The 116,975-nt window shown below is 41.7% G+C and overlaps 2 protein-coding genes and 1 long non-coding RNA gene across 10 annotated transcripts; 2 read left to right on the plus strand and 1 right to left on the minus strand.

The window, feature by feature from the left end:
- The first annotated feature begins 5,798 nt into the window (after positions 1-5,798).
- On the plus strand, positions 5,799-14,606 carry LOC307032569 (short coiled-coil protein B-like). Of its 3 annotated transcripts, none has more exons than XM_079670649.1 (4): positions 5,799-5,949; positions 6,733-6,799; positions 7,069-7,149; positions 12,834-14,606. In XM_079670649.1, exons 2-4 carry the CDS (start codon positions 6,784-6,786, stop codon positions 12,974-12,976), a joined length of 240 nt encoding a protein of 79 aa, XP_079526775.1. In that variant the 5' UTR covers positions 5,799-5,949; positions 6,733-6,783; the 3' UTR covers positions 12,977-14,606. The 3 variants fall into 3 exon arrangements, with proteins under 3 accessions (XP_079526775.1, XP_079526774.1, XP_079526776.1); XM_079670648.1 differs by having other exon boundaries at positions 5,804-5,867; XM_079670650.1 differs by lacking the exon at positions 5,799-5,949 and adding an exon at positions 5,967-6,215.
- Positions 14,607-15,245: 639 nt separating this feature from the next.
- Positions 15,246-101,228, minus strand: LOC307032568 (alpha-1,3-mannosyl-glycoprotein 4-beta-N-acetylglucosaminyltransferase B-like; the record flags this gene model as incomplete). Of its 6 annotated transcripts, XM_079670644.1 has the most annotated exons (17): positions 100,905-101,228; positions 90,040-90,219; positions 82,692-82,829; positions 82,454-82,587; positions 48,298-48,393; positions 41,368-41,414; positions 38,948-39,061; positions 33,343-33,418; positions 31,070-31,184; positions 30,748-30,878; positions 28,634-28,741; positions 26,279-26,472; positions 23,023-23,067; positions 22,514-22,592; positions 19,496-19,571; positions 18,500-18,612; positions 15,246-17,756 (listed from the first exon to the last, which is right to left on the minus strand). In XM_079670644.1, the coding sequence occupies exons 1-17, from the start codon at positions 101,134-101,136 to the stop codon at positions 17,739-17,741; spliced, it is 1,896 nt and encodes a 631-aa protein (XP_079526770.1). In that variant the 5' UTR covers positions 101,137-101,228. The 6 variants fall into 6 exon arrangements, 4 of the variants coding, with proteins under 4 accessions (XP_079526770.1, XP_079526771.1, XP_079526772.1 ...); XM_079670645.1 differs by lacking the exon at positions 23,023-23,067; XM_079670646.1 differs by lacking the exons at positions 23,023-23,067; positions 48,298-48,393.
- Positions 101,229-114,383: 13,155 nt separating this feature from the next.
- Positions 114,384-116,905, plus strand: LOC307033561. The gene is made up of 3 exons (XR_013806552.1): positions 114,384-114,481; positions 114,722-114,798; positions 116,829-116,905. It is a non-coding gene; the product is annotated as an uncharacterized lncRNA (long non-coding RNA).
- The last annotated feature ends 70 nt before the right edge of the window (positions 116,906-116,975 follow it).

Consider the following 116,975-nt stretch of genomic DNA (forward strand, 5'->3'; position numbering starts at 1 on the left):
ATTTCATTTAAAGATTTAACAAACAAAAAAAATTCAAATAAGAGCCAATTTTACAATAAATAAACAAACAAACAAACACCTGTTTCACTTGTACTCCAATTAGTGCTCTGCTCACAGAAGCATATTATATGGACTATAACTATTGAAAAGCACTTTCATTTTATGAAATGAATACCAATTGAGATGACCAGTATGACGGTATTATTGATGCCTCAGATGGGCAGATATAATAGCTACACTGTTATTCTAAATCACTTTGAAACTGTTTCTAACGGTGGTAGACATAACGTTTATCATAATGTGTATTATAATATGTTTTAATTATCACATTTGAGTTGTGCATAACTGTTTAATTTATATTATGATCATTTTCATGCCTTCATACCTTTAGACACCATAAAATGGGTTGGCATTAAAATGCAATAACAATGGTTTATGACGCACAATGTCTAATTGCACTGAACTCAAAGATTTGGCAAATACCAGATGTGTGAGAATGTCTACTTGGTTTTTCACATCTTTACATTAAGCTCCCTTACAAGCTGGGACGTAGAATAAATCAATATTGCAGTGTGCCTGGAGTGTGTTCACAGTGCAGGTTATCAATCAGACTTGAAGCCAACTTTTTTTAGGAGATTTCATATAATATTTCCAAATATTAATTCCGTTATTTACAAAGCAGTCATCTCAACATGTGGAGAAAGTTACAAGCCGTTTGACAGCAACAAATCTGCATATTTCACAGAAGGCTCGTTTAGTGGTTTTGCAAATAATTAACCACTCTGTTTTTGTACCATTCTGCTTTGAAGTACCTTTCTCTTTGCCCAGACGATCGAGCGGTCTCCTTTTTATTTCCAATTAGCTGCGCAGCTTTGAGGCCTAGATACACAGGCCCGAAATCGGCAGTAAATGAGAGTCGGGCCGAACATGAGCGTGGGCACGCCCTATTCGGAGTGGTGTGCGCCGCACCGTCGGTTCTTTTCTGCCGACCTGACGCCTTTTCTTGCCGATTTAACATGTTCAATCGGCGTCGGGAACACCACCGAAAGTCGACAAAGGGATAACACTGATTGGCTGTTCAGCTAGCGAATCAGTGCATGAGAAGCGTTAATGAAAGTGAGGGAGGTAAACAAATAATTTAAAATGGAAGATGGAACACACACGGACGGCTATTTCACCTCATCGGTTTATAGAGCTCCTGTTCGTTCATGTTTTCAATGGACGAGAGTGAAAATGGAAAGAAAAACGCTATTTGTTGTTTGTTTATATCACGGAGTCTGTTCTTCTTATCTGTCTTCCGGTTGTTCCCTCTTTTGAATGATGAATACACACTATCGCCGCCTGCTGGTAAGGAGAGTTATTGCCACTCACGCATGCGCAGTTCATACGTCAACAGTCGGTGTCGGCGTCGGCGACTTCTCAGGTGACTGGCCGGTGTATCTGGGCCTTTACCCTTCTCAATGTCCCGACAACAAACCTCCACGCAGTCGGAACCAGCCTGTTTCGGTTCAACGATGCCGGCGGGTTTGACAGTGTCTGCTTTCGGGTTCATCTGGCTGCGCTGGTTCTATGGTTGAAGGGCCAGGCTCCGGAGTTGTGGATGTTAGGGATGTGACATTGAAGTTGCTGAAGTTCGGTTTTGTTTGACTGTATTTTATTTTCTCATGCGCTGGTTCTTCAGTATGATGGAGTATTAGGGTACATGGATACATTTGAATGGTGTGACAATGTTGCGTTGCGCCTGGGTGTAATTTACACGCAGGCGCAACGCATACAGGCAGGGCCGGCCCTGACCAATTTGCTGCCCTAGGCAAGATTTTAGCTGGCGCCCCCCCCCCCCCCCAAATGCAGACACTCACTATGACTCCTGCATGCATGCACGGTTGTGGCATGACCACCAAAACAGAAAGATATGGACACAAGATGTGTGCAAATGTATTTAGTATATCCATTTGAACATGATTTAAGTGGGGGTGGACCTAACCTCCTGTTGGGGGGTCCGGGGGCATGTTCCCCCGGGAAGATTTTTGTTTTAATATTGAAGTTAGAAGCATCAATCTGGTGCACTTTGAGAGCAACATTAAGAGATCCATGGATACATCTCTCAACACCCATATGAAACAGAACTGTAAGCAGATTTTCTTTTTATTTATGGGTATTTTACAAATCACTCCCCTTTTAAACTGTATTCTTTACTGTCATATAGTATTTTATACTATAAGAGAATAGATGAATGATGATTTTTATAACTATAATGATCATATAAAGGTGTGCCTTTACCTCACTGAGCTGAGGTTATCAGAGCCTCTCAGTCTTTCAGGAAAGAGCTCTCTAATGGCGCATTCACACTACAGCGCGGAGCTCGCTTTAAGCGTGCCGAGCCGTGCAGGGCCTGTTTTTGGTTGCGCTTACACTTGGCCTAGTTCCGGCCCGGGGCTATTTTTTCACCTTTTTTCTGGCCCGACTAAATCGTGGTTCTATCGAGGCCAACAAACAGGGCTGAGTCGGGCTGAGTTTGCTAAACTAGAGAGAGAATCGCTGTCAAGGGGGCTACAACTACAACAAGATGAACATATTTTACCGTGATTTAATTGTAATACACGTTTCAAAATGATGCCGAAGTAACAACATACTGATACCGGTTAGTAAAAACCATGAATTAATGCTTTGACAAGTCTGCAGACAGATGGCAGGCGAAAAACCTTTTAAAATGCGTGTTTTCTAAATGGAGCTTGGCTAAGTTAACGTTATATATGCTCCGACTGTCCATACTCACAACAACGGCCTATACAGACATAAATAAACCAGCGACTGTATTCGCCATGACACAGGAGGTCTGTGGTTGGTACTTGTTTAACTTTTGTCTAGTTTCTGAACAGATATGAAGAGCTGTGAACTCTGAGTGCTAAGAGCTAACGGCTGTGTTGTTTTTCTGGGGCGCTCATTGAAGATAACGTCACGGCTCCGCCTACACTGCGTTACTATAGATACTACCCCAGTTCCTAAACTGTAATGTGAGCGCAGCATTAAATTGAGCCGGGCCTAATAAGGCCTAACCAAACCGAGCGAGACCGAGCGAGGCCTGCAGTGTAAATGCGCCATTAAGCTCTCCCCCCCGTGGCCGCTCAGTAAATTCCAATGTTAATAAAAGCTGTATACGTTTTTTGGGAGTTTGATTTATTTTAAATTAACACAAATACAAAATTAAAACCCATAAATGCACACTAAAACCATTATTTAAAAAAAAGAACTATTTCACATAAACCTCTGGTTTTTACTGGGGCTGGGGCGGTTCAACTTGATTTGGGGGGGGGTGCGCCATAGTTTATGGGCGCCTGCACGCGATATAGGCGTAGTTGTGTTAGTATAAGATAATAATATGTACTTTGTTGATCCAAAATCGTGAAATTGTGGGACTTTTTTTTATTTGTATTTCTAACTTTTTATTTATTTATTTTATCTTTTATTTTTGGCGCCCCCGATTGATTGATGCACCCTTAGCATTCGCCTATACTGCCTATGCCAAGGCCCGGCCCTGCATACAGGGCTCAAGTCTAAGTGGTGCACTAGCCATAACTTTAGTTTGGTCTTAACCTTCGGTTCTACGTCGGACGTAGAGTTACGACCATGTCTTACGCCCAGCTGGTGCACTGTTATATTATATTACATATTACATCTCACTTGTTAGACGCTTTTATCCAAAGCGACTTACAAACCCAATACTGTGGACAATCCCCACAGGAGCCATTTGGGGTGAAGTGTCTTGCCCATGGACACAACGACATGCTGACTGCACTGGGGTTTGAACCTGATCCGAACACCTACGCACAACACATACTTACAACCCACTGCGCCACACTCCACTCGAGCAACGGACCGGGACTAAAAATCAACCGTCGAATCTGACCCAGTCCGGCCCCCATGAAATATCAACGGGGGGTGGGCGCGCTAGTGAACTGTCAAACTTTTTTTTAATAATAGTATACTACTTGAATTAATACTTAATAAATGCTGACAAGTAATACACTTTTGTTTGATCTATCATTTTTTTTAAGATGAGATATTACACCTACTCTCATGTAACAATTGTTTTATTTATTTTATTGGTTGCATGAACAACACACTCAGGGTGTTTCTCAATGTCGAGGAAGGCTGCTCCAGAGCCACTATTTCAAGTACTATGTCATCGAGTCCCGCCGAAGGACTGTTCCAATGTCCAGCATACTTGGAATTCTACCGAACCCGGCGTACTTCGTAGCGAGAAATTTCGAGGCTGCACATGTGTAGACTCCGCGGTCTTAAAATCCCCACAATGCTTTGCGCACGGACCAATTTCCCCAAATCTGTGGCGGAAAATGTAAGACGGGGCCTCTCATATGATGCACACCTGCACACTTGCTCGCCTGTTCCACTCTTCGTTTTCCGAATGCGAGGAAGTATTCTTGCCTCGCTTCTGAAGTAAGTGACTCGGAAGACATGTGCTACCAAGCAAGCGTACTCGACATTGAGAAACACCCACTAACTGGAAAAACTAGGTTGAATATACTTGTCTTCTCTATACATGAGAGTAACAAATGCGTCACTTCTGGGCAAAAAGTACGGCTCCGCCCACTTTTGGGGGAAAACAACGCTGTCATTTGAATGGCGGTCAATACAAATTCTGAAGTTTTTGCCAATCTGATCAGAAATTTAAGAAAACCGTGGATTTTTGGATCTTTAAAAAGCCTGATTACAATGGCTAGTCAGGCAAACAATTACATTAAGCATTGGAAATTGACGATCGGGCTCGATATATGGTTAAATATAGCAGTAGGCTATCAATTTTCCTAGATGAGAGTAACATCCACGTCACTTTACGGCCCCGCCCACTTTTGGGGGAAACAACGCTGTAATTTGAATGGTGATCGAGCCTGATGCCACAGAGCTCTTCTTATACTGTCCTTTGATCTTAAGGCACGGACACACCAGGCGTGTGGGCGTCAGGCCGACGATGAGCATCGACACGCACTCAGATTGGTGTGTCCCGCACCGTCGGGTCTTTTCAGCCGGGCCGACGCCTTTTCCGCCGAAAACCGGCTAAAATGATTGGTCGTGCTTTTTAAACAGTACTACGGCTTCCACAGATGACATTTTTGTATGGATTTTTTGTCAAAGCACTTAAGATATTCATTGCTATCGGGATGTTAAGAGCATTCCATGGAATATAACAAAAAGTGTATCTCGAGCCGTTTTCTCAAACTTACCTACCCCACCTTTAAACTCCTTTAAGATTTGCTTGATTCTGAGAAAGTGTTGCTTTAACCTTACGTCACAAAACTAATCCCATATATTCACAGCAATCATATTCTGTGAAAGAAAATGTGAAATTTTTGACAAATAGTCATAAGCATTGAAATAAGTGTCCTTTACTTTTATAAAAGTCTTGACACATTGTTGTCAAAAGATATCATTACAAGTAATCCCACACAAAATCTTACTGATAAATTATAATTTGTTTGTAATATATTGGATATGTTCACCTTGTATCTCACAGTTTATCCAATGGTTTAAGCTTCAGAGATGCATTATGTTAAACGTTTTTTAATGCAACACATAGGCCTACATGCTAAAATGTAAACAGTTGAACAATAGAGTGGAGTAACACATTATGCATTTGTATAGTGGAGTATAACTATTTGTTTAAATACTGATACTACAAGTAACTCAATATTGTATTTAAGTACAGTTTCTGAGTTTATTTACTGAGTTTCACTCCCCTACTGACTAAAACAGACATCCATGTCTTCAGGCAGGTAGGCCGTCCCCTGGTGGCTGTATGGTGTAACGTCACAAAGCCATACTGAACAAAGATGGTGTCAATCACAGCTGTGAGAACATAAACACTTTCATTGTTTTATTTTTTTGAACTAGTCTCGTCAGAGCAGCAGTTTTCGATCTTTGCGTCGTCAGGTTTGTATTCCGAGTTGATATTATCGTTTATTCATCTTATCCCTGGAAGCAAATCCTATATGTCTAGTGGGGTAAGCATGCTAACCGGTAGTTAGCAGCATGCCTCGCTCAGGGTTTGTTTTCTCCGCCAGCAGGCCTCTCTCAGCCGGCTACTATAGCTAGCTAACAAGCCAACAGTCTCTCCTGTCGACCGGTTGATAAAGCAAGCTAACAGTTATCACAATACTTCCAGTTCCAGCCCTGCTGTATGTGTGCTGTCTGCTCAGGTCTGCTTCTCTTCAGGCTGTTTGAATTGAGTAGTGACTATTGTCATGTAACTAACGATACTCCGCTAAAATAACGATATATATTTTTTAAACCATCATGTTCTTAAGTCATGATGCATAGCATGAACTACATCTTTGTGGACGTGTGTGCACTTTATGTAGAAATTAATGCAAATGACAGCAGCCTTCTCGCTTCCTCCCATTTAGGCGAAAATATGTATGAATTCAAAATAAAAAGGAAATGTTTAGTTTAACTCTTAACAAACATAAACATAAACTCATAGAAGACTACAATACAAAAAATACAAACAATATAATAAATAAGTAGGTGTGAAAAAGCATATTTAGAAGATTACATTATTTTGTCATTGCAGGTTTTTTCATTTGTTTATTTTCAGTAGAGTATGGGTCAAAAGACACGGCCCTATGGGACCCCAGTATTTAAGACTTTGTTTCTGTTTGAATAAGAGCATTTTCAACATATTGTTAGATTGTACAATTTTGCCAAATCTTGCAGTGTTCCATAGTCGCAGCCCTGCATTCCAAAAAAGAAGACGAATACTTCACCATGAGCTCAGATGATGGTGAGACCACACACACACACACACACACACACACACACACACACACACACACACACACACACACACACACACACACACACACACTCTCTCTCTCTCTCTCTCTCTCTCTCTCTCTCTCTCTCTCTCTCTCTCTCTCTCTCTCTCTCTCTCTCTCTCTCTCTCTCTCTCTCTCTCTCTCTCTCTCTCTCTCTCTCTCTCTCTCTCTCTCTCTCTCTCACACACACACACAGTCAGTGCATGGTGTTTAACTGTCCCTTTACCTGGTGCAGGTGAGATGGAGAACCAGGCTGAGCTGGAGGAGAAGACAAGGCTCATCAATCAGGTGTTGGAGCTTCAACACACTTTAGAGGGTACGACACACACGCACACGCACACACTTTTTTCCACTTGTTGTGTGGAACCCTCTGAGTTTAAAAATGAGCTTTCGGGCTATAATGAATTCAGCTTCAACAAGCGTGGTTCCAGTCAGTTTAGCAGGGGTTTCACTTTTTCTGGGTCCAGGAAGAAGCTGCTCTCCCCCGCAATCAGTGTTGGGCAAGTTACTTCCAAAATGTAATATATTACATATTACTCTCTTTTGAAAGTAATAAGTTACATTACAATATTACTGTCTCTGAAATGTAATGAGTTACACTACTTTTTAGTTACTTTTGAGTTTCTTTCAACAAAATAACCGCAAAAGAATGGCTAGGTATTTGACATGCTAAAATGTAGTTTAGTGCAGCTCATTATACATCCAGTGAAGTATAGCATAACAACTGTGTAGGCCCTTAAGGCTACTAACAACTTGTATTACATGGCTTAGTTGAATACTCGATTCTGATTGTAAATTCTTAACATGTGACACGTTGTTAATACAGCAGTACAGACCGCTGTCAAGGACTATAAGGAAGGTTGCTAAGGAGGATCAAGAAAGAGAAAGGAAAAGAGGTTAAAAGATGGAGCGCTGGACGTCAGATAAATCACCAGAAGAAGGCAGACAGGAAATAAACAATAACAGGGCACAGAATGGGCTCTGAATTTTGTTTAGTATATGGCCATGTACAGGCCCGGTTCCAGAACAAAATGCCTCAGGGTGCATCTGAGATTACAGGGGGCGCAGCAGTAGTAGGTTTACATGAGCAATAGTGGCCGGCAACAGCAATGAAAAATAGCATTGATGGTCCCCAATGAACAGATTATGGCATTTGTTATGTTTTGAAACCAAGCAAGTGAGAACATTTCAAGTAAGTTAAAAGTGCAACCCTGAAATATTTCATATAGTCCAAAGTGGACTATGGCAAAGAAAAGCACAAAAGCTTAAAAACTGTACTGATAAAAAAAATGAGAACATATTGTAAATCAAGGCAAATATTATTTAAACCAGCTCATGGTTTGAAATGGCAAACATTGAAAAGCAAAAGTATTAAAACCATGTAGCCTACTACATCATCACCTTGGTCCCATCATATACTCTAGAAAGAGAACATTTAATGTGCTTGAAAACTGGATCACATCATCATGTGAGGTTGACTTTATGACCTGGAGAACATTTCAGCTGCAACATCAGCTCGTTGATAATAAGCTTGGGATATGAGATATTTTCTTAGCCATTCGTGGTGAAGGCATCTGTGCTATTGTATGCATTATTTTCGACCCAAAATTTCGACAGGCATGGCAGAATATGGCACTATTTTTACATTAATATTCTAGCCCTTGTCTATTTGTATACCACGAGCTGCAAAATGACCGCCTAACCCCACTTTACAGGCGGGTACTTGTTTAGATATACCTGGGCAGGCTCTGTTTTGCCGTGGTATCCTGGCAGCTGCGAGCCGCAGAGGGGCGGCGTAGTTTCAGGCGACGAAGACTGCTGCTCCGGTGGCGAGGGCGGCGAGTCAGGCGGGAGTAAGCTAGTGTCCACAACGGAGGGAAACGTGATGTCCCCATCTGACCTGTTGCTACTGTCTGCAGTAGATGCAGTGTTGCTGGCATTTAGTGATGGTTGCTTTAACCATTTTCATATAAATGATTACCCACAGATATGTATCACTGCTGTGGAAGCACTTTGGAAATGATGCACGCGCAGCGGAGCAGGTCACGCGCACCTGGCACAATTTGTTGTTAGTATTTTTCGCTCCGTTCTCTTTTTTGAATAGAGGGTGCATAACATTCAACTGCCCCGAAGATCCCGACGCGAAGCCTGAAGAGTAAACACACCAGGTTTACTAATCTACCCGCACAATTTGTCTGGTGTCGGAATGTCTCGCTATGTTAGTACATTCTTAAAAAACAAAACACCATTTAATTTCGGGTTAAAATGTGTTGTAACTGCGTTACTGAGCATTGTAACGGGTAATATATTACCCACAGTTTTTCAGTCAGGCCCCCCTTGCGTAATTGGACATATTTTCGAGCCCCCCCCCAACCCGGTTCCCACCGAGATTGGTAGGATTAATTGTATATAGTTGTATAAACATTACATTTTCTCTGCTAATAATAACAAGACACAAAGATCCAACTATAATTTAACATTTTATTATGGATTGAACATGAACGAAAGTGCTGCTAATGGCAAATGATCCTGAGCCACTGTGAAATAATGTCCTTTTTTTAATGAAAATATATTCATCAAATTTTACTAAGTACTATTTGTACTCCAGGTTGCAGATAATCACATCACTGTTCCATTTCTATTCCACACATATCCTACCTATCAATGACTTGTGTGTAAGGATGGGTATCGGTAAGATTTTAACGGTACTACTATTCTTACCGATACGGTACTTTAAATTAACAGTATTTTTATCGGTTCTTTTTGTTATTTTTTAAGGTAAAACGTAACAAATTGGAAACATAATTAACATTGCTTTATTTAATCTATAGTGTGGATTATGGGCTGCTAGCACACATAACATACCTGCAGTGGTCGTAGTTACTACGTAGATTTACTCAAGTACTGTACTTATTTTGAGGTACTTTTTGCTTCTTTGTAATTCAACTCCTCTATAATTCAGAGGTAAATGGTGTACTTTTACTCCACTATATTTATTTAATATCTTTAGGTACTTTGCCGATTTGGATTATTGATGTGATAATCAATACTTAAATCAGACTTTAGTTACACCTGAAATGGACCAATCTGCACAATGACTACGTCACGTCTGAATATGATGCCTTTTGGCCAGATTTCTTGTGTTTCCGCACTTACACGAAAACACTAATGGCAAACAAGCATTGTCCTCATCGAGCCTTGTAGATTGTAACTTTGGAACGCTCCGTTCTCTCCGTCCCAAGCAGACCTCTGTGTGCACGGTGCTGCAGCTCGTCTGTGAGCGAGTTGCCCCGCAAACAGACGAGAGAGAAAAAGAGAGAGATTTCCCCACCGACCACGTTAGATGTCAAGCGGAGATCTATGCCTCATCAATCATACTTTCTTGATTTGGGCATTGTAGCTGGAAGGCTTGTCGTGAGTTCATCCACTTTTCTTTTCAGTTCCGGCTGTCTTAAAAACTTCTCCATTTTGTTGATTTTTAGAGCAACCAATGTTTGTTTACAACTTCTTCCCAAGCTTCACACCCCCCCCCCCCCCCCTGCAAAAAGCTCTGCGCACCCCCCTATAGGGCGCACCCCCAGGTTGGGAGCCACTGCCTTAACCTTTTGTAAGTCATGTTTGCAGTCTCTGAAGCCTTTAGCTGTAAACATTACATGTATAATGCATGAGCCTTAAACCGTCTGCATGGGAAACAATACACAGCAGCACCTTTCAAAGAGTACTCAAGCCAGGGTCTATTTTGGTACCATGCACTGGCAAAACGATGTTTTAGTACGATTTGGGAAAATCGTTTTTGTTTTATCCGCGCAGAGGATATCTGAAAATACACAGCTTAAATCTCCAAGATCAGGGTTGTGAGAAAGGTTTATGGCCCGTCCACACAGCGGTGTGCGTTGACGCTTCACCATTCACTTTGAATGGGGTGACGTCACCTTTTGCCGAACTGCATTTTGGGAAGCGACGCGTTGCTGGCGTTGCTCGCTTCAAAAGTTCAGCAATGTTCAACTTTTGGCACCTCGGCAGACGCGTCAGCCTATGAAATCCCGTTTATTCAAATCTGCCAGTACAAGCGCTAGCCAATCAAACCGCGTGTATGCTGGGAGAGACTACGCAGTTCATTACCTCATATTCCAAAAAATGGAGGAAAAATTCATTATAGCGGTAGTGAATCACCCGGTGCTGTATGATCAGTCTCTGTTCATCTACCGGGATACAAAACGGAGGAGCCAGGCATGGAGGGAGGTGGCATAGACAGTGGGTGAAACTGGTAGGTTTTTGCCTGTTTGGAGAGTTTATATCCAGTTTACTTAGTTTTAACATTGCTATTGCTTTATATGTCGGGGCGGGAGATTCATGTGATTGGTTGTTGGTCGCGTTGCTCGCAAAAAATCCCCAAGCTTCAGATACGCCCACCGCCAAGCGTCAACGCACGCCGCTGTGTGGACGGGCCGTTAGAGATGAATAACTGATGCCAGGCTCTGTAAAGGCGACTCGGGGGGCCCGGTGCTGATGGAGATGGAGGGCCTGAGGAGCCTTACTTGTCCCTGCTTCGTTTGCTAGCACGGGTTTAGCCTCAAAGCTAGTCCCTGTTTCATTCTACAAAACGGCTTGTAGTAGCTAGTTCTTGTCGTGTGGCTGCATATCTGCATTTGTTTTTTTTTGCTGGTAGATCACTATCTTCCAAGAGAAATATGAATGCTTAAATCTACGAAGCTAGCCAGACGTTTGCTGCTTGACTTCATGAAAACCTCAAAATAAACTGCTCAAAGCCAGTCTCCTCGATCACCACCAGAGGGGGCACTTAGACCAATGTAATCCAACACCGAGCATATTCTTTCTGACTTTCATCCCACAATAAAACATTATATCCCATGCACTAATGTTGCAATACAGTTTAATACAAAAAACTTAAATCCGATCAAATCATAACAGACAAATCATAACATACAAATAATAACGCTGACTTCTCCTGAGAGGGCAAAACTCCTGACCCATGATGCTGGGTCTGGAAAATATCTGAAGGAGATTGTATAAGAACTTATAAATTGAATTGCGGCGCTGAGAGACTGCTCTTACACTGAGCGATGTAATTATGATGCGCCATGGGTCATTACTGCCGTGAGGAAACATCATTTTTATATGACATACCAAAAGAGCATCTACAGTTTGACCTTGTGCGTTATTATCATGTTGATTCATGGGGGCTTTATACACATGGACATCAGGGAACAATATTCTATTCTATATTTGACTTAGCTTAGCTACATAGCTTATGGGCCACCGCCCAACTCGTTAAAACAACACAGCTGGTGATTTGATCTAATCATTTTGCATTAATGGGCATAACTTTCATTGTCTCATTATTGAAAGGCTGTCAAAGAAAAGAAAGCACCCTTCTCTCTTTGGTTTCTCCCACTTAAGACGCAAACAAATAAAGGCGTTTAGTTTGATTTTCTACTACTAGCTGCTCAACAGGTGCGGTCTGTGGGCCTATGTAAACGATGTGGTATTTAATTGAGATAGTTAAATATTGAAGTGATTAAGGAGCTCAAAAGACTTGCCTGCCTAATGTTAATGTCTGGCCTAAGCAATCAAAGAAGACAAAGCAACACGTTTGTTATTCAGGTTCATATGAAGGTTAACGGAATCATGCATGTGTTGCCGTAATGACGATCAATATTGAGCTCTTCCAAACATAACGTTTTGTTACACCTTTCCATTCATTAAAGCCAGCTTGAGCTCCTAGTGAAGTGCATTATACAATGTCTTGCAACCCTTTCCACTGCTAAGATAGTAGAAGAAAGTAATAATGAAAGACGCCACATATATAGCAGGTGATGGTCAAAATAACATTGTTTGAAAGAAGAAGTAATGAGTGCAAAGTCTGCTGTTTGAGATGATTGTTTATGTGGATCCCTCTTGTTTTATTAAGGGCACATGATCAACAATAAAAGCAATGTTGCTTCCATTCAGCTGTGTAACATTTCTGTGTGTGTTCAGACCTGTCTTCCAGAGTGGATGGTGTCAAAGAGGAGAACCTGAAGCTGAAGTCGGAGAACCAGGTTCTGGGTCAGTACATTGAGAACCTCATGTCTGCCTCCAGTGTGTTCCAGACCACTGACACCAAGAGCAAGCGGAAGTAAGGAGAACCTCTGAGAGGCCAGGAGGAGAACACCCCAGCCTGATGGATTATTCAAAGACATTTGAAGGGCTTTGAAATAAAGTCACTCATGGAGACCATCACAATGACTGTTTACAGGCCACACTGATATCCATCTGTACACATGGGCCAGGCCAGACTACACAAAGTGAAGCCTCAGTGAAGGAACGTCCTACAGGCTACATAGAACCCCACTTACACAAGTAACATTAGCATGAAGAAGCTCTGTTGCTAACATGGATATGGCTATCATAGCAGTAATGCCAGCTTTGCTTCATCATTAGTAGAATGGCTAAGTGCTATCAGCTAACTATGCACCCTTAGCCTACAGTGAGCTTTCCTTACTGGGATATTAACCATTCTCCATTAGGGCTGGACCATATGGAGAAATCAAATGTCACTATATTTCCGATTTGAATAGCTCAATATTGAAGATACTATATTGTAGGGTTGACCTTTAGTGCTTTCACAAAATATTTCAACATGGGAATTTTGATAAATAATCAGTAATTCAGATATAATGGGTAATAGGTTAAAGCTAATAATAGAACAAAAATACAACAAAAAGACAATTGTTAAGTATAACTATATCAGAAATGTAAGTTATAATCTAGTAAATAATAAAAAGATATTGAGACTATATTAAAATATTGCCCAGCCCTATTCTCCATTTGATGATACCCCCGTTCATTCTGTTCAAATGCAAAGTCAGCTCAAACTAATGCTGCCCGATTTGGAAAGAATAGTCAAGTCAGCAACTATTTTGACTAATATTGAAATGTTGATAGCAATGACAATTTTCAACATTATTAGCAGGGCTGCACATAACTGGTGCGCAGGTGCGCATGTGCACCCCCTGCCAAAAAAGAGCACCCGATCATTTGAAGGCGCATTAGCGCACCAACATTGAGAGAGAGAAAAGAGGGATGAGAGAGAGAGAAAAGAGATGCGAGTTGCATAAGAACTGGTAAGACACACACACAGACTTTACTTGGGCGGGCCGCCCAGGTATATCAACGGCCGCCAAAGTATAATTCGCGAGCCATTTAGGTTTAATTGTTTTAATCCTTCCACGAGCACCACGGCATCTGTGATCCCTCGCTCTACCCTTTGCTATCGCCTGAAGGGTCTGCTTTATTCGCTCCGCACAGTAACCCTGCTGCGTGCTCACTGGCGCACCTCCCCCCCCCGTTCATAAAGTCAAGTACCCCTCAAAAGGTCCGGTTTATTTCATTTTAAGGATGCACACCATGCAACATCTCCAGGTGCTCCTTTGAGAACCAGGGCAAAAAAGTTATGTGCACCCCTGATTATTAACACTGACAGTTAAAAAATATATTAGTATGATCATCTCAATCTTTATAAGAAGATCTGTACCAAACCAGGATTTGTTATTAAGTCTGTCACAGCCTTTAGCCAACACCAGTTGTCCATTTGTATTCAAACTGAAATAATGTATTGTGTGTGTGTTTACCATTAAACTGGCAGATTAATAAATACATCAGATAAATGATCTGCATCCAAACACAAACAAACACATGTCATGTTACATTTGTGCAATGTTTACATCAGATTTGACTAATTTAATAAAGTGAGGAACATTTTTGATGAAATGTGTGTGAGGTTTCCTGAGCTGATCAGAAGATATGCCTTCACAAGTATATGCAATTCTTGTTTGAAGAAACCTACGTGATGACACAGTTTGTACAGTTCTATCAAAACAAACACTTTTAATCCCTATCTGATGGGATCATATTTGGATTTTGGGGAGTTCAAAACCAAAAAACAGGATTAGGATCACTTTGATATCCGATCAAATCAGGAAATCCAATCCAAGCTTTAATCTGGATCAAATCTTCAAAACGGGTAGTTCAAACCGACAACACAGGATTGGGATCAGTTTGATCCCAAAAAATTTGATTATCCTGATCCCACCAGAGGGGTGGGTTTCCAGGGCCCAGGAGTTCAAAACTTTTAATCTCAATCAGATCCGATCCGATTTTGAAATCCCATTTTTTGTGATCCAGGATCAGACAAGGCGGCCAGATTTTGTCCCTGGAGTTCAAAGCAATTCAGGATAGGATCAGCCTGATCCAGATTACGATTTTTCAAGAGGACTAGATCCTGAATATCAGTGCTTTAATCCTACCGATCGCCATCTAGTGGACATGAAAAAGAATACAAGGAAGACAAGAGACCACATTGCAGAGACATCTATAATGTTTAATTATATTTTTTTATTTGAAAGGTGATGACAGGTGATGGACTTTTTTTTTGTTGAAGATATTTTTACTTTAATCTAAATTACATTTGTGATTGACAATCGTTGCTGTGATACTTGTATGAGCATAAACATTTATGTCATCAACATTTGGTTGAAAACAAAATAGGCCACCACAAACGTGAGCAAAAATGGAAAAAATAAAATGTATTTCCCATCAAGGCTAAAAATTGTGTATTATTTCAGTTAACAAACTTTGCCATCTTATTTAAATTGAAACATATTTTAAAATAAATTGTACAGTACATTTTGTCGGTTTGAACTACCCATTTTGAAGATTGGATCCAGATTAAAGCTTGGATTGGATTTCCTGATCTGATCGAATATGAAAGTGATCCTAATCCTGTTTTTTGGTTTTGAACTCCCCAAAATCCAAATCTGATCAGATCAGATAGGGATTAAAAGTTTTGAACTCCTGGGCCCAGTGGATTACCAGATCAAAATGTACTGTACAATTTATTTAAAAAAATGTTTCAATATAAATAAGATGGCAAAGTTTGTTAACTGAAATAATACACAGCCTTCATGGGAAATCAACATTTTCATTTTTGCTCACGTTTGTGGTGGCCTATTTTGTTTTCAACCAAATGATGATGACATAAATGTTTATGCTCATAAAAGTATGTAATTTAGATTAAAGAAAAAATATCTTCAACAAAAAAAAAAGTCCATCATCTGTCATCACCTTTCAAAAGTAACAATAGCATCTCGCCTTGCACCACCACTCAGTCTCTCAGGGAAAGCCATAGGTGGGCCTAGATCATCAGCAGGTGCGAGGCTATGGGGGATCATCAATGTCAGAGAGGGGGACTCTGCGATGGACAGCAATATTGTGTAGCATAATACAAGCCAGTGTTATGCAGCATGCTCGTTGGGGTTCCACTCTCAGATAGTTGAGGCATGCAAAACGCCTCTTCAGTACTCCATTCAAGCGCTCAATGGCACACCTTGTTCTTCCATGGCCGTCGTTGTAGCGCATCTGTGAGGGAGTGTTGGCCGTGGGAAAAGGTGTCATCACCCATGGAAGGAGTGGGTAGGCACTGTCGGCTAATATGACTCCATCCGGCCTGTTGGTTTGGAATTCAGCGAACAACCGGCTCTCTGAAGATACGTGCATCGTGGACTGACCCAGGCCATCTCACAACACAGTTGGTGATGGCAAGGTCAGCATCTCCCACAAGTTGCACATTGATGCTGTGCCTCCCTTTCCTGTTGACATATTCCCACTCTCATCAGAGTTTTCTGATCCTGGATCACAACAAATGGGACTTCAAAATCTCAGCGGATCTGATTGAGATTAAAAGTTTTGAACTACTGGGCCCTGGAGATAGGAGATGGATTTGACTGAATGAAAGCAGCAGTGGTTGAAAGTAATCAATTTTATAATAATTTTTCGGGATGGTGAATTTTTGTTGAATTTATCCATTTTGTGTTACTTCATACTTCTGCTTTGCCCCATTTTGGAAGGAAAGATAATACCATTTAGTCGATAAACACCTTATCATTGAAACAGAAATGTCAAACATTCTCTGTACATACGAGGAATTTCTTCAGAAAACCATACCTTTTGAGCTGACGAAATATTAATATTAGTTCAGTGTCACAGTATCACCTCAACTCCAAGATACAATTCTTACAAAAATGTGCCCATTATCAACAAAAAGGAAAATTAGCATGTTATTTTTTGTTAAAGCTACAGGGAACCACTGCGGGGGGGGGGGGGGGGGGGGGTCAAGAGTCACTACTGTTTTCAATTTGTGCTGAATCAGGTCAGTACCACAGATATACTACATGATCACAGACAATATTTCCAGAGACTCCATAGACTTCCTTTTTGTCTTTTTGTTAGTGAGAGCTGAAGATGGACCATGTACATTCCCACTGCTGTGACATCATGAATAGTACTTGCTCCCCATTGCCAGCTCAGTATAGAAGTGTATCGCTGCCATTGTCACAGCCACAGCAGGTATCACAATGTGTATTTCAGGCTTATAATACACATACCATACTTGCTAGTAGAATTCCATGTTCCTTTTTCTCTTTTTACATAGGATATTTGCTAACAAGTCCTTTAATAATAGATCCTGTATCAGGAACCCGTGTAAAAGTTTGTGTTGTTGTCATTGAGAAGTTCTTAGCAAACATGTTTTGCTGTTTGGTAAAAAAGTGAGATGAAGTAAAATTATCTAAGACAAGTTGGTACTGGAAATATTTATTTCCATTTTTATTTATATAATATAATAAATTACTTGAGCTTGTCTGTTTTAATTACAAGCCCTAAGGCAAGTGGAATGTCTTTAAACAGCGCTTCTGAGACAGAAATGTGGCCAATCCAGTCAATCCACCAGGGCAGCTTTAGGCCCTTCATGTAATCCTTGTGAACGAAAGTCTTTGTCCAGCAGGGGCAGCAGTCTGCTCAGGTGAAGCAGCGTGTGTGTGTGTGGTTTCCTCTTTGCTGCCAACATCAAACTTGAATCAGGATCTGAAGCACAGGAACAAGAGGGGGTGTCAACAATCTGAACCTCTGTGAGACAAAGAGCAGCTGAACGTGATGCTTCCCCCCTAGCCTCCCTCAAACCACTTCTCTGAACATGAAATAAGAGGCTTGATAATGGTGTTTAATTGTTTTTTAACTGATGAATATCTAACTGGAAATTAAAGCTCACACATTCAATGATGAGAATGAAAGTGGAACTTGTTTCATTCAGTTCTGAGGAACTCTTCTTTTATTCGTGGCTATAGAGGCATACTAATAGCAGCGTCACTGGAGAAGACACACAAGTTGGACAAGTTGTTCTTCGATTAAATCCAGTTTTGTAAGAATAACAGCATCATGAGCCCAGCTCCACACTGTCCACCATTGTTGTTGTTGTTATTTATTCTGGCGTTGCTGAGAAATGCAGTAATCCTGACGTGGCTTCTACAAGACTCAGGTTGGTGAAAAGCAACCTGCATACTAGCACTAGCACAGAACTAGAACAGAAGTCATTTAAATGGAAAAGGGGTATCTGTTCCCATATGGAGGGAATTTGGAAAGATCCTGGCTATATGTTCTAATGAATAAGTGTCCATGTATGTATCAGGCTGTCAATGTGTTTCTATGTGTTTAATCATTTCATATAACGCTTATGTTTAGTTTTTATAATATGCACATATCCTTCACAGCGCTGTTGTTTAGATGGGTGGTGTATATAAGAACACACACATGAACACATGCTCTCAGACCTCGCTCAGCAGAGCCCAGACGTCAGCGTCAGAGTGAACCAGCAGGCGGAGCGCTGAGATCGGCTGCAGTGATTCTTCAATGTCCCCCGCAGCTAGCCCGTCCACAAACGCACCTGCAACACAGACACGCACAGCTTTGAACTTCTTTCGCTGAAGCATCATTTCCTAATCTCCTAATATTTCTATTTTAAAATGTACAGGTGCCAACATGAAATGAATCTATGCTTGTAGTTTCAGAGGTGACATGCGTTGGAGGCGTTGGTTAGCTTATTACATCATTCAATAATTCAAATGTCATGATATCTGCTGAACACATGATTCTACTGAATATAGTGGTGCAGGAATGAGTCCTAATCCTTAGTTGGCATTCTGGACTTCTAGGCTTCGTCGCCTCAAAGCCAAAACATTTAAAAACTGGTTATTGGTTTGATTTCAGACATAAGGTTGTGGTTAACAAAAGGTATAGAGATGTTCACCTTTTGTTCGACAATGTAAACTACGTCAGTAAACACCCCACAGGTGAAAGCCTGAAGCTTTTACCTGTCTTTATAACTGTTTTTGCTAACAAGTGGCTAAATGAGACTTCTAAAAGTCATCTTGCCCAACATTAGCCGCCTTTAGCTTAGCAGTGTTGACATGAAGTCATGTGACCGTGCTGTAGTTCCTTTATAACCTAATGCTTTGACTTTTGCGATTGCATTTAAGCTTCGGCTATGATAAAAGTGGTGTTAATATGAAAAAAGTGTCCTTCTGAACAAAACGAAGAAGTATGATGAATATGTGTTTGCCACACATCTTATTTGTTTGCAGTATCCCAAAATCCAATGGAAAAACCCCATTACTTTTAATGGAGCGATCCCTTGCGATGCTAACTTCCAGGTCGTCTCCAAAAAGACTCCAACGCTGCAGAACTCTATATGTGTGTTGGTGACATACATGCATGTGTGATGACTTGATTATTTGTATTATAATGTGTATTTAATTAGAAATATTTACAGATTATGATGAAACCCTTATAAGATTCTCTGTAATAAGAAGGCGAAGCAGCCACCCGTGTGTCTCGTGCTGACGCCTGAAGGAAGAAAACACAACAAATCATTATTTATAATTTATTGATTATTTTGATTGTGTAAAATATGTATTTTTCAATTATTATTATTATTATTATTATGAGGGTTTCCTTTTGGGAAAGACTGCCACACGTCCCCTCTTCTGTACCTGCTCAGTTTCTGTAGCTGCCGTCTGCCTCTTATTTATAATAAGAATATAATATGTGAAACCTCGTGGTTAATAAAAAGCTAAAAACTGGACAAGGGAAGGGAATACAGTTACCTTTTTTGTATCCTATAAAGTAATCCCCTTATATGTAATCAGTTACTCCCCAAGCCTGCCTTTGAGCATGCATTGTCTGCCAGAAGCTGTCTTTGTACCACTTCTTTTTACATGTATTTTGTATATATTTTCACCTGACATCTTTCTACATCTGGGGTAAACAAACGTAGCCGTTAGCTTTTAGCTGCCATTTTCTTTGCCAACCGTGGAAACACCAGGAATATCATGGCTGTCAACACAGAGCACAGAACTATAGTTGTTTTAAGTGGGATTCTAAAATCTAACTTTAATTTTTTCTTCATCTGTATCTACTTGTCTTATCGCCTGTATCTATTTGTCTTTCATCCTTTCTGTATAACTAATGCAGTTGATGTATTGTGATTTTAAGGATGTCCATTAATATCTGGCCGGGGAAAACAGCTGCAAGTTAGCAATGTTTGCTTAAGCTGCCCCATTTACTGTTGTTTGTGACAGTTGATCAATGGGGACTGTCCACGACATTATAAACAAATAAACTCAACTAAACTTCTTAGGTTTTTATCAACCAAACTGACGTGATACTGTGAGCATGCTTTGTCTCAGTCTGACCTTGTGGCTATCAGACTTGCTAATCCTGCTTCAGATAAGAATGTCACTTCTCACTGAAATCAACACAGCTCACACACACGGTGCCGTGTTCCTATGCAATTATCATCTATTAATAATTAGCCCACATTCCAAGGTCACTATTCGGCTCTTCAGAAGATGTAGATATGCACAATATAAAGAAACCCAATGCATTCTAGGAACATGAGAAGATCCTGGGCTATCTCTCTTGTTTAAGTGGATTCTGTAGTCCACATTCCTGGAGTATAGGTGTGCCTATCCTGATCTGGGTGTGTTGGAAACATTCAAAGCAGGAAGACCGAGTTCCAGTTCCCATGGTATTATACTGATAATATACATGTGACTGTCAGTAGTGTGGATAATGTGATAAGATATGAATACAAAACTGATTGTAGAGCAGAGAAAATGAAAGCCATAGGAATACTATAACATGTGGTAGTGATGTGAGGAAAAACATGTTAGTTCTTGGGTGACAGATTATAAGAACGCAATGTTTAAAGTCTAGAAAGGCAAAAACAGATATGTTACTTGCAATTCACATTTCGCCATTCTATTTCTTTCTACCCTCTTCATGCTGACCATTCCGACATGATCATTCTGCAGATAATTTTTTGTACTTTAATTAATACTTTTTTAGACATTTGTGCTTAATCCATTTTCCTCTTGTCGCTTTGTCCTGTCAGAAGTGGTTCTGTTGGTGTCTCCCTGCAATGTGAACCCTTGGAACTGAACCATAGACTGTATATATACAGATGGAGCACTGAATTTCGGACTCCAGCTTACAGCTTCCTGCCTACGACCTGCCTAAGACCAGTATAGAGGAATGTTAAGCCCTCCCACTATTTTCCAAGAGGGCGTTGCCAGATTTTCAATTTCAGGTTTTAACCAGGAGATGACGCTTCATTCACAAATACAGAAAGACAAGTTTCATGGACTTTCAGTTGTGTTTTGAAGAGCATTTGAACACATCAATATTTTAGATCAACTAAAGTATATCTAATCTTGTAATTCAATAATATATAGTCTTTATATATTAAATAATCATAATTATAATGTAAATGTTTACATTACACTTCTTTATTTGTTATGCTCATACTTTAACCTTTACAATCGTTTGCTTTAATATGCAGTATATTTTAGTGTTTGCTTCCTCCTGCTCCCTTTCGGACACATACTGTATGATTTATTATTATTATTAATATGAAGATATTATTAAGATAAGATAAGATGTTACTTTATTGATTGAACATTTTAGTTTAGAATGTGCTGTCCCACGGTAATTCAGAAGGCTCACAGGTCACATTCCGACCATTATTTAAAACAATAGGTGCTTTCACACCTTCTACAGTTTGATTTGTATAGAGGGAGCTCTGTCAGTTTTCGAATTACCCATTTACTTTCGGGGAGCCCTATTTTTCAGAGCACATCCTGTAAAGAACTGAACTCATCTGGCGTGACAGTGTTTCCTCTTATCTTCAACCGCGATTCCATGTCTTTGTAACTCAAAGGTCAGCCGGGCCATGACCACTTTTCCCCTTTAGTGCGGCAGGAGTGTCCATTAACAGGCAGGCAGGCAGGCAGGCAGGCAGGCAGGCACACACACACACACACACACACACACACACACACACACACACACACACACACACACACACACACACACACACACACACACACACACACACACACACACACACACACACACACACACACACACACACACACACACACACACACACACACACACACACACACACACACACACACAGTGGAGTGACAGCAGATAGCTTGTTGTTGTGGGTGTTTTCTGATGCCTTGCCAATTTTCCGCAAGGCATCAACACCTGACATGAAAACCAAGACCTCATCCACTGCAGCAATGGAACAGACACACACACACACACACACACACACACACACACACACACACACACACACACACACACACACACACACACACACACACACACACACACACACACACACACACACACACACACACACACACACACACACACACACACACACACACACACACACACACACACACACACACACACACACACAATCAACTCACATAGCTAGGCAGCACTTCCACTGTAGTGTTGTAGAATTTATCTGCACTTGTCTCAATATTTCCGCTGCGAAACAGATACCTGCAGCAAAGAGAACAGAGTGCTGTAATGAGCAGGAGTAAATGTGTGCAAACATCATCATCAAATGTTTCACATTCAATCATTTCATTCTGAAATGCCCTCGTGAATAATAGCAATATGTACTGCGACACATCATCAGTAGCATTAGGACAAGTGTTCACTTTCACTTCTCCTATACTATAAGGCAGGGGTACTCAAACTTTTTTGTTCAAGGTCCACTTGTGAATTTTATAAAGGTCAATGGTCCGGATCAATGCCAGTAAAGTCCGTCCGTCCGTTCTCCCACACCCGGAGCGGAGAAATGAAACTGAAATTAAGAAGCAGTTTCGGCGCGCTATGCAAGGGGTGCATGAGTGGGTTTCCCGACATGTCGTTGCAGTAAATTAAAGGGTGTTTCATGTTGTCGTTGCTGTGGACCTTCTTAATCTACCTTCTTTGGGGGCCCCCTTCTGGTCCAAGCACTTGCCTGCCTTGCCTGTCGGCAAACCGCAGCCCTGTATACACGCACACGCGCGTGCACACGCACACACACACACACACACACACACACACACACACACACACACACACACACACACACACACACACACACACACACACACACACACACACACACACACACACACACACACACACACACACACACACACACACACACACACACACACACACACACACTCAATACATACAGTATGATGGCTTGAACTAGTGGGAGAAATGACAATGTTTGTCTGTAGCCAATGCCTTGAACCTCGGTAAAAAAGGCATTAGAAGCATTAGAAATTCAAGGTAAACTTGCGGTCTGCAATGTGTGTCACGCTCGCGCACACAAGTAAATATATATGCACGTTCATTCTCACAACGCGTCAGACACAAGAAAATATACATTGATTTACATCAGAATCTTTTTTCTTAAATGGGACACAGGGTTCGGTCCGGATTGATTTGCAGTTCGGTCCGGATCCGGACCTTGGTCCGGAGTTTGAGAAGGCCTGCTAAAGGGAATGGGAACCGCGGTGCATTCTGGGGCGTAGCGGCCATCTTTGGAGGATAGTGTCTATCCCTGCATAACTAGTCGATTAACTTTCATCCCCGCTTCCCTCGCTTACAAAGGGAGAGGATGCAAGGAAATGTGTTTTAAGAGTCCTTTCCTCGGAGCGCAACGTTAAGCGACTTCTGTTTGTGAAGACGGCTGAAGCATCTGGATCAGCTGACAGTCACTGCAAAGACCTCTGATGGAAGTTATGTTCGCTGATCTACTACTAATAAAATGCACACCGTTATCTCTGCCAGAGCAGCAGCAATGTCTTACTGTTTGTTTCAGACACACCTGCACATTAATAACCCCTGCTTTCTGTAATTATTCTCTGTACTGTGTCCTGCTGAGTGGACCTGTTCTACCGGCAGAATGCATCGTGGATTCATCTTCTTATTATAGACACATGCATTTCCAAACATTTGGTCTTTCCAAACATTTGGTCTACCTACGCTGTAAAATGTATTATCTCTTCGATTAGCACACGGCATCTATTGCACGTCTGTCCGTCCTGGGAGAGGGATCCCTCCTCTGTTGCTCTCCCTGAGGTTTCTCCCATTTTTCACTTTAAACTGTGGGTTTTCTCCGGAAGTTTTTCCTTGTACGATGTGAGGGTCTCAGGACAGAGGGTGTCGTATTGTCATACTGATATTCTGTACAAACTGTGAAGTTCACTGAGACATTACATTACATTGCATTTAGCTGACGCTTTTATCCAAAGCGACTTACAATAAGTACATTCGACCAGGAAGATACAAACTTGAAGAAAACAGAATCATATAAGTACATCAGGTTTCATAGAGCCAAACATTTCAAGTGCTACTCAACTGGCTTTAGATAAGCCAGCCCTTTATTAGTATATAAGTGCTTTGTTAGTAATTCAATCGCTCGAAGTGGAGTCTAAAGAGATGAGTTTTCAGTCTGCGCCGGAAGATGTGTAAGCTTTCTGCTGTCCTGATTTCAGTGGGGAGCTCATTCCACCATTTTGGAGCCAGGATAGCATGTAACATTTGTGATATTGGGCTATATAAATAAACATGGATTGATTGATTGATTGATTGATTGATTGATTGATTGATTGATTGATTGATTGATTGACTTTATATTATTCATTTAGTCTACATTTATGTATCTTGCATTTTGAACACTGACTTATAGGGTGTTAAACCCAACACTCACAAATTGTGAGCCTGAATGAAAATGACGATAAATACAAATAAAATAATAAATATATATGGATGAAGACAGTTGTATGTGGTCCGTTTGGTTGTTCGGATACATTATCACTTGTTTTCAACTTGATGATAAATGATTTGAAAAACAAACAGTACAAACTGAGGAGTGATTCCCCTGAGTTTAATGTGTTATAACATGTACGTTCACACATTCTGTTTTCACACGGCACTAAACCACACAACACTGAGAACACTGGCTGTATGTGTGTTAAGTGGGTGGGTTTTGAAGCAACAGTAGGTAATTCAAAGGTTGAATAGAGTTCAAATTCATTGAAATAACAACATGTGGGTCCAGTCATGTTTGCCTTGTCCATCAATGTGCTCAGGCCCGGAAACCTCAATGACTCTTTCCCCAAGACCATGAGGAGGATTTTTGGTTTTTGGTGAAGTGTCAAATATAATTGGGTTTATTGGAGTCCCAGCTTTACAGTCGTACCCAAATTGTCCAATTCCAAGGCAGTGGAGGGACCAGAGTATGCAGAAACATTTAAAACACAACTTTTAAAAATGAAGAGAAAATAGCACACTGCATGCAAAAACCTGCATTAGTTTTGCCTCAAACTGATTTGAATATAAAATGAGCAGGTTTGTAAAGAGGAGAATCGTGGATATCCATAGAACACATTTTCATTCAGATATCTTGAGTGCATACAGTATGGCTATTCCAGTTTTTTCTTCTTCGGAGTGTTATTTAACCCACAAGCTTGCATGACATTGTTGTTGCCAATAGATTTCTTAGTTGTTGTATTTTAATTTCATAAATCATAAAGCCTTGTAAAGACAGGGTAAACAGGAAGTTATCCAAGTCATAAGTCACCAACTGGATTTAACTAAGCCAATCTGTAAGAGCCTTCCATTGGATAATTACTGCTGTGATGAATATGTTTCAGCTGGCAACAAGTTATTTAGCCCTAGCTGATGATGTGAGTAGCTTCTCATTTCTTAAACAACCATGTAAGAAGACATATCCTGTGGTCCTGGAAAGGATGTCAATCAGTCTCAGAAGGGTCAAATGATTGGCCTGCATCAAGCAAAGAAAAACAACTAGAGATTGCTGAAGCTACTAATCGGGTTAAGAACTGTCAAACGCATTACTAAAACCAAATCAATGAATCCAGATGTATCCTGTTCCAGAATGATGGGCGCTTCAGTACAAGATCTTGGCGGAAAATTATTGCAATTCTGAACAGAAATAGATTTTTAGACATTGCAGCAGCTTATTGATACGACGAATGAATTTCGTTGGACCGATAAAGCTGAAGGCGGTCCAACAAAATATTAGTGGGGTAGAGATTTTTGTTTAGACTGGCTGTGTAGAAGGATATCATCTGTGAACAATGGAATGCTGTTGGAGTTTTTTCCCGGGTGTAACTGTATGTTGAAACAGGTTAACACAGGTGTGCTTTTAAACTGACCTGGTAATGTTGATGGGTTGGGTGAAGTTGAAGAGGATGTAGTCGTTCTTGATGGGTGTTAATGCCCAGAAGAAGTCCTTTCCTGTGTAGGCTCGCTCCAGACTGTGCTGCTGGTAATGTTTCAGGCTGCTGCTGACCTCTGCAGCCGGGTTACTGTGAACCTGATACAGAGCCTGCTTTCCAAAGTCTTTGTCCTGAAAAACCCACAAATGATCAATAACGATTCATTACAGAAACAACTGGATGTGGCTAACACTTAAAGAGGGCGACACCCTCTTAGTTCAAACATGTCCACACCTCTCTCATCCACACAGCAGACAAGGGCCTGCACTGCATGCTGCTCTCACACATCAGGGTTCTTATCTATATATACATAAGGCATATATGCAGTGAGGTGGTCGTTATTGCGAAAGGGACCCAGACAGTGTGAACAGTACATGAATCACTCTAATCCTTTTGCAATGATGGCCTGCTCACTGCACATTATCCCACTCATTACGTGAATTAATATTCCAAAATTTTCTGAAGGAGTAACACACGCAAAACACATTTGTTTCTCTGGTCTCATATGACAAAGTCAATTTAGCAGGGGGGTAATATGACTGGGCGTAGACCTGTGTTCAATCAAGTATTCAATAATACATGTAATGATATACAGTGGGGCAAAAAAGTATTTAGTCAGCCACCAATTGTGCAAGTTCTCCCACTTAAAAAGATAAGAGAGGCCTGTAATTTTCATCCTAGGTATGCCTCAACTATGAGAGACCAAATGAGACCAAGATCAAAGAGCCGTCAAACGACACCAGAAAAAATTGTAGACCTGCACCAGGCTGGGAAGACTGAATCTGCAATAGGTAAGCAGCTTGGTGTGAAGAAATCAACTGTGGGAGCAATTATTAGAAAATGGAAGACATACAAGACCACTGATAATCTCCCTCGATCTGGGGCTCCACGCAAGATCTCACCCCGTGGAGTCAAAACGATCACAAGAACGGTGAGCAAAAATCCCAGAACCACACGGGGGGACCTAGTCAATGACCTGCAGAGAGCTGGGACCAAAGTAACAAAGGCTACCATCAGTAACACACTACGCCGCCAGGAACTCAAATCCTGCAGTGCCAGACGTGTCCCCCTGCTTAAGCCAGTACATGTCCAGGCCCGTCTGAAGTTTGCTAGAGAGCATTTAGACGATCCAGAAGAGGATTGGGAGAATGTCATATGGTCAGATGAAACCAAAATAGAACTTTTTGGTAAAAACTCAACTAGACGTGTTTGGAGGAGAAAGAATGCTGAGTTGCATCCAAAGAACACCATAGCTCCTGTGAAACATGGGGGTGGAAACATCATGCTTTGGGGCTGTTTTTCTGCAAAGGGACCAGGGCGACTGATCCGTGTAAAGGAAAGAATGAATGGGGCCATGTATCATGAGATTTTGAGTGACAACCTCCTTCCATCAGCAAGGGCATTGAAGATGAAACGTAGCTGGGTCTTTCAGCATGACAATGATCCCAAACACACCGCCCGGGCAACGAAGGAGTGGCTTCGTAAGAAGCATTTCAAGGTCCTGGAGTGGCCTAGCCAGTCTCCAGATCTCAACCCCATAGAAAATCTTTGGAGGGAGTTGAAAGTCCGTGTTGCCCAGCGACAGCCCCAAAACATCACTGCTCTAGAGGAGATCTGCATGGAGGAATGGGCCAAAATACCAGCAACAGTGTGTGAAAACCTTGTGAAGAAAACAGAAAACGTTTGACCTCTGTCATTTCCAACAAAGGGTATATAACAAAGTATTGAGATGAACTTTTGTTATTGACCAAATACTTATTTTCCACCATAATTGGCAAATAAATTATTTAAAAATGAGACAATATGATTTTCTGGATTTTTCTTTTCTCATTTTGTCTCTCATAGTTGAGGTATACCTAGGATGAAAATTACAGGCCTCTCATCTTTTTAAGTGGGAGAACTTGCACAATTGGTGGCTGACTAAATACTTTTTTGCCCCACTAAATATGTTGAACTCTATACTATATACATGTGAGAAGTGATGAGTTTGGGACCGGAATTCTATAAGGTTCTCAAAAATTGGAGCAAGTGAGCCCAACTTCACTCAAAAATATCGGTGTTTGAACTGCAATAAAAGATGTTTCAATCAAAAGGTGAGCAGGAGGCCTGCATGTGAAAGATGGCTCTAACAAGTGACATGTAATGTGATGTAATGTGTACTTATTGTGTGAGATGCTTTAAAAACAAATCTGCAGCATTTATTTTACAGTAACGGGCAACACTACAAACTCCTCATTATTATGACAGGAAAGATGCTATCACAGTTTCAGCTTCAGTCAGGAAGGCACTCACCTTCAGATACTGGACCTTCCCGGGCAGAGAGGAGTGGAGGCCCATATGCTGGAAGAGGGAGGGCTTGTATCTCTTCTTATGCAAAGCCTTCTGTTGTGTACAGTGTTTCTGAATGAGACGACACACCATCGTCAGAAACTCAACTTCATTATCAGTATCCTTAACTTCTCAGGTATGTACTATTTATCAAACATTTAAAATGTTTTGCAAGCCGGTATCTTATGATGTACATTACTGTGTTTCATAAACACTATTGAATATTCTTGTTTTGCTGTTGCCAACATTATTTTCCCTCTCAGAGGTTGCTAAGGTTATAATGAATCTTTAAAGAGGCCCTTTTATGCAAATGTTCAGGATCATACTTGTATGTAGTGTCTCTACTTTAAAGAGTCCTCTGCTGCTGATGTTCAGGTGTATATCAGTATGTAGTGTCTCTACTTTAAAGAGTCCTCTCCTGCTGGTGTTCAGGTGTATATCAGTATGTAGTGTCTCTACTTTAAAGAGTCCTCTCCTGCTGATGTTCAGGTGTATATCAGTATGTAGTGTCTCTACTTTAAAGAGTTCTCTCCTGCTGATGTTCAGGTGTATATCAGTATGTAGTGTCTCTACTTTAAAGAGTCCTCTCCTGCTGATGTTCAGGTGTATATCAGTATGTAGTGTCTCTACTTTAAAGAGTCCTCTCCTGCTGGTGTTCAGGTGTATATCAGTATGTAGTGTCTCTACTTTAAAGAGTCCTCTCCTGCTGATGTTCAGGTGTATATCAGTATGTAGTGTCTCTACTTTAAAGAGTTCTCTCCTGCTGATGTTCAGGTGTATATCAGTATGTAGTGTGTCTACTATAAAGAGTCCTCTCCTGCTGATGTTCAGGTGTATATCAGTATGTAGTGTCTCTACTGGGACATGTCTCCATGCTTTAATGTTCAAAAAGCTCTTTATTTTTCTCATACTGCCTATGCTGCAGCACCTCTTTTCTCCCTCTGTCTGAAACCAGAGCTGATTGGTTAGCTGGCCGGCTTTGTTGTGATTGGTCAACTGCTTACAGATGTCCCGCCCCTTAGCCAATCACGTAAAATGTGTTGGAGCGCTGGGCAATAGAAGCACAAGTGTTATATAGTGATGTCACTATGTCACACATTTTGGGGGACTTTAGTCTTTGTAGACCATTTACATGCACAAAAACCTATATAACAAGGTTAAACATTTCCTGTTTCCTTACTACAGGAAATAGAAAACTGAATAGGGCCTCTTTAAGGAATAAACTAAGCACCTGTATAATCTGCATTCAACTGTCCCCATCTAATACTCTACACCAGGGGTGTCAAACTAAATTTCAACTCGGGCCAGATTAGCATCAAGGTTGCACTCAAAGCGCCAGTTTTATATATAAGACTAATATATATAAAATAATGTATTATATAACATTATTGCCTCTGCATTGGATTATTATGGGATAAGGTAATAACTTCATAATTAACTACGTCTGAAATCAGAAGTCTAGGGCAAACAATTGCAAGTCTCTTCAGTGCTCATGTCACAAAATGATTTTAAAAGAAAAGACAAATTCTGGATTTTTTTTTTGACATTTTGAAAGAAAAGTAACATTTAAAAAAAAAAGTCAAATTCCGAGAAAAAAATCTAATTTGAGATGCATTGTGGGACATGTAGTAAATGGGCAATGTGCTTCTGCAAAGCGGCATTTAACTGTATAATAAACATATTATGTTCTTTGCAAGCTCTTGTGGGGCCACATGAAATGAAGTCGCGGCCCCGGTTTGGCCCCCGGGCCTTGAGTTTGACACCCCTGCTCTACACCTATTTCACAATGAGGTGGGTTGATTTCAGCTCAGCTCTCAACACAATCTCCCCTTTGAAACTGAAGAAGTTAAACCAAAAGCTAGGCCCTGTTCACGCTGTACACCCATGACTGCAGCCCTAGAAAAGAAAATCTAAAGCAAAGTATGGAAGAGGCACTACAATCGTTGGCCGGAATACAAACAAGGATGAAACCTAATGTATACATCAAGACGAGCAGAGTGGAGATAAGAGAACAACTTCATAACAAACAAAAATATCCTGTATTCTTCATCATGAGCTGGTTCGCACAACTGACTTACTGCGTCTTTCTCTGGGTTGCAAGCTTTCACCCACAGGATGTGATCCAACAGCCAGTCGACTGGTTTGTCTTTGTGGAACATCAGGAAGAACTCCGTAATCATCGGGAGGTCACCGGTTCGAAACATCTTGCCTGAAGGATGAGTGAGTGAGACAGACAGACAGACAGACAGACAGACAGACAGACAGACAGACAGACAGACAGACAGACAGACAGACAGACAGACAGACAGACAGACAGACAGACAGACACAAAACAAGGCTCATTAGTGGAACGCCTTCCCACTTTAATGCTAAGACACACAGACAAACACACAGACACACCTATAAATCCGAGCTGGGAAAACTCCAGGAAGAGCCATTGCTTGGAATCATTCAGGGTGGCGAAGGTCTTCATGTTGTTGAAGTAGCCGGCCTTCGCAACAACATCATCCTCTAACTGCAACACACAGGACACGAGAACGTTTGAAAGAGTGACTACGCCACATCATAAAACCTTTACATTCATTTCAAGCCTGCAGTCAAACCACTCTCTGTGGCAGAGAATTATGAAGTCAAATCAGACTTAATATTATTATTAGTGGATGTACTTGCAAAGATTCATAAATGTCTTTTGCGATTTAAACATAAATGCTTCTATTGCCGCTTCAATTAACACAATAATTGGTAATTGTTGTATAGGTGTGCACAATTATTAGGCAAGTGAGTATTTTTTTTTAATCTCAGAAATGTTTATTTGTACATTTTGAGCTGTTTGTTTATTATTCTCACTTTAACAGATGAGAACAAACTAGTGAGATGGGAACATTTTCGTTGTTCCTCTAATTGCATAATAATTCTGAACACTAATAGTTGCCCAATAATTGTGCACACATAGATTTTCTCCTTAGAAAGCCAAAACCTCACTTTTACTTAAATTACATTTTGCATTGACCAAGAGCACTCTAGTTGTTCAATCATAAAATGATCCTCAAAGCACAACTTGCCTAATTATTGTGCATGCAGTGTATATACAGGGTTTGAAAATACGGTTCACAAATATATTTCCGATAGACACAAATCTTCACTATTTTCAATAAATGTAATATAAATGGTGAAGTATATGTATTTAACAGTATTTGCATGTTGTTGTAAACTTTGACACTCCCCAGAAGTTGTGCTATTCGCAAATTACTTTTTTATCACATGAGCGCTTCAAGGGTATTAGTTAAAATGGCAAAGCTAGTTGGAGGCCTTACATTCAAATCCATATAAAGGTGCAGGGCGCTGTGCTGTGACACCAATGTGCTTTCCTACGCTGTGACAAAAGTGGTTGGATAAAGAATGTCGTTTTACTAATTTAGCGTCTAGCTTATTAGATAGCTAGTTGGATAATTCCAGCATGCGGATACTCTGGTTCGGAACCTGGAAACTAGATGGAAAGGAATCCCTCACAAACTGCTCAGTGAGATAGCTTTGGCATATTGGTCCAAAAGGTTTTGTGACCACCAGTGCTGAAATAATCAAACGTGGGCAGATAAGTCTGCAAAGATCCCCAAAATAATTCAAACAAAGGGATACATCAACTTGATTGAAGGTTACATCCACAACGTGGAAGAAGAGACGCCGGCACCCAGGCTTGTTACCATTTGACTTCAGCTGAGGTAAGTTAGAATGTAGCTAACTTACGAGCTAAAGTTAAAGAACACACGCCTTGGCTTACAGTCTTGACATTACAATTAAATGTTTTGTCTGCAGGTTTAGCGTTAGTCTTATTTTCCTGCGAACGGACATCAGCCAGGGGCATGCTGGGTAGTGGATCCTAGCTAGCTTAGGCCCCATCCCGGCGCTGCAGCTTCTAGGAGGTCAGATGAGGTCTTTGGCGTGGATTGTCTTGTGTCACCTGCATTTCATCCAATCTCCATGCTTCATTTTCCAAGTTGGTGAACGCATGTGATCTTCAATCCAGTTGCTGTTGCATTCGTCTGCATTCTTTTGGGTAGCTTTACGGACTTCTATGCCTTCGTTTGATAGTTTCAGCACTGCACAAGACAGAAATATGTGAAACACATTTTTACCAAAACAGCTGTCTGACTTGTTTCTTGGGATTCCCTTGGTTCCCTTCCATTCCTGGGCATAGCGTAATAAATCATGCCGCGTAGTGGCACACTCATCTGATTGGCTAAAATAGAATGGAAGTACACACACGACTAACAGTTTCTAAATGCAGGCTCAACAGTTTGTGAATAGTTGTAACAACATTCAAATGTGTTTTTGATGAACATTTTTCAAATACATGTACATTTGGATTTCTTTTACATTTGCTTGAAGCAGGAAAAGTGTGTGTGTGCGCATCAGAATTATATTTGTGATGGATTTATGACCCCATTGAAAAAGTATTTTATGATATTTTATATTGAGCAATGGTGGATATTTGTTTGTTTCAAACGAACACTACCAGGAGCTGTGTTTGGTTAAGTTGAATACAGCATATGGTCATCTGACATCAGTGTTTATCATTTAACAATCTGAATATTGGGTTGTATTTCGACATTATGTAAATTGTATTTACATATAATTTGAGGCACATCAATAACTATCTGACCTTCGAACTCTACCTGAACATAGAATCTTCCTTTGTCGTGAGCGTAGAGCATGAGGAAGCTGAAGTCCAGATTCTGCTTTGTTCGCCATCTGATACAAATACAGGAAAGCTGCACACATGAACACACAAACATGGATCTGTCTTTCACTTTAGACCAGGGGTGTCCAAACTGTTTTTACTGAGGGCCACGTACAGAAAACATACGAAGGGCAGGGTTACTTATAGAGGTGAGGTATACTGCCTCATAAATTAAGTTATGAAATGTAGGTAAATGATGCTTGATACTTGAATATGCTTTAAGTAAGCCTCCATCACAGCTCTCCAGACGGATTCATTTGTTGTGTTACTCATGCCCTTTTTCCACCATACCCTTTTTCCACCCAACCGGATCCGGTTCAAGATTCGTTTTTGTGCTTTTCTGGTGCTGAACTGGTTCTTCTCTGTAGCACCACTTGTGTTTAAACCGAGCCCGACTGGCCACCGCTGCTGCGTCAGGAAGTCACCGTTTACGTCGGTTTACGTTTCTCCCAAACGCCGCTCACAACAACAACAACGACGAAGGACTGCGTCGGGTCGATGATCGTGTCATACGAAGCCAGATTAAATGAAATAACTACTTCTCAACCCTTATACTTTTCTCCAGAGTGCCGTGGTTCATTGTTTATTAATGTGTTTCAGCGGCATTTACCGACCGCTGCAGTGCTGCTCGTCCACCGGAGTTTAATCTACTGTTAACTCACGGCAGAGTTTAGTTTACCGTTAACTCTTGGCAGCGACAGCTGGAAAGCATTCACTGTCTGACTGTCACAAAAGCAGCTGATAAATATCCCCCAACCCCATAAGTGAATGTGTTTCAGTATGTATTGATTCCATCCGATAGCTGCAATAATACAAAACAACAGGAAAATGTCTGCCTGCTCTCCACAATGATCAATAACAGCGAACAGTTGGTCATTAAAGTAAGGTAAAATCAAACAGAATCACACTAAGCCTGGTTAGTGTTGCCTGACTTTATAAAGTGTGTTTTTTTCACAACTGTGTGTGGTCACGTTCTAGTCGATTTGCTCAGCGCCACTGCTTGTAACAACTTGTATTTGCCGTACTCTCCATTAACTGTTATTGCTCAGGTTAATCTCGTCTAGTGTTGTCACGATACCAACATTTTGGTTTCGATACCGATATCAAGTCAAGAATTGCGATTCCGATTATTTTTCGATACTTTTCTTAAGAAAAGGGAAACAGGGTCTTAAATGTAATTATTGTGCTTTATTTCAGACCAGAACCATAACCATAACACAAACTTTTAAACAATGAGAACAATAAATAAAATAAATGACTAGAATTTGTATTAAATAAAATTAAGCATCATCTATAAACAACTTTTTTGTTTTTCGCTTCTGGCGTCTTTTTTGTTGGCAAGCCGAGGCGCAGCGGCAGTTGCACTCCCACTTGCAGCCATGCTTCTCGCTTTCTCACATGCTCTGGCAGCTAGCGCGTGCACGAGAGAGGGGAGGGACTTAGAGCGTGCTTGAGAGGAGCGGGACTGCAGGCACGGCTGCAGTGCAGGGATTGGAAGCAAAGCGCTGAACAGTGTACCGTGCACCAGGTCCTTATTCAGAATTCTTATCAGAATTCTCTGAGTTTTTATCAACTTTGGTACTTAAAACAGATAAAGTAATTATCGTAGGTGACTTTAATATTCATGTTGACGATGATAAAAATAGCCTTACTGTTGCATTTAACTCTATATTAGATTCTGTTGGTTTCTGTCAGAGTGTAAATAAACCAACCCACTGCTATAATCACACTCTCGACCTTGTTCTGACTTATGGTATTGAAATTGAGCAACTATTAGTCGAACCGCATAATTCTGCTTTATCCAACCATTTCTTAGTAACTTTTGAAGTACTGTTACTAGACTACAAAGCATTAGTCAAAAGCTCCTGCAGCAGAAACCTATCTGTTAGTGCTATAGCCATATTTAAGGAAGAGATTCCACCAATACTTAACTCGATAGCATGTCTGCATGTAAGGGAGGAAACTTATACAAAATGTACACCACCCCAAATTGATCATGTTGTTGATAGTGCTACAGATGCGCTGCGAATAAAATTAGACTCTATTGCTCCTTTGAAAAAGAAGAAAATAAAACAACATAGATTAGCTCCATGGCATAACGCCAAAACCCGCAAAATAAAGCAAAAGTCGAGACAACTTGAAAGGATAAGGATATGGCGTTCCACCAAACTTGAAGAATCTCGTTTAATTTGGCATATCACTCTCAATGAATATAAGAAAGCACTGCGTAAAGCGAGAGCAGCCTACTACTCTTCATTAATAGATGAGAATAAGAATAATGCAAGATTTCTTTTCAGCAATGTAGCCAGGCTGACAGAGAGCCACAGCTCGACTGAGCCTTCTATTCCCATAGCACTCAGTAGTAATGATTTTATGTGCTTTTTTAACGATAAAATTGTTACTCTTAGAAACAAAATTAATGACCGCCTTTGACCAGTATAGTATTATCAACAGCTCCCGGAAACGTAAGTTCTAATATTACACTAGATAGTAAACTAGAATGCTTTTCAGCCATAAACCTTGAACAATTAAATTAAATGATTCTATCTTCTAAACCATCAACGTGTATCTTAGACCCGATTCCAACTAAGCTGTTAAAATAAGTTTTTCCATTAATTAGCACTTCTTTATTAAATATTATGAATATGTCTTTATTATCAGGCTATGTTCCACAATCATTCAAAGTAGCAGTGATAAAACCGCTTCTTAAAAAGCACAACCTCGATCCAGAGGTTTTAGCCAACTATAGACCTATTTCTAATCTTCCGTTCCTCTCAAAACTTTTTGAGAAAGCAGTCGCAAAACAGCTGTGCGATTACTTAAAAAACTATGTTTTATTTGAAGATTTTCAGTCTGGCTTTAGTACACAAAATAGCACAGAGACAGCTCTGGTTAAAGTCACAAATGACATTCTAATAGCCTCAGACAAGGGACTTGTCTCTATTCTTGTCTTGCTCGATCTTAGTGCTGCATTTGATACTATCGACCATGATATCCTATTGCAAAGACTAGAGCACTTAGTTGGCATACAGGGAACTGCTTTAGGCTGGTTTAGGTCCTATCTATCTGAACGCTCTCAGTTTGTACGTGTCAACGATGAATCTTCCATGCAAACCAAAGTTAGCCATGGAGTGCCACAGGGCTCAGTGCTTGGACCTATTTTGTTCACACTATATATGCTTCCGTTAGGCAATATTATAAGGAATCATTCTGTAAACATTCATTGTTATGCGGATGATACTCAACTATATTTATCAATCAAGCCTGAGGAAATTAATAATCTAAATAAAATTCAAGACTGCCTCAAGGACTTAAAAACGTGGATGACCTTACATTTTTTTATGTTAAACACGACCAAAAATGAAGTTATTGTACTTGGCCCGAAGAATCTACGAATAGAATTATCTAAAGATATACTAACTATGGATGGCATTCATTTGGCCTCCAGTGAGACTGTAAGGAATCTTGGTGTTATATTTGATCAGGATTTATCCTTTAACACCCACATAAAATCAATTTCAAGGACCGCCTACTTCCATCTACGTAACATTGCAAAAATCAGGCATATCTTGCCTGAAAATGATGCAGAGAAACTAGTCCATGCATTTGTTACTTCAAGGCTGGATTATTGTAACTCCTTATTATCAGGGTGTACCAAGAAGTCAGTCAAGTCGCTTCAGCTGATTCAAAATGCTGCAGCTCGTGTATTAACCAGAGTTAGGAAAAGGGACCACATTACTCCTGTTCTGGCTGCCTTACACTGGCTCCCTATAGAACACAGGATAGAATTTAAAATTCTTCTTCTCGCCTACAAAGCCCTTAATGGGCAGGCGCCATCTTACCTTAAAGAACTCATTATACCCTACTGTCCTACTAGGGCATTGCGTTCCAAGAATGCAGGGTTGTTGGTTGTTCCTAGAGTCTCTAAAAGTACAATGGGAGCCAGAGCCTTTTCTTATCAAGCTCCACTTTTGTGGAATCAGCTTCCAGTTTGTGTTCGGGCGGCAGACACCCTATCCGTTTTTAAGAGAGCGCTTAAGACCTTCCTTTTTGATAAAGCTTATAGTTAGGGCTGATTAGATTCAGCCCCTAGTTTTGCTGATATAGGCTTAGTTTGTCGGGGGACATCTTACTTCTTCCTTCTCTCTGTCTGTACCTGTGTACTCTCATGTTCCGATTAACCCAGCTTCCCCAAATTTCTTTCTTTTTGGTGTCTATATATGCCGGGATCCGGAGTCATGGATGATCCTGCAGTCTTGTGTCATGGATCGCGAGTCCTGGATCTTGAGTCGTGGCTGTGGTCCTGGATCATAAGTCCTGGATGGATATCCTTGTGGATTCATCTTCCTATTATACACACATGCATTTCCAAACATTTGGACTAGCTATGTTGCAAATGTATTATCTTTTCAATTTACACACGGCATCTATTGCACGTCTGTCCGTCCTGGGAGAGGGATCCCTCCTCTGTTGCTCTCCCTGAGGTTTCTCCCATTTTTCCCTTTAAACTGTGGGTTTTCTCTGGAAGTCTTTCCTTGTACGATGTGAGGGTCTAAGGACAGAGGGTGTCGTATTGTCATACTGATATTCTGTACAAACTGTGAAGTCCACTGAGACAAATGTAACATTTGTGATATTGGTCTATATAAATAAACATTGATTGATTGATTGATTGATTGAACACACGGCTCTTATTAAAACGGCGCTTTCTCACCGGAGTACTTTTCCCCGTCATTCTTAAAGTACCTATACTAATGAAACGGAGGAATCGTAATGTTTTTAACGGCAGGGTGTCGCGGTACCTTTCAAGTATCGGTACACCGTGCAACACTACTCGTCCCCCTCAGAAGTAAGCGTGAAGTATTGGTTCTTGGTTCTTGCCGGGCAGCCGAGTGAGGTCAGCTAAGAACCGGTTTTCGGTGCTTAGAGCCGTCTCCGCTGCGGTGGAAACAGGAAGAACCAGAGCTAAATCAGGCTGTAGCCCAGAACCGGCTCTGGAACCGGTTTGGTGGAAAAGGGCATAAAATAGTTGTAGCTCATTCTTACAACAGGAGCCTCAGATTGGTTACAATAAGGGGAAATATGGAGGGTCTATTTCAAAATTATGGAATATGTTATTGTTAGAAAATGTTTTTAATTTCATCTGACTGAATTGATTTGAAAAGTGGTCTTATTAACACATGAATACTACTGTGTAATAAAGTTGTACATATTTAAGAAGTAAAATATAAGACAAGCACAAGTTTCAGGTGTGGGCCATGTTCCATTGTACTTATAACATTTGCCGAATGCCAATTCAAAATGGACCACTGGCCCCGGGCCGTAGTTTTGACATCCCTGCTTTAGACAGACGGATGAGAAATAATACAATTCTAATGCACCCTATAGTGCTTATTCACTGACATATTTGTATCCTGTTGCAACACAGACACAACAAAGACAAGTATGCCATGAAGGGGAATAAAGTTAGAAAAATCAAAGTTAACAATAGTTACGATTTTAGCAATTGAAATAAATTACAATACAAATGGTGAACGTACTTGACTCTGTCCTTGGAGTCTCCTAAGGTCTCTCTGAGGAGGGTGAAGTCGGGGTAGTAATGCTGATGAGGAGAGACAACCTCCAGCAGCCCGGACTGCACCTGTTTGGGAAAACTACAAAAAAAAACAGCTGGTTGACTATCTGACAGCAAACTGCAAAAGGATTCACAATAAAATACCTTAATTAAAACATGATTAAACGCCATATTATGTTCCAAACCACATCAAGGATTATTTCTGAAACAGTATGGAGCTCAAACGCTTTTTCTCTTACGGGTTTACCACAAGGTGAGTTCCTTTTTATATCCCGCTTTTTTACACATACAGTACAGTGTTAGCTCTGAGTGTTAGCTATGCTTTCTAAATGTAAAGGTCTGCGTCATATTCATACTTGCCAACCTTGAGACCACAGAATTCGGGAGCATTTCAAAATGCAAAATGGGGGGGGGGGGTGCTAGTGGATCGCCGGAGCTGTTAGATTAACATTAACATGCTTATTGTAGTTCTAAGTGCAATGCCTTGCGGCCTGTAGCACCATCCTTGATGGAGCATATGTGTGGGAAGGAAAGGAGTGAGCAGAGAGTAGAGTAGTTGTCGAATCTTGTTCTGTTTTCTGTGACTACCTGCCTCCTCTCAGACTTTCAGTTGCGCGCTACTAAAGAGATGTGTTACCATGGAAACCAAACAATGGTGTAGCTTTATTAAAGTCTGAGTGGAAACAGTCCTGAGTAAATATGATTTTGTCAGAAATCGGGAGAAATGCCGGAGAAATATGACCTCGGGAGGAAACAGGGAGAGGGCAATGAAATCGGGAGGGTTGACAAGTATGGTCATATTACTTCCAAAACACATCAGGCATTGTTTCTGATAGGGGACGATAGGTAGGGACGTGGGCGGGACGTTGCCAGGAGTGCAACGTTTTTAGAGATTTAGATACGGAGGAAAATAGAAAGGGTTTTATTTTCTGACACTTTGTGAAACTCCTTACACACTGGGGACTAGGGCTTCACCCAATTAGTCGACGTTTCGCCGACGTTAGTCGGCGAAAAAAGTATTTGTCGACACATTTTTCATTAGTCAATTAGTAAAAAAAAATCTGTGCGCTGCATGTGCTATGGCGCGTCAGCAGAAACCCACTCAGACTTCATTCAGAGCGGAGCCTGGTCATTAAGTTAATTTGGTCGGGCAGGAAATCCAAAGTGTGGATCTTTCTAAGCGGGTAAAGGACGAGCAAACTACGACGGCAAAAAGTCTCCTCCTGCACACCATCAGAGCGCAGCTTCCTGAATGCCGGCTTCATAACAAAACATGGAGCTTCATTTTCCCAACGACAACATGTGTTACTTTCTCAGACTCAGAAGGAAAACAGCTGCAGTGAGTCAGGCAGTAAGTAGCCTAGCTTTGTATCAATATACTGTATATAGACCTATAATATATAATCATTCTGACCTCAGAAAACGATAAAGTTTTAATTTCATGATGAGGGCGTAATGCGCGGAGGGATTTTTGCCGACGCTCATATTTTTTCTCATATTTTTAACAACAGGACACAGGTGAACATCTGTGGGCGCATTTCAAACAGGAAATAATGTGTGAAATCATTTTTCCACATCATCCCACTTCCTTGTTTTCTTTTTTAGCCTAGCGGTCGTGCTCTATAGTGAACAATGCTATTCAGCTCCTATGATGCTTTGGCAGTCTTTATGGGTTTGAATCAACATCTGGAGGGTAATGCTCACATTGTCCCAATGGCTTCCCAATTGTGATCTTGTTGGAAAATGTACATTTGTTTTACTTACTCTACAGTTGCATTACATGACACAAGGCATAAAGATGTTTGGACATTACACTAGCTTTGTGAGCCCATTCAATCCGTTTCAAATAAAGAAATCACATGTTAGTGTAAGGTCTAAAAGCACTGCTGTGGGACAGTAAATAGATCAGACGGATCAAAACTGCAGCAGCTTGTACTGTGATCATGAAGTCTATGCAGTACGATAAGAGAAACAAATCTGATCACGTGAGCAAAAGCAAGATACATTTCGGATGGATTTCATAGCCAGTGGGTAACATGAGAAAGAAGAGACACGGAAATGCCTTCACTTGTTGTTTACCTTTGTTTTCAAGATGCCACTAAGAACTACATGTTTTTTGGGGGGGGTTAGTCATTCATAAAGTGATCACCCTTTTAGAATGGTCCAACACTGGATAAGAAATGAACCCAAGTACAGAATGAGCAGGGAAAACAAGTAGAACCCTTCCAAATGTAACCAATGGGGTTATTTATTTAACTGAAAAACCTTTTAGAAACATTTCAAGTAAAACATTCTAAAGAAGCCAAATTATGTAAGAGGCTAACAGAAGACATGAACCAACTTTAAGGTGGTGCCCCATATGTGAGGCATTCCAGAATCACTCACATGGTCTTGATGGTCTCTGCTACACTGGCCACATAGTCTGAGTCCGTCTGGGACAGGGAGAGAAACAGGAGAAAGTCAGTGATGAAGTAAATCAGGATTAAAATAAAGATGGACCTTTATTAATCCCAGAGGGGAAATTAAGTTTTTCAATCTAGTGTTAGTTTACAATTACACACATAGGCCGAAATACACACACCTGCACAAACAGGACCTACAGTATATGATACAGTACATGCACTGATTAAGAGGTGGTCGAGCAAAAGGGCAGTCCGGTGCCGGAGCAGTTGGGGGTTTGGTGCCTTGCACAAGGACACCTCGGCAGGGCCCAGGAGGTGAACTGGCACCTCTCTAGCTACCAGTCCACACTCCGTAGGCAAAAACAACCAAAAGCCATTATTATTACTAAATAAAAAGGGTTTATTCAATTGTTTCAGAAATTGTCAAAATGCCAATACTGTTGGACGTAACAATAGAACAACACGAAGTTGAAGATTTGACCATCCTGTGTCCTGATGCACCAAGCCTATTATCAGACATCGTTCAAGCTGGAGGCATCAATGAGCGTCTGTCGGCCATGTTTTTGTGTCTGACACTTTTTTGAGTGATGCATACAGACCACCAGGCCAGAACAACAGAAAACAGATTATTCTTGGTGGTGGGGACTGTGACTCCCGATTTGCATGTCTGCCTGATTTGCACTGCGCAAACGCAAGTTGTTTCTCCATATTGGACAGCTACGTACAACAAGCAAAGTAGGACATTTGACACAGCGGCGTTTCGCAAAGAAAAAAAAAACGACCACATTCATCTGAACGAGAGAGATGAGTGACAATTGTTACTGTAATTTCCCGATTATTTGAGAAGAAATCGTTTTAGTGGGTTAAGTACATTCTTAGATTAAGTCAGAAATTGATTTAACTTCTGTTTGACAACTATCATACTGGAGAAATAAGAAACTGTAAATGTATGAAATCATTTATGGTATTAATTAATATATAATTCTTAACTGTGAATGGTTTTCATTTATTTAACATTAGCAATGTATTAGTCTGGCAAACCTTTCTGTTGAGATTTCCGGAAAAGGGAAATTACTTTTCATAAAAAAAGTTGATTCAAGAACAAAACGAGGGGTTACGTATGGTAACCCTTGTTATATAAACACAGGCGGAGCCCTCTACTGGACTCTATGGGTACTCCCCTTGATCCTATCATGCAAGCATTCATCCACTGAGACTTTTTAGACGTAGCCGGCCCCGGGGCGGGCCTACCTGAATGCGCGCGCATCTCACCGCATAAAAGGAGGCCTCGCCTCTGACTGTCATCAGTGTTTCCCCTAAGATGGAGTCATAGCAGCGGTGCTAAGGCACGTGGGCCCAGCATAATGTGAGCGCGGAGTGCGTGGACTTTTTTAGTGTGAGCGCGTGCGAAGTGCGCCCCGCCAATTTGTTTCTATGTGTCAGCACAATAAAGGCTCTTGAGGCCTAGTACCAGGGCCGGTTCTAGACAATTTGCTGGTCTAGGTGAGATTTTAGGCGATATTTTATATATAAAGAATAAATAAAAAATCTCTACAAAAGACAAATACACTAAAAAAACAGAAACGTATTGACATAGGTAATAGATCAAAATGGCTTCAAATGTATTCAGTATTGTATGAACATGTTTGAATTGGGGGGTGGACGTCACATCCTCTAGGGGGGTTCGCGGGTATGCCCCTCCTTGAAGATTTTTTTTTTGAACATTTTACAGTAAAATGCTTCAATCTGGTGCACTTTGAGCACACAATTACTAAAGACCTGATCTAGGGGGCACAACTCTAAAAAGCCCATATGAAAAAGATCGGTTTACATTTTAATAATCAAATAAGTATGTGAACATAACCAATAACCTACCATAGCCAATAACAAATAAATGTAGCTTATTTTATTTTTGTTGTTCATTCATATCTTATTTTACCTAGTTAACATTTATTTATTTATGCATATTTTTGTATCTCTCCAACTTTAAACAATATTTTTGGTTAACTGTCCTATAGTATACATTGTAATGATTTCAAACCTGTTTTTATTTATCCTAATAATTATAAAGGAGTGCCTTGGAAATATGTGTTTACATAATTTGTGGTCAAAACGTTTGAGACCCACTGAGATAACTTAGACTAAAATTAACTATCTAAATACTCAGAGTCCTTAACCTCACTGAGCCTCTCAGTCTGACAGGAGAGCTCTCCTCCACCCTGGTTGTAGAAACATCTTCTTCTTATATCCGTTAGCTAGCACCAGATTCTAATAACAACAGCGCCGTTACCGGTGCGCCCTCTACCACGCTCGCACTTTGGCTGTGAGCTGCGGGCGCCTAATAAGCCAACATCCCCCACTTTCATCACTTACAGCGCCCACCGTACAGGGCAAATTAAACGTGTAACCGGGGTGAAAAGGGTGTTACATTTACTTAATTATGAATGTTGTTACATCAAGGCCGAACATTTGGATGTGCGCCAATGGTCAAAAATGTTTTTTCCCTCCCAGAGCTACCAGCGCAGTGCCCCCCAGATCTGGCGCCCAGCGACAGCCTGTGTCGCCTATGCCAGTAACTGCAATTATTTTATTTTTTTTGGGTACCTGGCTGGCGTCCCCTGGCAGCGGCGCTCATATTTCAGCTGCGGCGCTGCGCCGCCACTATTTGTATATAGGGGAAACACTGGTCATCCTACACTTCTCTTCAGCAAGCAGCATAGGACAGACAGGGCCCCTAAGTAGAGGGCTCCGCCTGTGTTTATATAATAAGGGTTACCAATACGTAACCCCTCGTTATATCTCTCACAACTGATGTATACACGCGCTGTCGTCCCACAACAACACTGTTCCATCTCACTGTCTCTGACCGGCTTTCTGGTTAGCAGCCGCTGCTCCTCACTCACCTCTCCCTCGGCCGTAACCGTGGAGAAAAATTGGGGCTGCGGCTGACAGAGCACACCCTGACGCGCTTACCCCACAGAGGTGTGCTATGACATGGAGGGCTCCACCCTCCTGCCCTAAGCAGGGGGAAAGAGTCCTCCAGCCCCTATGGGCCCAGTGCACGTCACGTCCCCCGGGAGCCCGGGGAAAAACGTAAGCGCACTACGCCCGGGGAGGAGGTCAGATGCCCACTGACCCACAGCCCCCCTCCCTCCTCACCAGTCCTGCATTGCCCCAGCAATTACAGACGATGAAAAGGAGCCAGACATGTCCAAGAGATAACACTTTATGGAGGGGCCTGGCGTTGACCAAGACGCCCCCGTGCATATGTCCTCCACACTCACGCCGTTAAATAAGGCTGTTTAAATAAGGCAATTTAGCCTTCCTTGTCCCACTATGGGGTGGAAGATTAAAGCCCCCCAACTGAATAGCCCTCGACCTGAACGCACTCCTTAGGTTCGTGGGCACAAAGGAGGGGTTCAGTCTGAGTGTCGCTCCGCTTTGGTCACCCTGGATCATCAAACATCTCGGGTGCACCGATAGAGCGGTTAACTCGGACACTATTTTGGCTGACGTTAAGGCAAGTAGCAATGCTGTCTTCCACGACAGTGCTTTCAGTGAGGAGAGCTCCAGAGGCTCAAATGGTTCTGAGACCAGAGCCTCGAGCACCAGCGGCAGGCAGTGGTGGCGCCAGAGATTTTCTCTAGGGGGTGCTGTGGGGTAGCTTGACGTTTCATAGAGGGTGCTCAAACATTAAGGGTTTCCCATTAATGCACCAGCGCTACAGTTGAATTTTCTACTGCAACACTCCCCACACGCACACACAGTGTACCCGCGACTGTTATAATGAAGGCTCGGTAATCAGCTCACGGCATATAGGCAGTGGTGTAGTGGTCCCTGGAGAAGTGGGTATACTCTTAGTTTTGCAATTTTTTTTAAGCAGCCCATAGTGCAAAGTATTATCGCCCTGTTTTATAGTGACATACTCTATTTAGTTCACCCCAAAAATATTAACCCAGTATAGTTACTCAGTATTACTTACACACAGTGGTGGACAGTAACGAAGTAAATGTAATTCGTTACTGTACTTAAGTACTTTTTTGAAGTATCTGTACTTTACTTAAGTATTTCCATTTTGTGGGACTTTTTACTTTTACTCCACTACATTTCAAACTAAAATATCTTACTTTTACTCCACTACATTACGGGACATCTGTCGTTCCTTCTCATGAGTGAATTATTTGTTATATAAATAAGCAGAGCGTTCCACAAGGTTTAGGAGTGTGTTTATGGGAATTTTTGACCATTCTTCCAGAAGCGCATTTGTGAGGTAATTTAACCAAGAGATTTTGGACACTTCCATATTCCCAACTTTGAAAACAGTTTGGGAATGGCCCCTTCATGTTCCAACATGACCGTGCACCAGTGTACAAAGCAAGGTCCATAAAGACATGGATGACAGAGTTTGGTGTGGATGAACTTGACTGGCCTGCACAGAGTCCTGACCTCAAACCAATAGAACACCCTTGGGATGAATTAGGAGCACAGCCTGAGAGCCAGTCTCTTCATCCAACTTCAGTTGCCGCTTCTGGAAGAATGGTCAAATATTTCCATAAACACACTCCTAAACCTGGTGGAAAGCCTTCCCATAAGAGTTGAAGCTGTTATAGATGCAAAGGGTGGACCGACGTCATATGAAACCCTATGGATTAAGAATGGGATTTCACTTAAGTTCATATGCACATCAAGGCAGGTGACCCAATACTTTTGGCAATATAGTGTATATATATATATATATAAACAACAATATATAGTTAACAATGAACAAAAATATATACATTTTACAACATATCCATGAAAACCAAAGTGACTCTCTCAACCCAGTGCTGGGTTTCTAAGTAAGTGCTCATATTACAGTATTTTCCAGACAGACTTGCTTTCTGCAGGAGTTTTCACACCGCATTGCCTTGAACGCATAGAAGTGGCAGCACGGTGTCTCTTCAACCAGGTCCTCATATACTTTTGAGGATCAAACATAGAAGTAGGGGGGCCGTTGATATTAATCATCATCAAGTTTGATATGTTTGAGATCAGTAGTACAGCCCTTTTGTCTGAGCTTATATTGTTCATAAGGCTAAAGTTCCTCTCACACTCTGCTGTGCTGACAGGGAATGTCTTCATACAGTTCATGAGTGGTTTTAGGTCCTTGGGCTCACTATTGGGCTCTTCCAGTAGGTCTCGCATCCCATTCAGTGCTTGGTCTGTGCACAAGTGAAATCGCTTGCACAGTCGCTTAACCTGGTCTTCACCATGGCGAATGCTGGGGTTTGATGGCCATTTACTCTGATCAAGGATGCTGAAGTCCTTGATGACCGCATCTTCGAAAGACAAGCGTTGCTCAATATTGTTCACAAGGCTTTGTAAGAACTGGCCTGGATTGATTGACTTCAGCTTTGCATTTCCTACTAGAGCTATAGAGCGATACTCCCCAGCCTCTTTTGCCTCTAAAGCCTCACAGTATTTTTCACCTGGACTCTCTTTGAAAGACTGTATCACTCTGATTGAGCGTTTCAGCAGATGCTCTGCTCTGAGGAGAGTTATAGAATGAGCTTGAAGCTCCAGTGACAGGACACTTAGTTCATGGAGAGTGTCATACATGAGCCCAAGGTCACAGATAAATTCAGGACTTTGAAGACGGTATAATAAACCTCTGTACATTTGTTTCTCTTTGGTGGAGCTCATCTCATCGGAAGACACATTCTTAAAGTGCTGCACAACACCTCCCAGGGATGTCCACACAGCACGAACAGTACGAAAGCTACTGTCCACCCAGCGTACATCTAAAACTCTGCCAATGCGAAGAAGTTGTGAGCCTACTTCAGCTGCTGCATCTTTGAGTTCACGCTCATTTTTGTTCGACATACTATAAAGTGAATATAGCTTCTGCATAAATATTTTAAAGTGGTTGACACCCATCACCTCATCAACAGCATTTGACACAGCTAGTTCCAGCCTATGGTTCATACAGTGCAACACAAAGAGCCTTGGGAATCTCGAGGTCAACCTGGTTGCTACTCCTGACTTCTTTCCTAGCATGACACTGGCTCCATCAGACACAAATGTTACCCAGTTTTCAAGAAGCCACTCTTCTGTAAAGCCAGCCTTCATTAAACAGGTGAGTAAAGCCTGTTCTATGCCATCTGCTCTCTGATTGTCTAATTCAACTAGATCAAGGAATATGAACTCAGGGCTTGCTCCTTCAATTGACGCTTTTACAGAAACTGTCATGACAGGTTTGTGACTTAAAGAAGAGGCCTCGTCAATAAGGACAGCTAACTTCGTGGATGATGCTATTATGCTACTCACAATTTTGCTCTGCATCTCACTGGCAACATGTTGTATGATTTGTGTTGCACTGTAACGTGAATGAAGTATTGAGCCCATCTTAACACCATTCAGTTCCTGCAGCTCAATGAGGCTCTCATGGTCAGAAAAGGGTCTGTTTTTTTTTGGCCAAATGGTAGGCTGTTCGGAACACAGCATCAGTTTCCTTCTTGTAGGACTCAGTCATAACCTCCACTGCATTCTCAATGGCCGATTCTTTTTGTTGTTCTGCCACCTTCACAGCCTGAGAGTGTGCCTTGGAAAAAGCATGTTTCCTGATCTTATTTCTCAAGACTGACAGACTTGTTTCTCTACTTCCCTGAGAAGACACTTGAATTTCAAAGTTCATCCATTCTCTTGAGAGTGATACACCTTGCTCCTTGTTGATCCCAATGGAGTTCACACTGCTACAAACCAGACATCCTGTGAAGCATAAACATACAATGTAACTACTGTATCCACAGCTGTATGTGTGCATGGTCTATTTTTCCCATATACATAAAAGGACACACACACACACACGCACACAATATTAATGTGTGTCCACTGTTTCAGAAGCTACCTAAACTAACAAGATACCTAAACTTACCAAGTTTTTTGTTTTTGGATCCCAACCAGGGGTTCTTGGATTTAAAATCCTCTTTTTGATTGACAGTCCACAGGTCAGGCCAGTCATTATTGATGTCTAAGGGAAGAACAACAAAAGTGATTGAATTATAGGCTATAAAAGGGGAACAATGACCATAACCTATTCAAAAGTGTAAAGTTGTCACCTTCATAATCTGCATTATTAGATTTTTTCATTTTAGCCCCCAAATAGTCAAATAGTCAATTACACAGGGCCTAGCTGTAGCTTTATCCATGGCTGTGTCAATACAAAGTGTGAAAACTCTTCTAAGAAAAGGCGTTATGACGTGACTCAATGTTGCACACAAATTAGACCTAAACACAGACAAACCTTGTGCCCTTTTCAACCAGGTCCTTGGTAAACAACAGCACGTTTCCTTTCGTGAGGAAGACGCACTTTTAAACTTTTACCGTCATATACGTCTTTTACTTCCTACCGCATCCTGCCTTCAAAATAAAAGTACCCATTTTCATAATGTATCCAAATTCGTGGATTCCACGTAGCGTCGCTATGCCCGAATCTGGCTGTGCGTCGCACAAGGTCAAAATGCCCTTGCTATTTTTAAGCTGTTGGCTGAAACAACAGTCGCCAAAGTAACACAGATATAAGACTTTATTCAATCCTAAAAGAGGTAGATCGGCAGATAAATGGCTGTCTTTAATTAGAAGAGACCACTGGCAGCCAACATCTACCCTCAGATTGTGCAGTCTCCTATAAATTAGCACTGGCTACATTTGACCTCAAATTATGTAGCTGCTAGTGCTAGCTAGCTAATTTTTTATCTCCATTTGACAGGAAAACGCTGACAATCCAAAACACTAATCTTCAGTTGCCACAGCTAATGTTACAATTAAGCAGATAGCTGTGTCACGTCACCAAACACACGATGATCTTAGCATTATGTTAGCTAACGTTAGCTAAGCGCTAACGTTCTTCAGATTGCGTGGTACCTAGCTATGCTCTTGAAAAGCCTTCAGGCTATCTCCGGTGTATGGGGATGGATTTTTTGTACAAGATAAATGTAAATGTCGGGAAAATAAAGTTGGGGCAGACACTTAGCATAAGGGACACAATAAAGTTCAGAGTAATAAATATGGATTGCAGCAAATAATGGATGTATTTTCCAAATGTCTTTCCGTCTCACTAAGGTGTGCTGTGCTCATTGCCATGAAGCTATAATAGCTAACTAGCGCCACTAGAATCAGAAATACTAAATTTAAAAGTTGAAACCAACTATTAACGAAAATAATGCTATTACTACTTTTATGTTAGTATATATGACTACCTAGCTACGATTTGTTACAAAAATCTTAAAATATAGAAGTGAAACCCACCGTTATTGTCGTCTTCATCTCCTTCCCTGTCAGCAACCTCTTCAACGGATGAGGGGGACGGAGGGAGCGCAGGTGTTGGGCTGATGTCAGGGCTGATGATAACAGGGCTATCAGCTAACAGCTCCGGTGTTCTAGCCTCACTATCTGTAGCTGAGCTGCTGGCCGATGTAGTTCCACAAGGACGTTTATTGTAAAAGGAAATTTTAGTCTGAATGGCTCGCTTCATTTTAACAGTTCATACAAATTTTGTAATGGCAAATAGTTGAAAGTAAATTAACATTTGTCTATATGCAGTTTTTTCCCCTTATTAAGACCCGCCCTACTCTGCCTCTGATTGGTTTTTCATCAGTTCTCGCGCTGAAAACCTGACCAATCTAATCAGCGAAGGCATAGAGTTAGCCAATATGAGGCAGAGTAGGTTTGTGTCATGAGTCTTCACAGTACTATGAAATTACATTGAGCCACTACTAAATAATGCGCACCAGCGGTGATTGAGAAGTGAGTATACGCCATGCTGTCTGAAAAATAAGTGGGTATACGCCGTATACCTGCGTATACCCTGGACTACACCACTGCATATAGGTGTAAGCAGGGGTAAAGTGCTATTTTTACAAGCGGGGAGTGGACCTCACCTCCTCTAGGAGGGTCCTCACCTCCTCTAGTGGGGTCCGGGAAGATTTTCTTTTCAGTTGGTTTTGATTGAGTGTCCACACATGGACGTTTAAGGACTAAATAACGATCCATTTGTCACTTTGCTGTTAGAAAATAATTTGGGGCTCCAGCTAACAGGAAGTCACTCAAGTGTCACAAAGTAACTTAGCCTATGGGTAGGTCAAAAATCTAATGGTTTCTGGCCATTGGCCTAATCATATCACCTGTGTTGGCTTTATGTTTTTGGTCAAACATTTGTTTGTTTCACATTTGCATTGATGAAATCAATAATTTTCCTGATTTAATTAAATAAAAATAATAATAATAATTTTCGTAAAAAAATACATATTTCTTGGGGGTGCTTTGGCAATCCTGGGGGTTGCTTCAGCACCCCCTAGCTCCCCCCTGGCGCCGCCCCCGGCGGCAGGTCCCACTGCGGGGCGGAGGCGTGCACTACTGGGCGCAGCCTCCTGACCCCCCGTAAAAACCGCAACATTAGTGGCTGAGAAAAGGCTGACCTGCCGTCAAATCCCTCATGGCAGGACGAGATGGCTGCTGCATACACTTTCACTGTGGAATGAGCAAGCCCTCTGTCCACCAATAACTGTAAGTACGACAAAATAGATCCCAACTCACAAGATAGGGGCTCTATTTTCCGCTCCTCACACCATCGCTGGAATCCAAGCCACTTCGGCCTGTAACAGGCTGTGGTGGCTCCAGCTCTAGCTGCCAGGATAGGCTGAATAACACTATCAGACAATCCACCCTGCCTTAGCCTGTCCCCTCTCAGGAGCCAAGCCCAGGGCTGGCCCACCTTCATCTGTGTCATTTCTGAGTACCACGGCGCCCTGACGCAATCCGGCGCTACTAGGATGATCGACAGACGTTCTCACCTCACTCTCCCCAGGAGAGGGAGAATGAGACACAACGGTGGAAAGGCGTAGAGCAACTTCCTTGGCCATGGCTCATGTGCAAACGCATCCACCCCCAAGTGCGGGTCGTCGCTCAGAGCCATGGAGAACCACAGGGCACAGTGGCTGTTGCGCCGGCTGGCAAACAGATCCACCTCTGCTGTCCCGAACCGGGCCCAGATCCGCTTCACCACCTCCGGGTGAAGCGCCCACTCGCCTGGTAGGGGTCCGTCCCTTGACATGAGGTCGGCCCCCCTGTTCTCCAGAAGAACGGTAGTCTGTTGTACTCGTAAGCTACCCCAAAGCGACTTACATACTCAATACTGTGGGCAATCCCCACAGGAGCAATTTGGGGTGAAGTGTCTTGCCCAGGGACACAACGACATGCTGACTGCAGTGGGGTTAGAACCTGTGCTCCCTTGATCCGAACCCCAAAGCTTTATCCACTGCGCCTCCTCTATGATTGTGTATCCACTGATGGGAATGTTCCCGTCAACATTTCTCGAATCTCTTCTTCTGGCCACGGTAGGGTGAGACTACATGGATGATTTATTGCCATTGTACAACAGAGCTCCCATTTAGCTAAAAAGGCCCCTCTGATACTGACAATGGCAGTTCCTTCAGGCAGGGGGATGAGATCTAAAGACACATAAAACCTGTTCTTCAGAAACAGTTGTTTTCCCTCTGGCTGTGAGACCAAAATCAAAGATCTAGTCTAAACAGAGCCTACAGTAGTGTTGCCTCAAGTTGACAGCTTATTTGTCAAAGGTTTAAGTATACACAGCAAAGACCAGAGACAACAGCCAAGCATCACTTCCAATCAGCTGAGTGAGAAAAAGCCTCCCAAACAGCAGGCGTGGGCAACACACTCTCACTCCATAATCGTCCAGGAGCGACGTTTGGTCAGGGTCCCGTGGCGTGCAGTTGTGACGCTCCTGGGCTCCTTCAGCTTCATAAAGGGACACAAATAGCTTTCAACTGATTGCAATGTATTCCCATCTGCTGCGGGATTTGACGCTCATGGAAGCACGGCATTCGTTTGTGTCGGCTGCCCTTAAAGGCAATGTGAGCGTCCATTCCCATTGGATAACGGAGAATTGTACACCCGGAAGTAAGTATTCCCCTTACTGTCGATTGATTTTTCAGTGATATCTGCACTACTCATCGAATAAAAAACCAACCCAGTCTCATGGCATTTCGTGTTCACCAACACGATTTTTAATCTATTGATTCGTGTTCACCAACACGATTTTCTCCTTTTTTTCGTGTTGCACAGCACGATTTTAAAAGCAATGTATTTCTACTGGTAATGTGTTTCGTACCTGCAGTACGTCTTTTTCTCCGGTCGGGTCGTGGAAGACCGGAAGCTGTGTGGTTCATAAAAACATGTTCTTACTCAATATCAAGCCACAATTATTGCTTTTATTTTAAATCGTATGATTTCTGACTTTTGTTTCCGTCTGTGAGGAAAATAAATGGGGCTCAGAGCCTCAGAATACTGAAATCTGTATTTTTAAATCTTTTTTTCCTTCTAATTTGTTATTCTTTTCAAAATAACACACTGTTATTTACTCACAAATAACACACAATTATCCTTGCTTTTATTTATTGGTTTAATTCCATAATCTCTGGCTTTTTTGGTGTTCGTCAGGAACTGAATTTCAAAATAAAAATAACCGGAAACAGACGTAGGCCTCTAGGAGTTTAGGATGGCCGAAGACACTACACTACCCATAATCCCCAGCTATCGTTTAGGACTACAGTCCCCGTGATTAATCTTCAAGCGCTGGGATTGGATGTTGGACTGGCAGTGCGCCAAGGTTACGCCGAGCGTCAAACAGCTGTTTGAAATGGAACAAAACCACGCCAGACTATCCAAAACTGGAATCGAACGCCCCCCCCAGAACTACACATGCTGGCTATTGTGTTTCGCAAAATGTTCCATGGGACATCTCTACTGAACGTTTTCGTTTTTCCCACAATTAGAAGTTGCCAGTATTAAACACATTGGTGTTATCAAATGTAAAACATATAATTAATAAATGGGTGAAAATCGCTTGTGTCCATAATGCGCAGCATTAATATATACCCACATGACAGCTCATTGTTACTTTGTAATTCTACTCCACAATTCAGAGGTTAACCTGATTGCCAAGTGCCAACCATCAGGAGAGATATTTGATAGTTGGTGCTTGAGAAGACTAAACATTTATCTGCAATTGAGATGAATGGAAACGAGTAATAAAGTATATTCATTACTCATTATTCTCTACTAATAGTTAATTAAAGACTGTATAATGGCTATTTTGCACATCCCTTTCAAGATTTCAAGATTTTCAAAGGTTATTGACATATCATATACAAAACTACGGTGTATGCAATTAATGAAAATCTTGGGTCACAGGTTCCTCAACAGCACATTACAAGACATCTATCAACATGTACCTCCACCATTAAACTGTCATATTCTGCACATTTCTTATACTATCTACATACATAAGAGTATAATTCATATGTATAATATCAGTTCAAATAAGTGCTTCAACATAGTTAACATTGCAGGAAAGCAATATATTAGACGTTAAGTACTTTGTCAGGCTTAATATTTATCTGTAGATACCCCCAAAGTTTTTTTCTTATTTAAAAGAGGACCTTACTCTAAAGTATTATTTAATGTTTAAATAAAGGTTAATTCGTTTTTCTGTTTTGCACATCCTCCTATTAATATCTTTGTACATCTGGCACTAAACTGTTTTATTGTAGAGATCACTTACAGTATCTTCTTGATTTTTTATATTCTATATTTCTATCACAGACCTTCTACTTTCCCCCTGTGAAAGTATGTACTCTTAATATTTTTTTAATCAAATATAACACATAAAAACAATAATTAAATAACGTGTTTTCACCACTAGGCGGTGCACACAAGGTAAACCCAGCTATCATAACTTTGTATTATTAGTGTAGGACACTTATGTATGTACAACATCTGAAGATGTGTAGTTTTATTCATGCTTTCACATAATTTTATAGCATATTGCTGTACTATTTCAGACTCAGTATTTACATTCTTATATTCAAAGAAAATCAAAGTCCTTTTATATCAGCTGTGCACCGTTATGGTGTTAATAAACCTATCTACGAATTAGATCAAATATAAAAGTCAGCCGAATTAAGGTTGATATTGCAAGGAGACGTATTGTGTGAAGAGAAATTGAAGATGTTGTTTAATTGTTGATATATTTATGATCCACGTTAAGTATTCAGTTTCGGCGGCATTTCTTCCAGTTTTTCCAAAGGTCTTCTCATCAGGGCTCTATAAATAAAGAACTACGGCAGATCTGTAATATGTAATGCAGCCGGACCGTGTATTACAATGCCGTTATGTGATGACTTTCAAAGAGAAAAGCAAGAACACTCGGAATTAAGTATTTTTTTATTCTTTTAAAATGTTTTCCGGATTTCATATCATATAAACACCAAATTCCAGCATGCATTGCGGCTAAAACATCCAAATCAGCGAGCTTAAACCATAGCTGAGGATCTTGGCTAAGCGCTCGAAATGCCTACGTCTGTTTCCGGTTATTTTTATTTTGAAATTCAGTTCCTGAAGGACGCCAACAAAGCCCGAGATTATGGAATTAAACCAATAAATAAAAGCAAGGATAATTGTGTGTTATTGGTGAGTAAATAACAGTGTGTTATTTTGAAAAGAATAACAAATTAGAAGGAATCTTTTTTTTAAAAATACAGATTTCAGTATTCTGAGGCTCTGAGCCCCATTTATTTTCCTCAGAGAAAAGGAAACAAAAGTCAGAAATTATACGATTTAAAATAAAAGCAATAATTGTGTCTTGATATTGAGTAAGAACATGTTTTTATGAACCACACAGCTTCCGGTCTTCCACGACCCGACCGGAGAAAAAGACGTGCTGCAGGCAAGAAACACATTACCAGTAGAAATACATTGCTTTTAAAATCGTGCTGTGCAACACGAAAAAAAGGGGAAAATCGTGTTGGTGAACACGAATCAATAGATTAAAAATCGTGTTGGTGAACACGAAATGCCATGAGACTGGGTTGAAAAAACACCAGATTATCCTTGTTAATTACACAACATTGATTGGTTTAAATTGTGTGCAATGCTTTTGTATTTTTCCCACAAATATTTGTTATAGTTATAGTTAATTAAAGACTGTATATAATGACGATTTTGCACATCCCTTTCAAGATTTCAAGAATATATACACAAACGGTGGGTCCTAGGTTCCTCAATAGTGCATTACAAGACATTTATCAATATTTGTGTATACCTCCAGCAATGTTAACTATGTTGAATAACTTATTTTAACTGATATTATACGTATGTATTATACTCTTATAGGATAGATATTTCATCTCCGGCCTTGTCAGGTCAAGAACACAGAATTATTAAATATAAAACACAGAATTTGTGTGATTATACTAAATGATTTACAAATAAACACTGCTGCATATTTACAACTTTTACACAGGCTGATTTAACGCAAATGTTTCCAACTTGGGATCAATAAAGTATATCTTATCTCAAGATGATCGATGGCTACTGCCATATTTGCAAAATTTGCCTCTGAACCTTGACCAGTGCATGTTTCAGGCTTATCAATTGGTGTAATATAATGTTATCAATTAACAACAGGAGGGGTCACAAACATAAGACCAGCTGTTAAATAAAGCTCTTCTGACATAGCTGGCATGTGGGTATATATATGAATGCTGCCCATTATGGGCACAAGCAATTTTCACCCATTTATTAATTATATGTTTTAAATTTGAGTGTTTCCTATCCCCTAAACCTCCAGGGATGTACACAGTATACTGGCAACTTCTTATTATGGTAAATACGAAAACGTCTTTTAAAACTACAACTCCCAGTAGAGACGTGCCATAGATAGAGAACATGTTGCGAAACACAATAGCCAGCATGTGTAGTTCTGGGGACGCGGTGGACCCGTTCAAATCCAGTTTTGGACAGTCTGCCGTGGTTCCATCTAATTTCAAGCAGGTAGCACAATCTACCTGCATTGCATTACTCTAAACGTGTAATAACGTGCTTTAACCAGTAGGTGGTTTGGGTTAAAAAGCTGTCAAGTTTACAGTGTTAACAAAATAAAATATACTGCTGTTTCTGGTTTAGTTTACGACGGATATATTTAGTTATTGTTTTGATATTTTTAACACAAAAGCGATGGAAAAAACCCACAGCAACACAGAAAAGATGGTCTTAGCATGACCCAGCGGTCTAGTAGTTAATAAAAAACAATAATATAAAAACAAAATATTACTACTAACTTTATTGTGAAATTCAAACTGAACGGTAAAAGAATAGTTTCCGGTCTATTCTGATCCCGATCTCTGTAGATAAATAAAAATAAAGAACTATGACAGATGTGTAATATTGAATGCAGCCAAACCATTTATTACAATGCATTCATGTGATGACTTTCAAAGAGTAAAGCAAGCACTGCTGAATAAAGTATGATTTTATCTTTTACGAAATGTTTTTTTTCATGTGGAATGCAGTTGGAGGTCAACCAATCACAGAGCTTGAGAACTAATCGCGGGGTTTGTCAAACAGAGCAGATGGTGTAGTCCTAAACGATAGCTGGGGATTCTGGGTAGTGTAGTGTCTTCTGCCATCCTTTACTCCGAAAAAATATTTGTTTCTCCGAATCGAAGGGAAAAAATACAAAAGCATTGCACACAATTTAAGCCAATCAATGTTGTGTAATTAACAAGGATAATCTGGTGTTTTTTAGTCGATGAGTAGTGCAGATATCACTGTAAAATCAATTGACAGTAAGGGGAATACTTACTTCTGGGTGTACAATTCTCCATTATCCAATGGGAATGGACGCTCACATTGTCTTTAAGGGCAGCCGACACAAACGAATGCCGTGCTTCCATGAGCGTCAAATCCCGCAGCAGATGGGAATACATTGCAATCAGTTGAAAGCTATTTGCGTCCCTTTATGAAGCTGAAGGAGCCTAGGAGCGTCACAACTGCACGCCACGGGACCCTGACCAAACGTCACTCCTGGACGATTATGGAGTGAGAGTGTGTTGGCATGGGAGACATCACTCAATAAAGTGTCAAGTCAACTTCTGCATCAAGAATTCCCAAAATAACTTTCCCTTTACTGTTAGAAAAACTGTAATGGAAGTACTGTGAGGTGTAAACATTTATAATTGAACTAGTGGACCCTTTATAGAGAAATCCTTCCGTTTTATAAAAAAAAATACGGACTCACGCAATGATTGACGCGACTTGGAATCGTGAATTCTCGCCCACGATGACTCGGACTCGACTTGTACATTGGCGCTCCGACTTGGACTCAAGCAAGTTTTCTCTGGAGTCTGATGTCCTCTATCCTGGCGTGTGCACCTGCGAGGCGAGTTCACGTACTGGGCCCCGCTATTCCAGTCTAGAGATATCCAGAGACACACGCATCGTGCTGTATGCTTTCATACACTCTGCTTCCGCATTGGAAAAGAGTTGCGCAAAATGCTCGTTATGTGGAAAAAAGATTGAAGAAAAGGCTCCGTAACACATTACTCAAAGGATTGAGTTCAGACATTAAGGCTGTCTTGAACACTATCATCAGATTAACGTGATCTAATCAATAAATAAAGATTCAGCCGATAACACGAAAGCACATGGCTACTTAACATGCAGAATGCATTTTGCATGCTAAGTAGCCATGTGCTTTCTGGGGCTTAATCTTTATTGATAGAATTTAAACATTCACTATAATATTTGTAGCAACCCCGGCTGAATGATGGTCAGACTCTCCAACTGATGGTATCTGTTTATTGCACACCCTTGCTTGTATACAATCATTACCAACGTAAGAGCTTGCACCCTTATCAGCCATGTGCTAAAAACGGAATGCAACTATTTAGTATATGTTAATTTATTCGTCCATTATAAATGTGTGTTTACACTGCTCCGTTGACCATTGACTTCCGGTAAAGGTTCCTTCAAAATAAGAGTCCCAATCTTATTACTATCAAAATAAAAGTGCAAAACGAAAACTTTACCATAAGAAAATATTGGCATACAAATATAATCACTTCTCCAACAGGTAACTCATTTTAAACATAGTTAGACATATTAAAGGTAATTTACAATAATACAAATAATAATAATATTAATATTATAATATATAATAATAATATAAAGCCATTTTGGGTAAACTACCAACTTATACAGGACTGTCTCAGAAAATTAGAATATTGTGATAAAGTTCTTTATTTTCTGTAATGCAATTAAAAAAACAAAAATGTCATACATTCTGGATTCATTACAAATCAACTGAAATATTGCAAGCCTTTTATTATTTTAATATTGCTGATTATGGCATACAGCTTAAGAAAACTCAAAAATCCTATCTCAAAAAATTAGAATAGTTCCTCAGACCAAGTAAAAAAAAAAGATTTATAACAGCAAAACACAATCAAACATTTGAAAATGTCCATTAATGCACTCAGTACTTGGTTGGGAATCCTTTTGCACGGATTACTGCATCAATGCGGCGTGGCATGGAGGCAATCAGCCTGTGGCATTGCTGAGGTGTTATGGATGCCCAGGATGCTTCAATAGCGGCCTTTAGCTCATTAGCATTGTTGGGTCTGGTGTCTTTCAGCTTCTTCTTCACAATACCCCACATATTCTCTATGGGGTTCAGGTCAGAGGAATTTGCAGGCCAATCGAGGACAGTAATGCCATGGTCAGTACACCAGTTACTGGTGGTTTTGGCACTGTGGGCAGGTGCCAGATCATGCTGGAAAATGAATTCCTCATCTCCATAGAGCTTTTCAGCAGACGGAAGCATGTAGTGCTCTAAAATCTCTTGGTACACAGCTGCATTTACTCTGGGCTTGATGAAACACAGTGGACCAACACCAGCAGCTGACATGGCTCCCCAAACCATCGCTGACTGTGGGAACTTCACACTGGATTTCAAGCAACTTGGATTTTGCTCCTCTCCAGCCTTTCTCCAGACTCTGGCGCCTTGACTTCCAAATGAAATACAAAACTTGCTTTCGTCTGAAAAGAGGACTTTGGACCACTGTGCAACTGTCCAGTGCTTCTTTTCCTTAGCCCAAGTCAGACGCCTCTTCCGTTGTCTTGAGTTCAGAAGTGGCTTGACCATGGGAATACGGCTATTGTAGCCCATTTCCCGGACACGTCTGTGAACAGTGACTTTTGATACCTGGACTCCAGCTTCAGTCCACTGTCTTTGAAGCTCCCCCAAATTCTGGAAGCGACTCTTCTTCACAATGCTGTTAAGGCTGCGGTCATCTCTCTTGGTTGTGCAGCGTTTCCTGCCACATTTCCCCCTTCCAACAGACTTTTTGTGGATGTGCTTTGAAACTGCACTCTGTGAACAGCTTGCTCTTTGAGAAATTTCTTTTTGTGTCTTACCCTCCTGATGGAGGGTGTCAATGACGGTCCTCTGGACAGCAGTCAGATCAGCAGTCTTCCCCATACTTGTGATTTAGTTTACTGAACCAAGCTGAGTGTTTTTCAAGGCTCAGGAAACCCTTGCAGGTGTTTCGAGTTAATTAGACGATTCAAGTGATTCGTTGAACACCCTACTAGTATACTTTTTCATGATATTCTAATATTTAGAGATAGGATATTTGAGTTTTCTTAAGCTGTATGCCATAATCAGCAATATTAAAATAATAAAAGGCTTGCAATATTTCAGTTGATTTGTAATGAATCCAGAATGTATGTCATTTTTTTTTTTTTTAATTGCATTACAGAAAATAAAGAACTTTATCACAATATTCAAATTTTCTGAGACAGTTCTGTATATGCTCTTTGATCTCACAGAGAGTGGCAAGTAGCTATTGCCTGAGATCCCAGGATGTGTTTTTATTACATGTGCCAAGTGCTAGGACTGTTTTAGGTACTAAAGCTTTTATGTGTGCTGCTCCTCTAGCTTGGAACACTATGCAAAACAAATTGAAACTGAGCATTTTGGCTCCCTTGCATCCTTCTAAAGCTTGGATAGATGAAATGTTATTAGATATCTGTCATTGTGAATAGGTTGCTAATGTATACCCCTATAATTATGTTGTATTGATGTCCTTTTAGTTTTATGTTGTTTTTATGTGTAACCAATGTGCTGCAGGTCTCCCTTGAAAAAGAGATCGTTGATCTCAATGGGACTTTCACCTGGTTAAATAAAGGCTACATACAAACAAACATTAGTAATAAGCTTTATATTTGTATAGCACCTATTACAAGAATTGTAGCCAAACTCGCTTCACAGCAGTTCAATAGAAAGATTAGTATAACATGACAGGATAAAAGCAATGTAGAGGAGCAACAGCTACATTTCAACACATATATCCACGAAGATTAATACATGAAGACTTGTGATTCTGACTTGACTTGGACTCTTCTTGGGTGACTCGGACTTGGACTCGGACTCGAACACAGGTAATGATGACTCTGACTTGACTCGGACACTCCTGGGGTGACTCGGACTTGGACTCGAACACAGGTAATGATGACTCGGACTTGACTCGTACACTCCTTGGGTGACTCGGACTTGGACTCGAACACAGGTAATGATGACTCGGACTCGACTCGGACACTCCTTGGGTGACTCGGACTTGGACTCGAACACAGGTAATGATGACTCAGACTTGGACTCGGACTCGATTACGACTCTCCCTAGGTGACTCGGACTTGGACTTGAAGAGTGGTGACTCGAGAGTGACTTGGACTCGTGAATTGGTGACTTGACTACAACACTGTCGTGGAGCAATAAAAACAGGTGCAGACTACTCCAGGCTTCGATCATTGCTCATGATTTATTTATTTATGAGAGGAAACGTAGATAATAATGTGGGAAAGTTTGCTTTTAAGAGTTTATTACTTAGATATGTGTGGAGCGCTCGTATTAATAAAACCGTTGTTAATCCAATACCAAAGTGCAGCTTATAATTTTGTATTACATCTATACTATAACTGAACCTTTGCATTGCAAAAGAAAATTCCAACCGAATTTACTCCAGGTGGAACTAAAGTATGATTTAAGACTTGATTATATTTCACATCATTAATCCAAATCTGTAAAGTAACTAAAGGTATTAAATAATTCTAATGGAGTAAAAGTACACAATTTACCTCTGAACTGTAGTGGAGTAGAAGTACAGAGTAGCATATCATGGAAATAGTAAAGTACAAGTACCTCAAAATTGCACTTAAGTGTAGTACTTTTAGCCTAGCATAAAGACTGGAAGAGTGGGGAAACAGCTAGCTGGTTTCAGTTCAATGTTGCAAAACTGGCCTAACAGCTCCTAAAGCCTACTGATTAGCATGTTAGCTCGTTCGCTTAAACCATACAGAAACTGAACTGTTAATACAAAAAGCTAAAGTAGCATCAGATTACAACAATGGTGGGAGTGGTATAGATCTCATCTCAATATCAGTGTAAATGGAACAAGTCCTTCAGAGTTAAAGGCCAGTGTGTGTGTGTGTGTGTGTGTGTGTGTGTGTGTGTGTACAGAAAAAGCTGGTAGAACCAGTGATACACGCACGCGCGTGCGTGCGTGTGCGTGTACAATGCCTTGTCTTTTGCTGGTTCTACCAGCTTTTTCTGTTTCCCATTTCACTTTGTAATCAATGCTTTAGGACAGGGGTGTCAAACTAAATTTCAACTCGGGCCACATTAGCATTAAGGTTGCACTCAAAGGGCCAGTTCTTTATATAAGACTATATGAGAATAAATATATAAATATTTAATATATATAAAATAATGTAAACATTATTGCCTCTGCATTGGATTATTATTGGATAGGGTAATAACTTCATAATTAACTACGTCTGAAAGCAGAAGTCTAGGGCAAACAATTGCAAGTCTCTTCAGTGCGCATGTCACAAAATGATTTAAAAAGAAAAGCCAAATTCTGGAAATAAATAAATAAATAAGTGACATTTTGAAAAAAAAGTAACATTTTCGGGAAAAAGTCAAATTCCGAGAAAAAAGTAACATTTGAGATGCATTGTGGGACATGTAGTTTATGGGCAATGTGCTTCTGTAAAACGGCATGTAATCGTATAATAAACATATTATATTCTTTGCAAGCTCTTGTGGGGCCACATGAAATAAAGTCGCGGCCCGGATTTGGCCCCCGGGCCTTGAGTTTGATACCCCTGCTTTAGGATAACCGTTTTAGAGGTGGAGTCACATTCCCCATCTATTATTTTTAAGATAACGTGTTAAAGTCCATGTAATGTCCAAAATAAATGTTATTCTGTGTTAATAAATCGCTTCATCACTTTCCACTGTTTCATTTGACATATCAACATCAATGATTCTTTCCATAAATACCCCCCAAATAACATGAAATGTGTGCCACTTTCCCGTGTTATTCCGCTCCGGTAGCGAAAAGCTTGCCAGCCATTAACCCAGCTGTGTGACGTCACACGTGGCAAACACCAGCCTCGTCTAGATTGTTTGTTTTGTATCCTTCCGCTATTTTCGCTCAACATATGTGTAACCGGACCTCGCTAAACTTTTTTTATCTAACAATTCATGATGGGGAAGCGATGTGTAGTTGTGAGCTGTGAATGTTTCCTGGTTGCTATAAACATTGATCATGGGTGCTGGAAGATTGTGCACAAAACTCGGGTCAGAATTAAGTTACTACAGGTGTTATGCCAGCTTGAGCTAAATGTCACCAAAGTACAGTGAACTTGACTGAAATATATAAAAGTTGAAGTGAAATAAGTAATGCCAAAAATGAATTACGTCTGAATATCTTTATTATTTTTACCACTTTTAATTATTTGTGGGCTCGCACATACCAAAATAGACTAATGTACACTACAATAAAGATCAAATGATACAAGTGAAAAATTAACAAAAGAACCCTTTTTTATTTATCAAACAGTAAATTAATACAATCTTACAAACTTGTGATTTGGAAAATGTTGTTATATTTACATGTTTCTTTGGAAAAATAATATTGTAAATGATGTACTTTGTAAATTATTTACATCATGCGAAACCATTTTAACCAGTTCAGCTGCATGACTTATGTCAAATTACAGATTTGGCCATTGAAATCCCCGATAGCGGCCTCCCGGTTCAGGGTAAATCTTCCGTATCTCGGTTACAGCACATGCAGGCAGCGGGACTCTGATTTTTGGGCCGAGTACACCCCAGCACCAACGTACAAACTGTCGATAAGCTGTATATCGATACTTCCTAATGAAAAAAAAGTATACAAATTATAAATATATTTGGAGAAAAATAAAATGTTATGTAGTACTATTATGTAGCAATGGTTACAAATTGGCTTATAACATGATATTTGTATTTTACTTGTACAAAATAAATATGAGGTTATACATGACTGCTTGACAGAATCATAGACCTCTTATATATTTCCTCACATGTGTAGTTGTTTCTTTTCCCAAGCATACATTGAACTTGCATACACAGAAAAAATAAAAGCCAAGCTGTTTTTGACTTCTTGAAAGAGTTTAATGGTATCTTTAAAAGTGTACGATATCTGTAGCGACTAAAAATATTATATGAAAGCAAAGCTGCAATAGGCAGTTGGGTCAATCAATATTTACTTACTGGTGTAGTGGGCCATCAACTGCTCTGTGTTGTTGTTTGTATTGAAGATACGCTATTTTCAGTGTCCAAACACTGAGACAGCCTTCTCTAAAGCCTGGGTGGCTAATAATGCACCTTGGTTTCTCGTCGGTGTCTTCTATCTGGCAGAGTCCTGCACGGGTCTGATTTTCAAGACCCGCTCCCGCCCCGCACCCGTGACGTGCAGTACCGAACCCGCCCCGCTACCCGCACATATTGCCAATTAGTTCCGCAACCCGACCCGACCCGCCGGCACAAGATCCGCAACCCGACCGGACCCGCATATATATAAGCAGTGACAACGTGCAATTATTAACACACGCAGTTGCATATTTGGCTCAAAAAGCCTGGGATGTTGTTTATTTTCTCCATCTAGGATGACACCAAAAGCCTCCCAGACGTTGGATTTCGCTTTTGAAGAAGAGTTATTGAAAATGGTGTATTTTCCGCTAGAGAGCTTCACCTCAGCCATTCAGAATGTGGTGCGCTCAGCAGCAGATAGATGCGCTGCAGAGGTTATGATTATGCTCGGTCCCGCGGAGGAGAGGTCTGAGGATTTAAACATTAAACTAAAATATTATTGTTTAAATATATTTATTATGCAACACCCGCAACCGGACCCGCATCATCTTTGTTTTACCCAGAAGCGAACCCGGAAAAAAGCGTTTGAAAAAATACCACCCGCAAATCACCTTTTTTGCGGGTCACCCGTCGGGTACCCGCGGATACCTGACCCGATGCAGGACTCTGCTATCTGGTCAGTAGGTTGCAAACTGTCTATTTGTTCCATCACCTGCCAGATCTCTCTGCAGCATACACATTCATCTGCAGTGGGCATGCTTTCACAGCATTGACATGTACACCTGAATATTGTACATAACATTAAAAAAAAAACAATATCTGCCGGACGTGTGAGGAACAGATGACAAATTAAGATCGACATTTAGTGCAGGTCAAATTAAATAAAACAGAATTTACCATTCAGTATTGCCGACTCGAGTCTCGCCGGCTGCGGAATCCGCTTCTCTTTCACAAGTTTCTGCCTCGTATTTCGATTGCCGGGCAGGAGGCTCGTACTGATAAGGCAAGATGCCTTGAAGTGAAAGGCTAGGTTCACTCTCTACTTCTGTAACTGAATCCAGATAACCCACCGAATCTGAGCTTGAATGATCGCTCTCGCTGTCGCTGTCTGAAGTTGTCCCGTTGCTTGCCATTTGGACTGATTTGATCAAATGGCAATGTTTGCCACGTGTGACGTCACCGCTCGTTCGGGAGTGATCGGGGGCGTACTCGGCAAACTTCGGAACCAACATCGGTTTTTAACGTATATGTCATTTAATTATGACCAAACTTTAAACATTTTTATTTCTTTTTATGCTGGTGATATCTAAACTACATGTTAAAAAACACCTGTGTTAGATGCATTACATGGCCTTTAAGCACTGTACCTATTTTTCAGGTCTGAGGCTCGAAAATGACATTTCCAGAACAGATGGCCATATCTTCCCTTCTAAAAGGGGTACATTAATAATCTTTTTTCTCAAAGTAATGATAAACCTGTGAATTGGATGTAAAAGTCAGAATCAATATAGATGTTTTTTATTTGAAAGAAAATTCAGATTAAACATAGTAAAAAACTGTAAATTATAGTGTTCGTCCAAAAATGAGTTTTTACTTATGGTGAAAACTACCCTTGGATGATGGTAAGGTAGACTAAAAGCTTTAGGAATCCAAAGTACAACATATAATAAGTACCCTGTATCATCAAGATTGATGCAAAACAAGTGACATGTGACCTTTTTAGAGAGGTTTAGCAAAAAAAACTCCACCTCTGAGGTGATTTGGGTGGAAATGGCCGTTTTTACCTTTTAGCTGTTCACACTATCTATGTATATTTTCTACTTTTTCTACTGCTATTTTATTTTATTTGTATTTAAGATGTTTACATTTTCTTTTAACTGTCTGATGTACAATGCCTTGTCTTTTGCTGCTGCAGTGTAAACATTTCCCCAATTGGTATCAATAAAATACTTCTTATTTTATCTTAATCCTCAAATATTAGCACATTTTACTTAAAAAAAACAAAACATATTGATGTAACTACATACAAATATCGATATGTTGTATACATATTACAAATCAAAACCTTTATTGACCACTAATTACTAAAAATTGCATTTCTATCCTGTTATTAATATTCAAATCCTGATTCAAATGGCCCGACACAAACTTCTGGGAACTTACTGAGTCTCTCTGAACCACGTGACGATCAAGCATTTTGAACTTCCGCTGTCGCAACTCTTCTCTCTATATGGCGCTGGACCAGCCAATCAGAATTTACCTTCTCGAGTTCTCCGATAGGTTGGTTTTGTGGCACATTTGTAACGCTGTGACAACTTGAGCGAACAGGCAGGCAAAGCTGATACATACAGTAATATGTGTTTACTGCACAGGGTTTGGTCCAGCAAAGGAGACAAGTGTCATTTCTCTCTGAATGTATCAAGCCAGGGTCTGAGTTTCCAGAGTTTGTCTTTCTTTTCCATCTCTGACACTGTCAAGTTGTTTACAAAATGTAATGATGTCAACAGATATTGGAATTTGTTGCGTGCCATCGCATCAGAAACAGGGGAGTACCGTGTGTCTGTCTCCCAATACATACGGACTCCAGCCATTTCTGGCTTAGCCTATTATCATAATAAAAGGAATACCTACACCCATACATGCAGGTATACCAGTTCAACACAACCCTGCCTATTATCATAATAAAAGGAGTACCTACACCCGCACATGCAGGTAAACCAGTTCAACAAGTCACACAATGCTGTTTGGCTAATGATAACAGGCTAATTATCATACTAAAAGGGATACATCCAAGTGTCCCAACACATTTCAGAAAGAACTGTTTCTGCCAGAACCAGAGAAGAGTTAAATTAATTGTTGTAAAATTAACTGATGAGATACAAGAAGAGTTTAAAATATTGCTAGGGGTACAATTTCACATACTTTTGTCAGAAATAATGTATTAATTTCGCTCCAGAGGCAGGGGCGGACTGGCCATCTGTGTGCTCTGGACATACTTGTCAACTCTCCCGATTTTCGCGGGAGACTGCCGATTTCATTGCCCTCTCCCGGTTTCCTCCCGGGGTCATATTTCTCCCGCATTTCTCCCGATTTCTGACAAAATCAGATTTACACACGACTGTTTCCACTCGGACTTTAATACAGCTACACCATTGTTTGGTTTCCATGGTAACACGTCTCTTTAGTAGCGCGCGCAACTCAAAGTCTGAGAGGGTGAGGCAGATATTCACAGAAAAAAGAACAAGAATCGACAACTAGTCTACTCTCTGCTCACTCCTTTCCTGTAAAATACAGGTCCAGCCCACACATATTGTTCTGACACCATAGTGTAAAATTTGGGACTGTAGCTTTAAGGCACCAGATAGCGCGACTCTCCTTCTTATGTTTTAGTTTACACAGCAAAGCCATGCAGAGCACATCGTAGCTCAGTTCTATGCCACAGATCATTTGTTTTTAATCCTTGGAGTAGATCTCTCTGTAAGTATACAAACTTACCTGTGTGCCAAGTTATGTTTCAAAAATGTGGTTTAATTGATTGTGTGGTTTCAATGCCTCTCTGAAGAACCAGCACCTTACCGTGGTAGAGAGGTTTGTGTGCCCTGATGAACCTGGGAGCTGTGTTGTCTGGAACCTTGTGTTCCTGGTAGGGTCTCCCATGGCAAATTGGTCTCAGGCAAGGGGCCAGACTAAGATTGGTTCACAAGACCTCATGAAAGACGACACACGAAGTGAGGATACCCGGCCCGGAGGAAGCCCGGGGTCCCCTTCTGGAGCCAGGCCCAGAAGGAGGACTCGTCGGCGAGCGTCTGGTGGCCGGGCTTGCCACGGAGCCCGGCCGGGCACAGCCCGAAAAGGCGACGTGGGCAACACCTCCGCTTCTCCGTCCCGCGGGCCCACCACCTACGGGAAACAGCGATGGGGTCGAGTGCGCTGCCAGAAGGGTGGCAGTGAAGGCAGAGGGTCTCGACGGACCAGACCCGGGCGACAGAAGCTGGCTTTGGGGACGTGGAACGTCACCTCTCTGGGGGGGAAGGAGTCGGAGCTTGTGTGGGAGGTGGAGCGTTACCAGTTGGATCTGGTTGGGCTCACCTCTACGCACAGCGTCGGCTCTGGAACCTTACTTCTGGATAGGGGTTGGACTCTATTCTTCTCCGGAGTTGCTCAAGGTGTGAGGCGCCGGACGGGTGTGGGGATACTCACAAGTCCCCGGTTGGGTGCTTCGTTGTTGGAGTCTACCCCAGAGGATGAGAGGGTCGCCTCCCTACGCCTGCGGGTTATGGGGGGGAAAACTCTGACTGTTGTGTGTGCTTATGCACCCAACAGCAGTTCAGAGTATACGGCCTTCTTGGAGACCCTGGAAAGAGTCCTGTATGGGGCTCCTGAAGGGGACTCTTTAATCTTGCTGGGAGACTTCAACGCACATGTGGGCAATGATGGAGACACTTGGAGGGGAGTGATTGGGAGGAACGGCCCCCCTGATCTGAACCGGAGTGGTGGTTTGTTACTGGACTTCTGTGCTAGTCATGGATTGGCCATAACAAACACCATGTTCGAACATAAGGAGGCCGTATGTTTTCGACACTCGGGTAAAGAGAGGGGCGGAGTTGTCAACTGATCACCATCTGGTGGCGAGTTGGGTCGAGTGGCGGGGGAAGCCTCTGGATAGACCTGGTAAGCCCAGACGTGTAGTTCGGGTGAACTGGGAACATCTGGAGGAGGCCCAAGTTCAGGAGGCCTTCAACTCACACCTCCGGCGGAGCTTTTCGGGCATTCCTGTGGAGGTTGGGGACATTGAACCAGAGTGGTCGGTGTTCAAAGCTCTATTGCCGAAGCCGCGGCGGGGAGCTGTGGTCTCAAGGTCCGAGGTGCCTCAAGGGGCTGTAACCCTCGAACCTCCTGGTTGACACCGGTGGTCAGGGAAGCCGTCCGACTGAAGAAGGAGGCCTTCAGGGATTTGTTATCCCGGGGGACTCCCGAGGGGGTTGCAAGGTACCGACAGGCCCGAAGGGCAGCAACCTCAGCCGTGGCCGAGGCAAAGCAGCGCGTGTGGGAGAAGTTCGGAGAAGACATGGAAAAGGACTTTCGGGCGGCACCAAGGTTGTTCTGGAAAACTGTCCGACACCTCAGGAGGGGGAAGCAGGGAACCATCCAAGCTGTGTACAGTAAGGATGGGACGTTGTTGACCTCAACTGATGAAGTGTTAGGGCGTTGGAAGGAGCACTCCTGAACCCGACAACTCCGCCCTCTATGTTAGAGGCAGAGCTGGAGTATGACGGGGGATCGACACCAATCTCCCGGGGGGGGGTCACTGAGGTCGTCAAACAACTTCACAGTGGCAAAGCCCCGGGGGTGGATGAGATCCGCCCAGAAATGCTGAAGGCTCTGGGTGTTGAGGGACTGTCATGGTTGACACGTCTCATCAACGTTACGTGGAAGTCGGAAATAGTACCGAAGGAGTGGCAGACCGGGGTGGTGGTTCCCCTTTTTAAAAAGGGGGATCAGAGGGTGTGTGCCAATTACAGAGGCATCAGGAGGAACAATGCGGATTCCGTCCTGGTCGTGGAACGACGGATCAGCTTTTTACTCTCGCAAGGATCCTGGAGGGGGCCTGGGAGTAGGCTTATCCAGTCTACATGTGTTTTGTAGATTTGGAGAAGGCGTATGACTGGGTTCCCAGGGAGTCACTGTGGGAGGTGCTGCGGGAGTATGGGGTGAGGGGGTCTCTACTCAGGGCCATCCAATCTCTGTACTCCCAAAGCGAGAGCTGTGTCCGGGTCCTCGGCAGTAAGTCAGACCCATTTCAGGTGAGGGTTGGCCCCCGCCAGGGCTGCGCTTTGTCACCAATCGTGTTTGTAATATACATGGATCGGATTTCGAGGCGTAATCGTGGGGGAGGGGGTCTGCAGTTCGGTGGACTAAGGATTGCACCACTGCTTTTTGCAGATGATGTGGTTCTGATGGCTTCATCCGTCTGCGACCTTCAGCACTCACTGGATCGGTTCGCAACCGAGTGTGAAGCGGCTGGGATGAGGATCAGCACCTCCAAATCTGAGGCCATGGTTCTCAGCAGGAAACCGATGGACTGTCCACTCCAAGTAGGGAATGAGTCCTTACCCCAAGTGAAGGAGTTCAAGTATCTCGGGGTCTTGTTCTCGAGTGAGGGAACAATGGAGCGTGAGATGGGTCGGAGAATCGGAGCAGCGGGAGCGGTACTGCAGTCGCTTTACCGCACCGTTGTGACGAAAAGGGAGCTGAGCCAGAAGGCAAAGCTCTCTGTCTACCGCGCCATTTTCGTTCCTACCCTCACCTATGGTCATGAAGGATGGGTCATGACCGAAAGAACGAGATCGCGGATACAAGCGCCCAAGATGGGGTTTCTCTGCAGGGTGGCTGATGTCTCCCTTAGGGATAAGGTGAGAAGTTCGGTCATCCGGGAGGGACTCGGAGTTGAACCGCTCCTCCTTTGATTCGAAAGGAGCCAGTTGAGGTGGTTCGGGCCCCTAGTTAGGATGCCACCTGGGCGCCTCCCTAGGGAGGTGTTCCAGGCACGTCCAGCTGGGAAGAGACCAAGGGGTAGACCTAGAACCAGGTGGAGGGATTATATCTCTTCGCTGGCCTGGGAGCGCCTTGGGATCCCCCAGTCAGAGCTGGTTGATGTGGCCAGGGAAAAGAAAGTTTGGGGCTCTCTGCTGGAACTGCTACCTCCACGACCCGACCACGGATAAGCGGGAGAAGATGGATGGATGGATGGATGGATGGTTTCAATGTTTTAGATAAGCTAACTAGCTGCTAAGCTAACGGACATAGCTCATTCTTAGCATAGGCTGTTGATTATACTGCACTCTATTTGCATTATGTTGCACATGTATTATTTCAATTGCGTAACTTGTGTTGTATTTTTCTGTTTATTCTTGCAGTTTTACAATTTCAAGCCTCAGTAAATGGTCAACTCAACAACTGTCTTCTGAGTCTGTGAAGCTATGCAGTGCGATGCATACGCAAGGGCAGAATACATATATGCTCCATCAAGGACGGTGCTACAGGCCGCAAGGCATTGCACTTACAACTACAATAAGCATGTTAATGTTAATCTAACAGCTCCGGCGATCCACTAGCACCCCCCCCCACCAATTTTGCATTTTGAAATGCTCCCGATTTCTGAGGTCTAAAGGTTGGCAAGTACAGATGTAGCGATTCATTTCAGACAGTTTGAAACGTGAGGGCCGTGATTGGTACGTGATCTGCCCTCGCTCAAGGGAAAACCTCCAGCTTGACTTGAGACCGCCCCCGTGATAGATAAATGTAATTATAATGAAGCCAGCTGCAATGGATCATTGATCCACCAGGGGGTGCAGTGGGGTTCCACACTGGAGCTCATGTGAAATAAAGTCAGATACAGTACGCTGGATGTACAGCGGAACTTTGTTAAGATCCATATGTCACGGATATCATACTCTGTGCTAAATAAGAGACATGTAATCATTTACAAAACATCACCATGTTGTTATTTAACAAAATAATGTTGTTTAGTCAAAAAAAACGAACGGGAGGAAATGCAGCCCAGCTCTCGATTTTTAAATCCTAATTTAATCATCATCTTCACCACGATCATTTATGTTTATGTTCGCCGAATTGACATAAAATCACTGACACATATGAATATACTGTATTCAACTTCATTAAAACGTTATTAACGTGCCTAAACTCAGTAATTCACTAAAAATATTTATATTTTAATGGAGCCTCGTCGGCAGATCAGGATCCCAACGCGCAGCAGAGGGATCTTGGTCTGCATGATGGGTGTTATTTTCCCCATAAGGAACAAGTCGCTGAAAATTATCCCGCTTATTACATGGCCACATTCTCAACAAAGTAACGACATGACTCCCAGTATTCATTTAAATGCTTTTATGGATTTAGAAAATGTTTTTATTGATTTAAAAAATAGTTGTATGTATTGATTTAAATCAGGGGTGGGGAACCTTTTTCCTCTCGAGGGCCATTTCAATTTTTTCAACATCCTCCGAGGGCCGTACAAATTATTGACCTCTGCTTAAAAAAACTAAAATCACAGCCCATTCATTTGGCCTTTCTTTCATGCTGTGCAAAGAAAAAGCAACCTCTTAATCCAGATATCTTACCATGACTCGCGCATGCATGCACGTGCACGGTTTGGCATGACCACCACAACAGAAAGATATGGAGACAAGATGTGTGCAAATGTATTTAGTTTCATATCCATGTGGACATGATTTAAGTGGGGGGGTACCTCACACCCTCTAGGGGGGTCCGGGGGGCATGCTCCTCGGGAAGATTTGTTTTTAAATATTGAAGTTAAAAGCATCAATCTGGTGCACTTTGAGAGCAACATGAAGAGATCTATGGATACATCTCTCAACACCCATATGAAACAGAACTGTAAGCAGATTTTCTTTTTCTTTATGGATATTTTACAAATCACTCCCCTTTCAAACTGCAGGGAAAATCCAATGCAAACTTCTTTATTAATAACGACTTTGTTTTACTGTCATACAGTATTTTATACCTGTTTACTTTATTGTCTTATTTTTTTATAACTATAATGATCATATCAATAATAATAATAATAATACATTACATTTATAAAGCGCTTTTCCTGGTGCTCAAAGCGCTTACAAGCAAGTAAAACAAGATAACAACAGATAAATAAAGATAAAATAAATAAAGATGATGATAAAGATGTGCCTTTACCTCACTGGTTGGAGAAAAAGCTTCTTATATTCGTTAGCATAGCTAGCTAACCAGATGCTAATAACAACAAAGTTATTGACTGTATGATCAGTATGACAGATGAACAGATCGCCCACTGGGCTTTCAACTAAAGACACAGCCACGCAAAAACTGCGGCATGTGTACGGCTCCTTATGGGTACTGCAATTTCTCAAGTGCCTGAGCGGCGTTCTGGCTTTCTGGTGCTCTCTGTCAAAACTGCACCCCTGTCAGACACGTTAGGCTCGTGTTGTGTTCACGGACCCTAATCTTGGCCAGGAAAAACAGGCACTCGCTTTTTTTTTTTTTTTGCGGTCTATATTTCTTCAATTTTTTTCTTTTTCTGCGTGTGTTTATAAATTACCTCGAGGGCCGTACCAAATGGTCTCGCGGGCCGTATACGGCCCGGAGGCCGGAGGTTCCTCATCCCTGATTTAAATTGACATGCATCCGCTAAGAAAAATAGTCCGTTGTTACCGTTTTTTAAACAGTGTGAATGAAACGGCAGCTCTCTCCCCCCTCTCCCCCTGATCTTTCTTCTCCAGCAGCTAAATTAACTGTAGGTTACTCTGAGTGACCATAGACTGTATGTAACAAGCTTACAGTTAGTGACGTAACAACACCATAAAAGCTGGTGGGTTGAAAGCAATACGGGAAGTAAAAATAACTAGAATAATTGTGATTTATTTATTGTGGCTTTTATGTTTTTAGGTATAAAATGTTATGTAATTCAGGCTTATAGTTCATCCTTCTCTAAAAGCCTTCAACAATGACAATATTCATAGTAATTTAATAAATCCATTGTGAAAAATAGCCTACTGTAAGTTAAGAAATCATTCCAATATGTACATCTTCGGATGTAACAACAATAACATTATAAATAGTAACATAGCTGAACATGGTATTGCACATTTAGCTTTGAGTTTTACTGACCTGAGATGTTTTTATTACATGAATTAAGGTGACTGAGGCTTTGGGATGCAAACTCATCTGTATGAAAAAGGTGACAAGGATCCGAGCCCCCGGCTCCCCCACCCCACGGAATATCGGCTTTAAAATGAGGAATAACAGAGGATTTCAGCAGTCAGAACAACTAAAGCAGCAGTGTTAATAATAACAGAAACGCCAAAGAGTCACATCTAATATAAATATATAAAAGCATTTATTTTAATTGTGTAGCAGTCAGTTTATAATTTTGGCAGCACTGTTGAGCATTTAGAAAATGTATTTTCATGCCTCTGTGCAACGGCCCGTCTACACTACAGGCATGAAAAAATCTTGGAGCTGGGCGTGTCTGAAGCTTGGCGATTTTTTGCGAGCAACCAATCACATGAACCTCCCGCCCCTGACATACAAAGCAATAGCAATGTTAAAACGAAGTAAACTGGATATGAACTCTCCAAACAGGCGAAAAAACTATCAGTTTCACCCACTGTCTCTGCCACCTCCCCCCATGCCTGGTTCCTCCGGTTTGTATCCCGGTAAATAGTTCCGGTCGTAAAGAACCGGGTGATTTGCTACTGTAATATCTCGTTTGGAATATGAGGAAATGAACTGCGGTCTGGCTCTCCCAGCTTGCACGCGGTTTGATTGGCTGCGCTTGCACTGGCGGGATTTGCATAAACGGGATTTCATTGGCTGATGCCAAGCATCGAGCCTCAAAAGTTGAACATTGTTCAACTTTTGATGCCGATAGATGCTCGTGATGCTTGCAAAGCCATGCCATGCTCCCCACAATGCAGTTCGGCGAAGATTCAAAATCTTCTACGTCACCCCATTCAAGTGAATGGGCGAAGCGTTGAAAGCATTTTTTGATGCCTGTAGTGTAGACGTAGTCTTTCTATCTTTATAGCCAATGGTGTAAAGTAACTAAGTTCATAAACTCAACAAGTACTATACTTGGGCACAATTTTGAGATACTTGTACTTTATTTAAGTATTTCAATGTTTTGCTACTTTGTTCTTCTACTCCACTACAGTTCAGAGGTACATGGTGTACTTCTACTCCCCTACATGTATTTAATACCTTTAGTTACTTTACAGATGTGGATGAATGATGTGAAATATAATCAAGTGTTAAATCAGACTTTAGTTCCACCTGGAGTAAATCCACAAGCAGTATACAAAGTACAGTACAGTATACAAAGTCATTCAAACTAGCTGCACCTTTACCAGCTTTGAGAACACTTTCATGATCAATCATTATAAAACATATCATATATATTATTCTGAAATGGACCAATCTGCACAATGACTACTTTTACTGTCGCTAAATCACTATATTTTGATGAGAATACTTTTCTACTTTCACTTGAGGAACATTTTGAATGCAGAACTTTTACTGTAACAGAGTATTCCTACACTCTGGCACTTCTACTTTTACTCAAGTACAAGATCTGAGTGCTTCTACTTTTACTCTACAAGATCTGTGTGCTTCTACTTTTACTCAAGTACAAGACCTGAGTGCTTCTACTTTTACTCAAGTACAATATATATATATATATACTCTTATTATAATTAGGGCCGGGACTCGATTAAAAAAATTTATCTAATTAATTACAGGCTTTGTAATGAATTAATCGCAATTAATCGCATTTTTAATCACATAGAAATATTTGAACTGAGAACAGTGAGAAGCAATTTTTTTCACATGGATTTTAGTATACCATTGAATAATGACTGAATACATAAGCTTAAGCAACAAAACATTGTTTATTTTTTTCAAGGTGGTACACTGGCCATAAAGTGTAGCAATAGCATATTTAGGAATATAGTACATTTCAGAGATTCAGGTAGCCTATAGGTAGGTAGACCTTCTGTAAACTATAACACTTTGTTTTTTAAGTAAAACACAATACTTTCAAGTACATTCAGAACATTGGAAACCCTGACTATTAGAAAACATCTCTCTGTTGCTTCAGAGGCCATAACAGACTTTGTTGATTTACCAACAGTTGATTTAAAAAATCTAATAAATGTCAGTCCAACTCTCTCAATAACCTTGGCCAAAACAATAAACAGTTCAACATAAAGTGCCAGTTGCACCAACAACATAATAAATAGTTCAACATAAAGTGTACTGTACCATTTAAAATAAAATTAAAAAGTGCCAGTGATTCACCTCAATCCCTCCTATTCTTCCAATATCCTGATGAAAAATAAAATCTCTCTGTTGCATAGGCCACTGTTTGATCAACGCGAATTGGGTGTGGGTCCTTGTACTCCGAGTCGGGCTAACGTCCACGCTAGCTTCCACGCTAGCTGCTATAGGTTTTGCATTGAGGTGATACTTGAGGCTTGATGTGCTGCGGTGATATGCAAATTCCTTTTTGCATAATTTGCAAACAACTTTGCTCTTATCGACGCTTCCATCCGTCCGTTTTTTAAAACAAAATGTCCCATCCACGGGGCCAACCAAAGCGGTCTCATCAGCTTCTTCGTTCGACTATTGTTCACTGTGGTTTTTTGTTGTCTGAAGTCATGAACGTTAGTTGGTGCTCCAGTATAATCGGTACCCCTGAAACTCATCCAGTGAGAAACGTTCCGCGGTACAAAAATAAGTGCGATTAAAATGAGTTAATTTTTTTAACGCGTTAATTTTTGTGTAATTAATTAATCTTAATTAACGCGTTAAAGTCCCGGCCCTAATATATATATATATACTTATACCACCTCTGTTTATAGCCTATGAAAAAAACTATTAGAAATAGAAGGCTAAAGCTAACGTTAGCAGATAGTGACAACATATGCTAGCTAGCTAGCTCAACGATTCCTTAAATAATATTGCCAAAGAAAAACGTTTCAGTTCACATCACGCTCTGCCGCTCCGACAGGGAGCTCTGCTCTGAACACCTGAATGGCCCGTTCTAACAGCTGATCCAGTCTGTGCCACAGGGAATCCGGACACACAGTTAATATTAACGAACGCACCCGTAGGTAATGTAGCTGCTGAAGCTAGACCATCATCTCGGAGCAGCAGAGCCTTATTATACATCCATGAGAGCAGAGCAGACAGGCTGGAAGACTCGAGCACACAGCTCGCACTTCATTATAATATATAAAAAAGAGGACCATGCGTGTCATGATGGCACATAACAGCTCACGGCCGCAGATTACTCCGGGTCCCAGACCCCCCATACCCCAAAAATATTTTTATTGCAGATCTACATGAAATGACATGAAATCACTGACAAATATGAATATACTGTATTCAACTTCATTAAAACGTTATTAACGTGCCTAAACTCAGTAATTCACAAAAAATATTTATATTTTAATGGAGCCTCGTCGGCAGATCAGGATCCCAAAGCGTAGCGGAGGGATCTTGATCTTGAAAAATAGTCCGTTGTTACCGTTTTTTAAACAGTCTGAATGAAACGGCAGCTCTCAGCTGTGTATTTACACAACTAATGGCCCATCAACCACAGCTCTCTCCCCCACTCCCCCTTGATCTTTCTTCTCCAGCAGCTAAATTAACTGTAGGTTACTCTGAGTGACAAGCTTACAGTAGACACAACACTGTCATTGCAAGTGACCCTCAGTTCGTTGACTTTTATGTTCAACTGCTAAATTCGTTACTGATAAAAAAGGGCTTCTACTGTACCTAATTACCTTAAAGACCCAGTGAAGTGCATGTTTTTGCACCAAAATGAAAAGGCAGTTTCATTCCTTACATATCATTGTGCCTGTTCATGGCTAAAATAATTTTTAATAATTCATAATTAATGAATTAATGAATTATTAATTTTGCCGTCTGAGCCTAACGGAAGTTGCAGACGATAGTGGCTGTGACGTCACAAGATGTACCCAGTTGCGATTGTAAACATGGCGGAGACTTTGGAAAGTGATACTAGTGTGAGAGAATTGATTGATTTGGACAGCTTTTCGGACAGGATAGATGAGGAAAGTGATCAATTTGGTGCACTTTGAGGGAAACATTAAGAGATTTATGGATACAGCTCTCAACACTCATATGAAACATATATTTCAATAATCAAAAAACATTGGAAGGATTTCTTAACCTATTTTATACAACTAATATTACATCAGGGTATATGCAGGAATCCTGAGGTCAAATTGAATACCTTTTAAGACCTTTTTTAAGACCCTTTCCATACATTTTAAGACCTCATCGCAACTTTGAGTTCTAACAGGTTACATTGGCGACACACTTTACCTCACATTTACTATATTGATTGTAAGATAGCAAAACTAAACAGAGTGCAGACAGACTACTGAAGCCTCCTTTCCACATGAACTTCAACCTCTCTGTGAAGGTCAGGTTTAATGCAGTATGCTGCTTTGTTGCTTCTGTACTCTTTCATTCCAGTAAAACTACTCAGAAACCATTAGAAACCAGTATTTGACCAATAAACAAAACAATTGACAAAACTTTGAACTATGAAATATATTAAACTTTGGTGAGCTTCAGCGGGGTAATGCCATAGGAGCTCCCTCACAAATACCCAGGGGTTAAATTGGGCTGGGGCTGTCCGGGGCTAGGCCCTGGCACATAGGACGATGCTCTGACGTCATCACCCTCACACATTTGTCATATGTTTACAAAAAACGATATATATGTTAAGACTTTTCTCGTTGTTAATATAGACTATATTTAGGGTCTATATGTGTTGACTTTACTTTAAAATAGCAGATCTCTGTGACCGGATATAGTTTGGCTTAGACCCCGGCCCCACGAGGACGCATACGGTAAAACGCATACGCAAACGCAAAAAAATATTCCGTTCACACGCATTTGATTCATTAATGTGTCCGTTCACACTAGACCGCTGGAAATGCTGGAAACGCTGTAGTACATATGCCAGGCCTGTAAGTGGCGCTGCTGCAGCCACAAAATACACCAAAAGCAGCGAAGAAGACCCCGGAGCATAGTTGCCTTTAGAGATGTCCCGATCCGATCACGTGATCGGGGATCGGAGCCGATCACGTGATTTTCAAAAGATCGGAATCGGGAGGAAAAAAATCGGGGATCGGGATTTAAAAAAAAATAAATGTTATAAATACTTTTAAAATGTTGTATTCAATGTTACAAAACAAAAATGACCATGTAAAAGTCTTAAAGTCATCCTGAGGCCTTAGTTTTGGTTTCAAATTACAGAACATCATGTATGTGTTGCTTCTTTGGGGCTTGTTTTCATAGACCTGGTTGCTTATTTCTCTCAAATCTGGCAACAGAGTGGGCAGGGCGCAGTGTCTAATTGTAGCAGTAAGCTAACGAGTACTGAAAGCTTTATTTTGTTTTGATCCAATGCTGCACAACTGAACTGATCCAATGCTGCTGTGAAAGAAAGAAGCTATATCCATGTTGGATAGAATATCCAATTTAAATAAGAAAAAATAACCTTAAGGGACAACTTGAATGCTTTTTTTTCTCTTAATGCATTGCATAAAGATCGGAAAAAATCGGTATCGGCAAATTGTCAAAATCAAATGATCGGAATCGGATCGGGAGCAAAAAAAGGTGATCGGGACATCCCTAGTTGCCATGGTTGCCCTTCTGTTTATTCTCCGCGGTGGACGACGTGTTCTCCTGCTGTATATCTCTCAGGTAGTCCACCAGCAGATGAAAAACACCCACCTCTCCGCCTCTTCCAAGGAACGAGGGAACCGTGCGGCAGAGTTTCCGTTAAAAAAAATGTTCCGCCGGTCAACATGTCCGTTAGAGTTGAAATCTTCCGTACAAAATTAGAAAAATGCCGATCAGAGGTCTTCTTTGTTATTTATTGAGCTTTAAAACAAATTGATGACGACTCTGTTCCCTGTATAATAATGTTTAATAAACGGTGCCTGCCTCTCTTTTCCTCCCCCTCTTCTGACAGCCCAGCAGCAGCAGGAGACGTTGGGAGAGGGAGGCGGGCTATTTAATCGTAATCAGAAAATGATCATATAGGGCACACACGGAGCCGTTGGACCCCCAGAGCGTTGCGTATGCCAGTCTACCCACCTTGGGACCTCCCCCCCCCCACAGAGCGGAGCAAGGCAACGAAAATTAAAATAAGAAGCAGCATTTTACGGCGCGCTATGGGGGCCGCCTTGAGGGGGTTTCCCGACATGTCGTTTCAGTAAATTAAAGGGTGTTTCATGTTGTCGTTGCTGTGGGACTTCTTAATACCTTGGAAAATGCCGTTTAATACTTTTTAATACTTTTTAAAAGCCTTAATTTTCGCTAAATTGATTTATCAACTTTTAATACTTTTTAAGACCCCGCGGACACCCTGTACATAGATGGAAATATTTGTTTACATAGATGACCAAACCCACTGAGATAACTTAGGCTACAGTTTACCTCCCTGAGCTGACGTTATCTCTCTCAGTCCCACAGGAGAGCACTCTCCGTCTCCTTATTGTTGAAACAGCTAATCTCCGTTAGCTCCGAGCTAGCACCAGATGCTAACAACAACCCTGTAACTCTGTCAGTCTCTCTTTCTCTCTCTCTCGAATCGACCAGTGGCCTTTATTTATCATGATCAATCAAAGAATCTACGAAACAATGACACCAGCCAGGCTCACCTTCATATTTTGGGAACAGAAACATCGCCACTTCGGCAGACTTGACATTACTACAGCCAGCGGCAATGCATCGTTTCCTCTGTGTTTTTCATCCCTCTTTCTTCACTGTCGCTTCCATTGTCAGGTTTTCTCGATTGGCAATCACTTCCAGTCGACTCCGACACACTTTCCAGGAAAATACTAGCTCAAAAACGTTGAGAAATTCGACTTTGAAAAAGAGAAAAAATGAACGGTGGTGAATGTAAACAGTGCGGCGGCGTCCATCTCATGAAGTCACGCAGTAGATCGCAAGCCACGCCCACGAAGGCGAAGGTCGACTGCAGATTTCCCCGGCAAATTCAAAACTCGTCAAATTCGTTGCTATTCCAACATCTTTTGATATGGGTTCCAATGGACAATTTTGGTCATTACTATACGTATTAGCATAACAGATCATGCACAGGTGCACACTTCACAGGGTCTTTAACACTAGAACCGCCAGAGGTTTTTGTATAGGCCTACCTAAAACCGTCATATCCTGCTATTAGAATGCAGTTTTTAACAACATAGGGTGCTACATAACACACTTTCAGGAAAAGTAACGGACTGGGAGACTTTAATATTTTATTGAAAAAAAGTTACATTGCACACACACAACACACATCACACAAATTGACCCGATTTGTGGTTCTAGTGTTAAATAAACTCACTAATTAATTAAACCAGTTCAATACGCATTATTCTTATCATTCTTTATGAGCGCAGAAATAGTCTTAAAATCAGATCTGTTTTTTAAATGAAATCTGACAGCAGGCAGTTAGCTCTGATCACCTATGATAAATGCGCCACACCTAATCGCTGGCCATTCAGCCACAGAGCTCCCTCTATACAAATCAAAGTGTAGAAGGTGTGAAAGCACCTATTGTTTTAAATAATGGTCGGAATGTGACCTGTGAGCCTTCTGAATTACCGTGGGACAGCACATTCTAAAACTAAAATGTCCAATCAATAAAGTAACATCTTATCTTATCTTAATAATATCTTCATATTAATAATCATAATAAATCATACAGTATGTGTCCGAAAGGGAGCAGAAGGAAGCAAACACAAAAATATACAAAAAATATACTGCATATTAATGCAAACGATTGTAAAGGTAAAAGTATGAGCATAACAAATAAAGAAGTGTAATGTAAACATTTACATTATTATTATGATTATTTAATATATAAAGACTATATATTATTGAATTACAAGATTAGATATACTTTAGTATAGTATCTAAAATATTGATGTGTTCAAATGCTCTTCAAAACACAACTGAAAGTCCATGAAACTTGTCTTTCTGTATTTGTGAATGAAGCGCCATCTCCTGGTTAAAACCTGAAATTGAAAATCTGGCAACGCCCTCTTGGAAAACAGTGGGAGGGCTTAACATTCCTCAATACTGGTTTTAGGCAGGTCGTAGGCAGGAAGCTGTAAGCTGGAGTCTGAAATGAAGTGCTACATCTGTATGGCTCTGGACAATCACAGAACGGCTGGTCGTCAGTGGGCCGTTGATGGCCGGTTCGGTTTGCTGACGGCCGGCACCGCCCTTTATTTTATTTTTTTAAGTTGCGCTGACAGGCGACAGAGGTTCACAGTTTCCCCGCAGCGAAACATATATATATATATATATATATATATTAAAAAGTACAATATAAGACAAGCTTTCAGGTGTAGGCCAAACTGTATTCCATACTTTTAGAATTAGCTGAGGGCCAATTCAAAATGAACAAAAAGCGTCAGTTGAACCCCGGGCCGTAGTTTGGACACCCCTGCATTAATGCATAGATAATTAATATTAATATTTTATCAGAAATGGGCAAATGTTCATAATGAGTACTTCGTAGTAGTATATTTTGATGCTAATACTTTTATACTTCTACTTGATAACTCGAGTATTGAGTATTCCTACACTCTGGTACTTCTAGTTTTACTCAAGTATAAGATGTGAGTACTTCCACCTCTGAATTGTTTGCTTGGACAATGATCTTATGGAGCTGTGAAATAAGTGTGTGATTGAGTGAGTGAGTGAGTGAGTGAGTGAGTGAGTGAGTGAGTGAGTGAGTGAGTGAGTGAGTGAGTGAGTGAGTGAGTGTGTGTGTGTGTGTGTGTGTGTGTGTGTGAGTGAGTGAGTGAGTGAGTGTGTGTGTGTGTGTGTGTGTGTGTTTTACCTCAGCGACAAAGACAATCATGAGGAGGTCTTGCTGCTGTGACGCGGTCAGGCTGTAGAACAGAGAGCTGAGAGTGCTGATCAGGTAGTTCTGCTTCTCACGCTTCACTGTGGGAATGCCCAGCACTATGGACACTGACATCACAAACACAATATCAGACTCAGCAACATTTTTTACGTTGTAAGATCAACATGATTTGATAGGAAAACTTAATAATGGTAATGGTTATATACGATACCTCCGCGGCGGCCCTGTCCCAGCAGCACATTAGGCAGCAGGCTGTCTGGGTGAAGTCTGAGGTGGGGCAGGTACAGGTAAATGTTAGGCTGAAGGAACATCTGGGGGACAGCATTTTTTGATTGCAGCCCAATTGTTTCTGTCCACAGGAAGGAGAGATTTGGATCACAGAGTCAGAATCTGAATTATTTTATTAGGCCCGCAACAAAGTTACAGCTAAAGTGACACATCAGATAAAAGGCAAGCAATAATAAAGTAGCTAGCAGGTTAAATATAGAGGAAAAGCACACATTTGAAATAACAATAATGCGCGAGTCCGAGTCGAGTCCACCACTCGAGTACTCCATCTCTGATTCTGTCTAAAGTGATATTAGTGCAAACGTTCCAGTCCCCCCCCCAGTATAACACACTCCCCCTGTACACTAGTGTAATAATAATAATAATAATGCATTTTATTTATATAGCGCTTTTCACGACTCAAAGACGCTTTACAATATGAGGGAGGGTAGACAAACAAGGACAGGCAAACAAGTAAGTATAGTAAAATAAATAAAAAGGCAGTCAAGAGGAAATTGATTGAGAGGAGGGGGGCTTATGGGTAGGCAGAGTTGAAAAGATGTGTTTTGAGGCGGGACTGAAAGACTGTGAGGGACTCAGAGTCACGGAGATCTTGGGGAAGGGAATTCCAGAGCCTAGGAGCTGCCACTGAGAAGGCTCTGTCCCCAAAGCTGCAGAGTGTGGATGTGGGAATGGATAGGAGTCCGGCTGCGGTGGATCTGAGGGACCGTGGGGGTTGATAAGGAGTGAGAAGGTTTGTGAGATAAGGGGGGGCCAAATGGTGGAGTGCTTTGTAGGTGAGGACCATCATTTTGTAATTGATGCGATGGGAGACAGGAAGCCAGTGGAGCTCTTTGAGGACTGGGCTGATGTGATGCCATGATTTGGTATGTGTGAGGAGACGTGCAGCTGCATTTTGAACCCGTTGGAGTCTGTTGAGGGATGTAGTGCTGATGCCGTAAAGAAGTGAGTTGCAGTAGTCAAGGCGGGAGGAAATGAAGGCATGGATTAGTCGTTCGGCTGCGGGGCGGGTGAGAGAGGGTAGGATTTTTGCAATATTGCGGAGGTGGAAAAATGAGGTTTTGACTGTTTGGCGGATGTGAGGTTCGAGGGAGAGGGTGGGGTCAAAGATTACGCCAAGGTTGCGTGCCTGATTGGAGGGGGAAACAATGGTGCCATCGATGGTGAGTGTTATGTTAGTGACCTTGCTGAGGGTGGATTTGGAGCCAATTAGGAGGAGTTCTGTTTTGTTGCTGTTCAGTTTGAGGAGGTTATGTAGCTGTAGTGTAGCTTGTCTTTTAATAACTGAAACACAGATACACATGCAGGGCCCTGATTGGATGCATAAACATTAATAAAAGTGAAAAAGAACATTAACAGTTGCCACTATCTCTGTGCTGGATACAATCTTAACATTTAGAGAGGGGGAGAAAAAAAACAGCTACTCCAGCACTAAGGTTTGAGCCATGACTGAGTACACATTTGAAATAACAATAATGCGCGAGTCCGAGTCGAGTCCACGACTCAGAGTACTCCATCTCTGATTCTGTCTAAAGTGATATTAGTGCAAACGTTCCAGTCCCCCCCCCAGTATAACACACTCCCCCTGTACACTAGTGTAGCTTGTCTTTTAATAACTGAAACACAGATACACATGCAGGGCCCTGATTGGGTGCATAAAAATTAATACAAGTGAAAAAGAACATTAACAGTTGCCACTATCTCTGTGCTGGATACAATCTTAACATTTAGAGAGGGGGAGAAAAAAAACAGCTACTCCAGCACTAAGGTTTGAGCCATGACTGAGTACATACTGAACCCCCCACCACATTCACCAGTCCGTCTCATTCAGGCTATCACTGTGCGTTTCCTGCAGAAATATCACATCTAATTTTTTCTGATTAAAGACCTCTAACACTAAAGCTATTTTCTGTGCACTTCTACCCCCATTAATTTTTAAACAAGCAACCCTTAAAGCCTGTATTAGAGGAAGGAGACAGAGAACAGGTAGAGACACTATGGACGCGCTCATGAACTGTCAACGGGGGGGTACACTGTTGACCTCTGTGGACTTCTTTCTTTCAGCGCAACTTAAATGCAGTGGCGGAGCCACGACATTTTCAGTGGGGTGGCCAGGATGGAACTAGTGATCATTTTGGTGTGGAATTGAAATCATTATTATATTAACATAAAAATACATCTCACTATAGAAAATAAGGGGTTATTTAAGGCACCTACAACACACCTCTACATTATTTGGGATTAAGTGGTGGAATAGATCAAATAATATTCAGTATATCTAACTATTTTTTTCCTATTCCCGCAGGCAAAGTATCAACGACGCTTACATTATACAAATGTAATGCAATATACGGACTGTTTAGCTTATGGTGATCAGCAGCAATATGAGCTCATTCTCTCAGTGTATCATCAGGAATACAGAGACACCCACACATCATTTAAATAAGAGTTTTTAAATTAAATGATAGGTTAAGAATAAACATCTTAAAGTAAATAACAATAAACAATAACCCTTAACCGTGTAAGGCCCCCGGTTGTAATTTTACAACATTACTTGAAGCTATCCTAAAAAAGTCAGTAAATGTTTTGTTTTTTTAAAAGACTACATTTACATAGTCAAAAGGTCCTTTTGTTCAGCCTCACAATGCTATTGGGTAGTAAATGTGTTTATAGGTCCTGCCTTCTGGCCATACGCGCTAAGGATTTTGGGCCCCATGGAAATATATCACATTGGGCCCCACCACCAGATCCAGGCCACGCCAACCAAGCACAATTGCTGTAACCACCTCCAGAACCCAACCCACTCATTTATGCTTTAAATAACTCTACCTTTAAAGGCTTGCATCTATCTTGTAGTCCAATACTAACTGCACAATATTTACTGACACTGAGCGGTGAAAATATAACACTTATGGGGGGACAGGGCTGCTAAGTCTAGAGATGGATCTGTTTGTCCTGGCACCAGGGGGAGGGGAACTGATTTAGTATGAATAGCTGCTAAAAATGTACCTGCATTTACTAAATGTCAGCTAAAAGAGGAGTGAAATTAAAAACCTGAATAGATATTAACAGTACTTAATGTCAGCTTAGTAACAAATAAACATAATTATTATTTACAATGGACTACGCGTAGCTAACAGACACATTTCCACCACTCATAGACCACACCCACCTTTCTTTGAAAAACTGGGTGACATACTGTCGACCTTTAGTCCCTCTCTCTTGTCTTTCTCTCCTTTCTTTTCTCTTTTGAAAGTCTGACTTTGTGAGTCGTTGAGACATGGCTCACACGTAAGTAGCCTACTCGCATCCCTGCTCCTAACATGCTCTCACTCTCTGCTAGAAAGTTTCTAGCAGAGAGTGAAACCGCTCAATGAACTACATCTCTGGTCCCGAACAACAGCACACGTCACCAAGATGGCCGTCACTACTGTCTTGCCAAACAAGGGATTGACTACCCTCACTATCACCACAATGAAACACATCCAGAAGAATGTCATGCAAAGCTGCCTGCCTGCCTTCCTTCAATTCTCCCTGAACTGCCTGATCTTTTTAATGTTCAATGTTAACCATTTGTGCAGATAGCATGAAGTAGAAAAGATCGCCGATGCTAATGTAGCGTTAGCGTTAGCATGTTTCCCCCGGGGGCATCCGTGCTTAAACTGTGTATTTTAGAATGATCACACCGGTGTGACAGTATCAAAGGGTTCACAAAATATGACTACTACTCTTATTATTTCACATTTTGGGTTACTTCATGTTACTTCATGTTAAGGCTAATAAAAATGACAAGGCTAAGGCTGTAATGCTAACTAACGTGCTTGCTACTAGTTAGTTAGCTAACTTGATCCAGCAACTCCTGGTCCTTTCATCAGACGGGAAGCGAAAGAACGATCAAGACCGCAGGTATGATTACAACCTGGTAAAAAGCACACAGGCATCTTGTTGAAGTTATCTTATCTTAGCTATCTTTAGTGGAGGAAAACAATTATGACATCAGTTATGACAGGGCTGCCAACATTTGAGTTCAGCTTGGAGTGAGATTTTTTTTGGTGAACCGAAAAAAGCAACGTTCATGTGTATTGAACATGTACAAAGGGTTTCCCATTAATGTACCGGGCGCTACAATGGACTCTTACAATGAAGGCTCGATAATCAGCTCACAGCATATAAAATGGCATAAAGGTGTAAGCAGAGGTAAAGTGCTATTTTATAAGTGGGGGGGGGTCCTCACCTCCGGGAGTCCGGGGGCAGGCTCCCCCGGGAAGATTTTTTTTTAAATATTTAAGTTAAATGCATCAACCTAGTGCATTTTGAGAGCAAAATGAATTTATGGATACATCTCTCAACATCCATATGAAACAGATTTTCTTTTTCTTTATGGATATTTTACAAATCACTCCCTTTTTAAACTGTATTCTTGTTTTACTGTCATAGTATTTCATAACTGTTTTTCATTTATTCTCATAAATGGTGACCAAACCGTTTGAGACCCAAACCTCACTGAGCTGTAGTTATTTCTCTCAGTCTGACAGCAGAGAGCTCTCACTCTCCTTGTTTTAGAAACAGCTTTTAATAACCGTTAGCACAGCTAGCTAACAACAACAATGCAAATAGTGAGTTTGGTAGAAATATACTGTATAATAGTAAAGTTATTGAAGATGATGCCATATTTATTGAAGATTTTACATTATAAATATTCCCCAAAATTATTCAAAAGCATATTCTTCAAAACTCTCTGCTGTATTATGACCACCAGGAGACTATTGATGTGTGTAGTGAGTTTGGTAGTAATAAGCTTTATAAAAGTGATTGAATATTATTGTATTCTCTTTTTTCGGAGTTGCACTTTGCAGACGGTCCCTGAGCACTCGTTTCTTCTCCGGGTGCGGATAGAGACCAATGTAATGCGTCCAGCTCGGAGGACGGCGCGTATTGGCTTTTTTTAATCAAAATGCGATAGCAGTTTGTTGTCAACCTTACCACGGTACTTAGGAGACGTCCTTTGTGTCTGAATAACGTTTTGTTCATGAGTTATTGATCCGTGAAATCCGAATCTCCCAATATCGTTCCAACTTTACTGAACTAAGCCAGAAGACCGTCTCATTTCGTAGACCGCTCAGTTTGCTGTTCCTTGACTTTATTTTTATATTTATATACATTTATTTTGGACGAAAACTTAGCGTGAGGAAAGGCAAGTGTGGCGTGAGTGCGTGAGATATGGGCTAATTGTGTGACTCTCACGCTCAATGCGTGATTGTTGGCAGCCCTGGTTATGACCAGTGTTGGGACTAACACGTTACTTTGTAACGCTTTGTAACGCATTACAAAGTACCGCGTTACTGTAACGCGATTACTTTGCGGTAGCTAATGGCGTTACTAGTTGCCTATTCCCATTAAGTAACGCCATTATAGTTACTGTGATTTAAATGGAATGCATTGATTGATTGAAATGGGTTATGTTACTGCGTTACATTATGTGATCCAACTGAACCAAATCTCCCTGCGGATGTAACTTACAGGCGTATACAGCGATGTCCTCTCACAGCACCATGGAAAAGTGAAAGTAACCAGAGAGGAGTGATGATTGGTTAACGCGGGGTAACATTTCAGGGTAAGCCAATCAGAGACAGAGTTGGGCGGGTCTTGCCTTATGGGGAAAATACAGACACGAACACTTGCTAATGCTAACACACACACACACACACACACGGCAACGCTCACCACCAGCACACACACACACAATGGCAGATGCAAGTATCAGCGAGAGCAGCAGTGCATTTACAACTTGGAAATATAACCATTATTTTCATTATATATTAAATTGGTGGGGATAAAGGACGCAAAAAAGATTACGGTAAAATATAAACTGTGTGCAGGACAGAAAGCATTGTCCACATCAAAAAACAGCAATACCAATCTCCTGAAGCACCTAACTAATGTACATGTGGGGAGTTGTCTTTTCTCTTACTGTGCCACAGAACACAAAAACTTGTATTTTTATTGTTATTATTTTTAAAGTAAAGTAACGTATTACTAGTTACTTTTATAATTTAGTAACTGATAAAGTAACTAGTTACTTTTGAGAGCAGTAACTACAACTATTGCGAGTTACTTTTTTAAAGTAACTCGCCCAACACTGGTTATGACATCCCTTATGCGACTCTGGGATTTGTAGTCTTTCTAGTTGCGTATTTTTCATTGTCTTATATTTCAACAGTTTTACGACAAACTGTGACTTTTTTACATGGAAATGATTTTTTAAGAATGACAAACATCATATGTGTAATTCATGGCATCTGTGGAAGCCGTGTAGTACTGTAAAAAGCACGACCAATCATTTTAGCGCCGGCTAAAATGATTGGATGGCCTACCTGCCTGTCAGCCTTCCATCTGTGCACAAACTTATCTCGTGCTCTCATTGGTCATGTGCTTCTTCGTGTGTGTTGGAGCAGGGACTCTGTAAGGAAGTAGCAGATTTCTTCCGGCTGTGTATTTTCAAATTCTAGCGCTGGTTTCTCCAAAATTACCTGCCCCACCTTTAAGCTATGAAAATCCTGATTGTATTAGTTGTTCACAGCAGGTCTCATGCAAAAAAGAAAAGTGCAGGTTTTTGGGGGACTAATATTGTATATCAATGACTTTTCTCGGTTGAACTGAACTGCCTCCTGCAAACCAGAACCCATCATATGCAGAGATGAAAGAAGTACTCAGATCTTGTACTTAAAAAGTAGCAATACCAGAGTGTAGGAACACTCGGATACAAATAAAAGTCCTGGATTCAAAATGTTACTCAAGTTAAAGTATAAAAGTATTATCATCAACATATAGTTAAAGTAGCGACAGTAAAAGTAGTCATTGTGCAGATTGGTCCATTTCAGAATAATATGATATGTTTTATAATGATTGATCATTAAAGTGTTGTCAAAGCTGGTAAAGGTGCAGCTAGTTTGAATGACTTTGTATACTGAAGGGTAGCTTGTGAATTTACTCCAGGTGGAATTGAAGTCTGATTTAAGACTTGATTATATTTCACATCATTCATCCACATCTGTAAAGTAACTAAAGGTATTCAATAAATGTAGTGGAGTAAAAGTACATGATTAGCCTCTGAATTCTAGTGAAGTAGAAGTACAAAGTTATATAGAATTTAAGTACTCATGTAAAGTACAAGTCCCCCAACATTTTAAGTAAGTACAGTACTTGATTAAATGTACTTAGTTACTTTACACCTCTGGTCACATGCTTGTTAATTTGAAGTGGAACAGCACCTGTGGAGTTGGCGGTGGATATATTACGGGGGGGTTGGGTGGAGTTGGTGGAGTTTGCGGCTCTGGACATGTTCTTCAGACGTTCCACGATGCTGCGGAGGTCCCGGCCCATCTGCCCGGCCCGCTCCTCAGCCGCCAGCAGACGCCGGTACAGGGTCTGCAGGTCCGGAGCCGCTGAGCCTGAGACATTAAATCACAACATTAACATCACAACATTAGCAAGAGCAATGACCTGATGCAAAGTTTCAACAAAACCCGATCAAGCTCAACAGCCCAATCGGAACCGTGCTAATCTTATACCCAGTGGTGGAATGTAACTAAGTACATTCACTCAAGTACTTAGCTAAAACATGTAGGTACTTTCCATGAGTTCATTCATTTTATGCTACTTTATACTTTTACTCCACTTCCTTTATTTTATAGATTTCGTTACTTTGCTGATTTAGACTATCAATACAAAATATAAATCAACTAAAACACTCAAATATAGTATTATAGGTTGAACTGCAGTAGTACTGTATATAAAGTGTTTTAAATTAACCCCGCCTTGAGCACATGCAACTTTGAAGTGATGAACATATTAATGTGTCAATAATTATAATATATTGTGGTGACAGTTACGGGACATAATTCACTGTGTCTTATAGTGTGTGTTGCACCACGGACGAGGGGAGCACTGTTGTCGTGGTTTTGCTAGCTTGAGAGCAGCAGCAAGCAGTTGTATGTATCCTGTCTGTTGTACTAAATGGAAAGTAAAGTATGGAATTCTATACTGAACACACCGCCTCTGACTCCCTTTTATCGGCTCTACACTGGTGACCCTGACGTTTTCGTGAAAGTTTCCGAAGACTCATTGAACATGGCTGATCGCAATGTTTTTGTAAAGCTGCCGGAGTTTTGGGAGCATGCCGCTGCGGCGTGGTTCACGTGGAGGCACACTTTGCCTCCACGTGTCCGTGACGGGGATGTTAAATATTTCCACCTGGTAGCAGCGATGGGAAGCTCCACGTCATCCAGGTTGGTGGGATTTATCGCAGACCCCCCGCACCATGGCAAATATGAGGCGATTAAGGCCCTTCTCCTTAAGACATTTAGCTTATCTGCTAAGGAGAGGGCCCGCCAGACTCTTGACATTCAAGGCCTAGGGGACAGCAAGCCATCTCAGCTGATGGAGAAAATGCTGAATCTGCTAGGGGGGGGAAGACCCTCTGGTTTTGTTCATGGAGACGTTCCTGCGCCACTTGCCTTCCCGGGTTCAGACGGCGCTAGCCAACACGTCCATTACGGAGCCCCGTGCATTGGCTGAAGAGGCCGACCTTTTTTTCTTGGCTACCCAGCAGCCTGGTGCAGAGGCGCTAGCTGTGACACTCAGCGCCCCCTCAACAGTTAAGAAGGCTTGGGGGAGGCTGGACGCGACAGTAACAAGCCGGCGGGCGGACACAGGAGAGTGTTTTTACCACGCGCGGTTCGGGGCCAGCGCGAAGAAGTGTGTCGCTCCCTGCAGCTACAAGCCTCCGGGAAACGGAGGAGCCAGCGCTCGGTAGTGACCCTGAGCGTTGGCGCCACGAGCAGGCTTCTCTTCGTCAGCGACAGAGTCTCAGGATGCTTGTTTCTGTGTGACACGGGAGCTCAACGGAGTGTAGTTCCTGCTTCGAGGGAAGAAGTCGCTCGTCGGGGACATGGACCGCGGTTGACGACGGCTAATGGTGGTCCCATTCGCATGTACGGCGTGAAGCCTATGTGTTTGTGTATTGGAGGACAGCGGTTCAACTGGGATTTTGTGACTGCAGACATTTATTTTCCCCTCCTCGGGGCAGACTTTTTATGTGCTCATGGACTCCTGGTGGACGTTAAATATAAACGCTTGGTTGATGCCTTGACGTTTTCCTCCCTCGTGTGTACTCTTGGCAAGGCAGCGTACGAAGGGCTGTCGGGCTCGCTGTCGGGAGCGGACATTTTTCTCAGGCTGTTGGCTGAATTTCCAGACCTGACGCAACCCACCTTCCCCGCGCTCACCACCAAGCATGGGGTGGAGCACCACATCACCACCGAGGGTCCCATAGTCCACGCCAGGGCCCGGCGGTTGAACCCTTCTAATCTTGCTGTAGCGAGGGCGGAGTTTTCAACCATGGAACGCCTGGGTATCATCCGTCGTTCTGACAGTCCTTGGGCTTCTCCTCTGCACGTCGTTTCCAAGCCGAACGGTGGTTGGCGCCCGTGTGGGGATTACAGCCACCTTGACGACACCACGACACCTGACCGCTACCTGGCGCGGCACATTCAAGACTTTTCAGCACATCTGGCCGGTACGTCGGTGTTTTGGAAAGTGGACCTGGTGCGTGGTTACAACCAGGTGCCCATGCATCCCCTGGACGTCCCTAAGACGGCAGTGATAACACTGTTTGGACTTTTCGAGTTCCTGCGGATGCCTTTTGGGCTCAAGAGCGTCGCCCAAACGTTCCAGCGCCTGATGGATACGGTGCTGCGGGACCTGCCGTTCATGCTCGTTTACCTGGACAACATACTCATCGCCAGCGATTCGGTAGAAGAGCACCTGTCACACCTCCGAGCCCTTTTTACGAGGTTTAGTCAACACGGGTTGATAATCAATCCTGCAAATTGCCAGTTCTGGGTTTTTGACATTGACTTCCACGGACACCGCATCACCAAGGGCGGTGCAGCTCCCCTGCCGGCGAATGTTGAGGCTGTGGCGGCATTTCCTCGCCCACTCACAGCCCGGTCGCTCCGTGAGTTCCTGCGGATGGTGACTTTCTACCACCGTTTCATCGCCCGGGCCGCCCACATTGTGCGGCCGCTGTATGAGGCTTTGAAGGGCATAACCCCCATCTAGGCGACCAATTGGACGGCGGAAGCTGAGTCTGGTTTTACAGAGGTCAAGACCACGTTGGCTCAGGCGGCTCTGTTGGCGCATCCATCATCCACGGCTCCCATCTCCATTGCCACAGACGGATCGGACTAGGCCGTTGGTACGGTGCACGAGCAGTGGTTGTAGGGCGCTTGGCAGCCGCTCGCCTTTTTCAGCCGTCAACTGACGCCCAGGGAACGCAGGTACAGCGCTTTTCACCGAGAGCTCCTTGGACTCTGGCTGGCCATGCGGCACTTCCGTTTTTTGCTGGAAGGTTGTGAGTTTACTGCGTTTTTCGACCAAAAACCGCTCACGTTCGCCCATGTCAAAAGTGGCTGAGCCTTGGTCTGCACGTCAGCAGCGGCAGCTGTCTTACATCTCAGAGTTCACCACAGACATTAAACACGTGGCTGGCAAATCGAACCTGGTTGCAGATTGCCTCTCCAGGGTCGTCATCGGGGTAGTCCAGTTGGGCCTGGATTATACCCGCATAGCGATGGACCAGGTCACGGACCCCGGCGTACAGGCCCTGAAGGAGGACGGCTTGGGGCTTCGCTTGGAGGACGTGGTTTTTGGTGACGCAGGTGTTACTTTCCTGTGCGACGTCTCTACAGGCCTGCCGCGGCCGGTCGTTCCCGCCAGTTGGAGACACGTCAACATCGACCATTACAGTCTTCTCAGGGCTTTTGTTACCACCTCACCATGGTAGACGAACCGTTGGCCGGAGGCGGTTCCTTTCGTGTCAACATCGGCGGCTGACATAGCCCGGGCTTTCATTGCAACGTGGGTGTGTCGGTTTGGCACCCCGTCAGACATTTCCTCGGACCGGGGTTCTCAGTTCACGTCCGAGCTCTGGAACGCTGTTGCGAGGGGTTTAGGGGTTAAGCTTCACAGGACTACAGCTTACCACCCCCAGGCTAACGGCTTATGTGAACGGTTCCATCGCTCCATGAAGGCGGCCCTCAAGGCCGGCGGCCCTCAAGGCCGGCGGCCCTCAGCGGACGGTAATTGGGTCGACAAGCTGCCTTGGGTGATGCTGGGCCTGAGGACCGCGTCTGAGGAGGATCTGCAGTGCTCCACGGCCGAAATGGTTTACGGCCAGCCGCTGTGGGTTCAGGGGGATTTCCTTCCCGAAGCATCGGCTCCCTGGTCGGCGACGGTCCAGCGGGCTTTACTGCAGGACGCCGCTGAGGCCTTTGCTCCGATCCCCACTGCTCGGCACGAAACTCAGGTGTCCCGGGTTTCCGTGGAGCTCCGCTCGGCAGGGCATGTGTTTATCCGACACGACGCGCATAGAGGCCCCCTGCAGCCCCTTTACGATGGGCCTTTCCGGGTCTTGGAACACGGGGCCAAGCACTTGGTGGTCGACTTGGGTGGCAGAACCGAGCACGTCTCGGTGGACCGGGTGAAGGCTCGACCTCCGCGACGGGGTCGCCCCCCGGCCTCGACCCCTGTCACAGAATTGTGGCCTGCGGCTCCGGTCCCATTTCTTCCAGCGGATGCCCCTTCAGAGGTCGCCTCCCCGGATCCCGTTCTTCGGAGTCGGGGTGGTCGGCTTGCCCTACATACTGTAACTTAATCAAATAATATGGTATGGATTTGGATAGACAACATGGCTAGCTTGGTTGGTTGAATTGAGTAATAAGATGTGCGGTACTGATTAAGGTTGTAACTGTAACAGTTTGTAACTACTGGTTGTAATGAACCAGACGAGAGACGGACGCATCCTTTCAGTAAATGTTGGCTGCTAATCAATATGTAAAAATAACACTTCGGATTTGTCTTCTATAATTATGTAACATTAGTTATGGTATCATCAGAAATGTGGTAAAGTAATATGATTAGAGAAGAGTCACTGGTCATCTAACACATGCTTAATAGCTCACCTAACACTATTAAAGACAGGTTAAAGAATGTAACATAATAAAAACTACCTAATATCGATAAGCAAAAACACTAGTTATATTATACAAATTATGTGACCCCTTGAGCTGCATAAACTAATAAGCAATCCAATTGAAATATAAATATCAAAGCTCATTCAAAAACTTTCCTGTCATTTATGTGATATGAATGGTTACTGTTGAAAGTGCAAATAAAAACAGTTTGAATAGTAAACAATTCCTCATTTTCTTCCAGATTCACCCAACTGTTTACAAGGGGGATACCCCCCTAACACCCCTTTGTGAAGGCCCTAATACATACAAGTGCACATTCTGCAGCAAGGTGGGGGACTATGGCCATATTGTTGCACATCTGCAGACCCATAGAAGAACGGCTGTTAAAAATGGAGGTATTTCTTAATCTAAATAAATGTTGCAGATCTTCCAAAATGTACAAATAGTTGACAAATTTTAGTTAGTCTAACCAATGAACTATTACTAACTAATATTATTCTAACGTGAATTTGAATACAGTTTACATTTTTATATTGCCTTAAGAATTAAGTCATTCGTAAACTGGATTTCTCTTTGTAGGATTCACAATGTACAGGTGCAATGGTGTGTTTTGCAAATCCTCGCATTTCCACTGCTGCTACTGTGGGGAGATCAGAACCCAGCCCACTATTCTGCTGAAACATGTTCAGAAGTGCGCAGGGGCAGCCTGCAGCGTTGGATCGCTTCGCCAGAGTAAGTGATGCACATGAACACACCAGAAGCAGTGGTCATAACCTTATTCCCCCTAAAGACAACTTAAACAAAACATGGGAAAAATGTATTATACAACTATACTGCTATAATGTAATCTATTCACTGTCTCCCCACCAGCCGCCACTGTCTCCTCCTCAGCCTCCACGGTAGCCGCCTCTGTCTCTTCCACAGCCGCCACGGTAGCTGCCGCCACGGTAGCCTCCTCCACAGCCTCCACGGTAGCCGCCACTGGCTCCTCCTCGGCCTCCACAGTAGCCGCCTCTGTCTCCTCCACAGCCGCCACGGTAGCCTCCTCCACAGCCTCCACGGTAGCCTCCTCCACAACCTCCACGGTAGCCTCCTCTGTCTCCTCTGTCTCCCCAGCCGACTACACCGTTGGCCCAGCAGCCTGCAGCATTGGATCGCTTCGCCAGAGTAAGTGATGCACATGAACATACCAGAAGCAGTGGTCATAACCATAGGCGGATTTTGCGGGGGGGAGGGGGGGCATTGCCCCCCCTGGTGGCTGAAATATGTTATAGCATTACTAAGTCTAAAACTGTTCCAATACAAATATTTCATATATATAAATATTTTAATAGATGTAATAAAATGATTGTTACAATACAAATCTGAATAATATCATGTTTTGTTTGAAATAATTTCATTTTTGAGCAGTCGCATCTTGTGACGTGTGTGTGTGTGTGTGACGTGTGAGGTTAAGGACAAAAGTTCCCTTGCTTTTTTTTGTATCCAAGTGATTCAGCTATTGTATTAGCAGTAATGGATATTCGGCGATTTTTAAAAACGTCCAATTTCGTCTTCAGCTTCAACAACAGAAGAGCCACCGACTGAGCCTAACTTTACCAACCAGCAGCCGTCACAATGTCAAGTGGCAGACACGCAAACGAGCAGCTCTGGATTAGCTAACGTTAGCCCCACAGCGGAGAGCTCTGGATTAGCAGGACCAGCTAACATTAACCCCACAGCAGGGAGACCACCGGCACCGGGGCCGTCAGTGGGTCATGATGATCTTGGGGAAAAACACAGCTGTCCCAAGCAGCCTACTTTATCCGATTTCCCCTCAAAAATGTTTGGGAAAACGAAACGATCATTTTCCACGTACTATTACAAGAACTATCCCTGGCTGGAATATTCAGTACGAATTGATGCCGTCTTCTGTTTTTCATGCTGCCACTTCCAGACTGACAGCGGTGTGGAGGATTCCTTTAGAAAGGGCCTGAGTGACTGGAAAAAACGAAGCAGCAAACTGGAGAAACATGCACAATCCCAGGCCCATCTGAACTGCATGGTTAAATGGGATAACTATAAAGTGACTGCATCTTCTGGATCTATTGCAGCAAAACTTTCCCGAAGCCACGAAGATTCTGTTGAGAAGAACAGATCTTATTTGTGCAAAATTGTTGATATTGTGAGGCTGTTGTCCAAACTCGGATTGCCTTTTCGTGGGCATCGGGAGGGAAGCGAGTCAGAGTCGCGTGGGAATTTTCTTGAGGTTTGTGGCTTTTTCTCCAAGTATGATTCTGCTTTTAAAAACATGCAGTCCAACTATTTCAATGCTACTAGCCCGGATTTCCAGGACGAAGTCATTGACTTCATTGAACTTAGTTCGTGCAGAAATTGTAGAGAAAGTGCAGGATACTGGATTTTTTTCTATAATTGCAGATGAGGCCAGGTCTTGCAAAACGGAACAATTATCAGTGTGTATCAGATATGCAGAGCAGCTTGAAATCAAGGAGCGTTTTTTGTGTTTTATTGATTGCTCAGCATCTCGCAACGCAGCTGGGATTGTGGAAGCAATAAACAAAGGACTTGAGATGTGTGGACTGAAACATATCCCAATTGTTGCCCAGAGTTACGATGGTGCCTCCGTCATGTCTGGTCACGTTTCTGGTGTGCAGCAGTGCATCAAAGAGACCCACCCATACGCAGTGTACGTGCACTGCATGGCACACAAACTAAATCTGGTGCTTGTGGAGTTTTGTACTGCTGTCAACTGCAGCGTGAAAACATTCCTGAACGTCATTGACAAACTCTACTCTGTATTTGCAGAGCCGTCAAACCATCATCGATTCATTGAAATGCAGAAATCACTGAATCTGAAAAAAACTGAAATAAGACAGCCAAGTGAGACAAGATGGGCGTACAAGTGGCGATCTGTGAATTCCGTTAAAACTCACTACTCTTCAATTACAGGGTGCCTGGGAGAAATGAGTGACGAGGGAGACAAGTGGTCTGTGGAGGCCAGTGGCCTTTATGCCCACATGACCAGAATGTCTTTCATTACATGTGTTATTGTATTTGAAGACATACTGCGTGTGATTCATGTTACGCACAAGGCCCTACAGTCCTCCAGCTGCACACTCTCCGACGCTGCAGCGCTTACCGACAACCTGAAGGCGCACTTCAAATCTCAGAGACAAGCAGCTACGTGGAGCAATATGTGGGGATCAGTGAAACAGTTCTGCCGGGACAACAACGTGCCACTACCTGGGGATGCAGATGTTGAGTGTCAGACTCCGGGTCCCCTTGCACCCAAAAGAAAACGGGTTACAAAACCCCCGACCTCCCTCGACAGTTTCCTGGTTACAACTACTTTGGGCCAAAGAGAAACTGATGAAAGTGGCGCACAAATGTCACAGAGTGATAGAGCTGGATTTCAGCAGCACCTCTATCTCCCTGTGCTGGACACCCTCATCAACGAACTAGACAGACGATTCACGGGAGAGTCCATAGAGCTGGCACGAGCATGTGGAGCAGTGTTTAAATGTGAGAAAAAAGGAATTGAACCTCTCGTACAAAAATACGCACAGCCGCTCAAAATTCACCCTCTCCTTCTTGGAGCAGAGATGGACCTTGTTAAAGCCTCTGCTGTCGCACCTGTTGCACTTGAGCATCTCCGAAAGACTGTTAAAAAGGAGAGCTATCCAAATCTATACAAGAAAAACCATCTTCCATCCCAATGCTTAGACCTCAAAAAGGGCATTTTTGCTGTTGGAAGAACATTTTCTGGGCTGAGAAACCCCATTCATGTACAGAAGTTCACCTGGGGAAACAGCCACCAAGTTGTTTGTGAGCTTGAAAATTGCAAGCAGGCATCAGAATTTTCCAGAAGAAGTAAATTATTAGGGTTTCAGTGTATTCATGTTAGGTCTCTGATATACTGTCCTACTTCATCCAAACCAGACGTCACACTGAAGGAGGAGGTTCTGTCAGATAAGGTTGGGAAGAAATGGATTTCTGACAACACAAAAAGAATGTGTCTAGTCAGAAAGGAGAAAGCTGAGTCTGAAAACAGCCCACTGAGTAAAGAGGTGACATTTTGCAGTGGCGCATCAAGAGTTTATGTGTCAGTACTTGAAACATGCACCTCATATTATTCGCGGTTAGGGAGAGTGTCTGTATGTTATGACATAAAAAGAAATACTTGGCAGTGTCCATGCTCAAAGCCAAAGAATTCCTGTGCTCATAAGTCCATAGCAAAATGGCACTTGAATCAGACCCGACCTGAACTCTTCCTAAAGGTCCGAAGTACAGACAGTGATGTGTTTGAGACCTTTGTTGAATCTGATCCTGAAGGCCACAGTACTGAGGACATTCTCTATCCACCTGAGGGAGCCGCTTTGACATCACTTGTTCTTTACTTGTTGGACCACAAGAAATTGCCAGCTGTTCTGTCAACGGATGCGTGTTCACCGCAGAACATGGAGACACTGCCAAAGCGCCTCATACCTCTTGAGAACTTTTGCACTGTTTGCCCAGGAAAAATTCCTCTGTCGGATCCTATGCCGATAACTCATAAAGCCAACATCGTGACATTCACTGGCATAGTAAAGGGTATGTTTAGTTTATGAATATATTAGTTCACGTGTGGGGACTCGCTTCCCTCATGGGGACAAATTGGGGTCCCGTTCCAGATCTCCAGCTGCAGAGAGTGCCGCAACCTGTACAAGGACTCGGAAGGCTACAGGGGATTTGGGCGCAGAGGACAACTCTTGGGGATGTACTCAGAAGATGATCTGGCAGGATTCTGCAGCATTGACTGTTTTTATGATGCTGGAGGCACCTTCCATGAAAATGGCTGATGGGGTTAGGCTTCCATTAGGCAAACATCTCTTGTTCTATTGTCTCTCAATAAAATGTTTATGTTCAATAAAATGTTTATGTTTAATGAAGACTTTCCTCTTTGTTTGTACTGTATATATTTTCCTTTGTACAATGTATTGGTATGTGCTATACATTTCATGTTTAGTATTTGATGTGTATTGTAATGTTTCAAAAATAACAAATACGTTAATTTAATTAATCTTACCACCAGACACAACATGAACAAATGAATGATACACATCAGGACAGTAACTTCAACTTCAGTATTTTAGGTGTACAGAAACCTCTACTCATGTTGTTAAATGATATACAGCAATATCTTCCATAAAATGTAGTTGATTGATTTGAATAATAATTACTACCACTGCACAAACAATAAAAAATGATATGCCTACAATTTATGAGTTTAATGTATCCTATGTTATGATAAACTATCAAATTGACTCTGTATTCATTATGATCTGTCAATAGGTCAATTAATTTGTCTTCTCTGTGGGTTGTATACTTTTCATTCTTTATGCAAATTAATTATAATTATTATTTTTCAAATTTGTTTATGATTCATTCAAAGCATTAAAATAAATGAGAAACAGAGCGTCATATACCTTTAAGAAATATGTGGGGGGCGGGACTCATAACCCTTTAGGATCCGCCCCTTATAGGATCCGCCCCCTATAGGATCCGCCCCCTATAGGATCCGACCCCTATAGGATCCGACCCCTATAGGATCCGCCCCCTTGCTGTGGTCTGCAAACAGACTCTATTGGGCCATCACGTTGTTTCCGAAAATAACCGAGTGACACGAGTAGATTTTAGCCGAGACCGGCGGAAAGTTTGTCTCAAAACTCCGTGTGTGTAAAAAGACGATCCACAAGGAGAGATTTGAGATCCACAAGCAGAGATTTTAGATCCACTAGCGCATTTTTGGTCGACAAATACAAAATGGATTCACAAATGCCTCATCAAAAGTTGTAAATGTTAAAGAGATATTCAAAGATCTTTTTTTTATTTGTAAAAATATTTTTGCGTATTAGCAGATCCGTTTTACATTTGCAAATGTATTTGTGAGTTTGCAAATATTTTAAATGCATTTGTGGAAGGTGTTTTACATTTACAAATCACATATTTACACACAAATTATTTGTATGTTCACACAAATATAAGCCCATACATTTGTCAAACTTGTTTTGTTTGTTTGTGGAGTTATGGCAGGAAATTAGCTCCATACACTGATAGCTCACCTTCATTACTGGGAATCGATATAATCCAAGATATGGACGCCAAACTGAGGATCGCCAAAACACATCCAAATCTGAAGGAGTAAAGTCTCATTTCATTTCTCAGCGGCGGTCCGTCCGTGTATGTGTTCCGACCTGCAGGTGCGGTGACAGCGGGCAGCAGGTGTGTGTGAGCGCGCGGGTAAAAAGCACCGAGTGACTCTACCCTATGCCAGCAACAAACAACACAAAGCATGCCTGTCTTCACACCTCTCTTCCTGTGGGCAGTACATGTGAACTTTCCAACGATGAATAAGGATTCTGTCACTGTGCATAACACCTGTTGCAGGACCCACTTCCAGGTGCTAACGCTGAATGAAGGAGTGCAACAGCGACTCCAGCTGGTAGAATATTGATTGATTGATTGAAAAGTTTATTAACAGCTTGTATATTGGGTACAGTACAGTACAGCTCAAAACATACAATTGTTAAGGGGATGCAGACCAGAGAAAGACTTTCGTCTTGTTTACATCAGGGTCCCCCATTTCCAATTCATCATATCATTTAAGACATATAAGACATATTTGACATACAGATGGCTTATTTACAATTTGCATACAGGTGTTTTTTTACATACAGATGGCTTATTTACAAATTTCATTTTAGATTTCGTTCTAATACATCCTAACCGGACATTTAAGACATACCAAGTCTACAGATATACAGTTAGTAACAGAGTCTAAAATCAGAAAATAAGAGAAGGCTTCAGCACGAACACAAATAATGATTGAAATCCATTGATCCAATTCTCATTTTGTTTTGTTGTATTGTGTGGTAGCCTACATAGGCCTAGCTGTTTTTAGCCTAAAAGCCTTGGTGGGTAGTAACGTTAGCCTACTTATTTTATCAAGAGTAGGCTACTTCGAGTTATTGGATAAAAGTCACATTATAGAAATAATTAGGTTACCTGTGTCCTGTGTGTGTAACGCAACAACTTCCCTCGCTCATTAATAGTATAATAACCATAATTCACTTGTTTAAACATGAGAAACAATGACGACGTGCATGTAATTATTATTGAACTCTCCTTAATTAACTATATGGGGATGTAGCTCAGTGGTAGAGCGCATGCTTTGCATGTATGAGGCCCCGGGTTCAATCCCCGGTATCTCCATGGTTTTTCATTACTTTCTGTTTTCCTAGCAGATTGCATTATTTAACTATCGGCTATCAGTCAGAAAAATAACAAAATGTACGGCAAGTACCTGCTCGGTGTAAAATACATTGCGTCGCTGCTTTTAGGGTAATCTGCCTAGTAATAGCTACAAATGTTCTACTTTGTTAGAGGCATGTGCAAGGCAATGCAATTTAATTTAAACTTATTTAGATGTTGTTACATTCACAAACCGCTGAGTCTGCATTAACAAACTGCTTTTCTTTTGTTCTTACTTCATTTTCAGCCAATAACAGGAGAGTCTCCACATATTGTTATGATTTAATGACATCACAAGATCAACATCCGGCGGTGTGCACGGATTAGATTGAGAATGATTTGTACTGTAACCTGCCTAGTCGGTTCTGTTGTGCTGTCCATAAGCTAACTCTAACAATTCTGTAACAAATCTGTAAATAAATAGTATTATTGTTATTTTTAAATCAATAATCCATTCCGCAAAATCCGAATTATAAATTATTATAAATTGGAAGAAATATTTAACCTAAGCAAAAACACATTACAAAGTTAACTTTACATACTGAAAAGCAGGCTCTATTCTGCCCTTGCGTATGCATCGCACTGCATAGCTTCACAGATAGTGAACAAAGACTCAGAAGACAGTTGTTGAGTTGACCATTTACTGAGGCTTGAAATTGTAAAACTGCAAGAATAAACAGTAAAATACAACACAAGTTACACAATTGAAATAATACATGTGCAACATAATGCAAATAGAGAGCAGTATAATCAACAGCCTATGCTAAGAATGAGCCATGTCCGTTAGCTTAGCAGCTAGTTAGCTTAGCAGCTAGTTAGCTGTTAGCTTAGCAGCTAGTTAGCTTAGCAGCTAGTTAGCTTAGCAGCTAGTTAGCTTAGCAGCTAGTTAGCTTAGCAGCTAGTTAGCTTAGCAGCTAGTTAGCTTAGCTTATCTTAAACATTGAAACCACACAATCAATTAAACCACTTTTTGGAAACACATAACTTGGCACACAGGTAAGTTTGTATACTTACAGACAGATCTACTCCAATGATTAAGACAAAATGATTTGTGGCATAGAACTGAGCTACGATGTGCTCTGCATGGCTTTGCTGTGTAAACTAAAACACAAGAAGGAGAGTCGCGCTATTTGGTGCCTTAAAGCTACAGTACCGACTTTTGCCACTAGGGGGTGCCAATACACTATGGTGTCATAACACGCCCTGCTTGGTAAACTTGTTTACCACTATTTACATCTCTTTACCCTTGGTATCAGTAACACCACATCGCTGATGGGCCTAAGGTACTCTTTAGCTGTCCCTTGATCTAAGGTCTTCACCATGACCTTTCGCACCTTGCAGTCCAAACTTGGAATGGCCTTTACTATCAGACCAAGAGGCCAGTCATTACGTTGTGCTTGAACGTCCTTTAACAAAACAACGTCACCGTCCTGGAGATTAGGCTGCTCCTCGGTCCACTTCCTCTGAGGCTGAAGAGTTGCCAGATACTCCTGCTTCCACCGTTTCCAGAAGGAGTCCGCCAAGCTCTGGACCTGGCGCCACTGTGCCTTACATAGGTGATCCAGTTCTAAGTCCCCCGGGGGTGTGGGTGTCACACTCGCCTTCTGGTTTAGAAGAGTAGCATGTGAGAGTATCTCAGGAAGGTCTGTATCATAAGAGATGGGAACCAGAGGCCTGGCGTTCATAATGGCCATAACTCCAGCCATCAAAGTGGCCAGGACTTCATGGGTCAGCTTATCCTTATTCTTCAACAGCAGTCCATCAAGGACCTGTCGAGCCACACCAATCATCCTCTCCCAAGCTCCACCCATATGTGAGGAATGAGGTGAATTAAATATCCATGTACAACCATGGTCTTGCAGATAGTTCTTGATCTCAGGATCGTCCCTATTTATCTGAAGCTCTCTGTATGCGCCAATAAAGTTTGTGCCTTGCACAGTGATGGGAGATCCAAATCCCAGGGGGTCAAAGAGACTGTTCACAGTGGACAGTGAAACTTTAAAGGTGAAACTGTCATTATTGAGTTCCCAGCTTATGCCCAGACTCCGTTGGAGAGGCAAAGGTTCGGCTCCCAAATCCAGATCTTTAAAGTCGCTTGTTCGTTCTTCAAAAGGAAAGGTCTCCATGACCCTGGCACTGTTTGAAGCTATTTTTGTGAAGCCTCAAATTGGACTCAGCCAGTAGGCTCTTGGTTCGCTGTAGCAGATCAATAGCTTCATCTTCTTTTGACAATGAAATTAGTCCATCATCGACATCAAAGTTCCTGAATACAAACTCCTTGCAGTCTGTGCCATGTTCAGTTTCCCCTTGCTCTGCGGCCTTTCTCAGCCTGTATGTTGCTACTGCTGGTGATGGACTGTTCCCAAACACGTGCACTGTCATCCAGTAGTCAACAATCTTCTTATCTGGGTCGTTTTCTCTGTGCCACACAAACCGCAGGAAGTTGCGATGGTCCTGTCTGACCTTGAAACAATAGAACATCTGTTCTACGTCAGCTGTGACGGCTATTTGCTCCCTTCTGAATCTCAGTAGGACCCCAATTAGAGTGTTGTTGAGGTTGGGTCCACTGAGGAGAACGTTGTTCAATGACACTCCTTTGTACTGAGAGCTGGAATAAAAAAACCCTCTTGTTTTCCCTGGTTTTTGCGGGTGGTAGATACCGAATGTAGGCAAATAACAGTACTCTTGTCAATGCTGCAGTTGTGGAGCTTGCTCGGCTTGGTGGTTTTCAATGACCTTCTGCATGAAGTCAAATAAATGCCCTTTCATGTCTGGTCTCCTTCTGAATGAGCGCTGGAGAGAGGAGAGACGCTGCAAGGCATGTTCTCTGTTATTTGGAAGGGGCTTGCGGGGAAAGCGAAAGGGCAGTGTTGCCACCCAGTGGTTTTCATCATCCATATACACCTAATTTTTGATGATTCTGAGAAAGACCTTGTCATCCACAGACAGGGCTGGTTTGTCGTCATCAGGTGTTTTTTTAAACACACTTTCTCCTATACAATCTAAACTTCGATTAAGGACGTTTTCCAGGCTGTGAGATGGGGCTGGAAGATGATGCTTGGCTGGACCATTTAACCTCTCCTTCACCTGAATGCTGTTCGTGCACGGCTAAAGAAAGGATGGGCGTCCATTTTGAAGGACATGGGTCTTGTAGACGTTGACATTGTTTGAATTGTGAGTCCCATCCCGGCATATTTCTCCAACTATGAAACAGCCAAGGTCAAGGCGCTGGGCGTAGGGTGAGTCGTGAGGCCCGTTACACTGTTCAAGCACCTTATGTAGAGGCAGAATGTCTCTTCCGAGCAGAAGGAGAATAGGAGCATTGGTGTCGAGGGGAGGAATCTTGGCAGTCACTTGCCTGAGGTGTGGAAAATACTGTGTGATCTCCGGAGTGGGAATCTCTGACCTGTCGTCAGGCAAGTTGTTACATTCCAACAGAGGAGGGAGTGCTGCTTTAGTTTCCCCATTAAGTGACTCCACTATAATGTTGCATGCTTTTCTTCCTGCTGTCTCTACTTTGCCTGAGCATGTTGTTAAAGTATAGGGAGATGCATTTCCATTCAAGCCAAACAGATCGAAGAATTGTGATTTTGCTAACGACCGATTACTTTGATCATCCAGCACTGCATACACTCTGTGTGACTTGTTGGGATAATCAGCCTGGTATACATTCACCAAGCAGATTTTCGAGCACAATCTGGGCTTGGGATCACCACAGCAGATTTCTGTACACATGGAAGTTACTTCAGGTGGCCTTTGTCCTCCAGACTCGCCGCTTTGCTCATTCTCAGGTCTGAACATACCAAACGACCAAGGAGCTGGACCAGGATGCATGGCTGAGCTGTGTTTGTCACTTTCACACTCCTTGCATTTAAGTGTTGCTTCGCAATCTTTGGCAATATGCTTTGTGGATTCACAACATCGAAAGCAGATGGATTTCTCCTTTAAATAGGTTATTCTCTCATCAAGGTGTCTTCCTCGAAACCAACAGCATTTTGACAGTGGATGAGGCTTGTTATGCACTGGGCATTGTTTGTCTGGTTCTTCTGTCTTGATAGCTGAGCTAGACAGTGAGAGAGAAGCAGTCACTTCAGTTTTCCTAACTGAAACAGCTGTTCTCGGAGTGTATTTAGGTGTTCTATCCACTCTAATGTCACTTTGGGAAGAGGAGAGACTGAATGCAAAACTTAGATCATTTCTGATCTTTGCCTGGGCACATACAAATTTCACAAAGAAGCTGAAAGGTGGGAAAGGCACAAGATAATCTTCCTTATACCTGGAACCTTGCGTTACCCAGCGCTCTCGTAGGCTGTAAGGAAGCTTTTCCACTATTGGATTAACACCTCTTGTAATGTCCAAAAGTTAGGTCAGGCAGGAATCCACCAGATTTAGCGGCATCTATCTCCAGTCACAAGTCACCTAGCTCTCTGAGCTGGCGGATGTCTTTGTTTGAGATGTTTGGAAATGTCTCTATTCGTTTTAGAAGGACATTTTCGATCACCTCAGGCCATCCATAACATTCCTCTAAGCGCCGCCATATCCTACTGACAACTGCTGTGGGGTTATGAACGTGCACTGACCTTATCCGCTTTGCATGTGCTGCTGACTCCGGTCCAAGCCATTTGACAAGGAGGTTGAGCTCTTCATGGTCAGACAGATACAGCTTCCTTGTAACTGCTTGGAATGATGATTCCCATGCCCAGTAATTTTCTGGACGATCATCAAAGGCAAGGAGCCCAGAACTCACCATCACTTTTCTCACGACATACTGAGCAAGATCAGGAGTATGAGGAGTTGGAGCTGAGTAGTTATTTGGAATGAATGCTGGAGAGACAGGAAGAGATGCATAGTGTATGTCCTCAGTGGGTTTGTGCTCACCTGCACACTTGTGTGGCCAATGTATGCCCTGCTGTCCGTTATTGTCAGAAGTGAGTTTCTGTGTTTCCACGTTTTGAAACTGTTGGTGAGTGTTTTTTAAAAATGAATGTTTATCAATGTATTCTGTTGTGCGTCTTGCTGGATCCTCCTGAGCTACATCCTGTAACTCACCAATATGTCCTTCTTCCAAATCTGCTGCAGCTGCTTCAAATATGACTGCCTCTTTAGAAGCGGCCACTGCTTTACTTTCCAGCTTCAAAACATAAAGGTTTGCCTCCACCTCTGCTTTCTGCCTCATCATGGCTGCCTCCCTTTCTGCGAAGGATACCTTTATTTTTGCTGCTTCGGCTTTAGCTCTTGCCCTTGTCTCTGCAGCACTGGCAGATGACTTGCTTGACCTTTGACTTGAGGCCCGGGACCTGGTCTCCACAGACCAGAGTTCTTCTTCCTGGTCATTCATCTTACTGCTGTCTGATGAATGAGTCTTTAGGTTGAAGTAGTAGCGTGCTGATCGCAGAATTATTTAGCTGCCTTTCCAGCTGAGAAGTGTCTTTTTACTATTCTGCCCTTGCGTATGCATCGCACTGCATAGCTTAACAGATAGCGAACAAAGACTCAGAAGACAGTTGTTGAGTTGACCATTTACTGAGGCTTGAAATTGTAAAACTGCAAGAATAAACTGAAAAATACAACACAAGTTACACAATTGAAATAATACATGTGCAACATAATGCAAATAGAGTGCAGTATAATCAACAGCCTATGCTAAGAATGAGCTATGTCGGTTAGCTTAGCAGCTAGTTAGTTTAGCTTATCTTAAACATTGAAACCACACAATCAATTAAACCACATTTTGGAAACACAACTTGGCACACAGGTAAGTTTGTATACTTACAGACAGATCTACTCCAAGGAAACCTGTTAAACCCCGAGCCTGTTTTTCAGGCTCGAAAATGACATTCCCAGAACAAATGACCATATCTTCCCTTCTAAAAGAGTTAAATTAATAATATTTTTTCTCAAAGTAATGATAAACCTGTCAGTTGGATGTAGAAAAGTCAGATTCAATATAGATGTTTTTTATTTTAAAGAAGTGTCCGTCCAAAAAATATTTTGTACTTATAGTGAAAACTAACCTTGGATGATGGGTTAGTAGACTAAAAGCTTTAGGAATCCAAAGTACAACAGGTATTAAGTACCCTGTATCAAGATTGATGCAAAACAAGTGATATTTGACCTTTTTAGACAGATTTAGCACAAAAAAACCCAATTCTGGGGCCATTTGGGTGGATTTTTCATATCCCTGGCTCCCCCTGCTGGATTTTGACATGTGACATCTCTTTCTAACCATCAGAGCCAATGGAATCGAGGGGAACTCCCACATAGTCCTTATTTAGTCATGTGTGTGTGTTAGACTGACGCATAGCGAAGACCGGAAGCAGCAGCCACTCTGGTGGCTACCATTAGCAGCTAACTTTTGCTCTGCGATTTTTACATAAAAATTGAATTATGGATTATAAATAATTCAAATTATTGCCCAGAAACTTTATCAACCTATGGATTAACCGATTCAGCCGCGTTTTTTCTCGTTTTAATGCCATTGAACACGTCTTTTGATCAGATTAACAGCTACGGTGAGACGATCTCCCTAGAAGCTACGTAAAGGTACGTGTTGTGATGTCTGTCTTTGCTTCCCCTGTCGCAAGTTCGGATCACTCAGTGATGATACTATATACCTAAATAATCTGTCAAACCTCAGCTTTAATCAGAGATCTTGTATGTGCAGCTACGATAAGTAATAATGGTACTTTTATCTTGAGTTCTGTGCCAATGGCCATTAGCATTTTTCGCTAAGGGGTCATTTAGATGCTTCTTATGACACTTGTGTTTTGTTTTGGTAAAAATTGTTTATATCGTCAGTTAGCTGAGATTATTTCCGTTAATCTGGTATAACACATTAATAGGTTCTTAAATATTAAGACCCCCTGAGACACAGTGTCCTGAAAAAAAAAAACAGGGTCCCCACCGGCGGGGACCTTGGGGCTTAACAGGTTAAAACAAAAATTATGGCATAGAACTGAGCTACGATGTGCTCTGCATGGCTTTGCTGTGTAAACTAAAACACAAGAAGGAGAGTCGCCCTATTTGGTGCCTTAAAGCTACAGTAACGACTTTTGCCACTAGGGGGTGCCAATACACTATGGTGTCAGAACAGGCTCTATTATTCTTCCAGGACCATTTCCTCGTGGCAAGCTGCCTCTGCTGACAGAGATGCTCCGAGGGTCAGAGCAGTTTAACAGATATCCTTACATCTCTCTTCTAGTGCCACCTATTAGTAAAAACAGGCTTGGATAAATGTAACAAAAGATGATTAATGAAAACCAAAGTGGCTACGAAGCCAATCAGCATGATGAGGTTTAATGACTTTTTGGCTTGGACAAAAAATAGTGCTGCAGGGCAATGGTTGATCAGACGATAAATGGATCATAAAATCTCAACAAGTCCTCCAACTAATACGACCAAATGGGCCGATTGTTCGGGCTCTTATTACGACCAAATATTTTGTTTGTTCAAAAGCTTAATACGTCCTATAATTACGTTTTCATAATAAAACCAATGATCAAATGATTTAACAGTGATATCTACAGTACTCATCAACTAAAAAATATCAGTTTATCCTTGTTAATTATACAACATTTATTGGTTTAAATTGTGTACAATGGTTTTGTGTTTTTGCCATAGGTTTTTCACTTTCGATTCTGAGAGACACCTTTCTTTTTTCTGAGGTTTTGATAGGCTAAAACATCGATTGTTTTAGCTGCAATGCATGTCGGGATATGGTGTTTATGCGATATGAAATCGGAAAAACTTTTTTTTTTTTTAAATAATACTTTATTCCGAGTGTTGTTGCTTTTCTCTTTGGAAGTCATCACATAACGGCATTGTAATACAGGGTTCGGCTGCATTAAATATTACATATCTGCCGTAGATATTTATTTATAGAGCCCTGATCAGAAGACCTTTTGACAAACTGTAAGAAATGCTGCCGAAACTGAATACGTGACGTGGATCATAAATATATCAGCAATTAAACAACATCTTCCATTTCTTTTCACACAATACGTCTCTTGCAGTATCAACACTAATTCGGCTGACTTTTATATTGGATCCAATTGGTAGATAGGTTATATTTACACCATAACGGTGCACAGCTGATAGAAAGGGATTTTTTTGCAATTTTTAAAGATTTTATTTACTACCTTTCCAACTCCTCATACTGACTGTTACAAGTCTATACAGGTTCATGGTACAATGCATAAGCTTCAAATCGAGAGACTGAAACTGTATTTTCCTTTACCGTTCTGTTTTAATTTCACAATAAAGTTAATAGTCTTATTATGTTTGATATTATTATGTTTTATTAACTACACCACTGGTTTTTTAACACGCACCGCCTAGTGGTTAAAGCACGTTATTGAATATTGTTGTTGAATATGTTTTATTTGATGAAAACATTTAAATATTAAGAGTAGCCTAGATACAAAATTGGGGGAAAGTAGAAGGCATGATAGAAATATAGAATATAAAATATCAAGAAGACAGTGTTGTTTCTTACACGACCACTAGAGCACCTATAGTGGTCGTGTAAGAAACAACATACACTTTAAAACGTGTCTCTGGGTCGTAATAAGGGCATGAACAATCGGCCTATATGGTCGTTTTTTGTAGGAGGACAGGCTGTAAAATCTATGACCATATTTGATTTTCTATAGTCAACAATGCTATTTTCAGAGTGAAGCTGAGCCGGTTTACTTTACCACCATAGATATATAAAGAGAACATCCATGACAAAATCTTCCTATAAATAGTGTTTGTCTTTGCTAAACTAGCTACATAAGCTCATAGAACAACTCCATATCTAATAATTTCCTTTAAATGACAGAGAGAAAACATATTTGTAAAGGGTATATTTTGTGTTTTGTGTATCTTATATTTTACATTAGTATACCTCAGAGCAAAGACACACTGTCTCTGAAAAGATGTCTTACACTCCAATTTCGACATTACGTTTGGAGCGTGCTTTTGCGTTTAGTAGCCTAATTCTGTGCTCAACGGCATTATATTAAGGGGGGCGGGTTGCTTTAAATATCCCAATTGCTTTGGTCTAGTTATTTTCGTCCGGTTACAAATTGTCACTCCTTTCCTTTTATTATTAACTAAGGAGTGCGTAATTCCATAAATGAGACCACATGTGAAGCTCATCACTATCCTTTCAACACTGCTCTCTTTGTGGCGCTGCAGGGCGGGCCATTACCAATATCATTTGTTCATGTTATTAGCCAGGCACATTTCTCCATGTATATTCCATCCTTTGATTTCCGTCCACTTGTAAAGATTGAATATATATATATATACATATATATAATATACAACTTCAATATTAAATGTCTTTTAAAATTCTATCTGTATTGCAGATGTACAGAGGTCCCATGAGTGCATGACTTCACAGACGGTCACTTAGAGACAAGAGTAAGCATGGAGTCCAAAAAGAGCATGTTGTTGCTATGGGCAACAGCAAGATGAAGCACACAGTCACAGACACACAGCCCCATTCAGACACTTTACAACACCCGCCCCCCCCCAGCCACTAACCCTTCATCTGTCATCATTACCACCAAGTGACCTTTTGACCTGTCCCAGCCGCTGAATTCATGAGGAAGTGGCCTGTTGTCATGGTGACAGAGTAAACGTTACATCTCCCTTCACCCCAGAAACTTTGATTCATGTTTTCATATGAACTTATTTTCTGAGGAGAAACATAGCGAATCAGCAATTAGTACATTAGCATTAGCATTAGTTCAGGTTGGTTCTCCTGAGATTAATAGCTTGACACACACACACACACACACACACACACACACACACACACACACACACACACACACACACACACACACACACACACACACAAACACACACACACTCACACACACACACACACACACACACACACACACACACACACACAAACACAAACACACGCACACACACACACACACACACACACACACACACACACACACACACAGGTGAAGCAGCAGCTAACTCCGAGTAACATTTCAGTTTTCATTGTTTTCTTTTAGGCTTTATTACTGGAGCATTTATGGCATGTGACAAGAGATGCAGGGTTAAACAATAGAGAAGAAGGAGGAGCGTCTGAGTCTTCAGAGGGTCTCTGAGGAGGACGTCCTGCCTCCTTCCTGTGCCTCAGACACCGGGTCCCTTTGGCTACAAGGACTTGTACTATACTTTACATTTATTATGTTTATATCCCTTTTTATTTCTTTTATGTTGCATACATGGACATAAAAGGGACTTCCATGCGTCAAAAGTTTATACAATAAAAATCCTTTTAATTAGTTAATTGCACCGGGCACGCTACAATAAGTAATGTCTTATTCTAAACTTTCATTCACATGCTCAAACTTACATTAAACATAGAATACTACAAGTATGCTTATTATTAACCCACTAAACACATATACTGACACCTTTCACCACACACACAACTCGCTGTTCAATTAAGAGGCTCAAATACAGCCATTAGTCCAATCAAGCGATAGCGGCTGACACACATTTCACATTCCGATAAACGATCATATATTATCTGCATTTCGCTAGTTTGTTACAGTTTCATACTGTATACAACATTCATTTGTGTCAATATTTCTATACAACTGTTCATCACTTTAATACACAAGTACATCACTGCACGAGGCTGCTCTCGGCACTAAGGATTCCCCTGAAGGGCCCCTGAGCTTCACTCTTGGTAACTCTCACTTACCTACTAGATATTAAACTGGCACATGAACATCAGAAACAGGTTAAAGAAATGCAAAAAAGGTTTGCAATATGATATCATGTCTATTATTAGGCCCAATATTACTGTGGGACCCACATTTATATTCTAAAATATTACAAATACAAAACCCAATGTCCCCACCAGGAGAAATCAAGTATTTTTATTCTGAAGTCTGTATGTGTGTCTTCTGTACCATTAGCCTCACACGTGTGGTTCTTTGCGGTAAAAGAGCAGATTACAGGGAATGCATGGAGAATATTATTCTGAACATGAATCTGCATATAGACAATATCAAGGTACTAATAATATGCACTCAGTCTTCCAAGTATGTGATTCCACTTCATGTTCTCTGCTTTTCATTTCAAGAGTGTTGAATGGAAGGCAGCTGTATTCAAAGAAATAGATCACAGTGAAAGCTATGTTGGCTCGCAGAGAGAGAGAGAACACGAGGGAACACAGATAGAGAGACAAATCTGTTCGTCTTCATTTGAGTTTTTAATCCGCATGTTAAGAGGATTGTGTGTAAAATGTTAATACCGTCACGAGAGAAGATACACATGCAGATGTTGCACACAGGGAAACATGCACACACAAATCTAAACCCATCTTTGCTGTGTAACACTCACTAATCCTCCCGGGTCAAATGCAGGATTCCAGAGAGTGCTTTCTTTCATTTTAGAAAAGCGGAATCGTGTCAAATCAACGCATCTATTATCATGTATGTTAACGATGGGATGCAGAACTCACAGGTGGAACAGTGAGGAAACTGAGGTTGAATCTTCTGAAGTGAAGGAAAGACACTGCTTCCACAAACGCTTACATTTGTACTCTCAGTGTGGCAGTGGGTGGGGCAGAGGGTGGGGAGTGGGGGTCTTAGGGAAGAATCGAGAGAAGAGAAAGGAGCCATCTGTTCCTATAGTGGCAGATAAAGAGGGGGTGAAGAAGAGGACGGACGCAGAGGAGGAAGAGGAGGAAGGTAAAACACTCTTCTTTAACGCTGTGTGCAGCTTATCTGCTGACCTGTAAGCTTCTCTGAGGTGTGCATGCCAGATAGTGAGAATATTGCATGAGTCATGGCCAATATCCTGACATTTAGTGGTATATATATAGTGATTGGCTTCTGTTAAGCCTTAAGGGAAAAAATAAAGTTTGGCTTCAGAGCAGGACAGTAGCCGGGATATTAGACATACCTATCAGAGAAGATATATATTTCAATTACAGAGAATTCAATGTTTTACCTTCTAACCCTAACCCTTAACCTAGAATCAGATTCTGGAAGAGATGTGCTGATTATTTTGGGTGTTTTTTAATGTTGTTACTTGGTCTAAAACGTGTCATATGGAACTATAATAAGCAAACAAAAGGGTCAGGGTCAGTGAGGGTTTGGGTTATTCAATAATGGCTTTGATCTCAATGTTCACACTGACATTGTGTTATACAAAGTTCAGTTAACTGGTTTGTATTAGATTTACTCAATTGATCCCGAATTGGGAAATTGAAATGAAACTGAGCAGGCTCTCAAAATGCTGCATGTTGAATGTACTGTTAAGAAGAAGAAGAAGAAGAAGAAGAAGAAGAAGAAGAAGAAGAAGAAGAAGAAGAAGAAGAAGAAGAAGAAGAAGAAGAAGAAGAGCTAATGTAAAAAGTGTAAGCTAATGTTTCACAAAACAAATATATGTTATGAAAATGTGTTTCACAGAATCAGTTTAATATGACCTTCCATTTGAGGGCTTCTTAACAGAACACCCCCTGTGACTCTTGCCCTCTTTGCCTCCTAATGTCATTGCGTTAACACAATCCTTGTCCTCCATTCATCCCTCCTTTTCATCCTGTCCTCTCTGCCTCCATGCTTTAACTGAAATGGTATATCCTCTAACTTGATTAAAGGAAGCCTCTGAGTGACACGGACACACACTCACATCAACCCCTGTCCTGTACCGGGACCCTCCCCTCCGTCTTGTATGGTAATTTCTGTCCATCTTCTGATTGAATCTGGTATATTGTCCCCCAGTGAGAATACAGGATGGATGTTTCCTGTCGACTTCACCCACTGACCGCTTTAACTCATTCATGCTGTTGTGACGTTGGATGTCAAAGGGTTTTTCGTTAGAGCCAAAGAAGCTTAAAGGCATTGCATTCTCTAACGTTAGTTAATACACTGGAGATAAGAGCCTTCTGTAGTTGTATATTTGATGGAAGATTTTGGTTAAATTGCATATTCCGACAGATTTCTGATGGATTTTGGGCATTTCAAAGAGTCATTAAGGTTTGGTTAATTTGACTCGCTTATCGTACACATGTCACATTTTCTACATGCTCAAATCCACTGCTGCCAATGAAGACAGGTGGAAGGCGCAATTGAAGTGAAAGTGATGTCATCGTGAAGCACAAAGCCTATTTTTCCCAACAGCTGTGCCCTAATTCAAAAGTAGTTGAACTTCTTGAAGGCAGCAGCTTGCTACTCTTATCACGTGATGATGAACAAACTATCACAGCCATCTTTATTTTCTTCAATTAATATCGGTTTTCAGTTAACGTGGAGAAGAGGTTCATTGTTTTATTGTATTACCCTTGACGTAAAATCTATCCAGTGTTCCAATGTATACATTTTTGGAGCAGAGGTGCTAAACTGTCCCACATTCAATATTATTATCCTGAAGTGTGTTTCAATCATAGGTTTCTAATTCCTGTGTTTGGCATACACAAATACACACTGAGCATAGCGGGGTAGAACAGAGACAAAACACTGCTTTTACCATTTTTAATAGAAACATATTAGAAACAATGCCTGGATCAGCTGCTGCAGTTTGCTGGTTGGTTGCTGAGCAAAGTAGCCTGAAATAAATGGCACCATGAGCACACAGCTAGATGTGACCAATGTGTGTAGATGCTGCATATGGGGCACCTAAAGCAGTTATAATCAATATATTTTAAATAACAAAGTATTGCAATAATCTGGAAGTATTGTGACAATGTGAAGGTGCTTTGTAGTGATGACTCTACCTACTCAAACTTCTCTATGTCCGGCTGCTTTGTCATTGTTTTCCTTCACTGATGTTTAGCTGCAGCGCAGCTGTGAAAAGCTGTACACTGTTTACTGCAAAGGTACATTGTCCACTACCTGCAGATGAAGAAAAGCAGCAGACAGACACAGTTAGAGACTATGGTGAACATCCTAAAGCATTTTGGACTAAAGAGACAAATATTTTTCTCAGGAGTTAATGGAAACTAGAAACAGCTAAAATAACTTACATCAGGTAGACACAAAGACCAGTCCACATGAATGATAAGGTTGCTCCATGGCCCAAACAATATTAATAACAGGTTTAATCCATAACGATGTTGTTGGCCTGCTGAACGGCTGTCTCAACAGGAATCAGCCTCATGGAAGCTGTCTGCTACATTTCGAGTAGGTTCCGTACTCCGACATGTGAAACTTAACTGACATAAGAAACATATTTGTTTTAGCACAACCATTGATCTTTTTTTAAACATAGCAACATAGTAGTTTTGTTTCACTTTCATAACCTGCCGTCATACGTGCAGTTTGGCCAGTTAGGATTAACATACTAGTAGAGAAACATCATAACAGATTAACAGCATTACATGGGCTGATAACACTCAATAGGGAATGTGTCTTCTGTCTTGCTTAATATTCTACCAACAATTACTTTAACATGTTCTTGTATTACCAATATTGGACTCATTTGCTATAAAATTTCCACTTCCGGGAGGCTGTGGCTCAGTGGATTAGTGCGCTGATCTTCGAATCAGAGGATAGCAGGTTCAAACCCCACTGCAGTCAGCATGTCGTTGTGTCCCTGGGCAAGACACTTCACCCCAAATTGCTCCTGTGGAGATTGCCCACAGTACTCAATGTATGTAAGTCGCTTTGGATAAAAGCATCTAACAAGTAACATGTAATAATTGATATATTCTGGGAGTATTCACTGCTGCAATATCATTTAATCTCCAACCTTTTTTTCCCCTCCAGTGTTGGAGAATGACCTCAGATGGATTTATAAGCTAAAGATTTTAAATTAAATATTTGAGCCAAAAGAAAATGCTGCCAAGATGAAGATGTGGATTATCTTTTTGTGTCTGAGCAATGGATGGATGCAAACATCTTCTACTGCTGATG

The sequence above is a fragment of the Notothenia rossii genome, assembly GCF_949606895.1.
Source record: "Notothenia rossii genome assembly, chromosome: 3".
NCBI classification, from domain to species: Eukaryota; Metazoa; Chordata; class Actinopteri; order Perciformes; family Nototheniidae; genus Notothenia; species Notothenia rossii.

Excerpts from the sequence above, each read along its gene's own strand:
- LOC307032569 (XM_079670648.1), top strand. Across the intron at positions 6,800-7,068 it reads CACCATGAGCTCAGATGATG|GTGAGATGGAGAACCAGGCT; the intron begins GTGAGACCACAC and ends TACCTGGTGCAG. Across the intron at positions 7,150-12,833 it reads GCTTCAACACACTTTAGAGG|ACCTGTCTTCCAGAGTGGAT; the intron begins GTACGACACACA and ends GTGTGTGTTCAG.